At 43.9% G+C, this 126033-nt stretch overlaps 3 protein-coding genes across 8 annotated transcripts in view; 1 reads left to right on the top strand and 2 right to left on the bottom strand.

The window, feature by feature from the left end:
• The first annotated feature begins 13260 nt into the window (after positions 1–13260).
• NUMB (NUMB endocytic adaptor protein) lies at positions 13261–54671 on the top strand. 3 transcript variants are annotated; one of them, XM_039219946.1, is made up of 9 exons: positions 13261–13331; positions 19186–19218; positions 37106–37180; positions 39881–40021; positions 44719–44923; positions 46778–47062; positions 48855–49004; positions 51539–51685; positions 52581–54671. In XM_039219946.1, the coding sequence occupies exons 1-9, from the start codon at positions 13293–13295 to the stop codon at positions 53294–53296; spliced, it is 1791 nt and encodes a 596-aa protein (XP_039075877.1). In that variant the 5' UTR covers positions 13261–13292; the 3' UTR covers positions 53297–54671. The 3 variants fall into 3 exon arrangements, with proteins under 3 accessions (XP_039075877.1, XP_039075878.1, XP_039075879.1); XM_039219947.1 differs by lacking the exon at positions 19186–19218 and having other exon boundaries at positions 46769–47062; XM_039219948.1 differs by lacking the exon at positions 51539–51685 and having other exon boundaries at positions 46769–47062.
• Positions 54672–55567: 896 nt separating this feature from the next.
• PAPLN (papilin, proteoglycan like sulfated glycoprotein) lies at positions 55568–90291 on the bottom strand. 3 transcript variants are annotated; one of them, XM_039219951.1, is made up of 28 exons: positions 90228–90291; positions 87360–87419; positions 84911–85026; positions 84059–84119; positions 83616–83718; positions 81439–81569; positions 80576–80699; positions 79985–80065; positions 79726–79898; positions 79479–79602; positions 78965–79091; positions 78529–78594; positions 77741–77948; positions 76991–77173; positions 76638–76779; positions 69939–70019; positions 69539–69788; positions 68439–68559; positions 67980–68118; positions 66427–66904; positions 65644–65781; positions 65416–65540; positions 65002–65155; positions 64290–64427; positions 63482–63609; positions 63291–63399; positions 60858–61024; positions 55568–57220 (listed from the first exon to the last, which is right to left on the bottom strand). In XM_039219951.1, exons 2-28 carry the CDS (start codon positions 87411–87413, stop codon positions 57045–57047), a joined length of 3897 nt encoding a protein of 1298 aa, XP_039075882.1. In that variant the 5' UTR covers positions 87414–87419; positions 90228–90291; the 3' UTR covers positions 55568–57044. The 3 variants fall into 3 exon arrangements, 2 of the variants coding, with proteins under 2 accessions (XP_039075882.1, XP_039075884.1); XM_039219953.1 differs by lacking the exon at positions 78529–78594; XR_005525992.1 differs by lacking the exons at positions 55568–57220; positions 60858–61024; positions 63291–63399; positions 65002–65155 and having other exon boundaries at positions 63526–63609.
• A 15785-nt stretch (positions 90292–106076) lies between these two features.
• The window catches only part of PSEN1 (presenilin 1), a 72857-nt gene continuing 52900 nt past the window's right edge, over positions 106077–126033 (bottom strand). For both annotated transcript variants that reach the window (XM_039219944.1, XM_039219945.1), the window contains exons 9-12: positions 120224–120310; positions 117252–117425; positions 109097–109215; positions 106077–107341 (exon numbers count right to left, since the gene is read on the bottom strand). In XM_039219944.1, coding sequence (XP_039075875.1) covers positions 107186–107341; positions 109097–109215; positions 117252–117425; positions 120224–120310 — 536 coding nt within the window. In that variant the 3' untranslated portion in view covers positions 106077–107185. The remainder of the gene's footprint in view (positions 107342–109096; positions 109216–117251; positions 117426–120223; positions 120311–126033) is intronic.

Raw genomic sequence — 126033 nt, 5'->3', positions numbered from 1 at the left:
CCTGATGAGGAAGGACGCTGAGGATCGTTTCATGTGTCTGTTGGCCATCTGGATGTCCTCTTTGGAGAAGTGTCTGTTCATATCTTCTGCCCATTTCTTCACTGGGTTGTTTGTTTTTCGGGTGTGGAGTTTGGTGAGTTGAGAACTCAGAAGTGGACCCAAAAGTGTACAGCCAACTAATCTTTGACAAAGCAGGAAAGAGTATCCAATGGAAAAAAGACAGCCTCTTTAACAGATGGTGCTGGGAGAACTGGACAGCAATATGCAGAAGAATGAAACTAGATCATTTTCTCACACCATACACAAAAATCAACTCAAAATGGATAAAGGACCTGAACGTGAGACAGGAAACCATCAAAACCCTAGAGGAGAAATCAGGAAACAACCTCCTTGACCTCCACCGCAGCAATTTCTTACTTGACACATCCCCAAAAGCAAAAGAATCAAGAGCAAAAATAAACTGTTGGGACCTCATCAAGATTAAAAGTTTCTGCGCGGCAAAGGAAACAATCCATAAAACTAATAGGCAAACAATGGAATGGGAAAAGATAGTTGCAAATGACATATCAGATAAAGGGTTAATATCCAAAATCTATAAGGAACTCACCAAACTCCACACCTGTTTTGTTTATTTTTGAGAGAGAAATAGAATGCAAGTCAGGGAGGGGGAGAGAGAGAGCAAGACACAGAATTCAAGGCAGGCTCCAACCTCTGAGCAGAGTCGGATGCAGGGCTCTAACTCATGAGCCCTGAGATCATGACCTGAGCTGAAGTCAGACTCTTGCCTACTGACTGAGCCACCCAGGTGCCCCTGTTTCCTGTAATTTTTGTGAGTTGGTTCTTAGAGACTTGATCAGATTTAGCTTTGATGTTTGTTTGTTTGTTTGTTTTTGCAGGAATACTTCATTGGTATTGTGAACTCTGATCAGGAGACATACAATAGCTGATTATCTTTATGATGACAGTAGCCATTTATGATCATTGCCTGGGATTATTAAATCATTAAGTTGCAAAATGGTGATACTTTAATTCTGTCATCCTTTCTTTACTTATCAGCTGTAATATTTTTATAAAGCAAAATCTACCATATCTACTGTTTGATTAGCAGTGATACAGTGTTACTAGGAAAATAAGGGTAATCTCAGTTATGAAGGAAATATTGAGCTCTGAAAGGCCCCACTTCAGCAATAAGCAACATTGCCAAAATGGATGACTATTCCTGTTTGATCAACCTTTCTTTATTTTTTTTTAAGTGAACTAGCATTAAGTTAATGTATGTGAGACCAGTAAACTATAAATTATTATTTGAATAGGAAAGTTGCAGAGGTAATGTGAGATAGTAAACAGAAGATGGTGAGATAGTTGAAAAAAGAAAGATCTAGAAGTGAAGAGGTCAAAGTCCTATTACTGGCTCTGTTAATTTACTAGTTATATGACTTTGTGTAAATCACTTGTTTTGGCACTCTGTGCCACATTTGAAAGGTAAAGCTTCTGAATCTCTAAGTTCTTTTCAGCTTTAAACGTCTGTGATTAGATTTAATACATATATTTAGGTCAGATGACTTGTTCAAATGTAACTGTACTCCAAATTTATGCATAAAAGTCACCCATTTTAATTTGCCTTAACTGTTCCCCTTTGGTTAAAGGTCTGAAACAAGTTTTGATATCATATTCTACACATCTGCATCCTATACTTGCTATATAATACAGGATATGTATACCTGATAATGTGCCTTACACCTTATAAATTAATCATTATGTCACTTTTTGCTAATGTTGGGAACTGTTGACTATATAGTCTTTCGCATCAGAAGTCTCATTTCTTCTCATGGCTAACATTACCAAAAATAATGGAAATCTATTTAAATAATTTTTTCAAGAAAAGGAAAAATGACCTAATTCATCCTAGAATGAAATTCCACATACTAGTTTTTCTAAAGCACATTTTTGTGAATAAAAGTCCCTTGCTCAGAGAGAGTTTGGAAAAGGCATAAAGACAAAAGAAGTCCCAGTGTCAAATATTTTAGCCATTAAAGCATAAGTCAGCTGCAATTCTTCAGTAAGATAGTGTCTCAGAAAATAAAGGAGACTTCTTTAATAATGTTTATTTCAATGGGCATGTTTTTCTCATAGTCTAGTAAAGCACAACACTGATTTCCATCTCCACACTTCCAAAATAGATTATGCAGCTAAGGGTTAGTCCAAGGGTTAGTCCATCTATGAGATATTTTTGTTCTCTCCTTTCCATTAAGTCTCCCTGCTCCTCCCCCCCTTTTTTTTGCTGGCATAAATACCAAAAAGAGATCAGTTGAAGTGATCAAAATGAAAGAATAAAATCCTCTGGAAACACTTTAAAACCTATATTTATATCTCAGTACCTAAAGATAACTCAGAAACCATAAAACCCTACTTTGTCATTTTATTATTAATAAAAAATGGAAATGGATTAAGTGACTTGGTTGTAGTATTAGGAATGAGTCCTAATGAAGAAAAAGAAGAAAACACAGATATATAATACTAGAGATAAGAAAGTGAGGAGACCCAATCACAGATTCAAGTTATATGAATACTATATAGTTTATGCTGATAAATTTGAATGCGGGTTAAGCGTCCGACTTTAACTCAGGTCATGATCTCACAGTTTGTGGGTTCAAGCCCCGCATCAGGTTCTATGCTGGCAGCTCAGAGCCTGGAGCCTGTTTCAGATTCTGTGTCTCCCTCTCTCTCTGCCCTTCCCCCACTCATGTTCTGTCTCTCTCTGTCTCAAAAATAAACTACAAAAAAATTTTTTTTAAATAAAATGGTTAATTTTATGTGATGTGGATTACATCTCAATTTTTTTAAATTTAAAATATTATTCAATCCCAATAAATCTCCTTAGCAAAATAGGAATAGCATAATACATTCTTTAAATGAGTAAAAAACTGTCATGGAGTCATAGATGGTGAAATATTTCCATTGAATTTGGGAGGATGATAAGGTTGCTCCTTCCTTCCTTCCTTCCCTCCCTCCCTCCCTCCCTCCCTCCTTCCTTCCTTCCTTCCCTCCCTCCCTCCTTCCCCACTTCCCTCCTTCCCTCCTTCCTTCCCTCCCTCCCTCCTTCCCCACTTCCCTCCTTCCCTCCTTCCATCCTTCCATCCTTCCCTCCATCCTTCGTAAGAGAGAGAGAGAGAGAGTAGGGGAGAGGGAGAGAGAGAATCTTAAACAGGCTCCATGTCTAGTGCGGAGCCTGATGTGAGGCTTGATCTCACAACCATAAGATGATGACCTGAGCTGAAATCAAGAGTCAGAAGGTTAATCAACTGAACCAGCCAGGTACACAAAAGTTGCTCTTACATAGCACTATTATTCAACACTGATTTAGAAATGATGATAAATACCTTTGGATAAGAAAAGTTATAAAAGTGGGAAATCAAGACTTCCTTTGTCCTGTTTGTCCCTGCAGATGTTATCTTTGAAAAACCAAGAAAACCAACCAAAAAACTGCTTAAAATTATAGGAAACTTCAGTATTTTGATATACTAAAATCAGAAGATAGAAAAACCAGTTAGTTTTGTTGAAAAATATTAAAGGTCTTTTCATTCTGGCAAAAAGTGGATTAAGGTAAAATAGAAATACTCCCAATACAAATATCTAGAAATGATGAATACATTTATAAACTACCTTTTTCTCTTAAAACACATCTGAGCTTTCAATAAAGACTGATCTCTCCAGTTACCATAAATTAAGAGGGAATATGAAAGCACTGCAGGAATTACGCTGGCATGGTACAGCCTAAGAGGTAGAATACTTGTGAGCTAGAGCCTTTGGTTTTAACATTTATTCTGAAAGTCCTGGACTTATAAAAACCAGAGCATTAGAACTGAGAACCCAGCATAGAGCCAGAAATTTCAGTGGGCTTTATAATAAGTGGAATAGAGAATTAAGAGAAAAAGCAAAATAAACAAACAAGCAAATAAATGAATGAATATTTTTGAAAAAATAGAATCTTGCCTCTGCTCAGTTCCTGGGTGAAAAAAGGAGTCTCCAAGAAAAAATTGAAACTGTATATTTGGACTTCATATGCTATAACCTGCATGGTATAAGAATCCTCAAATTAATGTACAATAGGTCTTAGCACTAATACATCTGGAGTATCTTTTAGAAGCAAATATAAAACTACTCCATACCAGAATGCATGGATTTCTTCCAGAAAAATTGAGCTTCATTGAAGATGAACTTAAAAGTTATAAATCATATGTGGAAATGATCAGCTAAAACAAAGATTATACAGTAAAGAACAAAATTAGCCCTGTAAGAACTTGAATTGATAGACTATAGAGGACATTATAAAATATGTGTATATAAAATCATTAGAAACATACAAAGATAAATTCAAATTATAAGGAAAAAATAAGATCTAAAAAAAAGAAATTAGACAAATCTGACAACCAAACCTGAGCTGAAAATGAAAAATACTATTACTGAGATTGTATTTAGTGGATAGATTTAATAGTGCATTAGACCTAGCTGAAAAGAGAGTTGGTAAACTGGAAGGTAGATTTGATAAATAAAGTTACACAGAATGCAGCACAAGATGATAGAAAATATGAAAAAGAAATGAGGAAACATGGATGAACAAATTTAAAAGGCCAATAGAACTGTCAGGCCTAATGGGAGCTCCAGGAGGAGAGAGGAAGATGAATTCAATTAAAACAGTATTTGAATCCTCAGATTGAAGAAGCAAATAAGATAGATTAAATATAGTCTGATACATTTATGCCCAGTTGATTTTTGTCAAGGGTGCAGAGTCCACCCTTGCAGAGTCCCACAGAGTTGGGGAAAGAGTTGTCATCCATTGCTGCTGGGACAACTGGATTTTCACATGTAAAAGAATGAAGTTAGATCACTACCTTAATCCATGTAAAAAATTAACTTGCTGAATCAGTGACCTAAATATAAGAGTAATAACCATAAAATTCCTAGACGAAAGTACAGGGGTAAATCTTCATTATTTTAAATCTGGCAGTGGAGTCTTAAATATGACACCAAGAGCATGAGCAACAAAAGAAAAAATAGATACACTGAGCAAAATTACAAAATTCGAAAGTTTTGCACAAGGGATGTTTTCAAGAAAGTGAAAAGACAATATACAGAAGAGCAGAAAATATTTGGAAATCATATATTTGATAAAGGCTTAATACCCAGAATATATGACAACTCTTATTACAACTCAACAATTTAAAGACATACAACCCAACTAGAAAATGAGCAAAGGAATGAAAATACAACAGTTCAAAACCTTTGGGATGCAGCAAAACTTTCCTAAGAGGGAAGTATATAGCAGTACAGGTCCACCTCAAGAAGCAAGAAAAATCTCAAACAACCTAACCTTACACCTAAAGGAGCTAGAAAGAGAACAGCAAACAAAGCCTAAAGCCAGCAGAAGGAAGGAAATAATAAAGATTAGAGCAAAAATAAATGATATAGAAACTAATAAAACAATAAAACAAATCGATGAAACCAGGAGCACTGGTTCTTTGAAAAAATCAACAAAATTGATAAACTGAGAGAGAATCCTGAGTAGGCTCTGCAGGGCTCGATCTCACCAACCATGAGATCGTGACCTGAGCCAAAATCAAGAGTTGGACACTTAATCAACTGAGCCACCCAGGTGCCCCCTCTAGCCAGACTTACCAAAAAGAAAAGAGAAACGACCCAAATAAATAAAATAACAAGTGAGAAAGAAGCAATAACAACCAACACCATGGAAATACAAACAATTATAAGAGAATACTTTGAAAAACTACATGTCAACAATTGGACAACCTAGAAGAAATGTATCAATACCTAGAAATATATAAATTACCAGAACTGAAACAGAAAGAAACAGAAAACTTGAACAGGCTGATAACTGGCAAATAAATTGAATTAGTAATCAAAAAACTCCCAACAAACAAAAGTCCAGGACCAGATGGCTTCACAGGCAAATTCTACCAAACATTTAAAGAAGAGTTAATACCTATTCTTCTCAAACTATTCAAAAAAATAGAAAAGAAAGGAAAATTTCTAAACTCATTCAATGAGGCCAGCATTACCCCAATACCAAAACCAAATAAAGATGCCATTAAAAAAGAGAACTACAAGCCAATGTCCCTGATGAACGTAAATGCAAAAATTGTCAGTAAAATACTGGCAAGCTGAATCCAACAGTACATTAAAAATATTCACCATAATCAAGTGAGATTTATCCCTAGGTTGCAAGTGTGATTCACTATTCGCAAGTCAGTCAACACGATCTTCACATCAACAAGAGAAAGATTAAAAAGAAAAAGATAAAAACTTTGATAATTTCCATACATGCAGGAAAAGCATTTGACAAAGTACAACATCCATACATGATAAACACCTTCAACAAAGCAGGTTTAGTGGCAACATACCTCAGCATAAAAAAGGCCAAATATCAAATATGAAAAACGCAGAGCTAGCATCAGACTCAATGGTGAAAAACTGAGAGCTTTTCTTCTACAGTCAGGAGCAAGACTGGGATGCCCACTCTGATCACCACTTTTATTCAACATAGTACTGAAAGTCATAGCCACAGCAGTCAGACAAGAAAAAGAAAAGGCATCCACATTGGCAAGGAAGAAGTAAAACTTTCACTATTTACAGATGACATGACTATATATAGAAAACCCTAAACACTCCACTAAAAAACTACTAGAACTGATAAATTCAGTAAAGTCGCAGGATATAAAATCAGTGTACAGAAATCTGTTGCATTTCTGTACTCCAGTAATGAAGCACTTAAGGAAAAACTTAAGGAATCAATCCCGTTTTTACTTGCACCAAAACAATAGGATACCTAGGAATAAACCTAACCAAAGAGGTGAAAGACCTGTACTCTGAAAACTATAAAACACTGATGAAAGAAATTGAAAATGACACAAAGATATGGAAAGACATCCCATGCTCATAGGTTGGAATAACAAATATTATTATTATTATTATTATTTTTTTTTTACAAATAGTTTATTGTCAAATTAGTTTCTACATAACACTCAGTGCTCATCCCCAAAGTGCCCTCCTCCATGCCCATCCCCCCCTCCCCCCCACATCCATCAGTCCTCAGTTTTTGTCAGCATTCAAGAGTCTCTCATGGTTTGCCTCTCTCCCTTTCCCCCACCATTTCCGCCCTTCTTCTCCTGCTTGTTCCTCCGTCAAGTTCCTCCTAATCCTCCTATACGTGCAAACATATGATATTTGTCCTTCTCTGCCTGACTTATTTCGCTCAGCATAACACCCTCAAGGTCCATCCATGTTGCTACACATGGCCAGATTTCATTGTTTCTCATTGCCATGTAGTATTCCATGGTATAGATAAACCACATCTTCTTGATCCATTCATCTGTTGATGGACACTTAGGCTCTTTCCATGTTTTAGCTATTGTGGAGAGTGCTGCTATGAACATTGGGGTCCATGTGCTCCTATGCCTCAGCATTTCTGTATCCCTTGGGTAAATTCCTAGCAGTGCTATTGCTGGGTCATAGGGGAGTTCTATTGTTAGTTTCCTGAGGAACCTCCACACTGTGGAATAACAAATATTATTAAAATGTCTGTACCACCCAAAGCAACCTATACATTTAATGGAATCCCTCCCAAAATACCAACATTTTTCACAGAGCTCAGAACAAACAATGCTAAAGTTTGTATGGAACCACCAAAGACCCTGAATAGCCATAACATTGTAAAAGAAAAAGCTGAAGGCATCACAATTCTGGACTTCAAGTTATATTACAAAGCTATAGTAGTCAAAATAGTATGGTACTGGCACAAAAATAGATACATAGATCAATGGAACAGTAGATCCAAGAATGAACCCACAACAGTATAGTCAGTTAATCTTCAACAAAGCCAGAAAGACTGTCCAGTGGGAAAAAGACAGTCTCTTCAACTTATGGTGTTGGGAAAACTGGATAGCTACCTGCAAAAGAATGAAACTGGAACACTTTGTTATGCCATACACAACAATAAATTCAAAATGGATTAAAGACCAGAATGTAAGACATGAAATCATAAAAATCCTAGAAGAGAACACCAGCAGTAAATTTCTTTGACATTGACCGTAGCATATTCTTTCTAGGTACATCTCCTGAGGTAAGGGAAACAAAAGCAAAAATGAGCTATTGGGACCTCATCAAGATAAAAAGCTTCTGCACAGCAAAGGAAACAATCAACAGGACTAAAAGGCAACCTATGGAATGGGAGAAGATATTTGCAAATAACATATCTGATAAAGGGTTAGTATCCAAAATCTAAAACTCAGCACCCCCAAAATGAATAATCTAATTAAAAATGGGCAGAAGAGCTGAATAGACATTTTTCCAAAGAAGACATACACATGGCCAACAGACACACGAAAATATGCTCCGTCTCACTTATCATCAGGGAAATGCAAATCAAAACTACAGTGAGGTAACACCTCACACCTGTCAGAATGGCTAAAATCAAGAACACAAGAAACAACAGGTATTGGCAAGGATGTGAAGAAAGGGGAACCCTTTTGCGCTGTTGGGAATGCAAACTAGTGGAGCCACTCTGGAAAACAGAATGGAGGTTCCTCAGGAAGTTAAAAATAGAATAACCCTACAATCCAGCAATTGCACTACTAGGTGTTTACCCAAAGAATATAAAAATATCAATTCAGAGAGATACATGTACTCCAGTGTTTATAGCAGCATTATCTCCAATATCCAAATTATGGAAACAGCCCAACTATCCATCAATTTATGAATGGATAAAGATGTGGTATATATATGCAAAGAATATTTCTTAGCCATAAAAAAGAATAAAATCTTGCCATTTGCAAGGACCTGGATGGAGCTAGAGAGTATTTTTTGGACAGGAATGAACAAAATTATTCCAAAGTTGATACCAGAGATTAAACATAGGAAATAACTAGGAAAATTCTGTGGGAGAAAAATTAGTGAAAGTGATCATGCCAAAACATATTAAAATATATTCTTTTTTTAAAAAAAATTAATGTTTTATTTATTTCAGAGAGAGAGACACACACAACATGAGCAGGGGAGGGTCAGAGAGAGAGAGGGAGACACAGAATCTGAAACAGGCTCCAGGCTCTGAGCTAGCTGTCAACACAGAGCCCGACGCAGGGTTCGAACCCACGAACCGTGAGATCATGACCTGAGCCAAAGTTGGATGCTTTAACCTCCTAAGCCACCCAGGCGCCCCTAAAATGTATTCTTGACTGTAGTGATCAAAATAGCATGGTATAATGCCAAAATAGAAAGAAACAACAGTAGAACAAAATAATTACAGGATAATGTAATTTTTAATAATATATATTTGGCATTTCAAGTCAGTGATTAAGGATAAAGAAACAAAAAGAACTTAACAGTGTATGTGACAAGGAACTAAGAATGAGATGTCAGAATTTGTTAAAATGTCAGAACAACAAGACAGTTCAGTTGCTGAGATTTTACTCTTTTCCACTGCTTTATTTTCTTTGCCCATTGGACCAAGAAATTAAGAATCTATCTTTGGGCTTTGAAAAAGACCAAATATCAATAGAACATAAAGAAATCCTTTCTAGAGCTGAATTCAGCCAAAGAGGTATTTAAAAGTCCGTTCATCATTATCTTCTACGCTGAAAAATAGAGCTTTCCAGAATTTGAGTGTAATAATACCTATCACTATTCCCTCTAACTGAATGATGAAAAGCAGCCTTCAGTGAGAGAGTACTTTATTATTTCTGAGTGTGAATTCAGTCTGAACATCTAGAGCTAGTTGACAGAGCCACCAAACATTTGACATTTCTGATAGCCTATAATTTTGGTGTAAAATTTTTCTAACTTAGTAGAAAAAAGAGATAAGCAATGATGACTAAATATGGAATCTGTCTTAAAGTTATCCCTTATTGAGCCAGACAGAGGTACACATGAAAAATTGCTACCAGCATCCTTTCTTACTGCTATGAAACACTACTCTGTATTATTTTTAATGTAGTAGTTTAGAAATTCTCTAAAACTTTAGGTCTTTATGTATACTGAGTATCCATAATAGATTCAGTGATGTCGAGTTTGTGAAAACATTACCACTGTTTCTCATCTGTAAAACCAAAGAGTAGAACTAAATGTGGATCTAGATAGGAAGTGTTTAGAAAATAAAATTTGTAACCAAAATCTGCATACGACAATCTAAAATAGAATATGTAAAGATTTATCTGATTGGATTTCATATGATTCAGATTGCCCTAAAGAGATTAGACTCCTTCAACTTAGAACTATATATATAATACATCATTTGATTCACTAAAAAGTGAGGATTCTTCCTATTTATATAATGTTCACCCAAAATTATAGCTGTTAAAATTCTTTAGACATTTAGTTATTTTGGTCTTAGGTAATGACCTTTATGATTGATGCCTCAAGTTACCTGAAGTCAAATAGTTTCCTAAGTTGATGCTAATACACTGGTTTTATGCACTTATTCAGTATTGGAAAGATTTGCGTAAAAATGAAAAATTCCATATGTATGAGCATTATAAGAGTGTTCTGGGTCAGGCTGCTTGGGTTTGAGTATTCACTAACTAAGTGACCTTGGGCAAATTACTTAAACTCTATGCCTGTGTTTCCTGGACTCTCGTTATTCTGCTCTACCATACATTCCCACTGTTTCATCTCTGTGCAGAGCCCAGTGGTGAGAGATACACAAAGGGGAAAAAAAGCAGAACCAGTGTTGGTCCCATCTTCCTGGAATCACAGTTTCACTAACCGAGAGGAAAGTTCCCTCCCTCAGAAGTGTGGCTTTTGCAGATTTCCATTGCTGCCATCAGCACCACCACCACAGGATATTTTGGGGGAGCTGAGATATGAGACTACAAAGAATTAAGATAAATAAAAGGGAGGGTGAGTCCTATACTGTCTCCTGATCTTAGAGCCACAGCTAGAGTGCTTTTCCCAGAGTCCTTTTCTTATTTCCCCCAGAGTTCTTTCTTTGCCACAGCACTCACTTTTGGATTTCTGGCTGTGTTAAGTTCAAGCTGGAGGTATCAAAAAGGAGAGTAGAGAAAAAGGAGGAGGAGAGTGGGAGGTAAACTCTCTGCCAGTTCAGAAGAACCTAAGGGTACCTGGATGGTTCAGTCGGCTAAGCATCTTAAGCGTCTGGCTCTTGATTTCGACTCTGGTCATGATCTCACAGTTTTGTGAGTTCGAGCCCTGCATCAAACTCTGCTCTCAGCACAGAGCCTGCGTGGGATTCTCTCTCTCCCTCTCTGCCCCTTCCCATCTCCTATGCTTGCTTGCTCATTCTCTCTCTCTCTCAAAATAAATAAACATTAAAAAAAAAAAAGAAAGAAGTATCTTAGATCCTGATATTCTCGAATTTGATTTTTCTACTTTACAAAGGAGACCTCAGATAGGTCTCCATGCCTTCTGTCCAGGTTTTATGGTTTCATTCAGTGGGTTGGGCAGAGAAAAGTAGGTCTACTCAATGTCAACCCAGAAGCAGACCATAAATTTCCATTTAAAAGAGAGCACTTTCAAACGGGGCACCAGGGTGGCTCTGTCAGTTGAGTGTCCTACTCTTGATTTTGGCTCAGATTGTGATCCCAGGGTTGTAGGAGTTCATGGGGTTCTGTGCTGAGTGTGAAGCCTGCTTAAGATTTTCTTTCTCTCTCTCCCCTGCTTGCATGCTCGTGACCCTTCCCCCTTAAATAAATAAGTAAGAGAGAGTACTTTTGTGATATTCCCACCATCCCACCTGTTTTTTCTCACCTATTCACATGCTAAGGTACTATTTGAATTGCATTACTACCTTGAAAAAAAAGCTTTATTATCTCTCTGTGGACTCTAGGATTAAATGGAGACTTGGGGCCTGTGGGTGGCTTAGTGGGTTAAGCGTCCAACTCTTGATTTTGGCTGGGGTCATGATCTCACGGTTTATGAGTTCAAGCCCCAAGTCCATTGGGCTCTGCGCTGACAATGTGGAGCCTGCTTAGGATTCTCTCTCTGCCCCACCCTCCTCACTCACACACTCTCTCTCTTTCTCTCAAAATAATTAAACATTTGTAATAAATAAATAAGCAAGTAAAGAACATTCAGCATTAAAGTTCCCCAGCTGTATATACCTCATATTCTAGCCAAACATATTCTAGAATACCTCATATTCTATATACTTGCTGATATATAGTTATGCTTTTCTACACCTATAACTTTTGTTAAGTTCTCTCGGCCTAAAATAGTTTTCCAACCTTTCAGTTTTTGCCTCTTCAAATTCTACACATCTTTTAAAGATTTTTTAAAATTATTTATTTTGAGAGAGACAGAGAGAGTGCGAGTGGAGGAAAGACAGAGAGAGAGGGAGACACAGAAAATGAAGCAAGCTCCGGGCTCTGAGCTGTCTGCACGGAGCCTGACGCGGGACTCGAACCCATGAACCGTGAGATCATGACCTGAGCTGAAGTTGGACACTTAACCAACTGAGCCACCCCTAAAGATTTTTTTTAATGTTTATTCATTTTTGAGACACACATACACACACACACACACACACACACACACACACACACAGTGTGAGTGGGGGTGGGGCTGAAAGTGGGACACAGAATCCAAGCAGGTTCCAGGCTCTGAGCTGTCAGCACAGATCCCAGCTCAGGGCTCAGACCGACAAACAGATCATGACCTGAGCTGAAGCCAGATGTTCAACTGATTGAGCCACCCAGGTGTCCCTCTATACATCTTTTAAAGCTTAAATGTACTGCCCTTTAAAAATTTGATTTTTAGTTGTCTGCCCTGCTCTTACATGCTTGCCATAAAAGGAATATGTAATCTCATCATCCTTTGAATAACTGTTCTTTTTATTTGTGCTTTTATCAATATGTGTGTATATATATACAAACACATATTTACATATGTATACATACACAATTGGTTTTAGGATTATTTTTGTGTTCAGAGATACAGTAACTGTGTCTAGCACAGGCTAGTATATTTAGATCCAATAGATTTAGGTCACATTTAGTGCTTTACCATGTAGTTTTCCACTTCTCTATAACAATAACTCTTTTGAGACATTTATTCTAAATCTCATTCATATGAGGGCACTGAGGTAAAAAACATTATCTTAACTCTTCTATATTGGTAGTTTCTTAAGTGCAGAAATTTTAATATTCAATTTTCTACCAACTGATACTTATCATATAGTAGGTACTCAATAAGCATAGCAATAACCCTAACTTTTTTCTTCTCTTCTACAGTACCTCGGCCATGTAGAAGTTGATGAGTCAAGAGGAATGCACATCTGTGAAGATGCTGTAAAAAGATTGAAAGCTGTATGTATTTGATGGTTGCTAGGGCTGATCTATATGCTGAAATATTTTCTTAAAAGATTTTGCTCAGTAAATTTTAATGATTCAGTATCCAATAACAGTATTTCTCTTAAGGCAAAAGATATAGTCTCTCTAATAAAGAGCATCTCATGTTGTCCATCCAAAGATGTAAATTATAAAGACCAACTTTGTCAACTTAGGCCAGACATTATCCAAAAGTTAACTTTTGGTTCAGAACCTAAATTAAACAAGTGGTATGAAATATTACAGATGAATAATGTTCTAAAACCAAGAGGCAACTGTTAGAGTTAGTGTCTTAACCTAACTGTGATAACTGGGTTATAAATTACAGATTTTAAGTTTACTATAATAAACAGCTTTCTAGGAAAAAGTAGAAGATAGAGTTATTTATGATGATGGCTAGTGAAGTTTACAGTTGGGGGAAGGCTTATTATTTTGGGCTACTGGGTAGTAACTGGGCTACTACTCCCCAGTTTCCTTCTATACACCCCTCTAACATAAACAGTGTATTTCCCCTGCCTTTTGCACAAACTTGAGCATACTTAAAATGAAGAGACCTTTTCCAGGATAAATAATGTTTTCCTTGCCTGTTATACTATAGAACAAATCCTAGGCACAGGCTTGTGTATTTAGTAAAAGGAGAGAATGGATTCAGAATTCATAAAGGTTTGCAGTAAAGTATTAATATCATATTTTGGATAGGTTTGAAGTATGTTTCATAAACTGACAATCCTCTGGCAAACTTCCTTCTCTCCAGTGTGTGGCCTTTTACCCCTTTTGCTATGAAAGCTGTAACCATTACTTTTGCATGCCCTACCCTAGACAGCATTAAATACTTGTTGCTTTAGGTTTGCTGGTATGGTAGGCTGCCACAAGTTTGGCTACTAGTGAGTGCTTTTTCTTCTCAATTTGCTTAATAATCAAAACTTCTGCTTCTTGGTACATTTCATATGACGTCTCATCTATACTCCCTCAATATAAAAGATACAAGAATAAGGAAGCAATCAACTTAGGTCTATTATATTTTGGAACAAATGTCTGTGAATCTGTTGTAGAAGGGAAAGGAAGAGAAAAACAACTGATTATAGTTTGCAAATAACTAAAAACAAATAAACCAATATGTAGACACATGTACATATACACACACATACATAACATTTACCTCAGATTTGGTTATTTAAATTCTTAAATGATTGAAGCCCTTCCTAGTATAATCATCATTAATGCTAAAGGGATTATATTCATCTATTATGGTGTGTGAAACTATAATTTATAGATTTGTCTTGTCCTCTTGAGTATATTCTTTAGTTAAGTACAGCCTCAGATAATGTAATTTTCCAAGAAACATAAATTCTATCTCTTCTTTAACAAAATAATTCTAAGTTCACTAGAAGAATAAATTTAGCTTAGAAAATTTAAAGTAATGCAATGATTTGCCCTACTTAGTCACTAAAGAATATTTTAAACATCACAATACTAATTAATTGAAAATAATAGACATATCAGTGAATAGACTAAATAGACCTGAAACAAACTATGAATAGTTATTAAATCTTATAACTCATATAACTTACACTTAGAAGGCTAGTCTTTTAATTCAGAGTATGACTTCATATTCACTTTCTAAATAATGGAAAACTGGGGATGTTTTCAGTTTGTACAGAATATATTAAGAAATGGTATTTAGTTTAATGAGCAGCTTAATCTACTTAAGTGTTTTTTTTTAGAGAGAGTGAAAGAGCGTGAGCCGGGGAGGGGCAGAGAGAGAGAGGGGGAGACACAGAATCCAAAGCAGGCTCCAGAGCCTGACGCGGGGCTCAAACCCAGGAACCATGAGATCATGACCTGAGTCTAAGTTGGATGCTTAACCATCTGAGCCACTGAGATGCTCCTTAAGTAGTTTTTTTCAGCCTACCTTTCGTTAGAAACATCTCTTCATTATATACATAAGTTAATTGTGTAAAATACAAATGGATAAAAATTTCTTGCAGTCCCAGAGATAGCCATTATTTACCATCTAGTTTTATTTTTATTTAAAGCTTTTTTATTTATTTGGAGAGAGCGAGTGAGCACAAGTAGGGTAGGAACAGAGAGAGGGAGAATCCCAAGCAGGCTTTGCACTGCCAGAGCAGAGCCTGACATAGGGCTTGAACTTACAGACTGAACTATGAGATTATGACCTGAGCCAAAATCAGTGGTTGGATGCATAACGAACTGAGCCACCCAGGTGCCCCTTCACCATCTTGTTTTAAAACTAATTGTTTTATGGGCTCCTGGCTGGCTCAGTCAGAAGAACATGACTCTTGATCTCGGGGTCATGGGTTCAAGCCTCACGTTGGGTGTAGAAATCACTTAAATATAGAAACTTAATTAAAAAAAAAAACCCTAAGTTTTTAACTGAGTGAAATTTTTACCTTTTTAGTTTTTTGTCCATGAAGATTATAAACTATAAACATGATTATTTGAGGTATGGGACTATTTAGTTAATAATTTAATGAGCTCTATTTTCACCAGAAACAGGAACCAAATTGCCATTTAAAAAGTTATATCTATGCCTGGAACAGTGTCTGGTACATGGTAGCCACTCAAAAAATATTTCTAGAATATACAGAAAACAATTCAGTCCTCAATATGTGGTCAAATCAAATCTCCTAACAATTATCATTACCATATGTTACATTTAATGTTTTAAAGTTTATGAAACCCTTTTATGTATCTCTAAAAGATCTTCATTTCCCTATAGTCATTTATGACTAATACGAAGTTTTATGAATGTCAGTTACTTTTCTGGATATACTTAAATTTTTAAACTTTCAGGGGAATTGACCACTTCTGAACTTTTCATTCAAGAAGTTCTTTAAAGTTTTTCACACTAATGGTATCCAAGAGACTTAGGACAAATGTTGTGTATAATTCCAGATGGGTAAACATGTATTTAAAAAATAAGATTGAATTTTTCAGTAACTGGGGTCAATTTCCTATTTATTGTACTCAATAAAACTCCCCCTGTAAATATTCCTTCTAATGTTATACTGAGAGGCTTGCAGTAATTTGGAATTCTTCAGGATGTTCTTCTGAGACCATACTGATAACACAAATATTTATGATTTTTGTGTTCTTTTCATATTTTTACTGTGTGGAAATTTCTAGTTGCCTCCTGCCCCTTATCAAACATTCATCAAGCATCTATACTCTGCTGTGCCAGATGCTTGTATTGTGCCAAAAACTACTTCTTCTTAGAGTTTCAAATAAATGGAAGTAAATATAAAAGAAAAAGAAGAAATAATATTTTTTAAGAAGAAATAATATTTATGTAGCTAGTTTGAATGCCAGAGTTCTAAGATTTAAAGAATTATATAACTCAGATGTACCAGTTAAGTAGCAAAACAAACATCTTAAACCTATCACTTGATTGATGCTTGAACTAAAAATGTGACATTCTAGAGCTTCTTAAATTGATAAATAATTGAAGAAGCCGGATTATATGGTTTTTATTTTTCCTCAACGTAGTCTCTTGTAATTTAGGATTACTTTAATATCAACTAGAAGTTACCTGCATAGTTAATATTCTCAAACAAAAAGATATTATAACAAAATTGAATTTTCAAAATGCTTCTCAGAGCATAAATATGTTTAAATTCTTTTTACTTTGTATGATACAGTTAGTTACAGCTATTTTCTACTCATTTACTTTGTGACATAAGTGCACAAATTAGCTGCGTTGGGACTTAGATCGTATAGGATAAATAGAAACAACTATTGTCCATTTTCAGTGCCTTTAATGACATAGGCAGTTGCAGGATGAGTAGTAATGTCATTCATCAGTCTAGTTTGTAAAATGTGTATAGGGCCTTTGGTTATCTTGCTTGACACTAGTCCAGTATCCTCTTCTTTTTAAAAGGTCTTTACTTCCCATTGTCTCTGAATGTGTCTCCTTCTCTGTCTTGGTTTTAGACTAGTTTCATTATACTGACAGTTTCTAATATGTTGGTTTTTTATTCACTATTTGATATATTTGCTTTAATATATGTTCTTGTTTTAGCAGGTAAAAGAATCATAACTTGTTTTTTTTTTTTAAAAACACTAATATTCTCTGATAGCTATCTTTTAATGCATTTGCATGTCAACTTTTTTAACATCTGAAGTCTTTTATGAAGAGGGCAAACTACATGTTTAACAAGAGCTTTCCTGAGAGCTAAATTAAATATTAACAGATCTCTCCTTCCCTTACCCCCCAAGCCCCCAAGAATGGTGAATCTTTTAACTTGGGCTGCATCTTTTAAAGCTGATTGTTACTCACAGTCTAACAAAACCAGGGTCACCAAACTTGGCAGTAGAAATAAATTTAGTCTTATTGTAATAACTACCTCAATTACTTTATTGTTTTTCCAGCTTAAGTTCAAAACACTTTTTGGAATTATTTGATGCTATTTATGATTTTCAAAACTTAGGTAGAAAACAACTATTCAGTGTTTGAAAGTAGTGAATGAATTTATAAATTGTTTGAGAGAGTAAAATTTCAGTAAATTTGTCTTTTTCTAGATATGTATCCAACATTAAAAACTCATTTTAAAAATTAAAAACTTAGGAAATGTAAAGTTAAGATAGCTTGGGTTAAAACCCATCTACTTTACATTCAAGTTCTGACTTTGAATGGTAGCCAGCTTTCAAAGTTTGTACATGCTTAAAACTTGGTGCTGGAACCATAGATAGTTAGCTCCCTCTTATCTACATAGTTTCAGAGCTGTACTTATAACTGTCAATGCAAGTTTCTTTTTTTTTTTTTTTATGTTTATTGATTTTTGAGAGAGAGAGAGAGAGAGAGAATGCAAACAGGGGAGGGGCAGAGAGAGAGGAAGACACAGAATCTGAAGCAAGCTCCAGGCTCCGAGCTGTCAGCACAGAGCCAGACATGGGGCTCAAACTCACGAACTGCGATATCATATACTGAGCTGAAGTCTGATGCTCAATGAGCTGAGCCACCCAGGCGCCCCACACGTTTCTTTATTCTAAATCAGTAGCATTTTAAAAGAAAACAAAACCCTGTTTTTAAAATTTCATTTGTGGTCCACAAATGTTTGGTTCTCAGATACATTTGTTTTTTCCAGCCGCGATGAAAGCATTAGCTTTGTGTTCTTGATAGCTGATTTATTCTCTTTTTGGAATAGAACATATCTGTTATTTCCCCAGGATTGTTATGGATTTGATCAACCCAGACATAACATACAAATAGATCCTAATGCATAAGTAAAGGTTCTCAAACCTCTTGAACTCAGCAAGAAAAAGTCTGACAAGGATTCTTGCTGCACACTCATAATTTAATTTTATGTGTTGCGTTTTTTATGTGGTTGTTCAAATGTGGACTGGTTTTTTAATTCATGACTTCCACATAGTTGACCACTAATTTTTAAATTGAAAAATGTATATGAAAATTGAAAAATGTATTTACTACTCACTATTAGGAAATTTAAAATGCAGATCTCACGAAACCAGTATGATGTTAATCTTTTTCTCTGCTGCCAAATTTGGATAATCTCTGTTTCAAAGTAAATAGAGAATACTAAACTAACTAGTTGCTCTGCATGGACACACAGGTTCTGATTTCTTCTCACTCGTTTCATGGATTCTTAGGCCATACAGTATGTTTCCCTGCATTTTCATGCACCCTTCCTTTTTCCCTGTCACTCCTGGTATGGATAACTCTTTAAAACTCTCACTCCCTCCCCTTCTCCTACTTTGTCCTTTACCCAACTCCTGTATGTGCTTATTGGTGTGAAACCCTGGGACATTTAGCCCATACAATAATAGCGCTCGACTTGTCCCCCTGTTCCTCCAGGAAAGGAAGTTCTTCAAAGGCTTCTTTGGAAAAGTAAGTTTGATGCCACATCCGTGCTTGCTTTATAAGGAGTTACACCCCTAGTATAGCACTGACATTGGTTTCTTCATAATACAGGAATTGATTTGACTATATATGGAAATTAATAAATTGGAAACTTGCTATCTATGATGTTAACTGTGTGTCTTTTGATACTAAAACCCAATAAATAAAGCAGATAAGTTAAAAAAGGATTATTTCCTAGAGGCTAGGTATTAAATTTGGTCTTGCAAAGCTTTCATATTAGCACATTAGCTGGGTTTTTAACAAGTGGGTTTTACTTAGTGCTAAATATTGAGGGAGAATGGGAAGAAGCACCAAGTTCAAGTGGAAATTGAATGTACACATTTTACATTCAATGCTAATACTTTTTTTTTCAATCTAAATTAAATTTCAGGTAAAGTAAGTGAAAGTACATAAACTTACCTTTGGGAATTCTGTGATTTTTTTTTAAACTCAGGCTGCTAGTCTAAGAAAAACTATCTTAGTTAGCAGTGTACCACATATCTATCATTATGTGGGATGTTCCTTCTGTACATGCTTTTCAAGTAATGATTATTTAATGTTTAGACTTTCTTAGATTAAGAATATATATACAAATAGCTAAATACGTTTCTAACATTTTTGGGTCAAAGCGTATCATTGTTTAGTTTTGAGTAAGTGCTACAAAATAATTCAGACTGAGACAGTATAAGAAAACACTACTGTCATTGGATAACTGACTTTAAATTACAAAAAGTTAATATGAATATAAAAATCCCATCACAGTTGTTTTTTTTTAAATGGGTGGTTTTGTTACCTCAGAAATTTGTTTTAAAGAACAAATAGTTTCCATTTCTTAAGTAAATATTTTAGTTGTAATTTATTTTTACATCTTCACAGAGGTCACCTTTATACTGTAAGTTTGTTTATAAACAGATTTGAAGAGATTTTAGATTGAATGTCTTCATTCAGTTTACTGCTGTCAATCTGAAATAGAAAGTCATATAATTTACCCACACATGTCACAATAAAATTTCTTAGTACACATTTTGAGTTTGAGTTAAATTAACAGGTCTGTATCTAAAAAGAACTAATCCTGTAGACATCTGCATTATTACAGTTAACCTTGAACAGTGCCAGGGATCAGGGCCTTCGTCCCTCTCTGGAGCCGAAAATCCCTGTATGATATTTGACTCCCCATGAACTTAACTGCAGTGGCCTACTGTTGACCTTGCCAATAACATAAACAGTCCATCAACACATTTTTTTTTTTAATGTTTATTTTTTTGGGAGACAGAGCACTAGTGGGGGAGGGGCAGAGAGAGAAGGAAACAGAATATCTGAAGCATACTATGCACTGAGAGCAGAGAACCCGAAGTGGGGCTCAAACTCAGGAACCGTGAAATCATGACCTGAGGCAAAGTCAGATGCTTAACCAACTGAGCCACCCAGACACACCATCAACACATATTTTGTATGCTATATGTATTATATACTGTATTCTTATGATAAAGTAAGTGAGAGGAAGAAAAATGTGATTAAGAAAATCTTGCGGCGCCTGGGTGGCTCAGTCGGTTAAGCATATGACTTCAGCTCAGGTCATGATCTCACAGTTCATGAGTTTGAGCCCCACATTGGGCTCTCTGCTCTTGGTGTGGAGCCCACTTCAGATCCTCTGTCTCTTTCTCTCTCTCTCTGCCTTCCCCCTGCTTGTGCATGCTTGCTTACACTCTCTGTCTCTCAAAACTAAATAAGCATTAAAAGAAATTTAAAAAAAAAATTTTTTTTTAATGTTTTATTTATTTCTAGGAGAGAAAGAGAGAGAGACAGCGTGAGCAGGGGAGGGTCAGAGAGAGAGGGAGTGACAGACTCTGAAACAGGCTCCAGGCTCTGAGCTGGCAATTAGCACAGAGCCCGACGCGGGGCTCGAACCCACGAACTGCGAGATCATGACCTAAGCAAAAGTCGGACGCTTAACTGACTAAGCCACCCAGGTGCCCCAAAATAAATTTTTTAATATTATGAAAAAAATACATTTACAGTACTATATTTATCAAATCTGTATATAAGTGGACTTGCACAGTTCATTGGTATTCAGGAGTTAACTATATAAATAGGCATTATAATTGTTAAGGAAGTTTTTTGTAGATATATATTCCTTTCCAAAAAGAATTTCTCAAAGCGATTTCACATCACCATAATAATTATACAACTTAAGCTACCTTCCAAGTGATCAGTATTTAATATGTCTACTTTAGAAAACAACCTTCGGGCACCTGGCTGGCTCAGTTGGTTAAGCATCTTGATTTTGGCTCAGGTCATGAGCTCATGGTTTGTGGGTTTGAGCCCTGCTTGGGTTTCTCTCTCTCAAATAAATAAACTTTAAAAAATAATAATAATAACCTTGTATAGACCTTGCATAGAAGGCTGGGTAGAAAATATTTATTTGGTTTCCAGAAAAAAACTTGTTAAAAGATTATATAACATGCTGTTAGGGAACAAAGATAGCTCTCAATTCAAAATCAATCCCAGAGTGGCAGTATTCATTGCTAAATAGAATGGAGTCAGGGTGCACCTACAATGTAGCTGAACTGGGTCGCACTGTTACATTTTGCAACATGATTATATGGCATAAGAAAGAAAATGAGAAATCATCTCAATCCTTAAAATAACCCTGAAATTATTATTCTCCCTGTTTTACAGTGAGGAAACTAAAGTTTATAGAGGTAGGTGTCCTGCCCAAATTCACAGATCTAATAAGTGGTAGAAACTAGAATTTGGACCCAGATAATTTGACTCCAAAGCCCACATTCTTAGTCACTATGCTATACAGTCACTTTTTTCATATTATTTATAACCGAAGTTTTAAAGATTGAAACTTGGGGTGCCTGGCTGGCTCAGTTGCTGAGTGTGTGACTCTCAAGCTCAGGGTTGTTGTTTAAAGCCCCTCATTGGGTATATAGATCTTTAAAATAAAATAAAAATAAAAGTTAACTTTAAAAGGTGCTAACAAATAGCTTCCTGTAAACGCATTTCACTTTATTTTTTTAAGTTTATTTATTTATTTTGAGAATGAGTGTGTAAGCAGGGGAGGGGTTTAAAGAGAGGGAGAGAGAGAACCCAAGCAGCCTCTGTGCTGTCAGTGCAGAACCTGATGTGGGACTTGAACCCACAAACCATGAGATCGTGACCTGCGATTAAAATCAAGAGTCAGACTCAACTGACTGAACCCGCAGCCATCCCTCAACTCACTCTTTTTATTAAGGCCTTAAAGAGGTTTTTTCAGTGGTTCAAACCAACATTTTATTTATTTGGAGATATTTATTTTTAATTTTTTAATGTTATTTATTTTGAGAGAGAGAGAGTGAGTGGGGGAGAGGCAGAGAGAGAGAATCCCAAGCAGGCTCCGCACTCCAGCACAGAGTCCAACTCGGGGCTTGATCTCACAAATCATGAGATCTTGACCTAAGCCAAAACCACGAGTTGGACGCTTAACTTTCTGAGCCACCCAGGAGCCCATTATTTAGAGATATTTAAATCATACTAGTGAGTTTTACTCTCACAGGATTTTTTAAAAGATGCTCAGCAGATGAGCAGTAGGTGTTGTACGGAAGTGTTGAATCACTAAATTGTACATCTGAAACTAATATTATACTGTATGTTAACTAACTGGAATTTAAATAAAAACTTTTAATAAGGAAAAAAGATGCTGCACAATCTCCTAATAGCATCCGTGAACCATTGTGACTGTCAGAATTTTGTTATTGAAGGGAGAATTCTTTTAAGGGCAGGACAATTTTATTCTAATGTACAATTTTTTATATTATAGTAAGTCATTTAAAAAATTATAAAACCAGGGGTGCCTGGGTGGCTCAGTTGGTTAAATGTCTGACTTTGGCTCAGGTCATGATCTCATAGCTCATGAGTCTGAGCCCTGCATCAGGCTCTGTGCTGACAGCTCAGAGCCTGGAGCCTGCTTCAGATTCTGTGTCTTCCTCTCTCTTGGTCCCTCCCATGGTCATGCTTTTTCTCTCTCTGTCTCTCAATAATAAATAAATGTTTAAAAAAATTTTTTAAATTATAAAAACAGTGGGGAAGAAGTATTACCCATAATCTCACCGGAAATGTGTTTTTGAATGAAAAACTTTAATTTGAAGCCTTTCAAATCTTCAAGTTGCCATTACTCAACTCACTTCTACATTAATCTACAAGAAATAGACTGGTGAAAGAGTTATGGTTTGTCAGGTTTGCCTGGTCAATTGTGATTTAATGAAAGCTGAAAATAAAGAATCTCATAGAACAGTATATAATAGGTAGGGTTTTTTTTTTTTTTTTTTTAATGCTTATTTACCTTTGAGAGAGATAGAGAGACACAGTTTGAGCAGGGAGGGGCAGAGAGAGAGAGGGAGACAGAATCCAAAGCAGGTTCCAGGCTCTGAGCTGGCAGCACAGAGCCCGATGCAGAGCCTGAACCCACAAACCGTGAGGTCATGACCTAACCAACTGAGCCACCTGGGCGTCCTGGTAGTTTTTTTAAAGTATAGTTGACATATGTAACATGTTAGTTTCAGGTGTACAAGATAGTGATTTTATAATTAATTACATTTGAAACACTGTGATAAAGGTAGTTACCTTCTCTGTAACCATACAGTGTTACTACAATATTATTAACTATTGAGTTCTTAATCCAGTACAGTTTCTCATAAATTTTGGTAGTTTCTTAGCCTTCACATCATGTATGGTTTAGTGGTCCAAGATAAAGAAAATAACAGTTATGAAGAGGTGTGTCCACCAAACACATTTGCATAAAAGTAGGTAGATGAAAGGATTATTAGGCCTGAATGTGAATTTATAGATAATGGCCAGGAGGACTGTTTCCTCTTTTTCCTAAGTTGTTTCCTGAACCTGACCAATGGGTCACTTCCCTGTCCCCGCATCACCAGTTAATGGAAGCAGTGCCTCCACAAGCTTTTGCAATAGGGAACAGATAAACCTGAGTCTGTTACTATATTATTAGCTCATTGTAAACTTATATACCTTTTTTTTTTAGAGAGAGAGAACACAGGCACATGTGGGAGAGGGGCAGAGAGGGAGATAGAGGACCTGAAGCAGGCTCTGTGCTAATAGCAGAGAGCCCGATGTGGGGCTCTAACTCAGGAACCATGAGGTCATGACCTGAGCTGAAGTCGGAACCTTAACCGACCTAGCCACCAAGGCACCCCAAGCTTAACACACATCTTTAAAAAGAAGGAAGAAAAATCTGAGAAACTGAAATAACATTTTCCAAACTAGCTACATTAAATTGCTCACCGTTGTTAGAAGAACCAAGAATATACTCACCTTCCTGGGATATACTGCATACACCTTCATTAGTGTATTTGGCCATACCGAGCAAATACTTGATTAATCCGAGTAATTATATGGCACTTAACATTTGAAAAATATTTTATAATTTTAATATATTTGAGGTAATATATATTCCCATTTTATGAGGAACTGATTGAATACAGAGCTATGAAGTGTTCTTAGGCCATTGTATTAGAAAAACTGGTCAGTTGACCTCCTGTGAGTCTTTCTTCTATGAATTTCCTTTACTATTCATATAAAATACTTCATTTCTGGTCCCCAAATATGTAGATATTTTTCCCCCACACAAAGCAATTTTCTGCAACATCATTTAGCTCAGTTCTAACACTGTCTACCTGGAGATAGTGTCTGATCCCATAGGTTAAGGGCTCAGTCCCCTAAGACTGCCCCTACCCTACTTCAGATGCCAATCACAAGTAATAAGTCCCAACGTTACCCACAACTTCTGTCCAGTTTAGCTAAAAATTAGAAGTTCCCACAATCCCCTCCTCAGGTTTAATTTGCTATAACAGCTCATAGAACTTAAGGAAATGCTTAATTATAGTTTATTTAAAAATATGATAAAGGAAACAGAAGAACAGCCAGACCCAAGAACTACACAAGGTGAGGTCTGGGAGGGTTCCAGGAGCTTCTGTCCCTGTGGAGATGGGGTGTGTCACTCTCCTAGAATGATGCATTTGCCAACCTGGAAGCTCTCTGAACCTTGTGCTATTGGGGCTTTATGGAGGCTTCCTCACATAAGCGCGATCAATTATTAATTTCATTTCTAGCCCCTCTCCTTCCCCGGAGGATGGATCTGAGGTGAAGCTGAAAATTCTAAGCTCATAATTGTGGCTTGTTCTTTCTGCTGATCAGTCCTTCTTTAGGAGCCTACCCAAAGTTGCCTTATTGAACAAAAGATGCTCCTTGTGTTCTTATCACTTAAGAATTTACAAGGAATTTAGGAGTTCTGTGTCAAGGATAGAGTCAAAGACCAAATATCAGGACAAGAGATGCTTACAATGCTCTTATCACTTGGGAAATTAGGAAGTTACAAGGGTTTCAGAAGCTCTGTGCCCAGAACCAGGGACAGAAACCAATATATATTTTCCATTATCTCAAAGTAATTTGCTTATGTTTATATAGAGCTTTATAGTTTATGATATGCTTTGACCTAATTTCTCATCTGCTCACAACCACTCAGTGAATTAGACTGGATAGTTCATGAAACTACATTTTACAAAGGAATTAACAAGCCCAAAGAGGTCACGTAGTTAGTAGTAGAGGGCAGTGCCTATCCTGAAACCAAGGTTTTCTGAAACTTGGTGCAGAGTTTTTTCGCCTGCTCCATATTGATGTCCTCTCAGAAGTGCACTAAATAGCTTCCCACAAACATGCATGGTATGCCTTGCACCATTGATAAATTTGAATTGGTTGCCAAAATGTCAAAACATTGAGAGTTTTCACATGAAACTTAGAATATCTATCTTAAGAATTAGAAGATCTGGCAAAACAGAATGCTTTCTGTGTGGCAGCAGTGGCTTGAGTTGAGCTGACACTGTACCTTTGGTTGTCTATTTGCCATAATCCTTGCAACTCCCTAATGTCCTTGCATTCAGCCTGCTTCACTCGTTTGTTACCTGCTTTTAACCCTGTAGGCATTTGACTTTGTGAACTCCTCCCTGGGCTATCATGTCACTTTGTATTTGGAGAGGGGAGGGCACTTCTAACTGTAAAAATCACCAAAAATATTACATCTGTTCTTAACAGATCCTGTTAATGTACTGCCAAATATATTTTTTCATGTTCTTAGGCTTTTTCAGTTGTTAAATGGCATGATTACACATGGTTGTGTTTTAGAGAATGCATGCTTGAAAAGTAGTATGTGGTTATATTATTTTCACCTAACTCTTGAGAGTAAACATTTTGTTGTATTTATGAATGCTCTTAAAGTCAATGTACTCACATCTATGTTCTATTTTAGATTTCCCAGATTTTCTCCTCTATAACAAATCATACTTTCTGCTTATCTTCATTCTGGATCCTTTTCCTTAACAAAGAGGGAATATACGCTGCCTCTTTCCTTGTCTTCCTATTTTTTAAATTCCCATGCCCTTATGTAAATTTAGTTTCTTTTGTATTTTATTAGATGGATCTTTTATGATTTGGGTTTTTTTTTCCTTTTGAAGTCCATTATAACAAATACTGAAGGAAAAAAAAAGACAATCTCAAGAGTTATCAGATTTCCCATCATCCTTGGTTTCATTGTTTCCTGTAACATGATCAACTAGTATATCAAACACCGTGGTCACCTTCCTTTTCTAGATTACAAAAAAATTCATCAACTTTTGGAGTCATCTTTTTAAATTTGTATTCATGAAAACACAGTGGTTCTCAAGCTCAAATCCCACTGCATAAAGTATAATAGGGACTGTGCTAGGCTATCTAGATATAAAGAAGAGCAAGACCATCTTTTTTTTTTTTTCTTTTTTTTTTTTTTTAGATAACTTTTCGACACCTCTTTTTTCCTTAAGCTTCCAGGATTTCTTACATTGTTCTCTCTTTCAGCTGATGACCTTGCTTCTATCCTCACTGAAAAAATAGAATCAATCAGAAGAAAATTCTAGCATGTGCTGGCACATGTGCTCACCTACCTACATCCATACTCATATGCTCTGTTTTTCCTCCGTTTCAAGAGATGGACTGTCTGAGCTCCCAGCCGAGGCTGTCTCCTCTACTAGATTTTTATTATTTGAGTTCTTTATTAATCCAGGAATGCTCCTCACACTCTTTTCTATATCAGTTTTTCTTTCTTAGAGTGAATCAAAACAAATCATCTTTTTAAAAAGTTTCTTCTTGGTGCCTTCAGTTTCTGTTCTCCCTTCCTCTGGTAAACCTATTTAATCAGTCTTTTTACCTTCACCACTCCACCAAAGCTGTTCTTAGGTCCTACCTACCCCCTTACCTGACCTATCAGCAGGTTTGTCATAGTCCATTCCTCCCCAGCTATGAAACACAGTTCAGTTGGAGGTCAGGGATCCTGCTCTTGGCTTTCCCTCATATTGCTGCCTACTTCCCAGTCTGTAGACTCTTCTCTAGCTACACCTCTCCCTTGATGTTCTTATCCAGTGTCATGGATTTAAATACCATCTCTGTGCTGATGACTGAAATTTCTATCTTTAGACATTGCCTCTTGACTCCATAGTGGTATTTCCATCATAGAAGCAATATAGCGTAGGGGCTAGGGCTCAAACTCTGAAGGGTCAGGTTCTTGCATTTAACCTTGGCTCAGCCACCGACTAGCTTTCTGACCTTGAGAAAGGTTCTTAACTCTCCTGTATCTCAGTTTCCCCTCTGTAAAAAAAATATAATACTAATACCAACCTCATGTGATTATTGTGAAAGTTAAATAAGTAAATATTAGAGAAGTGTACAAAACGGCCTGCCATACTGGATAACTGTTAGGCATATTATCATCATCATTAAACACTTTATACCAGGTGTCTCACACTCACATGTCACAAACCTAATTTCTAATCTTTCCTTGCCAAACTACTTTCCCCTAATCTTCCCCATCTCACTTTACAACACCTCTGTACCTGTGCTCTGGCTAAAAATCCTGAATCTAACCTTTATTCCTCTCTTTCTGTTATACCCTATATCTATTCCATCAACAGTTCCTGTCTCACTACCTCTGCACTGCTGCCCTGGTCCAAGCCAGCTTCTCCTCTCACCTGAGTCATTGCAGTAGTGTTCTACTTCTGCTTTCATTGTTGTTCCCCTACCACCTGTTGGCGAGATATCAGCCTGAGTGATCTTTTTAAGACAGAGAGCTGATTGTGTTGCTCCACTGCCCCAGATCCTCCAGTAGCTTTTTGCCCTACTCAGAATAAAAGCCAGAGTCTTTTGGGCCTTCCAGGCCATTGTACATGAATTCCCACTGTCCCTTTTTCTATCTTCTACTCTCACTCCCTCAGTTCCACCCACACTAACTTCTTTGATATTCCTTGAACCCACTAGCCATGCTTCCACTTCAGAACCTTTGTACTTGCTCTCTTCTGGAATACACATCATCCAGATATATGCATGGCTCATTTCATCTCTTTCCATTCTTTCTTCAAAAGCCCCATTCTCCGTGAGGCATTCACTGAGAACCCTATTTTAAATTCCACCTTCCTCCATATCCACATACTTTGTATTCTTCTTCCTTGCTTTATTTTTCTCTAATAGGGCTTATCACCATTTGTCATATCATACAGTTTCCTTATTTGTTCATCTCTTCACTAAAACATAAGCTCTCTTAAGACTGAAATCTTCATTTATTTTGTTCACTGCTGAATCTTCAATACCTAAAATAGTATGTGATCCATAGTAGCTATTCCAAAATATTTGAGTTAGTGAATGAATAAATGAATGAATGATAAATGCACTGCTTTCAAGTTCACCCTGTAGTGGAAGGAATCAGGTAAAGAAATGGTTACCAAGTAATGTGATGGGAACAGGTATTACTGGAACAGATAGGAAGATTGAATGTGAGAGTGTGAAGAAGGCCTCCTGAAAGAGGTGACACTTAAGGCTGAGATGTAAAACAATGACTTTTCAGTTAAACTAAGAGCAGAAAGCCATTTCAGACAGAAGAAACAGAACTCACAGGACCACTGGGATGAGAGAATCATGCTCTCCTACACATTCATTCATTCAACCTAGGGATATACAGAAGGAAGCAGATGACCCAAGCTTTGGGTACGGTTGACCAAGAGGATTGGCGAGTTGTTCATTGTGAGAAGGGGCATGATGAATTTGGTTTTGGACAGGTTGAATTTGAGATGCCTATGGAATCTTCATTTCTGCTATTACATTTCATTTGAAATATGAACTTAATATTAGAATAATCCCTACGTTTCCCCCCTTCTGACAATTAAAAATGATTTAGCAAACTGGAAGAGCTTAATTGCCTCCTGAAATCTATCCCTTGCTGTTTGTTTCAACCTTCATGCTGTTTGCTGCCTTTCTTATTTTTTCCTCAAAGCCTTTAACGTCTCCTCTCACTTATAATGCAGGAAATATAGTGTATTTTACTGTCCCAGATTAAAGGGTGACTGTAGTGTTAGTGAAACAGCCATTAGAGATAATGCCAGCCTCAAATACTGGTGAAAAGTTGTGTTTCTTTCCCTTTGACGCTTTGTCCTTTAGGGAATACTCACTGTATCTTGGAATTATCAGACAAAATTTGTTCCTTATACAATTCTGTTTATAAATTCAAATATCATTTTAAGGTCTTTCTCAGATTAAAAAAAATGAAGCCCATTTTTCTGTGAAAGAAAAGCTTCTTACTCATTTATTACAAGGCATACCATGTCACAGTTGCCTGTTAGTGTGTCATTACCCTGTAATGACTGGGTTATCTCTGTGTGTAGATGTGACAGAAAGACTGACCAGTGATTCTTTACACATTGAGTACAATTGAAGATCATTTTGGTTTGTAGAGAAAAAACTTTGCACAATAGAATGGCAAATTACTATTGCTCAGAGTGACTTGCTCTGCTTTTCCTGCCCAAATTGGTCTGTTTGCTGCAGTTGCTTTTTAACATTTGCCAGTTATGCCAAATTATGCTTCCTATGTATCTTTATAGCATTTCTTTGCTTTGGCTTAAACATTAGAACAGCTGTTTAACCTTTTTGCTCCTATCGTATACCCAGCAGAATTGTCTTGCCTCTAAATATCACTTCTATTTATGTTGATTAATTAATTGCACGTTCTTATTGCATTAAGTGGTGTCTACTTAAACAAACGACAACCTTTGGAGATAGGTAGGTAGATAGCAGTTTTTTGTGGTAATTCGTTATTTCAATTGCCTTTTATTGTGAGTAGCTTTTATATTTAGGGGAAAATGATCTTTCAGTGTACTTAGTAAAGTTACTATTTCTGTGTCAGTTTTGCAACCCTTTTTGTTTCTTCACTAGTATTTTCATTTGAAGATTACCTGTGCATTTCTCTTACCTGCAGTACAAGTTTCCTAACTCAATAATTTATAATAGAGCCACTACCTGCTATCATTTTCTCTAATATCAGAGCCTGCTTAATTTCATATTTGCTTATGTCTACCTATAAAAAAAAGTTATTTCTGGCAGATGTTAATTTTAAAATTCTAAGTTGGATATATGGAGAGTTGTGTGGTTTCTAGCTCAGTTATACTTGACATTTGTCGTTTCACTCATAGGTTAGTGTGATCTTCTTAGATTTTACCAGTTTAAATTTGTAGTTACTGAAGTTCTGTCCATATTATTAAACCCATCTTCTTTCCTTGAAAAATAAGCAATTTTCTTTTTATTGTAAAACTTTTTCATAAGTGACTAATCAGTGTGAACTACCTATAACTTTGAAATTACTTAAAAATAGAAAGTGTTGATGCACGGCAAAGGAAACAACCCACAAAACTAATAGGCAACCAATGGAATGGGAAAAGATAGTTGCAAACAACATATCAGATAAAGGGTTGATATCCAGAATCTATAAGGAACTCACCAAACTCCACACCTGAAAAACAAACAACCCAGTAAAGAAATGGGCAGAAGATATGAACAGACACTTCTCCAAAGAGGACATCCAGATGGCCAACAAACGCATGAAACGATGCTCAGCATCCCTCCTCATCAGGGAAATACAAATCAAAACGACACTGAGATACCACCTCACACCAGTCAGAGAGGCTAAAATGAGCAAATCAGAGAACACGAGATGCTGGCAAGGATGTGGAGAAACAGGCACCCTCTTACACTGTTGGTGGGAATGTAAACTGGTACAGCCCCTCTGGAAAACAGTGTGGAGGGTCCTCAAAAAATTAACAATAGAACTCCCCTATGACCCAGCAATAGCACTGCTAGAAATTTACCCAAGGGATATAGAAATGCTGATGCATAGGAGCACATGTACCCCAGTGTTCATAGCACTCTCAACAATAGCCAAAACATGGAAAGAGCCTAAGTTCCATCAGCGGATGAATGGATCAAGAAGATGTGGTTTATCTATACCATGGAATACTACATGGCAATGAGAAAGAATGAAATCTGGCCATGTGTAGCAACACGGATGGACCTTGAGGGTGTTATGCTGAGCGAAATAAGTCAGGCAGAGAAGGACAAATATCATGTTTGCATGTATAGGAGGATGAGGAGGAACTTAACTGAGGAACAAGGGGGAAAAGAAGGGGGGAAATGGTGTGGGAAAGGGAGAGAGGCAAACCATGAGAGACTCTTGAATGCTGACAAAAACTGAGAACTGATGGATGGAGGGGGGAGGGGGGATGGGCATGGAGGAGGACACTCAGGATGAGCACTGGGTGTTATGTGGAAACCAAGTTAACAATAAACTATTTGTAAAAAAAAAAATTAAAATAAATCACCATTGGGGGAAAAAAAGTGTTGGAATAATGGTAATTAAGTATTATGTAGTCTTTTTTTTTTTTAAGGGGTGTTTACATCACTAAGATGTACCTGAATTCTATATTTCATACTTGCTCTGGGTTATCTTTGTATTGCAGTCTTTTGGTGAGCTAACTTTGACCTTCCCTCCTAGGATATTGGCTTAAGTAGACAGTTTTAGGGCACATAAAAGCAAAAACTTTGATCTTCTGACTTATCTGAAAAGTGCTTAGGAATCTTAGTTTATATTACCAGAATGAAAGACTGTAAAAGGCACAAATAGTACAGGAGCATTGCTACTATAGAATATGTATGATGAAATCTAGACTTAAATTTAGCTACAGGTGTCTTTGAGTGTTAATATCTTAACTCCTGATTGAAGTAACTATATGTATCCAAGAATTGGCACCCAAATGTAGGAACAAATAAAAGAATTGTTATTATGTTTTCTTCCTCTATTTAGAAGATCTAAGGCCATGGAATATGACAAATACAGTGCCTCAGTGGTACAACACCATAAAATTTGTTGTATAGGCATTCCTCAAAAAGCAGAGATGTTTTCATCTCTGATGAAACTGTAATTGGGCCAAGAAAATGTTATATTTTGCTATATATGGTAAGGAGACTAAATGAGGAACTGACTCAGCTTTTTGGAGTTTTGTGGAGGCTTCCTCACATAGGTGAGATCAATATTTCTAGCCCCTTTCCTTCCCTAGAGGATGGACCTGAGATGAGGCTGAAAATTCTAAGCTTATAATCATGGCTTGTTCTTTCTGCTGACCAGCCCTTATCTAGGAGCCTACCCAGAGTTGCTGAACAGTAAATGGTCAACTGTCCCCTATTCCCTTTAGTGGATATCTAACAAATTTATTCCTTCAGCAAATATATTTTTTTTAATGTTTATTTTTGAGAGAGACAGAATGTGAGCAAGGGTGGGGCACAGAGAGAGAAGGAGACAGAATCCAAAGCAGGCTCCAGGCTCTGAGCTGCTAGCACAGAACCTTATGTGGGGCTCAAACCCATGAACCGTGAGATCATGACCTGAGCCAAAGTTGAACGCTTAACTGACTGAGCCACCCAGGTGCTGCCAGCAGATATTTATTAAACTCTGATGCTGTGTCAGGCATTGTTCTAAGCTCTGAGGATACAACAGTGAAAAATAAAGATGGAAAAATCCCTGCCTTCATGGAGCAAATCATCTGGTTGGGTGCAAAAGCCGAGGGTGGCTGTCTGAGCATCACTCAGACCTCTTCTGTAAAAGCATCCGCTACTATGTCGATGCTAGGTCCCCACACCTATTTTTTGTCTTATTTTTTTCAACTTTTAAATTGGGTTTTATGGAAGTATAGTGAACATAACAATTTACATTAGTTTCAGGTATGCAACATAGTGGTTCAACAAGTCTCTACATTATGCTGTGCTCACCACAAGTATAGCTTCCATATGTCACTACAATGCTCTTACAGTACCATTGACTATATTTATCATTGTGACTAATTCATTCCATAACTGGAAGCCTATGTCCCACCACCATTTACCTATTTTGTCCATTCGTCCCCCTCTTCCCCTCTGTGTCTCATCAGTGTGTTCTCTGTATTTATGGATCTATTTCTGGGGGGGGGGGGTGTTTTTTAGATTCTACATATAAGTGAAATCGTATATTTTTCATTCTCTGACTTATTTCACTTAGCATAATAACCTCTAGGTCTATCCATGTTGTCACAAATGATAGGATCTCATTCTTTTTCATGGCTGGGTTAATATTCCATTGTTTGCCTCACCCCTTCTTTTGATCCATTCATCTTTTGATGGGCACTGAGTTTGCTTCCATATCTCAGCTAATGTAAATAATGCTGCAGTAAACACAGGGGTGCATATATCTTTTTAAATTAGTGGTTTCATTTTCTTTGGGTAAATACCCAGTAGTGGAATTACTGGATCATATGGTATTTCTATTTTTAATTTTTTTTCAATGGCTGCATCAATTTACATTCCCACCAACAGTACATGAGGGTTCCCTTTTCTCCACATCTTCGTCAGCACTTGTTATTTTCTGTCTTTTTTTTATTCTAACCATTATGATAGGTCTAAAGTGATATCTCAGTGTGGTTTTGATATGTATTTCCTTGATAATATGGTGATACTGCATACCTGTGTATGCATCTGTGACTATATGTCTTTGGAAAAGTGTCTATTCAGGTACTCTGCTCATTTTTAATCAGATTATCTGGGGTTTTTTGGTGTTGAGTTGTGTAAGTTCTTTTATGTATTTTGGATGTTAATCCCTTGTCAGATATATCACTTGTAAATATCTTCTCCCATTCAGTTTTTCCAGCTGTGCAAAAACTTAGTAAAGGTTTTTTGAAGAGATTATTTAATATGTACAGATTTATCTTGCCTTTCATTTACTTCTCAGCCCAACTCCACTTCTGTATGAGTTGAGACTCCAGAGAAACAGAATCACCATCTGTTTTCTCCTTCTGTGTGCCTGTATACATACATATATGTAGATGTATATATTTAGATATCAATATCTCTACATATATAGAGAGGGAGGGACTTAAGAATTGGCTCATGCCGTTATTGGGGCAGGCAAGTGTGTAGGGCCAGCCAGCAGGCTGGAAGCTCAGGCAGTATTTCTACATTAGAAACTTGAGGCAGAATTTCTTCTCAGGGAAGCCTGTTTTTAACCCTTAAGGTCTTCAACTGATTGGATGAGGTCCACCCATATTATCAAGGCTAAGTCTCCTTTATCTAAAGTCAGTTGATTATAAATGTTAATCACATCTACAAAATATCTTCAAAGCAACATCTAGACTACTGTTTGACCAAAATACTGTGCAATCATAGCATAACAACGAGACACATAAAATTAACCATTACAACTCTATCACTTTACCACATCATTGCTAAATCCAATGAACACTTTTCACATCTTTTCTTGCTTAATCATTTTGCAACATTTGACATTTTGGACCACCTACTATTTTTTGAAACCCTTCTCACTTAGTTTCAATAACCCTAGTCTCTCCATTCTTCTGTCCCTTTGGCTGTTCCTTTTCTGATATTTCAAAGACTCATTTTCTCCCAATTATTTAATTACCAGTTCTTGGCCCTCTTATTACTCCCATGATTGATATTTCCCAAAACTAAAATTCCATCTTAGAATTCTCTACTGAGCTTCAGACCTATATATCTAATTACCTGTTGTTTATCTCTACCTGGGTATTGCCTAGGCATTCCAAACTTTGCTTGTCTAAAACTGAAATCCTATTCTTCCCCTCTCAAACTTGTTTTTGCATTTCTTTTTTCTCTTAGTTTGTGGTACCTTCTTTACCTAATTACCCAAGCCAGGAACCTGAGAGGAATCTTCCAACTTCTCTCTTATATTTTTCATTTAAAACTTTCTCATCTGTATCCATCCCTATCTCAACGAAGAGAGCTTAACCCTCACTCTCTGCCATCTGGAATCGTGTTGTGGTCTTTCAGCCTCTTACAGTCTCTTTCCAACCCAGCTATACTGCTGCCACAGTGATACTTTTAAAATGCATTTAAAAATTCAGTCAGTAGCTCCTAATTGCCCATGGAATTAAGATAGAATTCTGTAGTAAGTATACAAGGCTCTCCATGGCTAGGCCTTTCCTGTGCTTTATCTTCCACTGTCCCTCGCATACCCATCCCACTTTCAAGCTTTTACAGAGCACAGACTTCCCATATTGTTTGCTTCCATATCTTGTGCACTGTTTCTTCTGCCTGCCGTGTCCACTACCTCTGTCACTTCCCTGCCTCCTTACCCCTACCTCGTGCATCTAGAAAAGTTATCTCAGTACCTAGTTTGATCTTCTCCTTTGAATAACCTTCCCTTATTCCACAAATAGATTTGACCATGCTTCCTTTCTGACATCATTATACATTTTTTCAGCTCTACTATAACACTTACTATGTATTATTTATTTTTTGTTTAAGCGTCACCTTTCAGTGGACTGTAAACCTTTAAGTGTTTCCACTGCCTGGCATGTACTAGGCTCTTATCAGATGCTTGATGATAGTGGAGATGATGAGCCCTGAGTAGAGCACACAGTTCATTTAAATAAGGCCATGCCTTCCATATGGAGGAGCACTGGCTTGGACACATACAGAGGAGAATGGTAGATATTTCTTTATCCTCTTCTGTCCCTTCTAGAGGCTGCTGCTACAACTTTTTACTGCCAGTTTCCTTTTAATTTATACTTTTTATGATGATCTAACACCTATTCTCAGCCTTTATTTTGTATTTGTTTTATTTTGCTTGTATCCTTGCAGCGGTTGAAAAGACAGGAAACTGTTAAATTACTATTACAAAGTTCCTCTGTCCCATTTTCACTCCATCACAAGAGAAATCCTACATCAGCTTGTTCTCACTTGATTCCTGTGTGCCAAAAGAAGTCTTTTCTCAGCAAGTAAAAAGAATTCATGCAATAATAGTATTTTTTCGTTTTTAAAATTCTTCTATGTCCCCAAAATGTCTCCATGCATTTAATATCAAATTAAAAACTAAACCAGTTCTGTGTTAGTCCTGAGAGAAGAAATAATAGTCTTTAAAGATTATTATAGGAATAATGAAGACTTCTTGGGTATTTACCATGAACATTTCAGACTATCAAGGGTTCTGCTGTACACGTGGGAATCAGAGGATAAGTCAGCATCTTAATGTAGACCTATGTATTACTTTTCACTGTAAATACCTTTGTAGAAGATACTTGTGGTGTAACTCCTTATGTATTATTATTTACCTGACTCTTGGTTTTCTTGGTTGATTTATTAAAGGGGTGAAGAATCTACTTATGAATTCTTTGCCCTTCATGGAATGTGATATCTTGGTTTTGAGTCCACCTGTCCCTTCCCCCTTAGTTAATTTTATCTTATTGTTTTGCATTGTGTTTCTAAAATAATGGCTTTGGCTTGTTTCTTCCTGAATGTTTCTGCAGTTTGGTTTGGGTATCTGGCTTTGGGTACCCCTCCTGAACTTGGACTCCATCTGTACTTGTAACTTTTGGAAGGCAGAAATCAGTGTTTTCTATTGAAGATTAAATTTCTTTTAATATCATATATCTGTGTGTCTCCCCCCTTCCTTTTTGATTTCTCTTAAAAGACTGGAAAGAAAGCAGTTAAGGCAGTCCTGTGGGTGTCAGCAGATGGACTCAGAGTTGTGGATGAAAAAACTAAGGTAAAAATTTTATATGCTTACATGTTACTGCTCATGGTTTGTTTGGTTTTTTTATCCCTAATGATCAAATACAATGCTATTAAGCTGCTGTACTCACTCTGTATCCTTCCACTTTGTCCAAAGTACAGTCTTCTGAGATACTAGTGTTCAGGAAACGAAGTTAGTTACTCATTTACCTTATGAAAACTAGAATTCTCTCAGCATTTTGGTCTGTATGACAGCTTGTTTATGTAGTAAGCATTTGCATTTAATGTTAAGATTTTGTTCTTACACATTTTAAGAAAATGTTTTGCCCGACAGATTTGGTGTAAAAGATGATGGACCTTTTACCAAATTAAAAAAAAAAAAAGACACCACCTGAAATTTCTTCTTGTTCCTTAATAAAGGGAACTGTATTCTTAGAAAGTGATATTTGAAATGATAACCTGCTGTTTAACCAAAAACCCCGCTTAAGTGAAATCTTACTAGTAAATGGATTATTGGTTAACATTTACTTAGAATCTACATAATATCTCAAATCATAGGTGGCATTTTGCATTTGAAAGAAAATAATCCTACCTGCCTAAAGAATAGAGACATAGACTCTGACCTTAGAGACCATAAAAGTGTTATATAAGCACATTTAATCATTAATTAAAATTTCCTAAGAAACCTAAAGTCTGGAGAAATTTTAACCAGAAGGCAATTTTTCAGAAAAATTCAGATTATTGAAAAGGGTGGTGGTGCGCCTGGGTGGCTCAGTCGGTTAAGTGTCCGACTTTGGCTCAGGTCATGATCTCATGGTTCGTGGGTTCGAGCCCCGCGTCTGGGCTCTGTGCTGACAGCTAGCTCAGAGCCTGGAGCCTGCTTCAGATTCTGTATCTCCCTCCCTCTGACCGTCCCCTGCTCACGCTGTGTCTCTTTCTGTCTCTCAGAAATAAATAAAATGTTTTAAAAAATTTTTTAATGAAAAAGAAAAGAAAAGTGGGGTGGGGGAGTCTGGCAGGTAGAGAGCAATTTTGATGGGTAACTTGTCTGATACATTTGAAATGACTTAATACAGCTGCGTGAGTTCTCTTGACCTTCCATCTAAGGCTTTTTTTGTTTTTTTAATTTCAAGAGAAGTAGGACCCTTTTTTTTTTTTTTAAATGTTTTTTTATTTTTGAGAGACAGAGACACAGAGTGTGAGAGGGGGAAGGGCAGAGAGGAAGACACAGAATTGCAAGCACGCTCCAGGCTCTGAGCTGTCAGCACAGAGCCCAGCTCGGGAGTTTGGGGCTCAAACTCACAAACTGAGATGATGACCTGAGTTGAAGTCGTACACTCAATCCACTGAGCCACCCAGGCACCCCTCTATGCATCTTTTAAAGCTTTAAAAGCTTAAATGTACTGCCCTCTTAAAATTTGTTTTTTAGTCCTCTGCCCTGTTCTTATATGTTTGCCATAAAAAGGAATATTTGAGCCAAAGTCAGACGCTTAACTGAGTGAGCCACCAAGGCGCCCTAAGATGTAGTCTTTTTTTTTTTTTTTAATGTTTTTTATTTATTTCTGAGAGAGAGAGAGAGCGAGCAGGGGAGGGTCAGAGAAGAGAGGGAGACACAGAATCTGAAGCAGGCTCCAGGCTGAGCTAGCTGTCAGCACAGACTCAACGTGGGGCTCGAACCCACAAACTGTGAGATCATGACCTGAGCCAAAGTCAGATGTGTAACCGACTGAGCCACCCAGGCACCCCTAGACGTGGTAGTCTTAAATGTACATCATTATTATTATTGAAAATAATGATCATTTTAATTAGTTTATTGTTAAGAACTTGTGAATTCTTTTTAAATTTTTTAGATGAAATATACATGGAAGCTATGTTTTTAATTTTTTTATACCAGTGAGGAAGTGATTTTGCCCCCTGGTGGCTACTTAAAGCACTGGTATTAAATAATTTGGTTCTTTTTCCACATTTAGTGATAATTATAGTAATTGGTGGCTTTTCACCCTTGGACCTATCATGAATGGAAAAGAAATTTTGCAATGTATGTAATCTATAAAGGGCTCATATTTAGAAAATATAAATAACTCCTACATATCAATAAGAAAAATGACAGAATCCAAAAGAAGAATCATTTTGCTAAAGAAGAAATTCATAGTAAGCAAGGTTAAGCAAAATAAAATTATAATGAGCCATTATGGTGATTCTTTATAAAATCCATTTTGTTTGATTTTATGTTTTAGCACTTAGAGGCCCCCCTCAGCATCTAGGAATTCTAGACTGTGGGAATATCACATAGAAGAGTCTCAGAGCCTCAAGATTTTAAAAAACATTTTGTGTAATGTTTATACTGTGTGTGTACAATGCCACTCAGCAAGTATATAAAAAAGTCGCCAAATTAAATGATCAGTAAGTTAATATAAGTTATATGGGAATCAAAAGAGATATAGTGATTTACATGTATTATCAAATTGAACAAGGAATATACCATGATAAAAATAAAAGCAAGCATATGTTTTAGAACATGAAGTGAGAGAGGCATCTGGGCAAAGTGCCTCTTGGGATTTCTCTTAAGTCAAATTCTTAGTATTCAGGCTGCTGGCCTCAGATCTAGCTATTTCATGGTCTTGATTCATTTGTTGTGGAGACTCAGTATTGTGAAGTGAACATCCTGTGTTTATTCTGAGAAGCTTAATTAACTTGATAAGTCCTCTGTTCCTTTGTGCTTCCCTTTTTCTAGGACCTCATAGTTGACCAGACAATAGAAAAAGTTTCTTTCTGTGCTCCAGATAGGAATTTTGATAGAGCCTTCTCTTATATATGTCGTGACGGCACCACTCGGCGCTGGATCTGTCATTGCTTCATGGCTGTCAAGGACACGGTGAGTCCAACAGTGTGGGTTTCATCATGACTAGCCTCAGTTAGCCAAGCAATCTCCACTACATTTCTTTTTCAGATGTTTGTTGTGAGAGAGAGAGCACACGCATGTGTGAACATGCATTGGGGAGGGGCAGAGAGAGAGGGAGACAGAGATCCCAGACACAGAGCTCAAACCCATGAGATCATGACCTGAGCTGAAGTCAGACACTTAACCAACTGAGCCACCCGTGTGCCCCTCCACTACATTTTTAACAAGTCCCTGCTATTATAGCACTTGGAAGTATCTAAACCAAGCTGCTTTTACTCCTTTTACTCAAGTAGTTCACTCTCTCGGTGTGACCCTGAGCTCACAGAGCAAGATGATTAGCTGAGATCCAAAGTCGTTAAAGGAAAGTAAAAGTGCTCTTGTGATGATGGCTACTAAACTTTACTTGAAACTTTTCAATATTAGAACTGTGTTCAAGATTCTTACATGTATTTACTTACTAATATATCTGGGTACAAGATATTGACGCTAAAAGGCACTTATAAATTTATTTGCAAAGAAATTCTATAAATGAAAGAACTGAGTTGGAGTATATTTTCAATTAAGAAGTAGAAATACTGGGGCATCTGACTGACTCAGTCAATGGAACATGCAACTCTTGACCTCAGAGTTAGGAATTCAGGCCCCAGATTGGAGGTAGAGATTACTTTTTTTAAAAAAACCCTAAATTATGGTATAGTGAATTTCTGGCATACCAGAAATTGTTGCATAGTAGAAATTTTGATTTTGTTGAACAATGGAGAATAACCTATTATCTTTCATGTAAATTACCTAAAATTCTGACGTGAAAATCAAGTCTCTTAGATAATGATGACCTTTTTTTTTTTTTAATGTTTATTTTTGAGAGAGAGAGAGCACGTGAGCAGAGGAGGGACAGAGAGAGAGGGAGTCACAGAATCTGAAGCAGGCTCCAGGCTCTCAGCTGTCAGCACAGAGCCCAACATGGGGCTCAAACTCATGAACTGTGAGATCATGACCCGAGCAGAAGACAGATGCCCAACCAATCAGGCCACCCAGGCTTCCCTAGATGATGATGATCTTAACTATAGTAGAGCATTGAATGTGTAATTATAATTACTGAATTCTATATATATATTTTTTTTACTTGAGAGAGAAAGAGCATGAGTGGCACAGAGGAGCAGAGGGAGAGAGAATCTTACTCAGGCTCCTCACTCAGCTCTGAGACTGATGCAGGGCTCAATCCCATGACCCTGGGATCATGACCTGAGCCAATATCAAGAGTTAGATGCTCAGCTGACTGAATCACCCAGGCACCCCTTTAATTACTGAGTTTTTTAATTTTTTTCTTAATGTTTATTTATTTTTGAGATAGAGACACAGAGCTCAAGCAGGGGAGGGCAGAGAGAGGGAGACACAGAATCCTGAGCAGGCTCTGGCCTCTGAGCTGTCAGCACAGAGCCCGATGACACAGGGCAGAACCCATAAACCAACCACAAGATCATGACGTGAGCCAAAGTCAGATGCTTAACCGACTGAGCCACCCAGCCACCCCATTTTACAAAAGTTTTTTTTAAGTCCAGACAGAATAAGGCAGTATAGTCATTCCTGAAGGCTACAACTCAGTAAACTCTTGCCATTGTTTAATCTAAAAGGGAAGTGGTGGCTATACTCTATAATTCACCAAAAAGGTTTTTTGCAAAGCTCTTAGAGACAGCGCTATAAACTGTTAAGAGTCCAGGCTGGGTTTCAGGCCTGGTTCTGGTTATTAAACTGTGGGATTTAGGGCAAGTTACTTGACATTCTTTTTTTTTTTTTTTTTTTTTTTTAACGTTTTTGATGTTTTATTTATTTCTGAAGGAGAGAGAGAGAGAGAGAGAGCATGAACCGTGAGATCATGACCTGAGCTGAAGTTGGACGCTTAGCCGACTGAGTCACCCAGGCACCCCTACTTGACATTCTTTAAGTCTTAGTTTCCACTTCTATAAAATGAAGATAGCAATTGTGAAGATTAAATTAGATAATTAATATAAGCACTCTTAGCATAGGGTCTGGCACATGGTAACTGCTCCAAAATTGGTGGTTAATATTGTCAAAGCTGTTCCTCCCTGGTTTGACACAGTGCATGGAGAATGAGTTGAATAAACTACACTTTCTTCCTTTGTCTCTCAGACCTTAACTAAGCCACAAAGCAGTGCATTTTGCTATCACTATAGTTACAAAATCAAGAGTTCAAGAGTTTCCTTATATTAATTTAAAAACTTTTATTGTCAAATCCTGGTCTTCCAGGCTGTTTGAATCTCCGTGGCCAGTGGTTCTCCTGTATCAGAATCACATGGAGGGCTTGTTAAAACAGTTTGCTAGAACCCACCCTTTCATTCAGTGGGTCTCAGATGGGGCTTGAAGAGGTCTGTCTTCAAGAACTTTTGCCCTAGGCCTAGGAGCAATAATAAACTTCTTTGGACAATTGCTCTGTCCTTGTAGTAGAGCTGTGTTCAAAAGTGGACAGGTTCTAGAACTCTTTCAGTTCTCTTTCCTATTTCTTGCTTCAGTGCCCTACCCTTATACCATCCCCCTAAGTTAGATGGAAACTTGTGTGGATTCATAAAAAGAGACTCTGTCAGTCTTTAAATAAGCAATTATGGGAAATCTTACAGTTTACATTCGTGTGAAATTTTAGGGACAGAATGCATTTTTTTAAAAAAATTTTTTAATCTTTTATTTCTGGGAGAGAGCGAGCAAGAGAGAGAGATCGTGAGCAGGGGAGGGTCAGAGAGAGAGGGAGACACAGAGTCTGAAACGGGCTCCAGGCTCTGAGCCATCAGCACAAAGCCCGACATGGGGCTTGAACCCACGAACTGTGAGATCATGACTTGAGCCAAAGTCAGACGCCCAACTGACTGAGCCACCCAGGCGCCCCACAAAAGGCATTTCTGACATGACTGCTCCTTACGATATCTGATATTGGCATATAAAATCTGGGGAAATTACTTGCTTAGAACCATATGGAGAAGCAGCTACAGCTACCTACGTGGTGTGATTTTGAAAACTCTACAAAGGACTCCCTGTTCTCAGGTATCTCTTCTTACTATTAGTGATGCCAAAAGTTACTATATCATCTCTAACTTTGTTATTTCACAATTAGGGGTATGCTTTAAAATAAAAACAACCCTGGTGAAAATAGTCCATGAGTTTATTAAATTTAGGTAATCCAGACTTTCTTTAAAATAATGTTTAGTTTATATAAGCTCTCCTCTCCTCCTATACATAAACAAATCAGTTTTATCTAATTCCTTTATAAGTAGAGAGTGTGGGTGAAAATCTACTTTAACTTTTACCTGTGTGTGGTTGAGAGGGAGAATTGTGAGAGAGCTAAGAGATAGCGAAGGGGGAAAGCATCAAAACGATGAGGACCTATGGGGCGCCTGGGTGGCTCAGTCAGTTAAATGTCCAACTTCAACTCAGGTCGTGATCTCACAGTCCATGGGTTTGAGCCCCACGTCAGGCTCCGTGCTGACAGCTCAGAGCCTGGTGCCTGCTTCAGATTCTGTCTCCCTCTCTCTGCCCCTCCCGCACTCGCTCTCTGTCTCTGCCTCTCAAAATAAAGACAGAAAAAGGAAAAAAATGTTAAGGGCCTAAAATGGGGTAGGGTGATTAGGGAAGGGGGACCGTTCCAATAGAAGCGACTGAGAAAGCTAAGCTTTCCTTTTCATAATTCCCTTGTCATTGCTGGAGTTGTATTAGTTATCCAACATCTTAAGTTTGTGCCTTTTGTTCCTAGATATGGTGACAGTCTATTTAAGCTTCTGAAACTTGCCTGCCTTTCCAGTAGTTTCTTAGAAATGCTGGTACATAGGGGCGCCTGGGTGGCTTAGTCGGTTGGGCGTCCGACTTTCGCTTGGGTCATGATCTCGCGGTTCGTGGGTTCGAGCCCCGCGTCGGGCTCTGCGCTGACTGCCAGCTCAGAGCCTGGAGCCTGTTTCAGAGTCTGTGACTCCATCTCTCTCTGACCCTCCCCTGCTCACACTGTCTCTCTCTCTCCTAGAAATAAATAAAACATTAAAAAAAAATTAAAAAAAAAAAAAAAGAAATGCTGGTACATATTACCGCTGTTCCCTTAATTGGCAAATGTAAGATTTGTGCCAAGACTTAGGGCCTCAGACCTTGAGCAGTGTCTCCAAAACTAATCTGAGTAACAGAGGGAGCCTGACTGATAAGGTCTCATTGGCTGCTCACAAAAGCACAGGTTACTGATGGTCACTTTACCCAGTGTCCACTACAGTAAAGTATCATTAACATTACCTAAGCTAATTTATTCATTTAATTTGCCATATTAACATATTAAAATATAATTTTAGGTGCATCTAGGTGGCCCATTCAGTTAAGCATTTGATTCTTGATCTCGGCTCACATCATGATCTCACAGTTCATGAGTTCGAGCCCCACATTGGGCTCTGTGCTGACAGCGTAGATCCTGCTTAGGATTCTGTCTCTCCTTCTCTCTGCCCCTCACATGCTTTTGTGCTCTCTCTCCCTCTCTCTCAAATAAATAAATTTCAAAAAATAAAATTTTAAGCCAGAGTTGCCAACATTTTGCATTGTGTAAAAACAGACTTCTTTGTGGTCCAAGCTTATTTGTAATTGTTTGTACTGTAACTCTAAAAAAGTTTTTTTAAACCTTCTGTTACGTACAGGGTGAGAGATTGAGTCATGCTGTAGGCTGTGCTTTTGCAGCCTGTTTAGAACGGAAACAGAAGCGGGAGAAGGAGTGTGGAGTGACTGCTACTTTTGATGCCAGTCGGACCACTTTTACAAGAGAAGGATCATTCCGTGTCACAACAGCCACGGAGCAAGCAGAAAGAGAGGAGATTATGAAACAAATCCAGGATGCCAAGAAAGGTACAATCTGTTCAGTTTTGTACAAACAGTTCATGTTTAAGCCATTTTTCCCAGTAGGTTAATATTTGGAAGCTCCCAGGGGTAAGCTTTCTCACAAAGAGAACTCTTAGCAATATATGAAGACTAAGAACAAAGCTTAAAACCTAAACAACGGCCTTTTCTTTAGAGTGGCTGGTTTAGTGGCTTGTCTGGGGAGACTGAGAGTCCAGTAGAAGAAGCTGCAAAGATATTACCTCCCATTTTTAAAGACAAAATTAGGGAAATCTACTTCCTGGAACAGATTTCTAATTTTGATGTATCTGATCTCTGTGAGATGCTCCCAAAGACCTACATTCTTGAAGGAACAAGTACAAGTTGCAGGTTTAGGCTGCAAAGGACCCCATTGATGGTGGGTAGAAATTTCACAGTGATGTCGTTCTTACCAGATTGTTACTGTGTTTTAGTGCTTTAGTGAAAGAAGTCCCTAGAAGCTAACCCCTCTTTTTCCCATGGCCCTGTTAATTTTAGTGTGTGATTTTGCAAAGTGTGATTTTTTTTGCAGGTACACATGGCAGCATAGCAGAAATGCCTGTGCAGGCAGTTCACGTCACTCAGAAGTCTCTTGTGTAAAGCTGGGTTTGAGTGTATTGTAAAACTAAATGATAGGGCTTGGGGGAAAATGCTTTGCATTCTTGTGTGCAGCTAGAGTTGAAACCGACAAGGAATATTTTGGAATTAAACAGTTCAGTTTAAATATACAAGATTTGATAAAAATCTTGCTCAGTTTTTACTCTATGCTTTTAGCTCTAAACCAGCCATTTTAGAGAACACCATTCATCAAATACCCAAACAACTCTAATTCTTAAGCCAAAAAAAGGGTACATATTTTATTTGAAATTAAATTCTTGATTGTGAATTTTTTTAAATTTCTTACAAATATTTGTGCCAGAATACCAAAGAATAAAATTCCATGCTATTTTTATCAGAAAATTTAATATGCATAGCTATTTTTTAGTGTGCTACAGTGATTTTTCAGACTGGAAGCATATTCTTTAACACCATCAAATAATACTCTTGGCTACACACAGCAACTGCCAAAGTGGTTGAGTCCTAACATCTAGAGCATTATGAGGGGAGGCAGGTAGAGATTTACCACAATCAGAATGGGACTCAGCTGGTACTCACATGCAGATAGTTTTGTATTTAGGTAGAATCCAGTTTAAACTTTTGCTTATGGGGGTGCCTGGCTGGCTCAGTTGTTGAAGTGTGCAACTCTCAGGGTGGTGAGTTTGAGCCCCATGTTGGATATGGATTTTTTTTAAATCTTAAAAATTTTGCTTCTGTATGCTTTTATTCAAATGACCTACAAATGCACATTGTGATTTAAAGACTGCTTTTTGACATTGTTTAACATCTAATCAAACTTAATACGTGTTTAGACCTTTCTGACTCTGCCACTTCCAAAGTCTTCTTTCCGAAAAAACAAGCAAACAAAACACTGAAAACTATGAATCATCATTCTTTAAATGATCTCACATTGGGATTTCATAGGTACTGGGTTTTTTTGGGTTTTTAAAAAAATCTTGGTTAGTGTCTTAAAGAAAATCTTAAGTTATGAATCATTGCATGAGAATCAAAGATCTGGTATTTGTTTCTTAGTAGATACACCATGTGACATGTAATAGGATATTAAACCTTTGATTTGTCTGAAATGTAGGATATCTGAGCCCTGCTTGTAACCTGTCCTTTAAGAGACATTGGGAAGGAGATGGGGAGAAGGACATAAGAAGGTTTTGAGTTCCTTGGCTGTATAAGCTGAAATTATTTGAAGACTGCTAAGGTTCTCTTTCTCTTGACTTTCTTGAGCTGAAACAGATAAGACAGTTGTTGGTTCATCAGTGGCTCCTGGCAATACTGCCCCATCCCCATCCTCTCCCACCTCTCCCACTTCGGATGCCACTGCCTCTCTGGAGACGAACAATCCTCATGCCATCCCACGCCGGCATGCGCCCATTGAACAGCTTGCTCGCCAAGGCTCTTTCCGAGGATTTCCTGCTCTTAGCCAGAAGATGTCACCCTTTAAACGCCAGCTATCCCTGCGCATCAATGAGTTACCCTCCACTATGCAGAGGAAGACCGATTTCCCCATAAAAAATGCAGGTAATGCAGTCCTCCTGACTCATAAGTGCTTTGCACTGACGCATTATCGTCACTTCCAGTGGAGACACTAATCCCATCAAACTAGCCACCCCCCCTCTCTCAGGCTGGTTGATGGTTATAGGTATCTTGTGTCATTTCTCATTGGGAGAAAAGTAAGGTTCATGGAGAGTGTCGTGAATCCTTCATTTCTCTGCAACAGATAGGTATCAGAGCCTTGATGGAAATTCCTACACTGAGCTACAAGGTTTGTGATTTGTTCTGATGGAAGTGTACTACCTCTCAGCCAACCTGCTTCCAAACATCAAGGGTCTCAAGTTTCCATTCTTATTCTACCATTTGGGACCCAACAGAGAATTAATTTAAAAGGCTTTAGAAACCCATCTATTCAAATAGTATTACCGTCACATGTACTAGAAGAAGTGGATAAGTGCTCATTGTACTTGTGGCTGGTTGGCTCTGTACGGAGGAAACTCGAAACGGGTCTCCTGTTTAAATCAAAAATGTGTTTTTCATCAGAGACAGTGAGCTTGCTCACATATATTCATTACCTTTCAGAACCGCCACACAGGCCTTTGTGTGGCCCCTGTACAGCTGAGCCAGCCCTGGTAGCTCTATCCTCATCATAAGATCCGGAGCTAAAGTGTCAGATCTGGTCAGTGCTTTTATTGGGCTCTATTTTACTTCACTCTGAGACATGTCGAGCCAGTCCTATAACAGAATATGATGAAGACTGTTTTAGTAGGACACTCCCAGTGATGGTATAAAAGTCCAGAGCGGGGATGCCTGGGTGGCTTAGTAGGTTAAGCGTCTGACTTTCGCTTAGGTCATGATCTCGCGGTTCGTGGGTTCGAGCCCTGCGTCGGGCTCTGTGCTGACTGCCAGCTCAGAGCCTGGAGCCTGTTTCAAAGTCTGTGACTCCCTCTCTCTCTGACCATCCTCTGTTCACGCTCTCTCTCTCTCTCTCTCCAAGAAATAAATAAAACATTAAAAAAAAAAAAAGTCCAGAGCATTAAGTTCTTTTGACGGATGAAAGGAGGCCTAAACGACAGTTGGACTGGATGATTACTGAGGGTCTTTCCAGCTCTCAACTCCTATAAAAACAAACTCCAGATGCTTCTAGTACCTTGTCTTCAGTCTTCTTCTGGAGTAGATGGGAAACAAAAACTATTCTCTTCATAGTTGAGTAAAACAAAGGTTCACCACACATTATCAGCTTCCCCCGTGACAAAAGTATTCCAGAGAATATTAAGAACAAAGCCTATAGAGTCCTGGATCTCAGTTTACTTTTTCATGTTCTCACATTCGCATACTTGCTACTTTGAGGGAAAAAATGAGTGATATTATTGTTGTAGCTTATTACAGAGAGAAGGACTGAGCTGCCACTGGTGTTCCTGGTCTTAACCCGTCTTTTGATACACTTCTCCCAAGTGGCTCCAGAACTCTATGCAGATCACAGCCTTGGGAACTAGTTGGAAGGCAAACAGGTTGCAGATGTCTTCCAGAAAAATGTAGCTAACTGACACAAAAAAAGAATACCAACTTCTCAGTAGTTTCACACAGGAAAGGAAATAAAGAAATCTGAGGATTTGCATGGAGGAAGATAGTCCTTAGTACATGAATTGTTGACATTTTATACCAAATTTTTGAAGCTGCTTTTATAGCCCCACTTGACAGTTGACACTTTTCCTTTCACAAATAAGCGATGTGTTATAAATGCCACCTTGTGCCATACTGTTATATTTCAGGATTATTCAGTTTTTCTTTCTGGAACCATTTTCTGTTTGCCTTGCAGTGCCAGAAGTAGAAGGGGAGGCAGAGAGTATCAGCTCCCTGTGCTCACAGATCACCAGTGCCTTCAGCACACCCGCCGAGGATCCCTTCTCATCTGCCCCAATGACCAAACCAGTGACAGTGATAGCACCACAGTCTCCTGCCTTTCAAGGTTGGTGCCCTCCTAGCCTGCTCGCTTGTTCTCTTTGAAGCTAGTACTGCCGTGGCACAGCTCACTGACTCCAGGTGGGGATCCTGAGCTTCCCAAGAGCTGGCCAGACCTGTTAATTTCCCTGTTGGATAATGCCTCAGATTTGTTAATCCCTCTTTTTCACAGTGTCTTTGTGCTTTGTTCCCACTCCTGTTTCCTAGAATGTCTGCATCCATCACTGCATGTACCTTTCTGTCTTTGATCCCATTCTGTTAAGAGCTTCTGTAGTCCCAACCCACTACCTTACTTGCCACTTACCTGTTAAGAGTCAGAATGTCCAGCCAGTTCTCCAGAAGCAGCAGTCATCAGAGTTGGTTCCGGCATATGCCTTCTTTGGCAGAGTGGTTCTCATCCTGAGGCGATTTTGCCCCTCTCAGGGAAAATTTGGCATTCATTGTCTGGTGACATTTTTGGGTGTCATAACCTGGTAGGACGTGGCTGCTACTTTCATCGGGTAGAGGCTAGGGATGGTACTAAACATCCTTCAGTGCACACGATGGCTGCCCTTACAGCAAGGAATTTTTTGGCCCCTATTATCAATAGTGCCAAAGTTAAGAAGCCCTGGATTCACCTTGTCTCCGTCCTGTCACAAGATGCTCATAAAGAAAAAGGCACTTCTTTTGGCTCCTTAGTTCATTTCATCTTCTATAACAAGTGTCCTAAAATTTGCCTTTGTAAAGACATTGAGGAATTACTAAAAGTTGTTGTTTCCAAGATACTGAGTTAATAGTTGGTGTTGACCCTGAAGTCAGCAAAGAGTCTATATATAACTTAAGTTACAGATTTTTAGAACTTGATCTCTTTTAATCCATTTTTTAATTTCTTTTGAGAAAGAGCTCAGAAGTTTTGCTCTAGAGACAGTACCCCTTTCCTAGCCGAGGAAGCTACTACATACTTTTCCTTCAGAGAGTCTTCTTTTAGTATATGTGCTGCCGAAGCGAGCACTCAGAGAGTCTTCTTTTAAAAACAAAAAATTGATTATAATCATGTGCACCAAATGGCTTTTCATTTCATCTAACAAATATTTATAATACCAACAATAGGCACCATTTAGTGAGCACGTATTAGCACAGTGCCTGCTATATCATGGTAAGGACTCATGCATTTTCTCATCTCATTTAATCCCCACAACAGCCCTTTGAGGTAAGCAATATAGATAAGGAAAATGAGGGTCAGAGAGGTTGAATAAATTGCCCAAATTGCATAACCAGGATTTAAACCCTGGTCTTTCTGAATATCATTACCTGTTACCTGAATATCCACTACCTCTGTACCTATTTACAATGGCATGTACAAAACTAATAAAACATAGTCGTTTCCCTGCCCATAAGGGGCTCCCAGTCTATGGGAAGCTAGTCTTTAAGACAAGCCCTGGGCTGGGGCGCCTGGGTGGCTTAGTCGGTTAAGCGTCCGACTTTCGCTTAGGTCGTGATCTCACAGTTCGTGGGTTCGAGCCCCGCATCAGGCTCTGTGCTGACTGACAGCTCAGAGCCTGGAGCCTGTTTCAGTCTGTGACTCCCTCTCTCTCTGACCTTCCCCTGCTCACGCTGTCTCTCTCTCTCCTAGAAATAAATAAAACATTAAAAAAAAAAAAAGAAGAAGAAAAAGATAAGCCCTCGGCTAAGTGGTACCAGTGCCATAAGAATGGTTGCCCATCTTAGAGGGAGTGATTGAAGCATAGGGCAGGGGAAGGTGCTTGCTTGTGCTCCATACTAACTATGAGAGAGAGCTGGGCCAAGGAACAGAAACTGATGGAATAGATGTCTCAAGTAAAGGAGCAACGATTAAGAGATTTTAATAAAAAGAGACAGGAAAGAATAGTAGTACTTTGAGATATTATGAACATTACTGAGGCCAAAAAAAAAAAACCTTCAAAAAATAGAGGTGAATTCTATATATTGCAAACTAAAAATTTATTAAGCAAATGAAAATATATACCAAATTTGATTTCTCATTTGTGGTATGAGGATACCAGCCTTATGGGGTTTTTAAGAGAATTAAATAGGATGATGAATGCTAAAGTCCTGTTAACATAGTGCCTGGCACATTGTAGGGGATCATTATATTTAACCCATTGTTATTGTTGGCATAATTTGCTCTTTTGGAAGAGTGGTAGGAGAAGGAAATGCTTTATGTACTTTCTTATGCCAAAGGCTAAGCTGTACCTAGAATTGATTTTTGCTGCTTATAAGACAAAGCAGCTCTGTTCTTAATTGGAAATTGTTTCTCTAGGCTTCATTCCCTCTCTCCCTGTTCACATATTTTCCCAGAACAGTCATTTGACTTTTTTACCAGTACAGCTATTTTAATTACCTCTAATTCCCTCTTTGCCCAAAGGTTTGTGTGTCCATTGCAAGATGGCATGGTTATCCCTACACCAACTTTTCTGTCTTAGCTGTTCCACTGTTATCGCACATCAGCCTGACCCAACTCCTAGGGTCACCCATCCACCCTGCATGAATTAACTCCATCGATGTTGTCTGCTCCCATTGTAGCTAATGGCACTGACTCAGCCTTCCATGTGCTTGCTGCTAAGCCAGCCCAAACTGCTCTAGCACCCGTAGCAATGCCTGTGCGTGAAACCAACCCTTGGGCCCATGCCCCTGATGCTGCTAACAAGGGAATTGCAGCCACACATTCGGGTAAGGTGGCCATGGATGGTGGTGAGGATGCTGGGATCAGATAAGTGACGCCGATTCAGAAATCAGCCGTTCTCAAGTGGGAACCAGGGAGGAATCCTTTGAGGAAAAGTGTGTTCCCTCCTGGAAATAAACTATTAGGAAAGATGGTGAAGGAGAGGAACTCAAGAGATTAGACTGATAGTTCCTAGGACTACAGAACAGAACAGAGCTTTCATAAAATATAGATTCCTGGGCCCTACCCTGAGTTGACCACTAGATTTGGAGATAAATGGATATGCCCATAATAAGGGGAGGTAGGTGGGGACCTTGCCTCTTACAATGGCAGGCCTACAGAAAGTGCTTTATTTTTTGCTTTGCTTTACTTTCTAGTTTTTCTGTAATGAACATTTGTTAATTATAAAATCAAAACAAATTTTAATAGTAATAAAGGCAGTGCACCTAAAAGATAATGTTTCTTGAAGCAAGACATGGGCCACAAGGTACAGCACCAAGTCACTCGTTATTTTCTTTTTATTTTATTTATTCTAAAGGTGAATCACCTTAGGCCCTTTAGAGCATGTGCAGACCAGTTTCAGTACCATGGAGGAGTCACAGCAATAGGAAGGGGTTTCTGATGCCAGCCAGCTGCCTTCGTTCCATGGGTGTGAGCTCTATCTAGGCAGCTCCTCAGTGTGGCTGAGATAGCAGCATGGTCTGACAGGTTTCCTTTGTCCTAAAGCAAAACCTCCTCAGCTGGTAATAAAGACTTTTCTCACACCTGCCAGAACTACAAAGTATTCCATTAGGGACACTTGTTCCACATGTTAGGATCATTCAGGTACCAAGGTTATCAGGTAAGGAAAGAAGCCTCTAATGATTCTGATTCTTTTGTCTCTCTCCATCTCTTTGGTTTCAGGAACCGAGTGGGGTCAGTCTTCTGGTGCTGCATCTCCAGGTCTCTTCCAGGCTGGTCACAGACGCACTCCCTCTGAGGCTGACCGCTGGTTAGAAGAGGTGTCCAAGAGTGTGCGGGCACAGCAGCCCCAGGCCTCAGCTGCCTCTCTGCAGCCAGTTCTCCAGCCTCCTCCACCCACTGCCATCACCCAGCCAGCGCCGCCTTTCCAAGGGAATGCATTCCTCACCTCTCAGCCCGTACCAGTGGGTGTGGTTCCACCCCTGCCGCCAGCCTTTGTCCCTGCCCAGTCCTATCCTGTGGCCAATGGGATGACCTATCCAGCCCCTAATGTGCCTGTGGTGGGCATCACTCCCTCCCAGATGGTAGCCAATGTGTTTGGCACCGCAGGCCACCCTCAGGCTGCCCACCCCCATCAGTCTCCCAGCCTGGTCAAGCAGCAGACATTCCCTCAGTGTGAGACAAGCAGTGCTACTGCCAGTCCCTTCTTTAAGCCTCCTGCTCAGCACCTCAACGGTTCTGCAGCTTTCAATGGTGTAGACGATGGCAGGTTGGCCTCAGGAGATAAGCACACAGAGGTTCCTGCAGGGACCTGCCCGGTGGATCCTTTCGAAGCCCAATGGGCTGCATTAGAAAGCAAGTCCAAGCAGCGTACTAACCCCTCTCCCACCAACCCTTTCTCCAGTGACTTACAGAAGACATTTGAAATTGAACTTTAAGTAGTCTCTATGGCTTATGTATGTCCATACTTACAGGCAAGGGCAGGGGCAGAGGTCAAAGAAGTAAAAGGAACTTTGTGTTCCCAGTCAGTATACTTTTCACTAATCCCAAGGGTCCTAAAGAGCATGTCCAAGTACAGAGTGCTATGAGAGGTGATTTTGGAAAAAAATGGAAGAAACATTCCTAGAGAAGAGTTGTCTTGCAGTTAGGCTAAAGAAGTCAAGGAAATGTTGCCCTCTGTCCCCCTCCTCCTCCCTCAGCCCCTTAAAAATCTCTGGCAACAGAGAGGCAGAAGTATCTCAACAGGAATCTGTATTCAAAGCACATTTACTGGAATATAAAACACAACAGGAAGCAGAACAATCTCCCTTCACTTTTCAGGCCATTCACCTGTCGCCTCTCAGTACTGGCCTGTCTTAGAGATCAAAAACATGGTGGCCTGTGCTTGGGCTGGGGACGAGAGGCAGGCTCTGCTGCCAGAATTCCCAGGGCACAGCAGCTGCCCAACAGAGCTATATTTTAGGGGTAAAGTTGAGCTTCCATTTTGGGTAAGAATAAATATTATAAATATATATCAAAAAAGCCAAAATCTTTATTTTTATGCATTTAGAATATTTTAAATAGTTCTCAATATTAAAAAGTTGTATGAGTTGTAAGTAATCTTGCCAAAGGTAAAAGGGTTAGCTGTAAGAAATTGTACATAAGATTGATTTATCAGTGATGCCTATTGACGTGGGGAGAGGAAAGGTCGGGAGTTGCAGATGGGATCCCTAGCTTACCTGGTATCATTCATTGTAAGTAGCACCTTGCAGCCACAATCATGCGTATGACCAATACAGTCCCTAGGTGGTAGTTTTAAAGAAAATGAAAGAGCAGTATTCTCCTGGTTTTAAACCTGTGATGAAATTCTAATGTAATTTTAATGGAATCAGTCTGAATACACTCTACAGAGACTATGTATTTTCTTTTATATACTGCTGCAGTTTCCTTATGTTAATCCTCTACTTTTGTTTTAACACTAAGGTGACAATGACTTAATCATATCCATGGACGGGAGCACAGGTTACTGTGTTGGTTTGTCATGTGGGTGTTGAGTTTTGTTTTGTCCTTTAGGTTTGGTCCCCACAAGCCTTGTGGGGATGGAGATTCTGGTTTAATAGCTGTGTGTGAGTCGGTCCCCCAACTTGTGGAGAGAACATCCCGTTGCCAGTTGTAGCCACTTGACCTCTGGTAACGATGTGAGATCCCATCTCATTTTTACTTTTGAACGTTGGCCTTACAATCAAATGTAAGTTATATATATTTGTACTGATGAGAATTTATAATCTGCTTTAACAAAAATAAATGTTCGTGGTAGAAGCTTTTGCCCCTGAAGGGCTGGTCTTTCCCCTTTTCTTTATTAGTAAATGTGTTTTAGTTCTTTTTGGTCTGTTCTTGCTCCATTCTGCTGCTACTGAACTCCAGTTTGATGGCTAGAAAACCTTGTATTGGGACTGGTATTTTTTTTTTATTGAAATATAATTTGCATATATTGATCTGATAATTCTATACATTATGCAGTGCTCATAAGTGTGGTCACCATGTCACCGTACATGTTATTACAGTATTATTGACTATGTTCTCTATGCTAAACTTTTCATCTCTGTGACTTCTAACTGGAAGATTGTACCTCTTAGTCCCCTTTATTATGCCCATCAGGATTAGGCTACTCTTAAAATTCACATTTGTAGTTATACTTTAGGCTTTGGTTGGTCCTAAGCATATCCTTGATGTCAGATCCTTACTGCTTAAAGTGTGGTCTGGAACAAGAGCATAGACTTCACCTAGGAGTGGAGTAAAGATACAGAATCTCAGCCCCACCCCTGACCCGCCCCAACCTAGTAATCAGAATCTGCATTGGAACAAGATTTACGTTCTGAGAAGGCCTTGGCTGAAGCAGTGAGTTCTCAGCCCTGGATACATATTAGAATCACCTGGGAAGCTTTTAAAGTCTTCATGCCAGCCCAGTTGCTCCAGACTCCAGAGCAGTTAAAGTGGGGAGGGGGCAGGTGAGGACCCACATTCAGGTATTTTTTTATATATATTTATTTTTGAGAGAGAGTAAGTGGGCAAGGGGCAGAGAGAGAGGGAGACACAGAGTCTGAACCAGGTTCTAGGCTCTGAGCTGTCAGCACAGAGCCTGATGAGGGGCTTGAACCTACAAGCCATGAGATCATGACCTGAGCCAAAGCAGGACACCTAACTAACTGAGACACCCAGGCGCCCCTCAGTCTTTTTGTTGTTTTTTTTTAAAGAAAAAGCTCCCAGTATGGAAGAGGGTTGAGAACCACTGGTCTAGATTGAGTTTTACTCTTTCCCCTAACCTTGGCCCACTATCCTGTGACTAGTTTAAGTAGAGCTAGCTAACCTCAGACTTACCTTCTAAATTATGTTGCCAGTTGGCAACTAAGGAATTGGGGAGTCCAAGAAAATAGCCCTTAGTTTCCAGTTTGTATAGCAAAACCAAGCATGGTAAATGAAAGGGGATGCTCCTCTGTATTTTTCAAATGGAAAGAAAAAAAATACCTCTCCCCCTAACCCATGTTTCCTGTGTTAAATGAGAGGTAGACCAAGAAGTATCGCTCACCCGTGATGCAGTTTCTCTTTTCCAGCCAGTGTGTTGGTCATAAAAATCAGCTTTCCCTATAACGCCTGTCTTTCCTGTGTCCCAGAATAGCCTGTTGCTTAGGCCCAGCCAGTCCACTGGAGGATGTGTAGAAGGTTAAAGTAGAAAGGGACCTGGAAGCTCATTGAATCCAGGCCTCTTGTTCAGCAGCAAGGAACTGGAGGTTCTAAGAGATGGAGAAGGATTTCTTCCAACTGAAATCACTTCATTGTTAATACAATGCCTTCCCCTCCATTGGTCCCCTGTCCTGCTGATGCCTGTTTTCAATAGTCTGGTTTTTATCTGGCAGCAAACTGTTGCTTCACAGATCCCTGCTTGGGGAGAAGAGGCTCCCAGTTGGTCACCGTACAGAGCAGGTGTGTCAGCCTGATGCAGGTATGAGGCAGTCCTCACCACCAGGCTCTGCAGGTCAGTCTCAGGAGGAGGGCTTCAGGCGCCAGCTTCTGATGAAAGTAAGGAACTCCCCTGGCCCCATTCTGTCATGTTCACATAGTAACACAGCTTCTGCTCCTTCCTCCCACATCTTGTACTGAGCCTTTTACGTGTCATATTCCACTTTGGCAAGAGCCTTCACAACCATGCTGTTAACTGTGTATGCAGATGAGAGTTGAAGCTGGTTGCTACACTACCTGGAAGGGTGAGGTTGACTAGAGTAATGAACCACTGTTTGACTCTAGATGAGATGAGAGTTCTAGCAAAGAAAACTTGCCTGACACAGCAAGAGTTAGTGTGCCCGTGTGAGATAGGTGTTAACTTTGAACCCATTACATCTCTCCACCCAGCTTTATATGAAGTGAGAACCCTGGTAGCTTACTTTAGAACCCAGTGAATTGATCCTGTATAACAGAAATGATAGAGGGAAGCCATAAAGTAAAGGACATCCTTATCCAGACTCCTCTTGACTGCTGCCTGTGGTATTGGAAGCGAGGGGCGGGTGCTGGCCGTTTCTGAGGTGCAGCGCTGCAGGGCAGGGGGTGAGGAGGTCAGAGGCTGAGAGAGCCCATTCCCTAGAAGACCGCTCCCTTTGCCAGCCAGAGACTGCAGCCTAAGAGCTGCTTCGGGGCTGGGGCTGGAGCTAGCCTTCATCCTTGCTGCCAGACAGGCTGAGCGGGAGGCTGGGAGCGGGAGCAGCTAGCGCAGCAGAAGCTGGAGTAATACTCATTGCCACAGAGCTGGGCCTGCAGGATTAGATCACAGTTGGCCAGCTCGGGCTGATCGATACACTCCCTGCTGAGGTCCCTGGGCTGGGCGGCCAGTGCTGCAAGACAACCAGGGAGAGAGAGAGTGGTTAAGAGACCTGTGTCTGCTGAAAAGTCCCACCGACTCTTTCTTTGCCTTAAAGGAAAGCAGCACTAGAACTGCTAGATTCCCAAAAAGCACAGTTATTCTGGAACCTTTTAACGCCTGTGTGTACAGTGCCTCCCCGTGCCCTGGCGTGGGCCTCATGTAGGCACATAGTGCTGCTCTGGTTGTCCTGCAACCTCAGCCCAGTGCAGACTCCCAAATAGCGATGACCCGATAATTAAACCTCTTGAAGTTAACTCCTACCCTTGCAGTTGTGACCTGAGGAGCTGAATGACAGCTGCCGTAGACCCTGGACTGGGAAGGGAGTAGGATCAATCCTAAGTAAAATTCTGAGTTGGCAAGAGCTGTCCTGTCTCTCTCATTGCTGATTTAATGTTTTGTGCCTTTAGTAGCCCCAGTGTATGTCAGTCGCTTCATTCCCAATCTTCCCACTTACCTCCCCATTCTCCCCCCTCCCCCCGAGAGAGCAAGTATTAGGCAAAGTGATTAGAACAGCTTTGCAAGCTATGGCTCTGATACTGCACTGAGCACAAAAATTCTAGTTGCCACCCCCTGCCCCTAAATGTGCCAGGAGCTTCTGTGAGAAGGGCACCTGGCTGGCTTAGGAGTTTGAGCCTCACATTGGGCATAGAGATTATTTAAAAAAAAAAAAAAAAAAGAGTGCCTGGCTGGCTCATTTGGTACAGCATGCGACTCTCTATCCTGGAGTCGTGAGTTCCAGCCCCATGTTAGGCATGGAGATTACTTTAAAAATAAACAGGACTATTAAAACAAAAAACAAAAAAAAACATTAAAGAAAATCCCTGTTTTTCATTCTGCTTCCTCATAGGACTGATGTGGCCTTACCTAGTTAACCTCCCTTTCCCTTATGGAAGGGGCTCTTGGCTTAAGCCAGAGTGATACCTTCCCTAAAGTCAGACCTCATAGGCTTAATCTTTATCTTTCCCCTTGCTTCCTCCCAAAAATACAACTAAAAGACTATATCTGAGTAGTGAATGACTTTTGGTGTGTCAGTATAATGAAAGTACTAACAACAGCTAACCCTTGAACAACTTGGGTTTGAACTATGTGGGTCCAATGTGATTTTTTTTCACTAATTACTATATTATTTTCTTAACATTTTCTCTTTCTTTGTTGTAAGAATACAGTATATAATACATATAATACAGTATATAATACATATACAATGTGTTATCAGTAAGGCTTTGATCAACAGGCTTTTAGTAACATTTTTGGAGAGTCAAAGTTATATACCGATTTTTGACTGCACAGAGTGTTGGCACCCCAATCCCTGTGTTGCTCAAGCGTCAACTGTACCTACATTTACATAAATAGCAAGCCATTTGTGCATAGTGTTTTAAAAAATCTGTAACTTTGGTATCAACTTTCTCTGAGCTGTTGCAGCCCCAGGGCCTATCACAGGGCCCAGAGGTTAGGGGCCCAGCATGGTGGCTGAGCACACCCGCTCTGGAGCCAGAATGCCTGAGCACCTCCTGGCTCTCCTCTTCTCCAGGTGGGTGACTCTGGGCAAGTTACTTAAGCTCTCCACCTGTGTGTCCTCATCTGAAATGGAAATAGTAATAGCACCTTGGGCACACGGTAACCGTGGCTAAAATTTGAATGCTTAACTGTGTTTTGCCCCATAGCCTCTTTCCCTTTCTTTCAAAGAAGTGAGTGATGCTCTATGTTTTATCCTTACAGTGTTTTCTGTTTGTCACCCCAGTGTTTTAGGCAAGAAGGTTGAGAAGTCCTCAAAGGAAGTATGCCCCATACACCAGAGCAAGACTAGGTCAAGACCCCCTACCCTGATGCTAACATTAATTCCAGTATACGACCAGACCATAAATAGGGTAGAGTGAGGCATGAGGCAGCCTCATGCAATGAGACACTACAAAAAGCATAAATAGGTGAGAGCAGAAGTGTGCAGCCTAGTCAACAGAATGAATCCAAAGAGGCGAAGGACAGCTTCTAAGCCTGAAAGTTGCCCCCAAAATATCTAAGATTAGCAACACTCTTCCAGCAGAGCCCAGGAGCCTGACTCTGACCGTTCCTGTCCTGTCTGGGAGGCAGGTCATGCCCGACCATTTCACTTACAACCACACATCAGCACGAGCCCCACCAGACTTTGCCATCAAACGACTTTCTGGTTATAATTTGGCTTCTCCTGTAGACAGGTCTACAACTAATCGCAAACATGAACACTTGGCTCTTCTCATAGCTCTCTTTCTCACACAAACCTGCATCCTGGTCTATCTTGAGTCTTGTACAAATGTACAAGGTTGGTATGTAGTCAAGAGATCAGTATGCTGGGCTCAGTAGCAGTGAGAAATGGCCCCCGCAGTATAGTGTTTTTGCCAAGGTAATGCCTTCATGCACTCAGTCACTAAGCCTGAGCACCTACTAATGCCAGGCACTGAGCTGGGGGCCTGAGGACTCAAATCCCAGTGGCTGTCCTAAGGAGCTCACAAACCCGAAGCCTACTTCAGTCTTATCTGCCACAGACCTTCATCCTCTAGCACTGGCCAGTTCCCACCTTCAGCACGGCAGACAGGAGGCAGCCAGGCCCCAGAGCCCTTGCTGTGACAACACTCTTGGTGCAGTGCTGCAGCCCTGACACCTTACCCCCAAGCCTTTTTGAGGCCTCCTGAGAACTGGCTGCTCAGCCTGGGGCACTGCCCTGCTATTCAGGCAGTCAGTGAACCCAGACCAAGGACATGTGGAGGGCAGGCTGGGCACAGGGCTGAGCTTCCTCTCCCCGCTTCCCTCTGGCTCATTTGAATATGGAGCTCTTATGAATCCATCTCCTCAATTCTGAGATGCACTTATTTTCACACTTTAACAACTCTCAGATTAGACTGCATCTGAATTGATGGTCTCTTAGCACTGTTTCTTTAACAGCATGTTTTCCTTAGTGGTATGAAACTCTCTTATGATATGGTACTTAGGGTTCATTGGAATGTAACTCAGAGCAAGAGCTGGAGAATATAAAACTAAAATCTCAAACTACTGAATAATGCAGGTAAAATTCTGCCCAGTTACAGTGTGGTCGTTTAGGGAAAACAAATATGAGGACTAGGTTGTAGTTCCACGTTGGCCACTAACTTGCCGTGTGACTTGTGGAAGCATCACATAAGGTCTCTGGATATCTATCTAGTTTGTAAGATGACGATACTAGTCCTTGCCTTTCCCTTTCTGGGTTATATGGTCAAAGGGCCATGAAGCCACTTTTCAATCATAGGACGACTTTTTGCCACCCTAAGTAGAACGGACGGAATTAATGGTCTGTCTTAAGTGTTATATATCCTATTTCTCAAGATCAGTAAGTCTAAATGATACTTAATGTCATCTATTAAAGCTATTAGCAGATGCCCATTATCCGCACTATTTCCCTCATCCTCACTGCAGCCCTCCCGGGCGGTGGAATAGCCCTCTGTACATGTGAGGAGAGGGAGGCTCAGGAGAGTCCCTTGCCACAGGTGACACTACCAGGAACCGGCAGAGTAAGCCAGGACTCATATGAGAGTCGCTCAGACACGTGCAGCACAAAGCCGGCTCTCAGGACAAGTGAATCCCTGGGGTGGGCCTCTTACCCGGCGGGCCCACCTTCACCTCGGTGCTGCGGCTGACTGCCTGGCTTCCGCGGTAGGCACTGCACGTGTAGGAGCCCTCGTCTTTGGGCTGCAGGTTGTGGATCAGCAGTGTGCCATCTGGGGACTGGTGGACGCGATGCCCGTCAGCGCGCACCGGCAGCCCGTTCCTGGAAGGGAGAGGACACCGGGAGAGCCATCCACAGCCTCCAGGCTTGAGGCCCTAGGAGGCCATGCTGCCTCACCCAGTGCTTCAAGGCCCAGAGGCAAAGGGAGGAGGTAATCGTGGACAGAGGACCATCACTTCAAGAAAGAGATGGCCACGGTGCCAAAAAGAACACCATCGGAGCAAAATAACTCAAAAGTAGAGGGAACTCACTCCAACTGAGCACACTGGTCTAAGTTACTGTGAATTTGCCTCTTACCCACATGGGAAGCCCCGCTTTTTTTTTTTTTTTTTTTTTTATCAACACAGGCTTTCCAGCAGCTGTGCAGTGCTGGGCCCTGTGCTGGGCATGTGACACACGCGCTCCCTGCCTTGAAAGTACTAGGGTAGGGCACAGGTGTTTAGGGGCACCTTCCCTGAAGAAGACCGAGCTGAGACCTGACTTGAGGATGAGGAGGAGCAACTGGCCAGCAAACAGCAGGACCAGGGGACTCGGAAGCTGGAAGGCAGGCCCTGGTCAGAGCAGGGAGGGAAGTGGACACGGCCTCAACAGGCGTTTGGACTGGACCCTGGGGGGAGGGGAGGGGTGTGAGCTAAGCAGGACTGATAGAGCTTCTGCCCTTGAATGACTGGGGCTGGGCTAGGACAAGTGGCTCATGCAGAAGTGCGCATGTGGGTGAGGGGCAGATGTTCAAGGTGAAGGAGAAGCAATGAAGGACCGCAGAGGTTACCCAGGGTTGCTGGATAACTGTGGTGCCCCTCTACCATGGGGAGATCCAGGGCACAGAGATGAGTCAACAATGAATGCTCTTTTCCACCATTTGGCATTCTGCCCATGAGGCATGGGATTTGAGGTCTGGACCCAGATGGTCCATCAGCACTGGGTGGCCTTGAAACCACGTGTCAACAAGGTTGCCCAAGGTGAAGTTAGACAAGCCAAGGACTAAGGACAGACCCTGAGGTGCATCTGCCTCCGAGATATTGGTGTGGAAAGGTAAACCAGCCAGGAAAACAGAAGCAGCAGCCAGAGAAGGAAGAACACCAGAAGACACTAGTGTCCTGGAGCCAAGCGGAGGGAGCATGTCAGGAGGTAACAGATGGTCCGGAGAAGAACACCTCAGGTCATGTGGGGACTGAGATATGTCCAGAACATTTAGGAACAGGGCAGTATCCCTGGAGTGGTGCATGGATGTGAGCCCCTGGGCGAGGGCTGAGCTGTGAGCAAGGGTGAACAGGTGGAGACAACCAGTATAAACAGCTGCACTGTGAGGGGGAGACTCCAGATGAGGCCAAGCTCTGCAGGGAAACACAGGGTCAGAGGAGGGTATCTTTTACGTTACACTTTGAAAGCGGGAGGTCCTGAGCATGTCTGCTGCTGGTAAGATCAAGGAGAAGCAAAATTGAAGATAGAAGCCCAAAAGGATAGTCAGAGGCCCGACCTGATCAGGGCAGGCCTGCACCAAGAACAGCCTACAGAGGCTCCCTGCCTCCCTCCTGTGTGCAGTCCCCTTCCTATCCTGATATCGTCTCTCCAATTCTCACCTTTGACACTTGATCAAGAACATCCTTCCCCTCCTCAGCCGTTAAGGCTCAACCAAAGTCACCTCCATGGCCACCCCTTCCTTGATCCCCCCCAGATAGGAGTCAGCCTCAGTGCTCTGTGTATACATAGCACTGAGGGCAAACCTCTGGAACTCAGGGGACACTGGGCCATCTGCCTGGGGATTATCTGGGGTGCTCAGATTACCCCAAGATCCCCAGAGCCTAGGCTATTCCTGACACACTGCAAGGAGGAAGGGGCTAAAAGAGTTTACAGAAAAAATGAATGAATGAATGAATAAAAGAACAGCTGTCTGAAACAATACTGAAGTCCCCACAGCTGAGTATAGCCCAGTGGTTCTCAACCCTGGTGTCCAGACATTGTCAACTATCATGACTTGGGAGGAAGTGCTACTAGCATCCAGTGGGTCCATGGCCTGGATGCTACTGAAATCCTACAATAAACAGAACTGCCCCAACAACCAAAAATTACCAGGTCTGAAATGTCAGCAGTGCTGAGGTTGAGAGACCCTGGTGTAGCCCAGCCAACAGAAAGAGAGCAGTCCTGTGGGGCCCCACGGTGTAGGAAAGGGGGTGCCACAGCCAGGCCTGCAGGTAGGAGTTGAAGAATGAAGCCCGGGGCAGTGGTGACAGCAGTATCGCTGCAGAAAGGTGTCTTCTCCAAACTGTACAGCCTCTGAAGGCCAGGCCTGCCTGGAATAGAGCCTTACCTGGACCACCTAATGTTGACACTTTCTCCTGTCACCACGCACAACAGCCTGGCCGTGTCACCCTCTGGCACCAGCATAGCAGAGGGCAGCTCTGTGATGGCCAGCTCCCCTAAGCCAAGGAGGAGGCACGGTCAGCCACCACACCAGTCCTGCCCCACTTGTGTCACCCTCCCTCAGGATTGCCACCTCACCCAGAACTCTGAGCTGGACCCATCTCTGGTCTCGGTCCTGCCCGTTGAAAGCGACACAGGCGTAGAAGCCGCCATCTTCCACAGCCACGTGGTTGATGACCAGAGAGCCATCAGGCTGCAGCTCATGTCTAGGGACAAAGCACAGTCAGGTAGCTCCATTCCAGGGGGATCTTCCTTTCCTCGGTAAAGGTCTGAGTGGCCCCCTGAGCAAAGGGCCATCTAACCTTAGGCCTTAAGGCCCTCCAGCTGCTGGCTCTCTCGTTCACCTGAAGGTGCCTGACTTTTAGGACCATTTCAAGTCTCCAAATACAAAATAATTCTGATTCTGGTTTGGGTTTCTAGTCCTTGCTCTACTCATTCAGTAGACTCAAATCTTGGTCCTGCCACTTAGGAGCTGTGTGGCATGTTAAGCTCCTGTGCGTAAAATGGGGATAAAATAGCACCTACCTCAACGTGGCTCTTCTGAAGATTGTATGATAGAGAACAAGTCTCATTCTCATAATGGGCACGATACATGTTAGCTGTTACGGTTACAGCCAGAAATGGGTCTGCCTCCATTTTGTCCCTCGGCCATCACCTCTCCTTAGCTGGCCTGTTACTTCTGTCCACTAACCACAGTGGAAAGACCCAGAGACCCAAATGTTGGTCTGCCCAAGGAGCCCTACCCCCAGCAGTATCATCTCTCAAGAGCCCTGGAGTCCTGCTCAGGACTGACCAGAGGTGGCACCTGGCGGCTCCCTCCCCTGAGGCCTGTACAGGGTCAGGGGCTTAAGGTGGGACAGGAAAGGAAGAGAGGAGCTGAACAAACCTGGGGGAAGAGAGAGGCTGCCCATCTCTTTGCCACTCAATGGCTGGCGGTGGGAAGCCCTCAGCACGACAGGTCAACCAGATCTGCTGGCCTGGATGGGCATCCACGACCCTAGGCTGGTTCCTGTCCAGAAGCAGTCTGCAGAACAAGCACCCCACAGCCATGAGAGGGGGACTCTGTCTCACAAGCCCCTGGCCCCCTTCTCCCTCTCCAGCCACATTCAGCTTCCTAAGAGAGCTGCTCTGTGCTGGTCCAGACGCCACCCATAATCACCTGGGGCAGTCTAAAAGACACCTCCAGCTTTGTCACCTTCCCCACCCCCAACCACCAACTCAGCATCTTGACTGTGCCCTCCCCGCCCTGCACATCTGTTTCGACACCTGCTTTGAGATCTTGCACATCTGCCCTGCACAAGACTCTGACTTGGGCCCCTCCAGCCCTCTGCAACCCCTCTGAACTCCCATCAAGGCCATCTCAGGCTCTCCAGCTCCTGCTGTGCGTCCCTTCCCTCAGCTCCTGTGTCCTGGGCCATGAGTCAGTCCCAACTGTTTGGGGAAGGGAAGAGGGCTCCTCTTCCTCCTCTCTAGTCCTCGCCCAGCAGAGCCCTGTGACCACCCACCACTCTCCCTTCCTTTCACCACTGAGACCCCCCATGGGCCCGGGCCCTCCGGTGGGGTAGGCTGAGGGCAGGATGGCATTGCTGCACTGTTACCTGGTCGTGGGCCGAATCTGCAAGGAGGAGACAGCCCCCAGGCCCCCCGCGTTCCCCACTAGGCTGGAGTCCCGAGGACTGTGGCCCTGGGCTGGGTCCCTGGTCTGAGGGAAGTGCCTTGGCTCAGCCTCAGACAGCACGGCCACGTCACCCCCTGTCATGAGGCCAGGAGAAGGGGTGAGCTGTGGGGCGAATGTGGCAGAAGGAAGGGTGGGCCACAAGGCTGGCCAGGGACATGTGGAAAAATGAGGGTCACAAGGGGGAAGACCTCCACTTCAGCCCAACTGAAGCACATGGTCCCTGCCAGCAGGATGGCCCCCTCCAGTGTGGGGGCACCCTGGCTCAGGCCCTCCCAGCCAGCGCCTCCCACCTGGGGCCATGACAACCCGCTGGGCGTGGGGTGGGGACGGAGACCTGTGACACGAAGCTGGATCCTCTGAGAGTCACGGCCTGACCTGCTGCTGCCACAGCTGTAGGTGCCAGCATCCTCTGCCCGCAGGGGACTGATGACCAGGGAGCCATCAGGCTGCAGCTTGTGCCTGAATGAGGAGAACAGTGAGCCCAGACCCCCCTCAGGCCCCAGTGCTCCTACCAGAGGGAGCTATAACCCTGTCTGCACCCTCCCATCCCAGGGGAGATCACCTGTCAGAGAAGACGGGCCGCCCATCTTTCTGCCACCTGGCATGGGGCTCCGGGGAGGTGTCATCTCGGCAGAAGAGCCGCACCAAGTGCCCCAGGGCCGCTTGCACCAAGGCGGGCTCCGAGCCTGCCAAGCTGATCCTGGGAAGTGGGGGTGAGGACCTGCACTAACAGCATGAGCGCCAGGACCAGGGACTCTCTTCATTGGTGTCCAACCACAGAGAGCTCAGCGCCCATCCAGCCTCAGGCACTTTTGGTGTCAGAGGGTCCCCCGGGAGGCCCAGCTTCAGAGCCTGCAGCCTCAGGAATTCACTCCCCCACCCTAGTGCCCCACCATGTCCTCAGACGTAGCTACCTCAAAACCACTAACCCACTGCTCGATCCCTTTGGAATTTTCAAGTTTTATCTATCTGTTTATACTCTCCCCCAAACTCTCATTAATAGGACACAGTCCCAAGACCGTGTGGAACCCACACTACATTTAAGAGAGACTATCACCATCTTGCAGGTCAAGAAACTGAGGCTTGGAGAAGTTGGATGACTTGCCAAAGGTCATGAAGCCTGCAAGCTTTTCCAACTAGACAGGCCCCGGGGTGTCTTGGCAAGATCTGACCAGGAATCTAGGCACCCACCATCTATTGGCGAAGGCCCTCCAGTCACGACCGTTTGGAGAATTTGAGGTTAGGGGTGGGAAGGGAGGACCTACGGAACTCAGGGTTTGAGCTCCAATGGGCGCAGCCTGGGGCCCAGGTCCCTAGCCCCCCACCTGGGGAAGGCAGGCCTCACCTGTAGGAAGAGCTGTGGGAGGGTGGCGCTGGCCTCCTGGCATCTCCACCCAGTCCAGGGGCACTGGGCCCAAGCTCCCGGCCCTGGGGCCTCTCTCCAAAGGCCCAGGTGTGGCCCTCCTCTCCAGGCCCAGGCTCTCCATCTCGCCACCAGAGGCCACCAGAAGGCAAAGGCTTCGTCTGGACTGTGGCCCCCATCCTGTGCCAGCCCGCCTCTTGCTGGCCTCCAGGACGGCTGCCACCACCGTCTCCATGGGTGCTCTGGCCAGAGGCCCCGGGCTTGGGGCTGCGGGGCTCCTGCTGAGGTCCCCGGCAGCTGCTCACACACTCCTCTTCGGAGGCAAAGTTATTGCCATTGCCGTGGCACCCACCATACCAAAAGCGGTTACACTGGCCCACTGAGGGGATGAAGTACCAGCGGGCAGCCCAGTCCGTGCAGGAGCCGTGGGCACTGGGCAGCAGGCACCTAACAGGGTACGCTGAGGGGACAGGGAGGGTGCAGGTCATCAGGCTGCAGACGCTGCTCCAGCAGAGCTCTGCTAAGGAGTGTCCACCACCCCCTAAGCCTCAGATGTGGGAGCAAGGCCCTTCCCAGTTCGTGGAGCAGGTCCACACCCCTGACCTGGCCCTGGGGACAGAGTCTGCTCACTGCCCAGACCTACCTGGGCTGGGATCACAGCAGCCTTCGGGAGCAGCCCATCCACCTCCACCCACAGCACTAGAGTGCTCCAGAAGGTCAGGGCCATGAGCAACCTGGACTGGTTCCCCATGCCCCTCCCGATGCCTGACCCAGGTCCCTAGAGTACACACACGCATGGAGCACACCAAGTGCTGGGTTTGTTTGTGTTTGTTTCATGTGCTTAGCTCACGATATGAACCCAGCCCTCAGCCCCCAGGCACATCTATGAAGGTGCCCAACCTCTGAACCCACCTCCAGCCCCCAGCCAGCCTGTTCTAACAGCCTGTCTTCCCAGGACAGCTTGCTCTGCCTCTCTACAGACACAGAGGTGACTGCGGCCAGCCCCTGCTTAAAGCCCATCCAGGGACCAGCCTCCTGCAGACCCTGACTACCAGTCCATCTGGCTGTTGAGGTCCCCATGGTGGTCCCTTCCAGTGCCACCCAGGTATCCCATGCCCCAGCCTCAATGACCTCCAGGTCTCATCCCAGGCAGGGTGGGGACATCCCTGTCCATCTGGGCTCTGACCACCCTATAACATCTCTGCCTCTGGAGGGGGCTCAGCCCCCATGGTAGGGATGGGGGGGGCAGGGGGACGGGACAAGCCTTCCTTGTCTGCGGGGGCGCTGCCTACAACTCTCCCCAACTCCCACAAGTTGGGGAGTCAGATGGTTTCAAATGCAAACTGTTAGGAACAAGAACAATATGGCACTGTTCTCTGACCTGGCACCTAGTAGGTGGTCAGTAAATATTTGTCAAAGAAAAGAATGAATAACTGAGCTAGTAGGAAGATCTGGGTGGGGCTCTGTGGTGGTTAAGGGGGACAAAATGGTACCAGAGCCTACTCACCAGGAAGGATGTAAGGGCATCCACTCACCATAGCTGGGCTTGCCTGCACAGCCTTCCCCAAGAGGGCCAGCAGCAGAGGCCACATTGTCAAAGCAACAGCCAAACTGGGAGGCCCGGCACTCACTGGGCTCATTCTGTTGAGCCTGGGGTTGGTGGGCCTTGGGGGCCTGTGGAGGAAGCCCAGAGTTGGGACATTGGGAATAGGTCTGCCTCTTGGTAGGGACTCTAGGCTACCTGGGGGAGGACAGGAAGAGGGAGGGGCAGAATTAGGAGCCTATGATGCAGAACCCCAGCCCCAGGGCAAGGCCAGACGAACCCCCCTGCATGCACACCCCCCCACTCCAGCCTAGGCCCATATCTGAAGCCCTGTGAGCCAGCAGGCTTCAGGGACCTCCTTTCGCTGAAGCCCAAGTTGCAGAGAGTCTGGATCACAGTGGCACTGAGCAGGCACGGGACTCCTGCCCCCTCATATAAACCAGACACTTACCGTGGAAGCCACTGCTCTGGACACTGGCCTTCTGCCAGTCTTGTCACTGCTGTAAGATTCTGCACAGCCAGCCTGATGGGGCCCCTCAGCCGCAGACAACCCATCAGGGCAGCACCCGTACCTAAACAAGCATCACACACCGGTCTCATCACCACCTAACCCCTGATCCCCACCCTCACGGGACCCCCAAGCTTCCAGCATCCCGGAAACCCAGCTCTGAGACTCCCTGCACTGGCGGCTGAGCAGTTGAGGATCCGAGCGGAAGACACTATGTCCCTGCACATGGGGCACACCATTCTGAGTGCCAAGCCACGTCCACCAACCACTCAGTGGCTGCCAGGGAGGCAGCACGATAAGCAGAGCCCTATTCCTGATACCTGACAGATCCTCAATGCCTACCCGAGGCGCAAACTCCTAACCCACGAGGAAATTTACTAAGCCTGCACAAATCTCGGCTTCCTGGGTAGGTTTTACAAAATCACAGCAGGTGGGGGGGTGGGGGGGAGCAGAAGAGGGAGCGGAGCCCACCTCCTGTTTCAGCTCAGTCAGTGAGAAGTAGGGAAAGAAGGTGAAAGAGGAACGTATCAGAGCACCTTCCGTGTGCCAGGCACCCTGGGACTGTTCCATCCTCACGGCAACGCTGGCCCACGGCTGTCACTTTTCCCAGTCTCAGCAAAGGAAGCCAAGATCAGAGGAATAACTTGCCTGATCACCCAGCACACAGCTGATAAGTGGCTGAGCTGGGAATCACCACCAGGCTGCTGGCCCCAAAGTCAGGTGCTCAGCACCCCAGCTCTAGAGAGACTGGTAGCCTGGTTTGGATCTGGAAGCTAGAATTCTATCCCACGTGCCTTCCCAGGGCCTCAGGCTACACCTCAACAGGCTGACTTCTGTAGCAAGAGCAGAAATTCTTACCCCACTCTGCACATTTGCAAGGTCAGTGACAGGAAGCAGAGTCCCCAAGACCGTACAATCAGAGCAGCTGGGAGAGAACACCTCGGGAGTCCCATCCCTGAGCTCTGCAAACCCTACCCCCTCTCTGCACAGAGCTGCCCTGCCCCCATCTCCCTTTGACTTGGTGAAGGGGAAGAGGCGCCTGCCTGCTCTGCTGACACCGGGCCCCAGAACAGCCCTGCCACTGCGGCCCAAGAGATGCGGTGTGGCCGTCAGGACAGCACCCATAGGGGCTGAGTCTGCAGTCGTGGGGAGCCAAGCCAGACTGCTGGGGCTGCCCATGTGGCGACTGCTGCAGAGAGGGGGCTGGGTCTGGCAGGTGGAGGCCCTGGGCTCCTCTGGGGTTTCCCTGGACTGAGGGCTGCTCCTGAGGGGCCCACCACCGGTCTCTGGAATCTAGAAAGAAGAGGAAGTAAAACACACATGAGGTGTCCTCCTGGCTGCTCATTCTCCATCTGTATCCACACCGGACCCACCTCACTTACCCCCCAACCCCCAACCTCCATCTCCAGAGGCCTGTGTTGGGGCTTCCACGGAGCTGCTCACCTGAGATAGGGGCTGCCTGAGGCCCCAAAGATATCCGAGGACCCCCTGGGCTGCTGTGCACGTCCTGCATGCTGGGGATGCCTGCAGGGAGCAGGCCGTCAGGCCGGTGCAGGGGCCAGGCTAACCACCACGTGCTCCCACCCCACTACTCAGGCAGCGCCTGGGCACCCAGGACAGCAGAAGCAAAAAGCAGCAGACCTGTAAGTTCATAAAACACCCTTCTCGTGTTTCAAGAGTCTTTAGTCACACAGAAAACGCTAATGTTAGCGTGTTCAGCAAAAAGAAATGCCAGATACAGAATTAGCATCAGTGTTTGATCCCAACTACGTAAAACAAAAAAATGATACTTTTAGATTGAACTGCTAAAAGACAAATAATCCAATTAAAAAATAGGCAAAGTGGGGCACCTGGCTGGCTCAGGTAGTAGAGTACCCAACTCTTGACCTCAGGGTTTTGAGTTCAAGCCCCAAGCTGGGTGTAGAGATTACTTTAAAATTTTAAAGGTGCGCCTAGGTGGCTCAGTCAGTTAAGCATCCTACTCTTGATCTTGGCTCAGGTCACCATCTCACAGTTCATGAGTTCAAACCCCACATCAGGCTTTGCGCTGATGGTGCAGAGCCTGCTTGGGATTTTGTCTTCCTCTCTGCCTTTCCCCGACTTGTGCGCTCACTTTCTCTCTCCAAATAAATAAACGTTTAAAAAAAAAAAAAAGAAAAAAATGTTTTAAACGGGCAAAGAACTTGAACAGACATTTCCCCAAAGAAAACATACAAGTAGGCAATAAGCACATGAAAAGATGTTCAACATCATCGGTCATTACGGAAATGCAAATCAAAGCCACAATGAGACACTCCTTCAAACCCTCTAGCACGGCTCTCATCAAAAAGGCTGAAATAAGAAGTGTCAGTGAGGACATGGGTGAACTGGAACCCTCAGGCCCTGCGGGTGGAAATGTAAATTGGTGCCGCCACCATGGAAACAGTTCGGTGATTCCTCCAAAAGTTAAACATAGAATTACCATAGAGCTCAGCACTTTCTCTGAGGCATGTACCCAAGAGAAATGAAAACACATGCCCACACGGAAACTTATGCATGAGCGTTTATAGTAGTCTTATTCGTTAAGGCCAAAAGGTGGACACAATCCAAATATACATCCACAGATGAATGAATAAGCAGATTGTGACATATCCATGGAATTGTTATCAACCATAGAAAAGATGACATGATGCGTGCTCCACCCTGGATAAGCCTCAAATACATTCTGCTGCGTGGGTGGTTCAGTCGATTAAGCAGCTGACTCTTGATTTCAGCTCAGGTCATTGTGATCTCACAGTCATGGGATAGAGCCCTACGTTGGGTGTAGAGCCCGCTTAAGATTCTCTCTCCCCCCCTCTTCGTGCCCCTCCCCCCCACTGCACTCTCTCTCTCAAAATAAAATTTTAAAATTGAAAAAAAAAAAAAAAAAACCAACATACTGCTGAGTGAAAGGTAGGCATGAAAGATGTAATATCCCTTTTATACAATATATCCGGAACAGGCAAATCCAGAGACAGAAAGCAGATCAGGTTACCCAGGAAGAAGTTAGGGTTAGTGGGGAGTGACTGCTTAAGGGGTACACAGTGTGCTCTTATGGATGATGAAATAATTGAAAACTAGAGGAGAGCGGGTGGTTGTAGAACCTTGTGAGCACACAACACCAAAGTGTACACTCTACAGTGGTTACCTGGATGTTATGTGAATTTCACCTTAATAAAAAAATTCTGTATTAAAAACACTTGTTTAAAAAACACAATTTGATAGATGAAGAGACAGGAGTAAATCATGAAAAAGCATATATAACAAAACAGTAATTATAGAATTTAAGTGCGGGTACATGGCTGCTTGCTATGCAGTTCTTCAACTATTCTGTATGTTTAAAATTCTTCATTAGCCTTCCTCAAAAAATTAAAAATAGGCACCTCAGTGGCTCAGTCCATTAAACATCCAACTTTGGCTCAAGTCGTGATCTCACAGTTCATGAGTTTGAGCCCCACACTGGGTTCTGTGCTGACAGCTCAGAGCCTGGAGCCTGCTTCAGATTCTGTCTCTCTCTCTCTCTCTCTCTCTCTGCCCCTCCCTTGCTCACACTCTGTCTCTCTTGCTCTCAAAAATAAAGATTAAAAAAAATTAAAAATAGAATTGCCACATGACCCAGTAATTCCACTACTATTTACCCAAAGAACACAAAAACACTAATCCAAAAAGACATATGTATCTCTATGTTTATGGCACCATTATTTACAATAGCCAAGATTTGGAAGCAACCTAAGTGTCCACTGACTGATGAATGGATAAAGAAGATTCCACATGCACAATGGAATATCATTCAGCCATAAAAAGAATGAAATCTTGCCATCTGCAACAACATGGATGGATCTAGAGAGTATAATGCTAAGCAAAATAAGAGAAAGACAAATACTCTAGAATTTTACTCCTATGTGGAATTTAAGAAACAAATGAAGGAAAAAGAGAAAGAAAAACTTTTAACCACAGACAACTGACAGCTGCCAGAGGGGAGGTGAGTGGTGAATGGGGGAAACAGGTAAAGGGACTAAGAGCACATTTACCACAATGAGCACTGAGTACAGAATTGTTGAACCGCAACGTGGTATCCTTGGAAATAATGTAACACCATATGTTAAATACACTGGAATTAAACAATAACCAGGCCTGTCTTCCCAGCATGGGGAATTGGAGTCAGGTCCGCTCAGAAATGTGAAACATTTTTTTTTACCATCTAATTGTCCAACTTGGTAAAACTTACAAAAATTATGAATTGTACCATTACAGTGAGAGAATTTTATGGTATATATTTAACCACCTCAGAGTTCTCAAAAAGATTTTTCGTCATAAAATGGAGAAAAACACAAAAGGCCAAGTATGAACAGGAATTTTTTTTTAAATGATGCATAACAGGACTCACCCCAAAACGCGCCTAGTGAAAGGTTCTGAGCTGTGCACTAGCGTGCGCGTGTTGGCGGGTTAGGGGTGGGGGACTTCCTTCTATTTGTCAGTGTGTTTCAAATTTTCCACAATAAGCATATTACCTCATAATGGAACAAAGTTATAAAAAGTAAGTGAAAATTTCATCTCCACATGGACTAGACCTGGCCAGCCCCCAGGGAATATTTAAAAAATAATTTAGGGTTGAAAGGCTCTAGCAGACACGCAGTAAAACCTTCGTTTTCATTTCATCTCCTCTCCCAACTAGGCCAAACCCTGGCGGAAGGCAGACTCCCACTCCCCCCAGTTCCGTCATCTCCTGTGGGCACCCCCAGGACCACAGGCACAGTCCCCAGCCAGCCCTCTGTTGGCTCAATCTGAAAGGCACCTTCCTGCCCAGCTCATCCTGCCCCGGCTCTTCCACCTTTCAGGCTTAACTCGGAGTCCGGGACCCCTTCCTGCGCACCATCTGGGCACCAGGCTCTGCTGGGCAAGTGGCTGGTCCTTCCTTTTCACGGCTCTTGTGAGCGCTTGCGTTTCTGCAGCCTTCTCCCCTCCAGGCTCCCGCTCCAATGGCCTCCACTTTAGACTGTCCTCCTAAAGTAGCTTTCATTGGCTCACTATCCAGTTGCAAAGCTTTCAGTGGCTCCCCTGGGCCTATTTAACAATTTTTTTTCCCCTAAGAGACAGAGACAGCATGAGCAGGGGAGGGTCAGAGAGAGAGGGAGACACAGAATCTGAAACAGCCTCCAGGCTCTGAGCTGGCTGTCAGCACAGAGCCCGGTGCGGGGCTCGAACCCACGAACCATGAGATCATGACTTGAGCTGAAGTCGACACCTAACTGACTGAGCCACCCAGGCGCCCCAGCCTATTTGACAAATTTAATTGCAGCCCTGGCCTGAGGCCCCTCTCCTGCCCCCACGGCCCTCCTGCCACCACCCCCACACCCGCACCCTGGCTGAGGGCTGGTCCTGGGGTCCTGCTGGCCTCTCAGAGCTACTGAGCACTTACAACATGACCACAGTGACCGAGAAACTGAGTTTACATTATTCTAATTAGAATTAATTTAAGTTTAAACTTAAAAACCGATGCTTGATTAACTTACTGGAAAATAATTCAGTATGTTTGGAATGACTTCGGTTAGCGAATCTACTTTTCCAACTATACGTTTTATGAAACCTAAATATAGATCAAGTATGCCAGTGAAATTTTAGCAACTGAATTAAGACATGCTGTGTGAGTGATACATGGAATTTAGAAGATCTTTTTTAATCTTGTGAAAAAAGAGAATGTAAAATATCCTATTCTTAATTTTTTATATTGCTTACATGTTAAAAATATTTAATTGTGCTAAATAAAACATTTAAAATTTATTTTAATATTTACTTTTGAGGGACAGAGGGTGCAACAGAGCACAAGCAGGGGAGGAGCAGAGAGAGAAAGGGAGACACAGAATCCAAAGCAGCCTCCAGGCTCTGAGCTAGCTGTCAGCACAGAGCCCAGCGCAGAGCTCAAATCCACGAACTGTGAGATCATGACCGAGCCAAAGTCAAAAGCTTAACTGACTGAGCCACCCAGGCACCCCCTAAACACTATTTAAATTAAGGAAAATTTTAAGTAATCTTTACACCCAACAACTTGGGGCTTGAACTCACCACCCTGAGATTGAGTCACATGCCCTACCAACAGAGCCAGCTAGGGCACCCTGAATAAAACATTATTTAATATAAATTCACTTATTTCTTTCTACTTTTTAAAGTTCACTTATTTTGAGAGAAAGAGAGAGCACGCAAGCACAAGTGGGGGAGGGGCAGAAAGAGAGTGAGAGACAGAGAGAATCCCGAGCAGGCTCTGCACTAGCAGCGCAGAGCCCAATGCGGGGCTCAAACTCATGAACTGTGGGATCATGACCTGAGCTGAGATCAACAGCCAGACGCCCAACCAACTGTGCCTCCCCCCGGCGCCCCTTCCTTCTACTTTTTAAATGTAATTCTCAGACAATTTTAAATGACAGATGGGGCTCGCCCTCTCTTTCTGCCAGCAAGTGCTATTCTAGAAAGAGAAGGAGCAGAGGCTTCTGCGGGCCTCCCCTGGGCACACCAGTCAGCGCTACAGTGTCAGCAACAGTACCCACACCCCAGAAACCACCTAAGTTCTAACTTCCCACCCACCACGGACTTCGGTGGAGAAATCACGAGACAAGGAAACGTTCACACACTAAATGGCTTCAAGGGGAAAAGCACACACGAAACCCCACACACAAAAGGAGGGAATGCACTAGACTTATCCCACTGAAGCATGGGAATCAAGGCAATTCCACTGGTCTATATGCTGCTTTCTTAATGTCTTCAAATTTTCTACAACGAACATAGATTTTTTTTTTATGTTTTATTTATTTTTGAGAGACAGCGCAAGCAAGGGAGGGTCAGAGAGAGAGGGAAACACAGAATCTGAAGAGAGGCTCCAGGCTCTGAGCCAGCTGTCAGCATAGAGCCTGACGTGGCACTCGAACCCACGAACTGGGAGATCATGACCTGAGCCAAAGTCAGACACTTAACCGACTGAGCCACCCAGGCGCCCTGATTATTTTTATAAAAATAGCAATGAAGGTTATTTCTCTTACACTTCAACCTGGCCTGAAATGCTTTCTGTTTTCTTCCTTTCTACCTATGTGAATGCCTTTCCAGGGCAGGCTCGGGGCCACCTCTTCTAGGAAGGCATCCATGGCTCCAGGAGGCTGGACTCACAGAAACTTGAGGACCTTCCTGCTCATGCACCACGAAGCCCAGGCCAGGCTGAGGCACCCCAGGAGCCTGGCCCAGGGGGCCCCCACGGCCTCACCACCACTACTATTGACCCTTTGCTTATCAAGCTCTGGGTGTTCAGACACAGTGCCAAGTTACCACCATAAGAAAAAGCACTCTTATTAACCCCATTGTACAGATGGGCAAACGGAGAATCAGAGAGGAGAGCCACGTGGTTGGTCAGCAACAGAGTTGAGATTTAAACTCAGGTTAGCTGCTAACTCCAGACAACTTGTTCTTAGTCGCTGTGCCATGTGCCTCCCTTGGAAATCTACCATCGTGGCTCTCGGGGCCCTCACCACTAGCACATCGGGGCCAAACACACCTTCCTGCAGTATCAGAAGCCCACCACCCCCACTCACCCCCTCCCAGCTGAGCCCCAACCCACACTCTTCCTCATCCTCACACCAAGCAAGTACTGCCTTCTGGGCCCTTTGTCCTGCAGCTCCTCGTACCTGGGACATCTTTCCCAGGCTGGATGGGGGGAAGGGAAAGGGAAACCCAGGGCAGGAGCAGTATGTGCGGACACTCTTTCCTGGACCACCTCCCTCCTCTGCACTCAATCACTCAGTCATTCGATAAAAATGCACCAAATACCCACCCTTCGTGATAAGTTCGGGGGGGAGGGTATAAACAGGAATAAGGAAGCCATATACAATCACTGCAGCCCAAGGAAATGAACCCGAGAGTGACGGTAGTTACGTGGGCTTTGGGGGTGGGAGGAGGACACGGCCTCTGATGGGGAAACAGGGCAGATCACAAGGCTGCACAGAGTTCTAGGCTTCAGCAGACGGAGCCCCAGGAGCCCTGTGGGTGCCGGCCGTGGCACAGGAAGTGCTGGCTGGGTCGTGGTGGGGAAGGAGGTCGGGCCAGGCGCACCCCACACCCCCTCTACCCCCACCCCGTCCTCACCTGGAGGGGGGTGGCAGGGCTGTGTGTTACAGGGCTCCACCTCCCCGGGCTTGGGCTGCTGCAGGCTGCCGCAGTGGCTGGGTGGCCCGATGGCACAGACGACCTGGCGCCGCCGAATGCCCGAGCCGCAGCTCTTGGAGCACTGGGACCCGAGGGGTGGGCGTGCAGAGAAAGAACAGGCACACAGAAGGGGAGAGACCCTGAGGCTGGGGGTCCCCACAAGGGAGGGGGGGTGGAAACTGCCTGGTAATGCATGTCAGACCCAAGGATGGTCACGTGTCCGCCTACCTGTGAGACACCCAAGGGACCAGGACTGGGCAGCAGCTACGGACGGGAAGGAGGCGAGTGCTCACTAGACCCCAGGCGCCCACGTGCCAGGCCTGGTCGTTGATGGGGGGACAGTCTCCATGCACACAGGCCTCAGAGGCGGGGGGACGGTCCTCCAAGGAGCATGCTGTGGCGTGGAGCAGGGACCCCTCGTCTCCCCGGCAAGTGACGCTGCGCTTCCGGATCCCAGCACCACAGCTGACAGAGCACTGTAAGGACCAGGCTGTCAGCAGGAGCTTGTCCTCGCCCAGAGGAGCTGTGCCAGGGCAGACAGCTAGAGGCCCACCTGCTGGCACAGAGGGTGGATGGCCCTCTACTGCCCGTATCCTGGGCTCAGAGAAGCCAAGTCACTCTTCCGAGATCACACAGCCTGCTGACACTGAGCCTAGGTACCTCTTCCACATTCCCTCGTTCAAAAGTTGAATGTATGTAATATACGTGCTGGAAGTAGTTGACCAGCAGCCCCAGACAGGGCCAGCTCCTCCCTTGCCCCTAAACAATGGGCTTGGCTGCTCCTTCATGCCAAGGCAGAGCCTTTCCCTAGCCTGGGATCCTGGAGAAGGAGGAAGGGTCCAAGCAGCTGCTCCTAGTCCCCCCCATGGCCACAGCTTCCAAGACCACCCAGCAGGTCACTTTATCTCCTAGGATCTATTTCCACCAGCAGAGATGATGATTCCCAGGGCGGTTCTGCTGCCACCCCAGGCCACCAAGACCCAGCACCTGACTTCCTCCCCTCCCTGCATCCCCGCCACAGCCCCACCGGGCAGGGGCCTCACCTCTCCCCAGGGCTCCACGCTCCAGGATGCACAGCGTTGCAGGTTGCAAGGCCGCGTGGCAGGGGGCTTCCCGGGCAGGCCCGCACACTCGGCCTCCTCAGTGGCCTCCTGGACGCCAGCCCCATCGGACAAGACACAGTAGACAGAGCGGGACTGGGAGCCACCGCCACAGGAGGCTGAGCAGGGCGACCAGGGCCCGGTCTTCCAGCTGGTGGGGCAGGGGGCAGGAATCTGGTCAGGCTGGCCCAGCAGCCGGAGCCCAGGCCCAAGGCAGCACCAGCTCTCACACATAGGAGTGGACTGGGGATCCTCCAACCTGGCCCGTCCTAACATCTAGGCCTGACAAGGGGAGGGGGGAGGGAGGAGGGGGCAGGGCAGAGAGCTCTTCACAAAAGGCCACGCTCTCTACACGCCTTGGTCCCTACACTGAACACTGGTCCCTACAGCACGGAACCTGGCTGCCCGTTTTAGCTTTCCTGTCCTCCCGTGTCCCCCTTTCTCCTTCTCACCAGGCTCCCTGTCGTCCCCAGCCAGACTCCATCGCCTCTGCGTCTGACCTTAGCAGGGGGCATCTCCCAGAGGGGCTGCGCTCACCCACTTGCAGAGTAGTCCCGCCTGGCCCTGAAGCACCAGGACCGGAGGTAAAGGCAGCCCCAAGTGCACCATGCAAAGCCAAGCCCACCACCATCCTGAGAGGCCAGATGCCACCAAGAGGCCAGATGCCACTGAGGCCACGAGGGTGGAAGGACTGCACCAGCGTGGCAGGGAGCCTGTGGCCTGCTGATTACCTGTTCCTGCAGGCACGCTGGGCCCCAGCAAGGTGCCACGCTCTGGGCTGGTGCAGGTAAGAGGTCCTTGGTGCGTGAACAAAGGCATGGTTGATGCCCACAGGCCCTGTGGCCCGATCCCTGGCCCACTTCTTGGCATCTGCCGAGCCAAGTCCCCTGCTGGCTCAGACAGGGCCTCCAGTACCTTTCCCCACTCTCCTACCACCAGCCTGGACATTCTGAGCACTGGGCACACATGCGTGGACAGAACAGCCCTGGATCTCATGCCCTTGCTCCCCCGCCCCCCGTGACAGCTGCCTCTTCCCCACTCTGGCCACAGCTGGAGGGAGCCCTGGACCGACCCAGCTGTTTGCTCAAGTGGCCCAGAGACCACACCGCCTTCCCATCCAAGGGCTCGGGCCCCACCATGGGTGCAGGGGGCTGGCACGGGCCTCACCGTTTGGTCTGTGGACACGGGTGAGTGCTGCAGGGGCGACGGTCAGCCGGCCGCAGCTGGTGCTGGCACATGCGGTCAGGGTAGACCTCGTTGTCAGTGGTGCAGAACACTGGGCGGGACTGGTGACCTGCAGATGCCCGGCCATCATGGCCACGTGGTCGGTCAGCCTTCCCCAAAAGCGTTCTCTGGGCTGGGTATCATTCTGGACACACCCCAAGTGTCATCTTGATTAAATCTCAACTGACCCCCTGGGATTGGTGCCACCCATCATCACCTCCAATTTACAGATGAGGAAACTGAGGTTTGAAGATTATTATCTGCAGGTGATGGAGCCCTGCTTTGACACTCCGAGCCCAGCCTCTGCGGCCACCTTGGGGAAGCCTTCTTTGGTTCTCTTAGCTTAGAAAGGGGGGGGGGCCCTTCATGGAGTCCCTGACCCCTGGGTTTCCTCCAGGTGGCCCCCACAATGTGCAGACATGTCATGTACGTGTCCACCTCCCGGGGCTGCCCTCACCTCCGCCGCACTCGGTGCTGCAGTCGCTCCATGAGCCGTGGCTCCAGTGGAAGCCAGGGCGGGGGCTGCCCAGGGGCAGGTGGTACTCATAGCTGATGCCCGGGTTGGGCTCCTGGCTGAGAAGCTGTGTGGGAAGGTCCTTGCTGAGGCCTGCGCGCAGTGGGGTCCCCCCTCGTGAGCAGGCCAAAAGCCCCCACACCTCGGCCTCTCGGGGACCAGGTGGCCCTGCTCCCTGGCAGCCCCTCACCTCGATGACTAGGGGCTCGGAGGTGGGGCCGCGAGCAAGGAGCCGCTCTGGCGCCAGGTCCCCCTCGGCCCCTCGCTCGTAGTGCAGGACAGTGCTGGCCACAGGCAGGGCCCAGGCTCCTCCGATGGTCCAGTGCCCGTTGAGGTAGTATTCGCCACGGACGCTCTTCACCGCTGCACAGACGTGAGCCGCCCAGTCAGCGGCTGGGGCAGGACCGGCCACCCGGTCACAGCCCAGACTCACCCCAGACCGCACTCACCCAGGAAGTTCCTGCTGGCAGCCGCCTCCTCCACTCGGATGCTGGTGGCCCCCGAGGGAATTATGAGGATCTGGTTGTAGCCTGCAGGGGCAAGGAAACTCAGGGCCAGCCACGCCCTAGCAGCACGGATGGGGTCAGGGACGGGTCAGGGACGGGTCAGGGACAGGTCAGGGACAGGTCAGGGACAGGCAGGGCTGAGCTGCTTGGGGAAGAAGGAGCAGCAGCTCCACAAAGGTGAGAAGGATCGGCAGGCTTGGACGCCCAAACTGACTGGGGGTGGGAGGGGACAGCCGGGGACGGTGGGGGAGGGTCCAGGAGGGGCCTCTGGCTGGAGGCACCATGGGATCACACTGGCTTAGTGGGCAGAGCTCCTTACTATCCTGAGACCACGGGCCCAAGGGAAAGGCTGTGGCCTCCACCCCGAGGCAGGGCCTCTGGCCTTTTAGATCTGACCTGAGTGCCAGACTGGACCTTCTCAGGGCCATGAGGGTGATGCGGATGGTAGGAGACAGGCAAGGCAGGGACAGGTGAGGCAGGGACAGGCAACACACCCTCGTCTCCATGGCCTGTGGGCCCCCAGAAAACCCCCACCTCTGCTGAGGTCATTGGCATCAAAGGTGCCTGTGACGGGGTAGCAGGTGGTGCCATCACCCCCACACTGCAGACACTTGTCCTCCTCCTTTGATGAGTCTAGGTTGTGGTCACAGCCGACGACCTAACGGGCAGAGATGAGGAGGAAATGAAAGAGACCAGAGGGAGTCACAGATCAACCAGGATCCAAACGCTGGTGGCTGGTCCGATCAGGGAAGGATGGGAAGTACTCGTCAGCCATCGAGGCTGAGTAAGATTGGAACCAGCCTGTGGCTGACCACCTACCTCTTCCGCCAGCCCAGCACCCATCTCCCCTCCTCTGGCAACAACACATTTCCCACAGTTTGGACAGAGCCCCCAACAGTGAATGTGGGCAAATCAGTAGGTTCTACGTCTTGCTCAAAGAGAGTGGTTCATGGGAAGCCCTGAGCCAAGATGAGTCAGAGGCAGCCCCAGGTCACTGGAACTCCTGGGAAGAGGGCACCCTTTCCAGCTAGAGCTTGGAGCCGCTGGTGGCCGTGCACACACCTCAGCAGTCTCATCAGGCACCTGCAGTCAACCAGCCCATCCCTCGATGGTTATTTTCCCCCCTTTGTCAATTTTAGTTGCGTTTCTGTGACTTGCCACTCAGAGGGTTGCTCTTATCATGGCACTCGAGTTCTTGAAGGGCAAAGGTGAGAAGGTCATAGGGCATCTACGATGCAAAGACACCTTAGAAGCTGGTCATGGGAAGACATCAAGCTCATGAGAGCCACTGGCCCTGCTAGTGTGGGGCAGGAGGACATCCTGCAATAAGCCCAAGGCCAGGATGGGCAGCAGCGGGGAGGGGGAGCAGGTGGGAGATGGGCAGGGGCTCAACTCACCCGGCAACCGCCCTCCACGCACACATCCCGTTTGCCAGGCTCACAAGGTGTCCCATCCACGACAGCCTCCCTGTGCTTGTAGTAGAAGTTCTCCCCCTTGGGAATGCAGTTCAGTTCACACTTGTTCGGGGCTGAGCAGGCAAAGGGGAAAGCTGAGATCCCAAGCAAGCATCAAGTACTACCCCGGAAACAGGGAAGCATGGGCAGAGGCCAGAAGCACACAAATGGTGGCAGAGAAAGAAAGCCCTCGAAGCGGCTCCCCCAGCAGCTCAGAATCCCACCCCACCCCCAGGGAGAAGGGACGGCCACAGAACTGTTGCATCCCTGGGGATCAAGCTGAAGAAAAACCCCAAGGTAAGGAAAAGGCAGCCGCTTGAAGAGGTCTACCCCATCCTTATAGACAAGCCCATGTGTTAACAATCAGCTATTCTAAGTAAATTATTCATAGAATACTATGCATGTTGACTACTCTATAAAGAATTACAAATGGGGCGCCAGGGTGGCTCAGTCAGTTTCGGCTCAGGTGATGATCTCACAGGTTCGTGGGTTCGAGCCCCACGTCGGGCTCTGTGCCAACAGCCCGCTCAGAGCCTGGAGACTGTTTCCAATTCTGTGTCTCCCTCTCTCTCTGACCCTCCCCTGCTCATGCCATCTCTCTCTCAGAAGTAAATAAAACTTTAAAAAAATTAAAAAAAGAATTATGAAGACTATGTGGTAATTACGAGGATGCTTATACCACACGATGCAAAATGGTGCTATGTAATAACTATAAATGTGTAAACGTATATATAGAAAAAATGTGAAAAATGCTAAAATGGAATGCTAGACCAAGCCTGTGAAACAACAAAGAAGGCATCCCTTGAATGACCCTTTCTAACCTTTCCTCTGTGTTCCAATTTTTTTTTCTTTTTAAGAAATTTTTTAAACTTTTTTTACTTGAGGGGTTCAGAGCCTGGGGCCTGCTTGGGATTCTGTGTCTCCCTCTCTCTCTGCCCCTCCCCTACTTGTGCTCTGTATTGGTCTCCTAAAAATAAATAAATGTAAAAAAATCTTTTTTTAAACGTTTATTTGAGAGAGACAGAGAAGGAGACAGAGAATCCTAAACAGACTCCATGCTGTCAGCTCAGACCCCACTGCAGGGCTCCAACCCACAAACCCCGAGATCACAACCTGAGCTGAAATGAAGAGTTGGACGCTTAATACACTGAGCCACCCAGGTGCCCCTCTACTTTTCTATGATATGGATATATTTAAATTACTCAGGCAGAGCAAATAATGCCAACAGGCTCCCCTGGGGCCACTCCTCTAGCCAAGACCCTCTTCCCCATCCCTTGGCACACACAGGATATAAATGTTCATGGATTCGGAATCCAGAGTGTCATACTTTTCAGGAGTCATTAGCAATGAGCAGTGAACACTAACACTCAGCAGGATTAGCCTAAGGAATCTTATGACTCCTTTACAATGTTTCTATTACGTACCTGTGTTTTTTTTTTAATTTTTAATGTTTATTTATTATTGAGAGAGACAAAGCATGAGCATGGGAGGGGCAGAGAGAGGGGGAGACGCAGAATCCCCCTCTCTGCTCTGTCAGCACAGAGCTCCAGGCGGAGCTCGAACTTATAAACCGCGAGATCATGACCGGAGCTGAAGTCAGAAGCTTAACCGACTGAGCACTCAGGCCTGGCCCCTGTACGTGTGTTTTTTTCTGAAACTGTATTTCTCTAAAAATTAATCACTCTCCTCAAAGCTATTCCGAGCGAGCCCTTGGGCGCCAGAGATCCTGGGTAAATGGATTCGTGCCACACCAAGGCCCTTGCGGCCCCAGCGCAGTTTCCCCAACGCCCCGAGGCTTCTGCGCACCGCGAGGAATACTTCCGGAGCAGGCCAAACAAAGCCAGGCCCAAAATAGCAAGGACGTGGCCTAGTGGCTTCGCTTGAAAAAGCAGAGATGGAGGGCCGCCTGCTGTTGCGTTGCGGTGGGCACGTGCTGGGAGAACGGTGACCCCGTGGGGTGTTTTTTGTTTTTTTTTAAATGTACTTGACAGAGCATCTACAGTACGGTAGTAAAATCGTGTAACAGAAAATCAAGTGTCCAGAAGGGTTCCCAAACAGGTGGGGCGCAGCACAGAGCAGGGCAGGGTGCAGCAGCAGGGGCGCGGGGGACGCCCACTTACCCCCGTAGTAGGGCAGCCACTTGTAACGCTTTCCCTGGAAGTCCTGGCCATCGAACTGGGAGCACTGCTCCGCCCGGAAGTCCCTGGCCCCGGCGGGGCAGCTCTGCGGGGGGGCCAGGGAGGAAGGGAGGGGGCCGGTGGGCGCTTCTCCCCCCCCATCCGCCCCCTCGCCACGCCCCCTAGCGGCTCGGGGCGGCTCCTGAGCGCCTCCTTGCTGGGGCTTTGGGCTGCTCTAGGGGAGGCCGTCATTTGGGGTGTGGGGTGAACAAGAGGCTCCCACAGCCCAGGATGCGCACCAGCGGGAGGTCGCCCCCAGGACTGGGAAGTCAGCCGGGTAGGGGGTCCCCCCAGGATGCGCACCAGCGGGAGGTCGCCCCCAGGACTGGGAAGTCAGCCGGGTAGGGGGTCCCAGAAGCTGGTGCCCCCACTCCTGGGGCCTTTACCTCAGTGCGGCAAGAGCGGTGGCTCCGGACAGGACCCACGCAGCTGGAGCCTCCATCTCTCCTGAGGAGGAGAGCACCGGGAAGGCCGGACCCCGCCAACCAACACCCTCTCCTCCTCCCGGGGCTCCCCCGCAGGCGGAGGAGGGACGTCCGCGCGCACACGCACGGTTCCCCAGGTAGTGATGAGCTCCGAGCTTATACTTGGAAGAAGCTGGACTCAGCAGTCTATTCTGAACTGTCTCTAAGTCGGGGCTACTCTGCCTCTTAAAGCAAATTTCCAAAGAATCAAATTCTGCCTTTGGAGATAAAATAAGATGTAAAACGCACATCTGGAAAGGCTATTCTGCAATTTAAGGAGTATAGGTTTATAAGGTGCTTAAAATAATAGCTCATATAATAACTCATGTCTCTTCGTCTTCACACAAGGTTCTCAGGAATAGGAAAGTAACCCACCGACAGGAAAAGGGTCACCCCCTTGTTCTGTGCCCCACCCGCCACAGCACCTATCAGGGTGCAGGGCACATGAGTGCTTGATCCCTCACTTATTACAGTGGGAGACACGTATACTTAAATAGGCTGCAGGTGGAGAAAACGCACAGGTTAGCAATTGTTGACGATCGTTCACTAATTCACCAATTTACTGCACCTGCTGCGTGAAGCTCTGGGAACGACTCAGGCGTGTGAGGCAGGTGTGTCTAGTTCCCCTGAAATAAGGCTGATTGTGGGACTCAGAGTGAAAGTACGTGGGGAATGACTTCATTCCAAATATTCCACCAATGCTGTCCCAGAACAAGCCTATTGCTCAGTACCAGCGGACTCCCTGACCAGCCTGGCCCCGGCCAGCCTCCCTACCTCTGGGAGTAGCAGGGGCGCTCCCGGAAGCTGATGCCCCCTCCGCAGGTCCTGCTGCAGGGGCTCCAGCTGCCCCAGGGACCCCAGGGGTCACTCTGCCGCCTCACCTTGGGAGCCTGGAGGAAAAGACACGCTGAGGAGTGTGAGTCACTCAGAGGCCCCCCACAAGGGCACTGGGGCTCCCCGGAGGGCCCCTGCCTAAACACATTCCCATTTCTCACCTTGGGAGCCAAGCCCTTCAAGGACTCCGGGCCCCCCAAACATTCATTTACAGAATCCGCCAGCTTTCCCCATAAGGGGTCAGGAGCCTTACACACACGCCCTGGCCCCTTGGAACCAGCACCCACGAAGCAGACATCCACTTGCCGGGCAGGCGGGAGGGAGGGACCAAGCCTGCCAGATCTTAGAGCCGGGCTATCTACCCCTCCCCGCCGTCTCCCCGAGGAAAGAAAGCACATTTGGCTTCAGCCACGGGCAGCACAGGCACGTTTTGTTTCTCTATAATTACTCAAGCCACGAGCTGATGGTGTGGAGCCAGGATAAGCGGGTCCAGCCCACCCTCCCACTGGCCTGTCTTCACCTGCTCCTGCTCTCAGTACCCAGCCTTTCCGCCTCTGACTCTCCTCTCCCAGGGCAATGTGGGCACCCCCTTTCCTGCTGCGCTCTTTCCAGGGCTGTGCTGTGCAGGGGCGGGTGTGAGAGAAGGTGTGAGTGGGTGGAAATGGAGGCAGAGGAAACCACCCCTGACCAGCCTGGGGTTGACAGGCGGCGATGGCGACGGGGCGTGGTGGCCAGGGTGCATATCCGCTTTACTCCTCCCTAACCCCTGTCAGCACTGAGAAGGGCCAAGAAGCACCTGGGGACCCCATGGTGGCTGTGCCCTCAGTGGGGCCAGAAACAGGAGGCAGCTGAGCTGGGGGCGTGCAGTGGAGGGGCAGAGGAGAGTTCTAGGCCCCACCTGAGCTCACACGGTGTGGGTAGGAGGCAGGAAAAGGTTACTCAGGTGTTCCTAAGGCAGAAGGCATCTAGTAGGACCCAGGTCGTTTTGTACACCTTGACTCAGTTCACCTGCACAATAACCCAAGGGTGGTCATTATAACCCCCCAGTTAAAGGGGATCTAAGGCCTGATGATTTGCTTACGGTCACACAATTGTTAGGGGGTGGCTCTGGGTTCCGTCCTGGAGTCTTGACATGGGCACCGTAGTCCCTAAACCTGAGAGGTGGCTTCATGCAGCCAGGCACGAGGGAAAGCCCATGCCAAGGATCTCACGGTGTGATGTTTAGGGAGCAAGGACCATGGGGTGGCCGAGGTGACTGTGGGTAGCTGGCCTCTAGCCCACCCATCTCTCTGTGGCCAGTGCCATGTGAATGGGGCTTTGGAGAAGTGCCCGCTGGCCACCATGGCCATCCACCCCTGCCTGGCCCTGCCCCCTCCATCCTCAATTCACACTCTACAGAGGCAGCATTTCCCCTCCTCCCCAAGGACTGCCCGTCTCACCTCCCCCCCACCCCAGTGAAGAGCTCTCCGGGGACAGCATGGGACCTGGCTGCTTCTGTGCCCTCCACCCTGTCAATGCCAGCAGAAGCCTGGCAGGAGCAGCGCCAGTGCCAAGCCCCGCTCTGTGGCCCCTCCCCTCCCTGGAGGTGGTGGGTCCTGCCACCTAGAAGATTTATCCTATAACCTCAAGCCCCCAGGCTTGTTCTCCAGGGATCTTTGTTCTTTAGACCCTGATACCAAAACAGCTACTCCCATCACCAGCTGGCTCCTGTGCCCTCTAAATTTGCACTAACGCAGTATCCATGAACCCCGTGTGGCCATTTAAGTTCATTAAAATCAAACCAAAGAAAAAACTTAGTTCTTCTGCTGCACTAGCCACATTTCATGTGCTCGGTAGCCACAGAACCAAGTGTCTATCTTGCTGGACAGCACAGATTCAGAACATTTTTGTCATCTCAGAAAGGTCTGTGGGCCATCCTGCCCTGGGTGCTGCCCCCAGTGAGGAGGAATGACTGGCACCCGCGAACCTCTAGGCACAGTCAGGCCGACGGGCAGACTGCAGAGGGGACGCGCCATCTAGCCTGCACCTTGGCTCCAGCCAGCACTGCCCCCTCCCCTTCCTCCCACCTTGGAAGGCTACCTAGGAGAGGCCTCGGGTGCAAGCATTAGGGTGTCCCCAGCAGCTTCTGAAGGGGGAGGGCGGTGGCAAGTTGCCTGCAAACTGCCCCCTGCAGCCCCAGCGGCCAGTTCTAGGTACCTTGACCAGACTCTTTCAAAGTCCCATCAGTTTTTGAAAGAATTTCGTTGTCGTTGTTGTTGGCCCTCCCTGCAGGGACAGGGAGCCCCAAGCTGCAGGGGGGAGGCTGCTCCCGGGTCCTAAACCCTGGGGCATTCCCCACCCCCATCCCTGCTCCCAAACTGGGAGCCTGGCCAGGTAGGGACGCACTCACCGAGGACCCAGGTGCCGGGGCCAGAAGCAGGGGCACCAGAAGGAGCAGCCGCATCTCAGCCTGTGGGAGAGGCAGGGGTCAGGACCCTTCATGGGCGGGCCAGGGCGCATCCCTTCCTCCCCGTTGCCCACAGGTGACCTCAGAGCCGCAGGGGGACCAGAGGGAAGGCCATGGGGCACAGGCACTCACGTGGGGCGGGAAGCCTACAACTCGCTTCTAAAAGTTCAAGAGCACCTTCTTTCAGGATTCAAAGAAGAAAAGAGAGGGCAATTAACAATACTTGTTTGAGGGGTGCCTGGGTGGCTCAGTGCCTTGAGGGCTGTTCGAATCTTGGCTTCCGCTCATGTCAAGATAATCATGTTCGTGAGATGGAGCCCCAGGGAGGGCTCTGCGGTGACAGCACAGAGCCTGCTTGGGACTCGCTCTCTCCCCCTCTCTCTGGCTCTTCCTCTCTCCCACAATAAATATTTAAAAATACTTCTTGTTAAATGATCGCTTCTGAATCAACACAATCACCTCACTGTTTTTAATTTAGCCAGAGACTGCTTTTTAAATTTTTGTTTTGTTTTTTGAGAGAGAGAGTGAGAATGAGTCGGGGAGGGGCAGAGAGAGGAGAGCAAGAATCCCAAGCAGGCCCCGCGCTCTCAGCATATGAGCTGCATGCTACACCGACTGGGCCACCCAGGCGCCCCAAGAGATTGCTTTTTAAAAACCCGTTACGCCAATTGTTTCTAAAACTTGTTAATATAGGGGCGCCTGGATGGCTCAGTCAGTAGAGCATGTGACTCTCGCTCTCAGGGTTCAGAGTTTGAGCCCCACCATTAGGTGTAGAGATTACTTAAAAATAAAATCTTAAAAAAAAATAAATACAACTTTTTAAAAAGAAATTCTCTGAGGGGCACCTTGGTGGCTCAGTCAGTTAAGTGCCCGACTTGGGCTCAGGTCACGATCTCCAGGTTTGTGAGTTCAAGCCCCAAAGAATCAGGCTCTGAGCTCAGAGCCTGCTTCTGATCCTCTGTCTCCCTTTCTCTTCTCCTCCCCCGCTCATGCTCTCTCTGTCTCTGGCTCTCAAAAATAAACATCTTTAAAAGTTGCATTAAAAAACTCTCCAAAGATGCTTTTAAAACTCATATGCTTTAAAAATGTCAATTGTAATCCTACTGTAAACCCAAGCCAGCATTTCTCTGCACAAGTAGGCCCCACAACGTGTGTGTGTGTGTGTGTGTGTGTGTGTGTCTGACTATGCGGTGTGGCGTCTGAGTGTGCACAATGAGTGCAGTGTGTGCACATGTCCAACACAGGGTGTGTAGCATGTGCGTGCAAACAGGGTGTGTGCAGTGCGGTGTGTGTGTTCTGTCTGTGCACCATATGTGTGCATGTGTGTGCATGTCACTGTATGGGAGAATGACATAAGCAATTTGCTCCTTCAGTACAAAACATTATGCGAGTACTGACTTGTAAGTTTAAATTTACAAATCTGTAATTCTACCAACGTTCTATTTTTTTTTTTTTTAGCATAAAATGACTTCATTTCACAAGGACAAAACAGAGCACACACAAGCCAAGTTCAGCAAAATTTAACCTGGCACGTTCACCGACGTACATGCTTCATTAATTTAGCACAAACACTGATTTATTTAGTCATTATTTTCATAGTCAAATCAAGAGGTTCCTGGGGCTCGCAGCAGGAGGGTGGGTAGGGGGTACTGCCTCCTCTCCCCACACCCCAGCGCCCCACAGCTCCTGTAGCAGCAGCATGCGGGAGGGGTGGCACCAGTTGCTCTGTGAGTCCTGTTCTAGGGCTAATGACAAGATTAGTGTCAGGGCGGGATGCGTCTCTAAAGCCAACTGCCTTAAGAGGTGGAGGTGAGCAGAGCCAAGACAGAGACTGAAGGAAAGACAGAAGACTTGACTTATAATTGCTACCAGGTTCTACTACCACTGCTACAATTACACTAGATCAAGACGCACATATGCAATCCCAGGGTCCAGAAAGCCTGGAAGGCTATTTCAATTCACTTGAGAGAAAAACACAAAGACCAGCCCTGGGTGCTGGGCACCGGACTACACCGCGGGGCTCCCCCAGCTGCCTGAGGGCAGGGCCCCCTGCACACCCAGCGGACAGTGGGGGCTCCTTTCGCGCTGTTTGCCTGAGGAACTCAGCGGTGCTGGACCAGGGCCGAAGGAAGCGGAGGCCGAGCGGGTCTGCGCCTCATCGCGGGGACTGGCCCCGCGACCCGTGCCTGGGGTCCTTGCGCGCCAGGCGCCGCATATGCGCACGAGTCCCCAGCGGATGCGGAGAGCCCCCTCCCCCCGCCCCGCCCCGCCCCGGCCCTTCCGGCGCGAGACCCTTCCCCGTCGGCCGCCCACGCAAGAATCTTCCCCGCGTCGGTCACCAGGAGGCGCCCGCGGCCCGCAGTCCCAGCCCGGGGACGTGCCCGCGCCCCCCACCCGCCTGGGAACGCGCGGGCGCAGCCCCCCAGAGTGGAAAGGTGACCTTCCCACGCGAGGCGCCAGGGCCACCGGGCACGTGTTCGCCCTGGCGGCACCTCCGGGAGGGGCATGCTCGGTCTCCGGGTGCGGGAAAGGCGTCCCACCGAGGCAAGGTCTGAGGGGGCGGGCGGCGTCTGCGCGGGGCTCCGGCCGCGTCCGTCCGCTGAGCAGTAGCCACCTGTGGCTCCCGGCCGTCTCCTGCCCGCCGGTGACCTCCCAGCCCCGCCCGCGGACAGAGTCGGAGGCGGGGTCTCCTCCTGGACCCCCCACTTCCTCCAGTACCGCTCTTCCTGCGGGCCAGGCGGGGCACGTTCCTGCAGCAGCCCCGGAGCGAGCCGCCCCTGTCCCCGGGTCACCAACCGTCCGTTTTCATACCTGGGTCTCCGGGCGCGCGGGGCCCGCAGCGCCGCTCCGTCGGTGCCCGCCCTGGGAATGAGAGGTTGGCCTGGCGGCGCGGAACGCCTGCGGAGGCTGGCTGGCTTCTCCCCGCCCCATCTTCCCCCAGCCAGCCCTGCATACACCCATCCCCAATCCCAGTGGAGAGACCCCCCCCCCCGCCCCCGCCCTCCCGCGCTGTGACCGGTGCTGCATCCCCTTGGGTCTGGGCCAGAGCTTGGCTTGCCCTCCATTGTGATTATTCTCTTGGGCGGGCACCAGTCACCACCCCAGTCCCACTTCCTCTAAGCCGTCCATCTCTCTGTCATCCCCCTCCACGCCCACCTTACATACAGCACACTTCTGTGTCCAGCTGTCTGCTTGTCTTCCACCCTTGAATTCTGTACAAGCAGACCTCGCTTTATTGTGCCTCGGTTGGGTTGTTGGTTTGGGAGGGTTGAGGGTTTTTTGTTGTTGGGTGGGGTTTTTTGGTTGTTTTTTGTTTTTTGTTTGTTTTTGTTTTTTGCAATTTGCTTTATTGCACTTTATTGCATTTTTTACAAAGTGAAGGTTTGTGGCAACCCTGCCTAGCACAAGTCTGTTGGCCCCATTTTTCCAACAGTATTTGCTCACTTTATGTCATGTGTTGGTAATTCTTGCAATATTTCAAAATTTTTCATTACAATATGCTATGGTGATCAGTGATCAGTGGTTATGATGCCCTGAAAGCTCAGATGATGGTTAGCATTTTTCATCAATAAAGTCTTTTTAATTAGAAAAATTGTTTTTTGAGGGGCACCTGGCTGGCTCAGTTGGTAGAGTATGCGGCTTCTTTAAAAAAAAGTATTATTTATGTTTGTATGTATTTTGAGGAGTGGGGGGTGGGGCAGAGAGAGGAGGAGGAGGAGGAGGAGGAGGAGGAGAGAGAATCCCAAGCAGGCTCTGTGCTGTCAGTGCAAAGCCCCAAGTGGGGTGGGGCTTAAACTCAAACTGTGAGATCACGACCTGAGCTGAACCCAAAAGTCAGATGCTTAACCCACTGAGCATGAGACTCGATCTCAGGGGTTGTTAGTTCGAGCCCCATGTTGGACATACAGTTCACTTTAAAAACATTAGTTTTTTAGGAGCACCTGGATGGGTCATTCGGTTAAGCATCCGACTTCAGCTCATATCATGATCTCACAGCTCATGAGTTTGGCCCCTTGTCGAGCTCTGTGCTGACAGCTCAGAGCCTGAAGCCTGCTTCAGATTCTGTGTCTTAGTCTCTCTCTGCCCTTCCCTTGCTCATGCTCTCTCTCTCTCAAAAATAAATTTAAAAACATTAAAAAATCTTTTAAATTCGTTTTTTAGACATGCTATTGCACACTTCATAGACTACAGTATAGTGAAAACCTAAGTTTTATATACCCTGGGAAACCAAGAAATCTATTTGACTCACTCTTGGGATATTTGCTTTATTGCAGTGGTTTGGAGCTGCCCCTGCAGTATGTCCAAAGTATGCCTGTACTTCAGCCACAGCTAAGCTTCTCCTCACACATGCTGCTGTTTCCTACTCTCCTAGCCACTTTTCACACTGCGTAGAATGCACTCTGGAAATCCACTCTACCTTGCAAGTTCCTACTCATCAAGGCCCTGACCAAATGTCACCTCTTCTAGAAGCCTTCCCCGCACCCTAGCAGGCAGAATTGGTGCTCAGCCCGCTCCCTCAGTCTCTGTCCCTGTCTACTGTAGTTTGTGGTGCATCAGCCCATGGGAACCTGGGTCTCCCCAAATCAGTGGCTAAGGATAAAGCATGCCTGCCCATCACCTGTGCTCAAGGGACTAGTTAGTATGAAACTAGGGACTCAAATGTGATACACTTCCTTTCCTTTCCTCAGGTCCTTTTTCTCAACAAAGGCACTTCTTGCCTGCCATCCCTTTTTTGAAACTGAAAATCACCTACCCCCAGGAAAATAGCATTGGCTCTGGGCCACATGGGAGGTGGGGAGGTCACAAGGCGTGTCCCCTCTCCTCATCCTCTTATACCTGGGCACTGGTCATTTCTCCCCTGGCCTCCTTTGGGGCAGAGAAACACCAGTGGGAAGCTCGCCCCCTGTTCAGAGCCCCCAGCTCCTGTAGATCATCTAGGTTTTCACTGATGCTCAGGCAAAATGCTTATTAAAACATAAGCAATTTACATCTGTCCCATTTCTTACCCATCAATGAAGAAAGAAGCAGCAGCAGCAGCTGTGTAGCAGGGGCCCCTGGGGACTCGTGTGAATTCTTAGGCAAAGATAAAGCTTGGCACAGAAAAGGGAGTGGAATTACCCAAAGCCTGCCTAGAAAAGGAAAATAGTTTCTTCTATTCAAGAAGCCCCACTCCCTGCCCCCATCAGCCAGGAATTTTCTGGGCTTGGTCAAAGGTCCCTTAAGTAGGAGGAAGCGGCTTCTCCTGCTATGGGGGCGGGGCCCCTGAGGCACCTCCTGGTCGGCTCCTGTTTTTCCTCAATGATCCCTTCTCAGGCACCCAGGCCCATGATTTCTTAGTCCCCACCCCCGCTGCGAAGCCCATACAGAAAGTAGGGAGGCAGAGCCCACACCCAGCGGGAAAGAGCCAGGCTCCAGCAGTTAACGGGTGGGGAGGGTAGTCCCCTCCAAGCCTCAGCCTCTCTACCCCAGACGGATGTGTGAGCTCGGTGCCCAGCACGTAACCGTTCACCAAAAATTGTGTGCACAATTGGTGTACACACACACACACACACACACACACACATACACACACAATGGAGATTTAGAAAGAAGATTCTGGGGAAACGTGTGAGACCTTCCCTCTCGTTGTAAATTCCCCTCTGCCCTGGCCCGCCCACCTGCAGGTCTGAGAAGCCCAGGGTGCAGAAGGGGTACAGCCCTTGCAGGCAGACAGACCTAGACTGGGAACCTGTGCTGCTTCGTGTATGAACTGAGGACTAAATCATGTCTCCTCCTTAAGCCTCGACTTGCTCACCTGAGCCTCACACAGAGGGTGGTAGAGTAGGGAAGTACCTGTGCGTGGTCAGTAAAAGTTCTTTCTATCCGGTGCTCCCTCCGCCCCGTGCTGCCTCCGCCTGTTTCCTGGTTCCTTACATCTGGATCATCTCGGCAGATTGCAGATCCAGGGACACAGCCTAGAAATAAATGGCCAGATCTTTTTGTAAGGCTGGGTTAGAACGGAAACTTGTTCCAGGCTCCCAGGATGTGTGCCACTTCCAGGAAGCCTTCCCTCAATGCCTGCCTCTGTGCTCCCACTGGGCCTGGATTGCACTTTGGAACTGCTGCAGTGATACAAATGTATCACTTTCTCCCTCTAAATTGTGAACTTTGCAAGGTCGGGGATGTTTTTCCCCTCATGGTCGCCGGTACCAGAGGTTTGTGGCAGCCCTGAAGGTGTCCGTCGAGAGAGCACGGTGTAGGAAAACGGCCAAGGACAGCTTCCAGTTGCCACCTGCCAGGTCTACGTCACGTTCTGAAGTCTATTCCTGTTCCTGCTCCCACCTGCTTATCTTTGCAGCACTTCCCCCACAGATCTCTTGCACATCTAATCCGACCTGACACACAGGGTTCTTGGTTGCATTCCATAGAGAAGGACATCGTCTGAGATGATCCGGATGTAAGGAATCCAGGAAACAGGAAGAGGCAGCACGGGGCAGAAGGAACTTTTACTGAGCACGCACTTAGTAGGAGCTTTATTGCGGCCCAGGTACTTCCCTACTCTACCACCCTCTGTGTGAGGCTCAGGTGAGCAAGTTGAGGCTTAAGAAAAGACATGGAGAGCTCGTGGAACTGACAGGAAGTCTGGAGAATCAGGCACAGACAAGGGCTGGAGTCCCCACCAATGCCATGGATCATGGCCCAGGAGCTGTTCTGGTTAGAACACTCCTGTGGGACACCGGACGCTGCCACACCACTTTCAGGTTACGCTGACCCAGATCATCCCCAGGAAACCCCTGGACGGTCCTTGTAGACGCCAGCCCCAACAGGAAGGAGCACAGCTGCACGCTGACCGCCAAGACCTAAGAAGCAAGAGTTGGCAGGTTGCCCGGATGAGAACCTGGTTCAGAGGCTGGGCCACCGCCAGCAAACAGAGGCTGCCGTCTCCCTGCAGCTCCTGGCACACGGCGCTGTTGAACTGGACTTGGAGAGAACACTGCTTCTCTTCTTCCCTCTCTTGCTGATGGTTGTTAATTCATTCCGGGGACACTTGAAGGCCTCCCCTCCTAGAAGCTGCGGAAAGGCCTGTCCGGGGGCAGCAAACGCATAGCACCCAGCTCTCAGGAAGGAAAAAGCACTGTCCGGTAGCCTTTATCAACTTTCGTGGCGTGAATACTCCACGGCTGTTTTCAGGCTACCAAGGTGATGTCACTAAGCACAGAGCTGGGAAGAGATCCCAAGCTGTCCTAACATGCAGACTGTCCTGCCCGTGGAGAGGTTACATTCTAGGAGGGCACTGCATGCTGGCGCTATGTGTCAATCCAGAATAATACTGTCTTACAAACCTGAATATTAAAATATTTCCACTCTAGAGGTCACAGAAGCTGTACTACAGCCCACTAGGAATCCAACAGGAAGAAGAACACTTCACACTTGAGGATTTCTCCATTTCTCTCTCTGCCTTCTCTTCCCTCCCCCTCCCATGTGTATATCCATTTACCTCGATGGAGTCCTTCGAAGTTGCGGGGTGGGGAGGGGAGCGATAAATGTCCCTTGCCAGCCTGCCCCTCAACTTGACTTTGCGTTTTCAGATCCCACACTAATCTGTTTTCCTTCCCCTCTTGCTGCCATATCCAAGTCAGGACCTTGAAACACGGAGCAAGACCACGAGAGTGAGAGTCCAAAGCTCAGTATGTCTGACAGGTGCTATTATAAGTTAAGCCACCTGACCTGTGGAGGGGAGTTTTATTCTCAAAGCTGAGACAGAAATATAGTTCCCGACCCTTCCTGCAGACACGAGGGCCATCCAGAGAGAAAACACAAATCCCGGGATGTCCTTCAGTGACATCAAGCCTGACAAAGACCCACCTCATCTGCCCCTTCCTCAGTCCAGATCCTGGGACAGGGCACCAGGAGGGAGCAGAGGCCATTTGAAGACATTGGTGTTAGGGTAGCAACACAGAGGGAAGTAGAGAGCTTTCCAGAAAATCTTTCCCGATTGGCTTCCACCAAGCAGCTCCGGCCTCAGAGATCTCATCCCTTTCCTTCCACATGGGAACATACATACTCACCCCTGCACACGTGTGCGCACACACACACCTTAAGGATTGGCCTACAGTCTCCTGTGGAAGCTAACTGTGTGAACTCCTGGAGACATTGAGGGAGAAGGTGTGAGGAGGCCACTTTGCCCACCCTCTGCTTCCTAAGTGGGCAGGGGCTTCAGAGCTCAGGCCCCCACAAAGGTCAGTGTGGGGGATGGGACCAGCCCACAGCATGCAGGCCTGGAGGGCCGCCCTCAACTGGGGTGGGTGTCCCTGCCTCCAGAGTAAATCTGGTGTCCCGTGGCTGAGTGGCAGTGGCCTCAGTGCCTCGATCAACAGTGACAGAGACAGGGCAGGTCCTCTCTCCTCTGAAGACCCCTGCACATCTAGCTGAGCAACCCCTACTCTGCCGTTGCTGTCCCCTGTGGGCTGCCAGGTAGGGCTTGGGACTGGGATCCCCACAGGCCAGCTGCCAAAGCTCTTTACATCCTTTCTTCTCGGTCTCTCTCCACCACACTCCCAGGGCCCTGCTCATCCCCTCTGCCGCTTCAGCCTCTGTATTTGGATAATTCTCAGCCTGGAAGCTGACAAGTGTCTGTGCTTTGTGCCAAAGGCCTAGAAACATTACCCAGGAAGTCAGAGCACCAGCACCTCTCAATTCAGAAACTCACCTCCCAATGCTCAAGTTAAATGAAGGGGGAAGTTCTATTAACTTTGGCAGGGGGAGGGCTTCTCTAACGTCAGTAATTTGTGGGCCTGTTATCCTGACCCTGATTTTAGAGTATAATACCACTTAAAAATGCTTAGGCATAAAGCTAGGTCTAAGCTTTTTACTTTTACAGCTTTTATATAACTACAATCCTATTCTATATATCTAGGCCCCAACTCCTTATTAGAAACTCTTGGGGCCAAATGTGTTTCAGGGTTGAGTGTTTTTCAGATTCTAGAAGTTACTAGACTTCTAGACATATGACATATTACCTCTAGTACTTTCTGGAAGCTCTCTTTAATCAAAACCAACCAACCAACCAACCAAAACCAACAACAAAACTACCTGCACTTGTACCTCTGCAGCAAAACATACAAATATTCCCTTAAACAGGCTAAATTGAGACTCTAAATAGTCTCTGCCAGTTCAGGCCAGGTCTTAGTCACAAACCTAGGAGAAACCTTTTGCTTTTCAGAGCCTTTTGAATTTCTTAATTGCAAATAAGGGATTGTAGACCAGCACAAATTAAACACAACATAACTACAAATGAGGTTCACAACGTCAGCACAATGTTAATAACGGTGACAGGCCAGTGGCCTGCTGAAGTCCATCGTGGGGGAGGCCTTGAATGTGGGAGCATAGGAGATAGTGGGGGTGGAGAAGGCAGGAAGTCCATGTAGTCCACGGGCCTGGGTTGGAGTCTGGCGTTTATACTCACTGGCTGGGACATGTTAAACTTCCTGCATGGCAATTTCTTCATTTTTAAAAGGAAGACAAAACAGGGTGCCTGGATGGCTCAGTGGGTTAAGGTTCCAACTTCGGCTCAGGTCATAATCTCACAGATCATGAATTTGAGCCCCACAGTGGGCTCTGTGCTGACAGCTCAGAACCAGGAGCCTGGTTCAGATTCTGTGTCTCCCTCCATCTGTGCCTGGGCTGCACTGGTGGCCAGAGTGGGAGAGGAAGTTCTTCTCAAAGTAGGGGATGTGGTCCTGGGGACACAGAAAGACACTGACAAGCACAACGCACAGATCTGGGGAACATCAACTTTAAGGTTGGGAGTGTGCTATGTTGGGGGGAGGGGTGAAATATATTTGGTGATGGTTTATGATGGGGTCGTGGTTATTTTTATATTAAAACAAACCTACAACAACATGGATGAACCCTGAGAACATTGTGCCAAGAGAAATAAGCAAGACCCAGAAAGATAAATACAGAACGGGTCCACTAATTTGAGGTCCCTAGAGCAATCTAGTTCATAGAGACAGAAAGTAGAATGGCGGTTGTCAGCGGCTACCAGGAGGGAGGGGTAGGGGGTTGCTCCTGGAGATCCATGGTGGTGATGGCTGCACATTATGAATGTCTTGAATACCACTGAACTGGAGGCGCCTGGGTGGCTCAGTCGGCTAAGTGTCTGACTTTGGCTCAGGTCATGATCTCTCAGTTCGTGGGTTCGAGCCCCGCATTGGGTTCTGTGCTGACACTTCAGAGCCTGGAGCCTGTTTCAGATTCTGTCTCCCTCTCTCTCTTCCCCTCCCCTGCTTGCACTCTACTCTGTCTTTCTCTGTCTCAAAAACAAACATTTAAAAAAATTTTTTTAATTAAAAAAATACCACTGAACTGTACACTTAAAAATGATTCAGATGGTAACTTTTACGTATATTTTACCAGAATAAAACAATAAAAAAACACCTTATGAAATAAAAATTCCATATTTTTTTTCCAATTCTAGACATTTCTGCATGGGGATGCTACTGTGGGCCAAGTCCTAGACGCTCAGGGGTCTTGTCTTCTCCTGTTGTTGAGCTTTAGTTAGAAACCTTCAAACTTGATGATAAATTATATTTTTAAAAAAAATTTCAGAAACATTGTCAGACTCTGCATGTTACAGAGGAGAAAACAGAGTCTCAGAGAGGTGATCCAGTTTGACAGAAACAGGCCTCCATTGCCCTCTATCCTGGAGCTAAGAGGCACAATCCACTTCTTCCACCTGCTTTTTTTTTGTTTGTTTGTTTATATTTATTCTGAGAGAGAGAATCCACACCATCAGCACAGAGCCTGATATAGGGCTCAAACCCATGAATTGTGAGATAATGACCTGAGCTAAAACCAAGAGTCAGACACTCAAATGACCTAGACACCCAGGTATCCCTTTTTAAATTTTTATTTACTTTCCCCCCACCTTCTTCTTGTGCGTGAGTCTGGGCTATTCCTCATCATCTCAAAGCTTCTATTTTCTCACCTGTGAAATGAGGAAGGTTCCCTTCTCACAGGGCAGGATGAAGTCCACGTGTGATGGGCTTGGTATAGTGTCTGAGGCACATTGATAGTAAATGCTCAATGGAATTGGTTTTAGTGGACAAGTAGATTCCTCTGGGGCTTTTCTTGGTTACCTGAGGGGTAAGTGGAAGTATTAAGAACTGTGCTGTCTCTTTATTCCTCCTACATTTAACGTGGTGACATTGAGCCAGGACAAACCCATAGATTTATTTCTCAATGTCACAAGCATGCCTGGGGTAGGAATCCTGTTTGGATTAAACTCTGACCATCTATTTATAAAACTGGGGGTCCCTTAAGCAGATAAGGCTAACTGACCTCCTGGCTCCACATTCTCCGTTGTAAACAAGGGCAAAATTGGTAAATGTTTGTTCTTACTTAAAACATGTTCCCCCACACATGACCTGTTTATATCGCCCTGCATGGAAATCCCCTCCTGCGGACCCCTAATCCACCCATTACATCATTTACTCACAAACACTTATTGAGCAACTCCGTCCCAGGAGGCCTAGGATGGGGCGGTGAGTGCACACACCCAGCTCCCCCCACCGCTTCAGCCAGCTGGTCCCCACACCACGGGGGGGCGGGGGGGGGAGCGTGCAGTGCTGGCGGCCAGCTGGGGGGCAGGCCCCGGGGGTCTGCATGCACTTGCCCGCACTGGCTCCCTTCATCCTGCCAGAGGCGTCAGGGTGGACAAGAGGTCTTCTCTGCTGGCTTCCCTGTACGGTCCAGAGAGCCGGGCCGAGGCAATCACAGACGCGTGTGTCCCGGTGGCAGGCACCCCCCCACCCCCCCGCGAGCGTCAGACCCCCGGGAAACGGACGGAAGCCGCAAGCCCGAGGCCCCCACAGCAGGAGACGGATCCGGGGCGGCGGGGGAGGGGCGATTTAGGGACGCGGCTGCTGAACCTGCTGGACCGGCCCGGCCTGGCCCGTGAGGGGTGGACCCCAGGGACGGGGCGGGGGCCCCTGTGCGGGGACGGCCTGGCCTTGCCCTCCTCCTCCTGCCCCCAGGCTAGGGTGCTGCCTGGAGACGGAGGGCCTTACAGGAGCTTCCAAGCTGCAGCCCCTCTCGGGCAGCCCCTGCCTGCTCACCTTGACTTCCAACTGAGACCAGCCTCTCCAGGTCAGATCACCTGCCTCCCCTCACAAAAACGTTTACCAGTGCGTTTGACTTAAAAACAAAAGTCAATTCGTGCAACAATTATCACAGGCTTGGAGTGCTTTGGTGAGTCACATCTTTAATAGCCAAAGTTGCATAATCACTTGTAACAGTCTATGACTTACCTCATCAGTTTGTCTAGAGCACAAGAGGGAAAGGGGAAAATCTGGTCCTTGATGGCCAGGAAGAGTCCCTCAAAGGATGACCTGCTACATGTGGACAGGGGTGGGGAGAAGTGGGTCTGTAGGTCTCCTACAGCAGCTGCTCCGGGGTCATTGCCATGGGCCCACCTAACACAAAGGGGTCACTTGGGTTAGGAGGCAGTATCCTACATCACCAGAGTCAAATGGGCTATGCCATCAATAACACATTCACCTCTAGGCAAGCTGGCTGCACTGTGGGTTTCCCACAAAGTCCTAAGGCCCTTAACATTCAATGGATTCCCTTCTGAATGGCCAGTGGGGCAATTTGAGTGCCAGAGCAGCCACAGAAAGAAAATGAGAAGTCTGTTCTGCCTTTAGCAGCCCTGCCCTAGAAAGCACAGACAGGAAGACCAGTGTGAAGACAGAGGTCAGCCAGGATAGAAGAGTCCTTCCCCTTCCACTGGGAGGGCAGAGAGAGGGAGAGAGAATCCGAAGCAGGTCCTGTGCTGCCAGGGCAGAGCCCGCCACAGGACGCCATCTTATTAAGCATGAGATCATGACCTGAGCTGAAATCAAGAGTGTAATGCTTAAATGACTGAGCCACCCAGGCGCCCCCCTGATGATGTTTACTGATGACCTTCTGGCTGGGTTATTCCGGAGAAGAATCCTGAACTAGGAGGGAACGGAGCAGGGGAAGGAAGCTTGGGATACCAGGGCTTCCCAAGCAGATAGATTCCTGCGATGGCAGAAGGATTGGCAAAGAGGTCACTTTCAGCGTTTCAGAAAATCTTAACAAATCATACATGCACATCGGTCTGGCTCATGTAAGTAAAACCCAGTCACCTCACCAAACAAGCTTTACAGCATATGTAAGTACATCTCATTAGTAAATAGAAAAACAAATTAGCACTAATGGGGTACAGTACTTGGTGGACAAAATCTTTAAAAATATAGATGCAGGATAAAGTCCCCCAAATCTCTCCTCAGTGTCTCTCAGTATTTGAGAGACTACTCTGTGTTCATCACTGTGATAGTCATGTCCAGAGGGGATGCATCAGCCCTTAACGAATTCCCTGAATTCAGGTATTTAAATGTAGTGTAAATAATACTGATCTAGCTCCTGGTGTTATATCTTCCTTTACATATCTTGGAGTTTAGTGGCTCTTGACTAGGTCTGCTACCCAAGAAAACTAATCACAATCAGAAGCTTACCTGCAGTGCAACTCAAGGTATGCTATGGGTAAAGGGGTAACAAAATCCTTTCCTGATTTGTATGGGGAATTGACCTGACACTACTACACAATTAATTTAAGGGGTGAAAAAAAGGACAAACAGTGGCAGCAAAAGTATGTCACCCCTTGTCTAAGAATCAGGGCTCCATTGGGGTGCCTGGCTGGCTCAATCAGTAGAACATGCAACTCTGGATCTCAGGGGTTGTGAGTTCAAGCCCCACGTTGGGTGTAGAGTACTTTAAAAAATACAATCTTAAGAAATTAGGACTCCAACAAACCTGGTTTGAGCCCTTCCATTTCTCCCCTTTAGAGGGTGGCATACAAGGCACAGTAGGGCCAGCCCGGGTAAGAGAATGAATCTTGGTCAAGATTAAGAGGTCCCTTGTGCTGAAAGACCCCTGGAGTAGGTCAGGTCACATTCTCCATGGTTTCTACAAGTCATTTAATGCAGGAAGTATACTCTAAGTAAATATGGAAGCAGATTGAGCTAGCTAATTGGGTTTTCCTCTGCATAAATCATCACTTTAATTCAGAAACTAATTGTCCTTGGGTGTCTCACATACTTCTTCCTTTCTGATTTTGTTTTTGGTATATGTTCTTTGTCTTCATGCCAATTCTGATTCTTCCCTTTTTCTCAAACTTTGGTTTGAACTTTGCTTCTGGAAAACATTCTGGTCTTAAAACCTGTCTTTTGTGGACATCTCCATTGCTCTACACTCCCAGTCAAATGATGTAAGGAGGCAACACTGTACTTGCTTGTACTCACGTACGTATGCTGTCATTTCTCTTCTAACCAAATCCTAAGCAAATATTCCCCTAACCACACACACATCCAGAGCACACAGAAACGTCCCTAGAGAGAATGGTTGGGCTACGTAAGACTGTGGTACTTACCGAGTGATGCTGGGACTCCAAGCTCATTATTCTTGCTTCTCAACCCTGCCAGAGGACATTCTTCATTCTCATTAAGAACACCGTTGTCAATGCCCCTAAAATTCAGAAACCTCTCCCAGCTGATGAGGACAAATCATGATAGATCTGTGGCAGACTTCAGTGACATGGCTACACGATTAAAAAAGCAAACGATGCCTGTAGTTCCCAAAGGAGGGAATGAACAATGAACACCTTCCCTGCTTCCTGATGCCCTTAGCCAATGTAGCCAGGAAGGCACGCATCTCTTATATGCTCCTTCTGAAGACAATGGCCAACTTTGGTTTTCCTGCCACAATCTTATTTCTGACCAGTAATTCCCAACATTTTATATGCTATTCACCATTTAGAAACAAAAGGTTTTGGAGAGTTTTAGGAAAATGACAGGACAATCAATAAAAGGAATGTTTTTTCCCACTGATGTCACCTACATAATTCTTTACTCGCCCCCCCCCCCCCCACCTTTTAAAGTAAGCTCTACACCCAATGTGGGGCTTGAACTCATGACCCTGGGAGTTGGATGCTCTACGGTCTGTGCCCGTCAGGCACCCCCATAATAATTTTAAAAAGATAATCCTCTAGCACATAAAATATCTGCACAGCACTACAACATACTCATTCTAGAAGTTCTTGAAAGGTTTTACATCAATTTGAGTTATTTTCTAGAAAAAAATATTTTCAGAAGCTAAGTATTTAGAATAGTTGTTTCAAGACTTTTCATAAATAGACTTAACACTGTATCCTTCAGAGCTGTGGCCTGCTATGATCCATACCCCTCCATTATGAGTGAATAACAGAAACCATGCATTTGTTTCTTAACTGTGTCTGATAACAGTTCAGCAGCTCCCGGTGACACATTATACTGCTTTCACGTAAGAAAATTAGCACAGCTGGGTTCATGCAGTCTTTATTAATTTGACAAACACAAGAAAATCTGCAATCTATCAAAATTATATCTTACCAAGAATTTGAAAGGTATTTTAAAAAAGATGTATTCAGTCTGTCTGAATCATGGACAAAGCAGTGCCCGTGGAAGCAAAAGCCAGATGATGAGCACGCCAGCATTCCCGCTGAAGCCTGCAGCCAGCGCCTCCAGTCCCGCAGGGAATGGACGGTCCTGTACTTGCTACTGTCTATGGTTCATTCTGAAGCTGCCCCTTTGCAACAATTATTTATTATCAAAGGAAAATTGCTTCCTGGGAAATCTTTCCTGCTACACACACCAGGCTCAAGTGCTAACACCATGTTCCAGGGCCCAGGGCGGGCCCAGCTATTTCCTGAGGGCAATGTTGCAGGCATCTGAGGCCCTGGTAAACAGTCAAAGAAAGGGCTCATGTCAGCACCAGGCTGATTTTTATATACACGCATCTGAGGTGTTTCCTACCAGAGGAGAGGGCGGTTCGGATGATGCCATCCAGAGGATTCGGGAGGTGAGCGTGAGGGCAGCCTTATTAGATGCTGCTCGGCAATTTCACTGAGGGCTATGAAGAGTTGAAACCATTGTTTTTAATCTCCTGTGTTTGGGGGAATTTAAAGAGAATCAAGAAAATCGTAAGGATCACTTCTGGGCTCAAACGCATGACGAGAATATGGTTTCATCCCAGGCAAGACCCAAAGTCCGGTTTTCAAGTTCCCTTTACAGTCAGCTTTGTGGACACCCCAGAGGTGAGGTGAATGGCGGTCAGGCCGTTATAGACTATCTGAAAGCAGACAGAGAAAAAGGAGTGCTTCACTGAAAGGGTTGGTTTCTGGAAGAATCAAGATTACCTTTATAACATCAATTTTAAAAGCCCTCAGTGACGGTAACCATAAAAAGGGAGTACTGACAAGTACCTAATATTTTAGGGAACTTCAAGATGGCACATATAAGAAGACAGGAACCTACAGATGTATTCTGAGGACAGGTCTTACCCATCTTCACATCTTTAGACTCGATAACCATGCTAGGAACATGGAAGACACTGAATAAATGTTTTCACAATGGCTTCTGAGCTCTTTCTCTTCTAGGGCTAGATCAGGAATGGGTAACAGTGCAAGGCCAGCCCCTGGCAGTCAGCCTTCCTTGAGACGCTGAGCCTGGAAGATCTTACGTGGGAGCTTAACTTTTGTCTCATATTCTACAAATTATGACCACGACTACTATATTAAGTTTTTTGAGGCCAAGTAAAGGATAAGTACTAAACTTCTTGTACGGACATCGGTTATAGAAGGAGGGTTTTTAAAAACAAGACACTTTAAAAACTGAGGATTCAAGAATTCAGAAGTGAAAAGACCACCTCCCTAGTTGTTGCTTCTGTGGCAAAATCAATAAATCATTCACTTACGATTGTTTTCAAGTTGCTTAGAAAGCTTTTTTCCTAATCAAGAAATTTAATCATTTACAGTGAGAGCTGTGATCCTAGGACCACACACTAACCTAGTGAGAATGAAAAACAGGAAAAGCACGCTCTTCCTCTTTGAAAAAAGATCCGCAAATCTTCTAAATATGGTTGGTTTGCCCACAAGCTAGTTTGCAGCAACCTTCTGTACATACACGCTCTTTAGGCCAGTCAGCCCCAGACCTGAGTGGTCACTCTTCTTCCTCCTCTTCATTAAGCAGGTTCCCTGGGCTGGTCCTGCTTTGTTTGGCCCAGCTCCACAGCTGCCCCTGACCCGTGGGGGGGCACAGCCTCAGCGGCCTTGCTGCTATTTTCCCCGGTGACAATCTATTTTTCATGGCGGAAGACTACCGTTTTGATATTTCAGAAACAACAGGATTGACCCTAAGAAGAAAGTTCAAAGTTCTGTATCTGAGATTGGTGATTTAAAGAAAAGCAAGCGTTCTCTCTACACTGAGCTGTGGTTCTGTCATGTAGAAAGTGAGATTTATTGCCATTTTTCTACACAGGACGGTGATACAAAGGACGGATTTAATCACACGCACACCACATACCCTCTTTTGGGATAAAACCTTTCATGAAAGATACGGTACTTTTGGGGCCATCACACTAATAAACTAGTCTAGATCTAGGGGCTCCCTCAAGGCTGCCTCAAATCACAAACATGTTCAGGTGGCTTTGCTGTAGTGGTTGAATCATGTGTCTTTCTAGAAGATAATACACTGCTACATATCTGAGGAAAAAATCTTGGAAATAAGGGACTAAACAAAGAGATGAGACAACCTACTATTTTAAGCCCCACTCTTTCTGTGCAGAGACTTGTTTTCCCTGCATTTTTCAACTACCTAATATGAGCCAGTTTTTGCTTATGCTCGTGATGACCACCACACTACTGCTAAATTTAGTTTCTTATAAAAAACATTCTGTGACAGAAAACAAATATTCTAAACTGCAGGGACAGGGCACCTGGGTGGCTCAGTCAGTTAGGTGTCCAACTTCAGTTCAGGTCATGATCTTGTGTTCGTGGGTTCAAGCCCCGCATCTGACTCTGTGCTGACAACTCAGAGACTGGAACCTGCTTTGGAGTCTGCGTGTGTGTGTCTCTCTCTGCCCCTCCTCAGACTGTGCTCTACGTCTCTCAAAGAATAAAATAAAATAAAGTGTTAAAAAAAAAACCCAAAAAAACTGCAAGGAGAACTGCAAACAAGATCATATGATAGGCTGGAGACAGAGCAGGAAGAAAAAGAAAAGCTGGCCTTTCTTCAGCCACAGGGGGAGACTAAGTGTCTCACAAATGCTCACAGTCTGATCACTGTGGCTAAAGGTGTCAGTGGTAAAAGACGGGCTATTCCCGGGAAAGCTCCACTTACAGGTGTCCTGTGCCCACAGGCTGATGGCTCTGCTCATGTGCACTGTCCCGCTGAACTGCACAGGACCTTGACCCCACTGCCCACCTCAAAGTACACACAGGTGCACTCGTTTGAAAGGGAAGTCAGAAGGGAAAGCACAAAACACCCACTGTGAGGTTCCTGAGGAACAACTTGGTTCTCCTCCTCAAGATATGCCCACGGGATACTGGCTCATTTTGTCCCATGGACTGTTAGAGGCCCCTTCTCTTCTCAGCATCTGTTTCGCCTCCTGACCCTAGCTTCTCCCGTGGCTTACCCAGTAAAATCATGGCTTTCTCCAGATTCTTCCTTTGTACTGACACAACTGACTTCAAAACCCATCAGCTTTTGGCTATTGGTTCAAATTCTGACCTAGTGTCAGAGACAATGGGTTGCAGTAAAAAAAGAAAAACCAGGACAGAAAGTGCTTCACCAGCCATTTTACTCTTCTTTAATTCTACTGTCTTTGGGCACACACTGTATTTGCTACTGAAGAAATTATGACAGTGAGGCTGATAGCACTGATTCATAACACATTCTTTGCACCACACAAAGAGTAAAATCCTAGAGTAACTGGACCATCTGCTACCACAACAGAGCTGTCTCATTTGCTGTAGAAGAGAATGCTTATGGGGAGTCAGGGAGAGATGGGAACAATGGAAGCATCCAGGGCAAGTAAACCTACAAGTATGTCTAAAAATAAAGAATTTGGTGGAAAATCCAGAATTCACCTAAGGCTGACAGGAAACTGTTTAGATATAGTTCCATTCTCTCCAGAAATTACTGGGTTTGGAACCTGAGGTTAAGACTTTTAGGATAAAGCAGGTAAGTTCAGACTGGCCATGGGAAGAAATGCAACCGTAGATGGTACTGAGTTTCAGTGCTTGAAAACAAAATTTTCAAAATCAACCTACATATCGGACTTGACTCAAGGTGAAAAAAAAAAGTCTTATTTAAAAATGGTTTAAGTCTGCAGCAGAAAGGCTTGAAAGTGAAAGTTGGAGCCCCTTTTCAAAAACCTCTTCATGTTGCTGCTGGTGCCTGCTCTCCTTACAGTACCTCCTGAAAAGGTTCAGAGTTCAATACAGGTTTATTAGGTTGATCTTCAACATGTGGTTTAAGATGGAGAGTCCTGTTTGGTTTAAACCATGTCATTTAACTTCTCGGTAATGGTAGTCCTGAGAGTCTGCAGTGTTGGTAAAATCCACCCGTGACCAAGGGTCAAACTGCTGGTGGGAGCACAGCAACTTCTTGGTCTGTCCCTCCTCCTCCTCCTCGTCCCTCAAATCTGGTAGTTTCTGCACCGAGGGACTCAGTCCGTCACGATGACATATGTTCAAGATCATTTTCTGTGGACATCTTCTTCCAGTGCCCAATGGTACAGGTGGTCAGGAAGACTTGCAAAGAAGCTGCAAAAGTCCAGCTGGGAATCTTGCCTTTGTTAGATGTGGACACAGGAAAATCATCTTTGTCTTCCCCAGGTTTAATTACAGTCAAAGGAGAAAAATCCATGGGATTCTAATTGCAAATATGCTAGATATAAAATTGATGGAATGCTAACTGGTCCATAAAGGGCTGTACAAGATAATCTGTGGCAAAGTAGAAAACAAGCCCAAAGGTGATAGAGATCGGAAGAGCTGGCAGAGCTTTCTTGAAAATGGCGAGGAGTAATAATGTAAGGCACAGACCCTGTGGAGAAGAGGGGAGAAGACACAAACTCAGACAAAATTATCAACGTATTTCATGCAAAAACAACCCAATCACAAGTCCTGGCCTCTATTTAGTTCCCTGAATATTATCCTTTGAGGTTAAATTTTAGGGCAATTTTTTTCATTCAATTTGGAAACAGTATTTATTTTCCTTTGCAACACAGAGTTCATTACCCACACACTGTTGCTACTTCACTCCTTAATTCCAGGTAAGGAATAGAATCCAAAAATAAAACTATTTTTTTTAAATTAAATAATATTGAAATTTCTACTTAGAATATTGAGTTGGCTACTGTGAGTTTAGTTTGGCTGGCTAAAGTCCCAGAAGTGAGAAGCATCCTTTATGTTGTATAGGGGGGCAAAGAGATGCTCACAGAATAAACCAATAAAAGTTTACGGAGCATATACAGGTTTCTCTATCTGAAAGTAGAGTGTTCCTACAAAGCCTTTTATAGGCCAAAAGAGCACAAAGTGAAACATATCCCCACTTCCTGAAAGTTCCAATTATGCCGCTTTTTTTTAATGAAAGACCTATCATTAGTATGCTAACAGCTTTTTTTGTAAAAGCAAAAATCTTCCTTGGATTTCTTTCTGTTACCAAAAAAGGCAAAGTGGTGTAACAGGCACTTTCAGAAACCGGTGTTGCTTTCTTGTCAGCACAGAGCAGCCATATAATATAGTCCATTTTTTCACCCTAAGACAATGTCTGATTATCATTTCAAGTTTATCCAAAATAAGTAATTTTCCTCTTAAAAGATACAACACATCCAGAAAAGAAAGAAAGAAAGAAAGAAAGAAAGAAAGAAAGAAAGAAAGAAAGAAAGAAAGAAAGAAAGAAAGAAAGAAAAGAAGACACATGAAAATTCTGTTTTTCATAAAGTAAATGGGTAATGGCTCTCATCTCATCTCTCATCTAACTTCATGGACACATATCAAAGACAGCACATCTTTAGCAAAAATACCAATACGACATATCTTAAGAGTCACTTATAGTTTTGAAAGCCTCGGGCTTCATGCTGTGGTGCTACAAGACCTACATGGCACCGTGCATCGTGTTAGCTTTTCTCACCTCAGACCTGCTGCCCCTGGAGACTTGCTTTAAAGGCAAAACCACCACCAGATTCAGGGACTAAGTGAGGATCTGAGTGCCCCTATAAGACTGATCTAACACAGCTCATTCCTACATGTCTATGCTGCCAGGCTTGAAGTAGCCGTTCCCAATCAGAGGTGTTTATCAGAACTTTCTGGAGAATTAAAAAAAAAAAAACAAAAAACCCACACAATTAACATCTCAGGACAGGGATGAACAATTTTAATGGCTGATTTTAATGGGTGGCCAGGTGGCAAACAACTTAGGTGAGGTTCAATGATTTGTTTTTAAAAAGCTCTCTAGGTGACTGGCATACCCAGCCCAGCTACGGTTAAAACAGACTGCCTTAGGGCCACTTGCGTGGCTCAGTCCATTAGTGTCCAACTCTTGGTTTCAGCTCAGGTCATGATCTCGTGATCTCATGGTCTCATGGGTTGGAGCCCTGCATTGGGCTCTGTGCTGGCAGCAAGGAGTCTGTTTGGGATTCTCTCTCTCCCCTTCTCTCTGTCCCTTCCCCACTTGTGCTGTCTCTGTGTCTCTCAAAATAAATAAACCTTAAAAAATAAACAGATTGCCTTAAAGGGACAGCATAATCAGAGTTCTGAGATGAGGATTTCAGACATGTTTTTATTAGTGTATACTTACAATTAATATGGCTACAAAGCAGGCTATGGTTGTGTTCCAGTCTCCACTGGCTGTTGCAGAAGCTTTACCAACCAAAACACTGTAGAAAATGAAGTCCCCCAATCCAAGTTTTACTCCCCCTAAAAAGGAAAAGATTATGAATATAAAAGTTTGTCACTCTTTGCCATCAGTTCAAAAATGTCACTGCCGTATTCCATCCTGTATTGAATGAGAAAGCAGTAAACGATATGTAAATATTGGCTTTAGCTAGGTTTTCTTTCTTTTCTGTTCTCTGCCAATATGAGTTTCAGATTCTATATGGCTGGCTCTGTGGTCTTTCACAGTTAGATGCTGTTGTCATGTATAACAAGAACAATATTGGTCATCTATTGACTGCCTAGTTTACATGCGGCACTTGTTCTAACAAATCTTCACAAGAACTCCTATGAGACAGGTTATCATTTACTTCATAAAATTCACCCACTGTTCAATTATTGTAAAAGATTTATAGAGTTGTCCGACCATCACCACAATCCACATTCCCATCACTGTAGGCCTTAAGCAACACTGATATCTTCTGTGTAAATTTGACTTTTCTAGACACTTCAGAGAAACGGAAATGTAACAGTATGTAGTCTTTGTGATTGGCTTCTTTCAACGTAACATATTTTTGAGGTTTACCCAAGATATTTGAGGTTTACCCAAGATACTGCTCGTGTCTGTACTTTCTTTTTACTGGTCAGTTTTCCGCTGTATGAATACACTATTTCACTAGTTGATGGACAATGGGTTGTTTTCAGTTTGGGGCTATTATGAATAATGGTGCTATGAACGTTCTGCGCTGACCAGGCATACACATCTTTGTGTGGACATTGTTTTCATTTCCATTGGGTAGATTCCTATAAATGGGATTGCTGGGTAATATAGTAACTTTATCTTTAGTTTTTTAAGAAATTGCCAAATTGTTTTCCATGCTGGCTGCACTAGTTTACATTGCTACCAGCAATGCCTGAGGGCTCTGGTTTCTTTACTTCCCTTACCAACACTTGGTATTGCTAGCCTTTGTGATGATAGCCATTCTGAATAATGGTGTTGAAGTGTTTATTACCTCTTATATTTCTCCTTTGGTGAAATGTTTATCCAAAGCATTTCCCTATTTTTTTAATGGTTAATCTTCCATATTATTGAGTTGTAAGCATTCTTTATATGTATATATATTCTCAACACAAGTCTTGAATAGAACTTGAAATATGATTTGTATAGATTTTCTCACAGTCTGTGCCTTCTTTTCCTTCTTTTTTTTTTCTGTTTATTTGAGAGGGAGAGAAAGAAAGAGTCCCAAGCAGGTCCCACACTATCAGCAGAGCCTGATGCCAGGCTGGATCCTACAAACTGTGAGATCATAACCTGAGCCAAAATCAAAGGTTGAATGAATGCTTAACCAACTAAGTCACCCAGGCACCCCTCTTTTCCTTTTCTTAATGGTATCTTTTTAAAAAAAAGTTGTGGGTTTTTTTTTTTGTGGTTTTAGTTGTGGTAAAATACACAACTCAATGGCATTAAGTAAACTCACACTGTTGTACCACTATTCTTATCATCCATTCACAGAACTCTTTTCATCTTGCAAAACTAAAACTCTGTACCCATTAAACACAAACTCCTTTCTTCCCTCCCGCCAGCCTCTGGCAACCATCGTTCTATTTTCTGTCTCTGAGTCTGACTACTCTAGGTACTTCATATCATACAGGATTTGCCTCTTTGTGACTGGCTTACTTCACTTAGCATAATGTCCTCAAGTTCATCCATGTTATATAGCATGTGTTAGAATGTCCTTTTCAAGGCTGAATAATACTCCAGAGTATGTATACACATTTTATTTATATGCTCATCCATTAATGGATCCCTGGGTTGCTTCCACCTCATGGCTATTGTGGGTAATGCTATGAAACTGGGTGTACAAATATCTCTCCTCTTAATGGTATCTTTTGAAGTGCAAAAGTTTTTAACTTTGGCCAAGTCTAATCTATCGACTTTTTCTTCTGTATATCAGTGTTGTATTGAAGAACTCTGCCCATCCCAAGGTCTTAAAGTTTTTCTCTAATGTTTTCTTCTAGAAGTTTTAGTTTAACCACTCACATTTCAGTTTATGATCCATTTTGAGTTCATTTTTGACTGTGTGAATGATGGATGGATAGGGTGAGGCAGGAGTTTCCATTCTTTCTTTTGCATGTGGGTATCTAATTGTCCCCGCACCACTGGTTGAAAAGATTACATATCCATTTCCTGTTGAATTATTTTAGCATCTTTGTAAAAAAAAAAAATTATTGACCACAAATCTAAGTATTTGCTTCTAGACTCGCAATTCTGTTTCACTGATTTATAATGCCTCTCCTTGTGCCTGAACTGATTACTATGGCTTTTTTTTTTTTTTTTTTAGTGTTTATTTATTTTTAAAAGAGAGAGAGTGAGCATGAGCAGAGGAGAGGCAGAGAGAGGGCAACAGAGGATCTGAAGCAGGCTCTGAGCTGTCACCACTGAGAGCCAGATGCGGGTCTGAACTCATGAACCGTGAGACCATGACCTGAGCTGAAGCTGAACACTTACCCGAATGAGCCACCCAGGTGCCCAATTACTATGGCTTTAGAGTAAGTTCTGAAGTCAAATAGTATAAATCCACCAATTTTTCCTTCTCTTTCAAAACTGTTTTGGGTATTCAAAATTCTTTACATTTCTGTTTTTTTGAAATGTAGCTTGTAGACATTGACAAGATGATTCTAAAACTTGCAAGAAATGCAAATGCCATAGGTTTTCTGTTATCCAACATTTTTTTCCTTCAAATTCTTTTCAAAAAAATATACAATTAAGTAAAGGCTAAAATATGGACTCAAAAGATATGTTTTAACTTCGAGTCCATTATTCAACCATAAAGCTTTACAAGTGGCTTTCATTTTTCTGTTAAGTAATTACTCCCAACTGAAGTTTGACCCTGATTTCAAAGTTTAGTTGCCTGGGTTAGAGAAACCACCTCCAGGGGACAGAGGCAGAGGTCCCTGGGAAGAATGGGGTGTTCCACATGTGGGTGAGAAATAAACAGAGGGCTGGTTAGTAAGGTATTATGAAGAAACCAGTGTTCTTGAGTTGTGGCAGCCAGACTGAAGTCTTCCTTAGCGGAAAAGATAAACTTATGACCCATGAAATCCAATGCTATGAACTACAGGGTCAGCTACCCTTGAACTTGCTAACCTTCCCAGAGTGATGAATACATACACCAGTTTCACATGTACAGAAGAGGCCAGTGCTACTATTTAAGTACTTGTATGATCCAGAACAAAGTGATTAACTTCTTTTAATCCTCAAATTCCTCAGCTCTAAGATGGGGATTATGAGCTATTACATAGGGCTGTTATCAAGAATTAAAAACTAGGGGCATGTGGGTGACTCAGTTAAGTGTCTGACTTCAGCCCAGGTCATGATCTCACATTTTGTGGGTTCGAGCCCCACGCCAGGCTCTGTGCTAACAGCTCAGAGCCTGGAGCCTGCTTCGAATTCTGTGTTTCCCTCTCTCTTTGCTTCTCCCCTGCTTGTGCTCTGTCTCTCTCTCTCAAACATATATCAACATTAAAAAAATAAAGGGGGGGGTATACTTGGGTGGCTCAGTCAGTTAAGGGTCTGATTTTGACTCAGGTCATGATCTCACAGCTCATGAGTTCAAGTCTCTCATTGGGCTCTGTGCTGACAACTCAGAACCTGGAGCTTGCTTTGGATTCTGTATCTCCGTCTCTGTCTCTCTCTCTCTGCCCCTCTCCTACTCATGCTCTGTCTCTCTCTCTCAAAAATAAATAAACATTAAAAAAAAGTTAAAAAATAATACAGGAAAAGTTCTTGGCACATATAAAGGCTAAAACATAGAATGGCCTTAGATTTAGATTTCAATTTCAAATGTTAAGTGCTATAAGAAACTAAAACCAAGTCCTTGGGGGAAAAAAAATGTTACAGAAATGAGATTTTTAAAATAATGCAGGAAAAACATTTTGCAGTTATCTGAAAACAAACTTGTATTTAGAATATACAAAGAATCATTACAACTCAATAAAGAGGCAAATAAAAATGGCCAAAAGATCTGAATATAGTTCTCTAAAGAAAAAATAAAAATGGCCAATAAGCACACAAAAAAATACTCAATATCATTAGCATTAGGGAAATGCAATTGAAAACCATAATGAGACACTACTTTATACCTACTAGAATGATTATAATCAAAAAGATAATACATGTTGGTGAGGAAAAACTGCAGCATCCACACACTGCTGGTGAGAATGTAAAATAGTATGGCTGCTTTGGAAAACAGTCTGGCAGTTTCTCAAAAGGTTAAACACAGAGTTACCATAGGACCCAGCAATTCTACTCCTGGGTATATACCCAAGAGAAATAAAAACATGTCCACACGAAAACTGGTACATGAATATTCATAGCAACCTTATGCATAACAGCCCCAAATGGAAACAACTCAGATGTCTATTATCTGATGAATGGATAATAGATGTGGTATATACATAGAATGTAATACTATTTGCCTATAAAAAAATAAATGAGGTACTGATACATACTACAACATAGGTGAACTTTGAAAACATTAGCCTTAGGGAAAGAAACCAGTACAAAGGATGATATATTGTATGATTTCATTTACATGAACTGTCCAGGGTGGGCAAATCTAAGACAGTGTATTTGTTGGTGTTGGGGGGACATGGGAGCTAATGAGTACAGACTTTCTTTCTGAGGTGATAAAAATGTTCTAAAATTCACTTGTAGTGATGGTTGCACAGTTCTGTGAATACAATAAAAATCACTGCATTGTGTACTTTAGATGGGGGGGATGGAAAGGATTGGAGAGCTGGACAACTAAGGAGTGTAGGATTTCTTTTGGAGGTGATGAGACTGTTCTAAAATTAATTGTGGTGATGGTTGAACAATTCTGTGAATATACTAAAGATATCACTTTAAATGGGTGAATTGTATATATTATGTGGATTATGCCTCAATAAAGCTATAAAATAGAAACAAAAAAAATGTATTAAATCAAGCCTAAAATTGTGGTCTCACTTTTTTCACTTAAAGGCTTATGTTTCATTGCAATTATTATGGCAAATGCTGTTAGTTATACTTCACAGAATTCATTTTAATGGAGAGAAAAATGGAAGTATATTTTATTAGCAAAATTAAAATAGAGAAAGGAAACAAAGAAGTAAACCATCATTTTTTTTCCTTAGGCATTTACTAAAGTGTCAAATTTTATTCACATATAAGCAGAAGAAACTGAACCAGTATATAAAACCTAAGAGATATCATGTTGCTCAGGAATTTTTCTTTAAATAGCTCCTTTTGATTTACTCAATCAAAATGTGCCATAGCCAAATAACTAAAACCACAGCAATCAAAATTGCTTACATTGGTCAAAATGCAATAACAGTATTCTACTATCAAATGTTTTTTTTTTTTTTTTAATGTAGGCTCCATGCCCAACATGGGGCTCTAATTCATGACCCTGAGATATGAGTAGTGTGCTTTACCCACTGAGCCAGCTAGACACCCCTCTACTGGCAAGTGTTAATGCTGGGACTGGCTATTATTTTACTGCTATTTGCTAATTGGGGTCTGGGCCTTCTGTTATTTTTATCGACTCTGAAAAATGACTTCAAGTAATATGGTGTTCTTTTAATATTAAAAAGAACATTTCTTGGTCTACCAAATCTAAGACATGGTGAAGATAATAAATTACGATGAATATTACTTTAATTGTAACATTTCTTTAAACAACTCTAGCAGAGTCATATGTGCCTTGCTTAAATATAGTAACATAAAAAACAGTATTTCCTATTATCTTTTTAATAAATATAAACATACTAAAAACTGCCTGAGGGGCGCCTGGCTGGCTCAGCTGGTAGAGCATGCAACTTTTGACCTTGGGGTTGTGAGTTTGAGCCCCATGTTAGGTATAGAGAGTACTCAAAAATAAAGGCTTAAAAAAAAAAACAAAAACACCTGGGGCGCCTTGGGTGGCTCAGTCGGTTAAGCGTCTGACTTCGGCTCAGGTCATGATCTCGCGGTTCGTGGGTTCGAGCCCCACGTCGGGCTCTGTGCTGACAGCTAGCTCAGAGCCTGGAGCCCATTTCGGATTCTGTGTCTCCCTCTCTCTCTGACCCTCCCCTATTCACATTGTCTCTCTCTCAGAAATAAATAAAACATTAAAAAGAATCAAAAAACCAAAAAAACCCACTTGCCTAAAATGTATTATTTTACTTTTTTACTAAAACCTCTCCTTCTACTTGAAGTTAATAGCAAAATTCCTCTCCCTCACTTCCCTTGAGGTTACAGAAAAGATTATCTAGAGTCAAATTTCCAGTCCTGAAAACACAACAGGCTAATTTCACTATGCTGATACATTTTAACTCTACTGATTAGTACACTTAGGATGAGCCTGCTACTCATGGCATGATGTTTGAGGGAAGTATATTTTGAAATTCACTAGAAGGAAGACCAACTGCCTCACATGAGATAAAAATATTTTAGGGGCACCTGGGTGGCTCAGTAGGTTAGGGATCCAACTTCAGCTTGGGTCTTGATCGACAGTTCGTGGGTTTGGGCCCTGCGTCAGGCTCTGTGTTGACAGCTCAGACTCAAGCCTGTTTCTGATTCTGTGTCTCCCCTTCTCTCTGCCCCTCCCCCCGGCTCATGCTCTGTCCCTAAAATAAACTTTAAAAAAGTTTTGTTAATAGTTTACATTTCTAATTAAAAAAAAAAAAAAAACAAAACTCTTCAGTTTTCTATCGAATGCTGATTTTAAAAGGTTGTCCGGAGAGGATTACATTACTGGAAGCTAAGATGATGAAAGAGTATCAATTATTAGTTTACACTGGCCCTAGAAAAAGAAATATCATTCTGAAATTAGAAGGGGCAATACTCAGGTTTTCCTTTAAAAAAAAAAAAGTAGAGACAAAGAGAACATGAAAGATGATGAGGAGAGAGAACTCAAGATGCAAGGTCAGTCATGAAAGACTGCTATATACTCAACAGCTATATTACTTCTTTTGGCTGTAGGCACCTTCGAGAAAAGAGAACAGAAGACACAACCTAATTACGGTGGTAACTTTGCAGGCAGAGAATATATCAGCAAAGGGAAGCTCAAGCGTGGCTGTAAGACGAGGCAACTGTGTCTAGTTTCCCTGGAGTGTGAAAGCTGCAGGCTATAGCTGACTCTAACATCTGGAAAACTCAGCCAAGCACCAAAGTTAAATATGTGCCCAGGTTCTGTCCCAGTTAAAAGACTAAGGCTGAGCTATATGTAAGAAGTGTTGTGTTCTGCTCAAGCTCAAGGATAATGTCAAGATCATAACAATTAGTTATTAGTGAATAAAGAAGCCAAGAAATTTAGGTGTTTGCTTCTTTAAAAAGTACTTAGTATTTTCACCATAATGTTTTAATCAATCAAGAGCTTCCCTTTCCTGAGAAAAAAAAACACGGAGAATAATTTACTTGGAAAATGTGCTAATCTCTTAATAATCATTATCTCTAAAATTAACTGAAGAAATGCTGGAACCCTAACCAAGGAGGCGGGGGGGGGGGGGGGGCTCTACTGGCTGATAATGTTCCCAAGAAGCCCCAAGTGCTAACCTAAGTCTAAGTGACAACATATCTTAGACACTGAACAAATGTTTACATTTCTCCCAATAGCCAAAATCCTTTTGATTTCCTTTAAAATTAATAAAATAGAGTGCTTTCCAGTAAAGGGAATAATGATGTAAAAGGCTGAAACATTCAAACCCACAGATCTCTACAGAGCAAAGAGGAAATATAGTAATGAAATTTTTGTACATAAATATTGCAGTCATGAGTCTTACTGGAATAATAATTTCAAAAAATCTTTTACCTTTTAAAACAAATGCAAAATTTCAGGCTGTAAAGGGACACTTTCAAAAATCTGAGAGGCAGAATTTGGCCCATTAACAAATATAGCTATGAGAAAAGCAACAACTATTAATATTTCTCACTAAGTGCTATACTCTGTTATTCAGAATTAGACTGTACCACTCTCGATCCATTTTATCTTTGAGAGTTTGGTAATGTAGCCCCTAAATGACCCCAGCCATGACTCTACCATGTATAGTAACACACATACTTTCTTCTGGGTCCTCACTGGCCAGGATGCTGCTGGAAAGTTCCTGCACAGCAGCTCGTGACTCCGTCGTAGAGTGATGAGGCCCTAGGCGGTTGTCCCTCTGGGCTTCCCACTCTTCACTGAAGCCACCATCATCATTCTCTGTCACAGGGTCTTGGGACTCACCTTCTGTGGCTTCAAGAAAAAGTGGAAATTACAGCTCTAAAATTTTTAGAAAAAATGTTAATACCTTTAAGAAAACTACATGGAAACAGTAACTATCCAACTGTCACTGCCAACTAGCTTAGCTGGCTCTTAAACTACAAATCACACGCTGTAAAGGTGCCTGGAGGTTGCTTACCCAATAGCCATTTCTTTCCTTGTTTCCTGAGGGCAGAGTCCTGATTTGTTTGGGTTTCTACCTCTCCTGCACACAACTCTGGTGGTAAATCATGATCCGCCCAGGCCAAACATGGTAATCTCTTCCCAATGAAAGCTCTAAGGTTGAGGCTGGTACTAGCCAATGTGTATTGATTGAGGCCAAGTCTGCTCTGAATTTGGGGAAAATTTTTCTCACTCTTTAGGAGAGATTTAAGGAAGAAACAAACAGCCCCTTTCCAACCCTGGATGATGCCTTATTTGGATAAAATGCCTGGAACTGCAGCTGCCATCTTCTGACCATGAGAAGCAGTGGGCTGAGGACCAAGCCTGTATCTAAAGATGACAGAACCGGAAGATGGAAAGAACCTGGGCCCTTGATGACATCAATGAACCATAAAATTCCCCAACCCTACAAATGCCTACACCTTAGGACTTAACTCTAAGTTAACATAAGAGAGAACATAACTCTTTTTTGTTTAAAGCAACTGAGCTGAGTTTTCTGATCTTGGTGGCTGAAAGCTTCCTAAATGATGGTGCTCACCAACTGCTTCGGTGACCATGATAAAAAGGAGACCATTATGGGAGGTGGGGTGAGGTAGGAAAGGAGGGGTGAATTTTTTTTATGGGCCAGTCACTGCGTTATAAGTGATGATCAATCTTACTGAAAACTGTGAGCATAACATGATAATCCTGAGAAACTTCCATACAGTAAAAATAATTAAAATATATGTGAAGCTGATAACACTTTTCTCTCCTTTATTATTATTTTTAATAAAAGTAAAACATGCTCATAGCAGAGGCAGATTTACCATGAACAAATAAAGCTTGCATACTTCAGGCCTCTCACTTGCATGGAATTCTTCTGGGAGGGGCCACAGCAATTCTGTATTTGTAATTTCTATTCTTTTTCTTAAGCAGGTCTTCACAAAAACTGAATCTTCTATGGTTTGGAGTTTACAGAATCATATAAACATAAGCTAAACATAAGCTTTGTAAATAAAAATCGCACTGCCTGCTCTGCCCCTTCCCTCCTCACCCCTACTTTGGAACCTTCAGACATCCCTCTTAGAGCCTTGTGTCCTTTTTTGTTCCAATCAAACTTCTAGTTCTTCTAACACAGTGGTTTTCAGCTAGGGGGTAGCATCTCCCTTCCAGGGGGTGTTTGGGAAGAACTAGGATGGAGGCCTTTTTCGTTACTGCAACCCCTCAAAGCCACTATTAGAATTCAGTGAGTGAGGGACCAGGAACGCTAACTATCCTGCAGTGAGGGGAAGCCTCACACATGAAGAATTGCCCACCTAAAATACCACAGCACTCCCACTGAGAAGTTCATCCAGCTCCTTCTAACTGCACACCTTTCTTCATGTTGTTTCCTCTTCTAGAAAGTTCTTCTTTGACTCTTCAGCTGGTCATCACCTATTATCACTGCCTCAGGGAAGCCTTCCTGATTTTCCAGAGAAAAGGAAATTCCTCTACTATAAACTTTCATAGCAACTTACACATCTCCTTTGTAGTGCTGATCACAACTGTATGAATTATTTATGGAATCAGTTGTTGAACATTTGTATCTCTCCAAATAGGTTAGAAGCTTCACGAGGACAAGATACCTTGTCCAGTGGTGTACCCTAGTGCCCAGTAAAATATCAGGCACTCAGGTGCTCAATCGCTATTTGTCAAAAGAATAAAATATTGATGTACCAAAAACCACACTCATACATACATACTCACAGACAACAGATCTTTTCAATTTCTTTAGTTTCACACAGTTTAACACAATAACCAGACTTGTAGCAATTGTTTCCAGTATGTTTCCTACTTTTCTACCAGGACTGCTGGGGGGCTCTGAGTGGACAGTGCCCTTTTCTCAGTCACCCTAGTGCCAACTCAGCAGATCTCCTGGCTCCATAAAACCCCAACTTCCTTTTTCCTGACAAACAGTAACTCGATTAAGGCCCTTTTTTCTTCTCTCACCAATCTTTACTCTGCCTATTTCTCAGCTTCCTCATAAGGTTAGCTCTTTTTGTTTTAAAAAGAACTTTCCTTTCTTCTTGACTATTCACGGTGTGCTATTACTCCAATTCTCTCCAGCAATTCCTACCATATGTTCTTCTTAACATATTTGGAAGTACCCACAGGGGCCTTCTGATCTCCCACCCTGGATCCTCACTTTTATACTCCTTCCTCCTTCCTGTCCACCTGGAATATTTTATCATCTTGGCATAAGAATGATCGCATCTCAAGTCAAATTATACTTAAATTACTCTGGCCATATTGGACAAGAGGCTCTCATTTTTACATGTTTGCAGACCAAGATTATTTTTCCTTTTTTAAATCATAGCCTCAACTTGAACCTTTCCATACTGGTATTAACAGTACTAAATGGTAGAAATTCTTTACCTAGGGTGCCCTGGCTGTATAGTTGGGTTTAGAGGGTCTGAACTCCTTAAATATGTATCTGTATTTACTGGGTATTACCACAGCTCTCAGGAGGTGCTCAAGAGTCCATGATCAAAGACAGAGGTTAAAATCATTGCTTCATAGCTCAGTGTTAGCCAACATAACAGGACAATGACCCAGAAAAAACAGGAAATTACCAAATAAAAGTCACCTACTTTGTGCGTTACAGTTGGAGTTTTTGGATACCTTCCTTTGGGCTTCTGGGTCTCCTTCCGCCATATTCACCAACCACACCATTGTTGCTGTTGGGAAAGATAAAAGTCCAGGTAAGAACTTGAAACACAGAAAGTATGTGGCTAGAGAACAGACCATTATCTTCCTACACAAATCACCAATATTCTTAATGTTGCCTGAACCATCCTTAACAATCAGAAGTAAAGGCACATTAAAAACCATAAAAGGTTTTCTTTGATTTGGGTAGATTAAAGAAAAAATCCTAAAATTGAGCATCACATTCCAGTTTCCTAAGTACAAATGCTATAGTAAAACAGTTCCTCATCGGCATAGGAGCACATGTACCCCAATGTTCATAGCAGCACTCTCCACAATAGCTAAAACATGGAAAGAGCCTAAGTGTCCATCAACAGATGAATGGATCAAGAAGATGTGGTTTATCTATACCATGGAATACTACATGGCAATGAGAAACAATGAAATCTGGCCATGTGTAGCAACATGGATGGACCTTGAGGGTGTTATGCTGAGCGAAATAAGTCAGGCAGAGAAGGACAAATACCATATGTTTGCACGTATAGGAGGAACAAGGGGGAGAAGAAGGGCGGAAATGGTGGGGGAAAGGGAGAGAGGCAAACCATGAGAGACTCTTGAATGCTGACAAAAACTGAGGACTGATGGATGTGGGGGGGAGGGGGGGATGGGCATGAAGGAGGGCACTTTGGGGATGAGCACTGAGTGTTATGTAGAAACTAATTTGACAATAAACTATTTGTAAAAAAAAAAAAAAACAGTTCCTCATCATTTCCAGTCCTTGCAAAGTAACCAGAGAGAAAACTGTTCAGGCCAGCAACACTCGAGCTGGACTAGCTGAATAACCTAAATCAGTGTGAAATCACTGATGAAAATTACTTACTGGAACTAAATTAGAGAACAAAACGGGGTGCACAAAAGCATCAGATGATCATTATGATTCTAAGAATGCAGAGAATAAGTTTCTTTCACAATATCTCTCATTTCTGGGATTTCCAGTAATGCTAAACTACATGATATATGAAGAATAAAAAAGGTTAAAAGCAATAAACATAAAAGGGATAGTCAAGTGATTTATTCTATGTCCTTTCCATAAAAGTTCATATATATCTATATAGATCTAGGTATATACACATGCATCTCTGTCACATTTTAGTTAAAGGACAACATGAATACTTTAAAATGGTGCTTCTCACAGGGCGCCCGGGGTTGGCATCTGACTTCAGCTCAGGTCATGATCTCAGGGTTCGTGGGTTGGAGCCCCGCATCAGGGTCTGTGCTGACAGCTAGCTCAGAGCCTGGAGCCTGCTTCGGATTCTGTGTCTCCCTCTCTCTCTCTGACCCTCCCCTGCTCATGCTGTCTCTCTCTCTCGCTCAGAAATAAATAAAAATCATTAAAAAAATTTTTTTAAAAATGGTGCTTCTCGTGTATGGCAGGTGGGATGAAAAATGGTATAGCTCCTATATAGCTTCTGTTGAAGGAGAATTTGGTGACATATAATAAAACTGTGTCATAAAAAAAAGAATGAAATCTTGCCAGTTGCAACATGGACGAACCTAGATGTTTATGCTACTTTACCCATGCTAAAACAAATGAATAAACAAAACAGAAGCAAATTCATAAATACAGAAAACTGGTAGTTGTCAGAGGGGAGGGTGGATGGGGGATGGGCAAAATAGATGAAATATATTAAGAGGTATAAACTTTTTGAGTTATAAGTCACACTGACGTAAAGTACAGCACAGGAAATAAGTCAGAAATATAATAACTTTGTAAGGTGACAGATGGTAACTATACTTAACACAGTGAGCATTTTATAATGTATATAAATGATGAATCACGTCTGAAACTACTATAATATTGTATGTCAACTATACTTCAATTAAAAAAAAAACTACCTGTGCATTAACCCTTTTACTCAGGAATACCACTTTAGGGAATTTATCCCCCAAATACACTAACAATAATACAAAACTACTTATAAACATGTGCATACAGGGTGATAGCAGGGACTAAATACCAGAAGCAACCTGAGTCCAATCTATGGTCACAGTAAATTTTAAATAAGACACTTGGCATCTATGTATTTCTGGCTGGTTATCACTGATTTTATAATTATATCCATGTTCCTAATACTTTGAAGCTTCTTGATTAACTTATGAAAGAAATACACAACTAAAGAAGCTGAAAATTCTCTAATAGCCACACTTACTCATTCACTGCGGCTTTGGGATTTTGAGGTCAAACAAGTTTCATTATATGATAACCCAAATAACTGGTTAAAGTCAACATAATCCAGGCAGGCACTACACTGTCTAAATTCACACCCAAAGAAGAGAAATGGAAGGGTGACCACTGTGTATAAGGCTTATGGGTTTCTGTAAGACTTCTTGGCAATAAAGGTAGCAAGTATTTATTTGATTTTCTTTCTCTATGCAAGTATAACAAGTATGAGATACAAATTCTTTTGTTTTAACACTTAATAGTACCATGGAGGGGCACCTGGGTGGCTCAGTTGGTTAAGCATCCGACTTTGGCTCAGGTCATGACCTCACAGTTTGTGAGTTCAAGCCCCGCGTTGGGTTCTGTGCTGACAGTTTGGAGCCTGGAGCCAGCTTGGAATTCTGTGTGTCTCTTTCTCTCTGCCCCTCCCCTACTCTCACTCTGTCTCTCTCTCTCAAAAAATAAGTAAACATTAAAAAAAAATTAACAGTACCATGGAAATCAGGCATCAGCAAACTTTCTCTATAAAGAGCCAAAAAACAAATGTTTTGGGCTCACGGGTCACATCTGGTCTCTGCCACATACTCTTCTTTGTTCTTTTTTTTATTAAAACTGTATAAACTACTCTTGGTGAACAGGCTGTACAAGAACAGGTTGTGGGCAGATTTGGCTACAGGCAGTAATTTGCTAACCAATGATGTAAATTATCATGAACAGAATATATATTTGTTGAATGAATTCATATCACTAAAATAATATTTAAAAACCCACTTTTCAATCTTTTAACACCAAACATCTTAGATTAATAGAAAAATACACAATTTAAAGCTTAACATAATCTATATTCCCCCAAACTGATATGAAATCAAAGAAAAGCTTTAAATGAAGTGGTCTACCTCAAGAACTGTTAGCCTCACTTTTGATAAGCTACCAGAGTAGATTGCCTCTACTAGGGAAGAATGATTTAGTTCCAAATCCAGGTGTACATTTTTCCTGTCAGGACGATGGAAACAGAGTATTTTTGTTTAAGATACTTTTGCAAACCAAATATCCTTAACTGAGGAAGAGTATACAAATGCATAAAAGGATTGCTTTTTTAAAAAAAAATATTTATTTTGAGAGAGAGAAAGAGAAGGAGGGGCAGAAAGAAAGGGAGAGAGAGAATCCCAAGCAGCCTCCAAGCTGCCAGTGCAGTTTGAGATCCACATGGGACTCGATTTCACGAACAGTGAGATCATGACTTGAGCCAAAATCAAGAGTCAGATGCTTAACCAACTGAGCCACCCGGCACTCCAAAGATAGATGGCATTTTAAAAGAGCAAATAGTAGGAGAGCCTGGGTGGCTCAGCTGGTTAAGCGTCTGACTTTGGCTCAGGTCATGATCTCGTCGCCCATGGGTTTAAGCCCTGTGTTGGGCTCTGTGCTGACAGCTGAGAGCCTGGAGCCTGCTTCGGATTCTGTGTTTTCCTATCTCTCTGACCCTCCCCTGCTCATGCTCTGTCTCTCTCTCTCTCAAAAATAAATAAATGTTAAAAAATTTTTTTAAAAAGAGCAAATAGTCAAGAAGACTGATTAAAACTTTTCACTTTAGTGTTTTTTTCCAGGTGAGGGAAAAAGTACTGATTAATACCGCTGTTTTCTTAAATTTGGTTTAAAAAAAATGGGGTGCCTGGGTGGCTCAATCAGTTAAGCGTCCGACTCCGGCTCAGGTCATGATCTCACGGTTTGTGAGTTCGAGCCCCGCGTCGGGCTCTGTGCTGACAGCTTGGAGACTGGAGCCTCCTTCGGATTCTATGTCTCCCCCTCTCTCTGGCCCTCCCCTGCTCAGGCTCTGTCTCTCTCTGTCTCTCCATAATAAACAAACATTTAAAAAAATTTTTGGTTAAAAAAATAAAGTCCTCTCTGGGAGCCTGGGTGTCTCAGTCGGTTAATCGGCCTACTTCGGCTCAGGTCATGTTCTCACGGCTGGTGAGTTCAGAGCCCTGCGTTGGGTTCTGTGCTGACAGTGCGTGGAGCCTGTTTTGGATTCTCTCCCTCTCTCTCTGCCCCTCCCTGACTCATACTCTAATATAAACAAACAAACATACATTTTCATTTTAAAAAAAGCCCTCTCAAATTTAGTGATTTATAAATCCTCATCACAGATTTAGTATTTCATGAGAACAGATGCTTTCTTGGACCTGTCTGATCTACATAGAAGGCAAAGTTTTATGCTTACATTTTTCCACATATGTTCAATTACTGTTAAAATATCTCAGAATGTCAAATATTATGCAGACTTGAATTTTTAAGAATACTACATGTGAATGATATTTTAAAACAACAAAGTAAATGCTTATTTGCTGTATAAAATCAAAATGTATGTTTAACGTTGTGGCAAACTGAAAAACTACTGCTAATTCTTCACCCCTGCTGCACCCACATGCACGTCATGGCAGCACTAGGAATGCCACTTCGTTCTCCTCTTCCTGACCTGGGGCTCCGCTATGTGGTTTGCTTCAACCAATGACACGTGGCAGAGATGATGGCATGCTAACATCGAGCCTAGGCCTTAAAAGGCCTTGCTGCTGCTCTCTTGTTCCTCTAGCCAGTAAGAACAGGCCTTCGGCTAGCCCACTGCTGGACCAAGGGGAGCACATGGAGCAGAGGTAGAAGAGCTGACTCAGATCAGCGGAGTCAAATGACCTGCAGATGGTGGGGGTGGGGGGGCCGTAGTGATAAATGACTCGTATTTTTAAGGTACTGGATTTTAAGGTGGTTTGTTACACACTATTGTGGCAAAAGCTAACAGTAGACAAAACAGTAAAACAACATAAAATTATGAAAACACAAAGAATAACTTAAAAACTCAAAACCCTTCCCCTTTGACATTCAATAATTAACTTTAAAAAACACAAAGGAGAATTAAAACTCTACAAGTGGAGAAAGGTATAAAGAAAAATATAAAAGTTACCTCAATCTCTAAATTCCACATCTCGAAGGTAAACACTGCTAGACTTCTGTCAGTTTTTAAAATGTATCAACAGGATTGCATGTACACAGACATCCATACATAGATAGTTTCCTTCCCCTACTCCTCCCATAGGATATTGCATTATTGCTTTCAATCTTGCTTCTGTATTTGGTATGGAATCTTTAACGTTGAAAAAAAAAACCACCTCAAAATTGGACATATACAGAGATACTGCATTTTTTTTTGAAAGAGAGAGAGAACAAGAGTGAGCAAGCATGCAAACAGGAGAAGGGCAGAGGGGGAGGGAGAGAAAATCTCAAGAAGGCTCCAAGCCCCAGCACAGAGCCCAACGTGGGTCTCGATCTCACAATCACAAGATCATGACCTGAGCCGAAATCAAGAGTCAGATGCTTAAGTGACTGAGCCGCCCAGGTGCCCCACTACCTCATTCTTTTTTTAATGGCTGGACAATTACCTATTTTATGACTGTACCATAACTATTTGAAAGTGTTCCCTTTGATGGATACTAGGTTACTTCTAACCAGCATGCACTATTAACATTTGGTGGAACATTCTGCATG

This window comes from Hyaena hyaena, unplaced genomic scaffold (genome assembly GCF_003009895.1).
Source record: "Hyaena hyaena isolate Hyena2069 unplaced genomic scaffold, ASM300989v1 scaffold_851, whole genome shotgun sequence".
Taxonomy (NCBI): domain Eukaryota; kingdom Metazoa; phylum Chordata; class Mammalia; order Carnivora; family Hyaenidae; genus Hyaena; species Hyaena hyaena.
Note: the sequence above shows the minus strand (reverse complement) of the source record. Positions and strands in the feature narration are given on the sequence as shown.

Coding starts and splice junctions, on each gene's coding strand:
- PAPLN (XM_039219951.1), bottom strand. CDS start 87,413: ATGCGGCTGCTCCTTCTGGTGCCCCTGCTTCTGGCCCCGGCACCTGGG. Junction 64,428..65,001: donor CAGATTCGGCCCACGACCAG/GTAACAGTGCAG, acceptor CTTGTTCTGCAG/ACTGCTTCTGGACAGGAACC. Junction 63,400..63,481: donor GGTCCAGCTCAGAGTTCTGG/GTGAGGTGGCAA, acceptor TCCTTGGCTTAG/GGGAGCTGGCCATCACAGAG.
- NUMB (XM_039219946.1), top strand. CDS start 13,293: ATGCACATCTGTGAAGATGCTGTAAAAAGATTGAAAGCT. Junction 40,022..44,718: donor TCATGGCTGTCAAGGACACG/GTGAGTCCAACA, acceptor TGTTACGTACAG/GGTGAGAGATTGAGTCATGC. Junction 47,063..48,854: donor TTTCCCCATAAAAAATGCAG/GTAATGCAGTCC, acceptor TTTGCCTTGCAG/TGCCAGAAGTAGAAGGGGAG.